Below are 144,179 nucleotides of genomic sequence, written 5' to 3' on the forward strand. Positions count from 1 at the left end.
TGGTAATATGAGCTAATTTGACTGAATAATGAGCAGTGTGACTGATTGGGCTTCAGCGTTGCACTGAATGCAGTAGCCTTATTGTTTTCATGGATGTCAACAATGTGGGAGCAATATTGCTCAATGTATGTGGTATTATAGGAGTTCTCAGCATCAACATCATGAAAATGGGACTAAAACTAATATCTAATATCTACCTATTTGTTTTTGTCTTAATAGCTTAATTAAACTGTTTTAGTATTACTTGTTTTTAGTTTTGACATGAATTATACGGCAGTATGTGTTACTAATCTGCATTTGAAATAATATAAAATGCAGACATTTTCCCTTTGAAAACAGGCTCAATACATGCAACAAAACCGATTTATGGGGCACAACATAGCGGCTTAGTTTTATACGTCACTAATGAGCTTAAACCTATCAAGGTCCAATATACTAAAATATGTTCATGAGAAGATGCGTCAGGTGCTACCAATACTTGCAAGAATCAGCATGAGGCCACACTGCTAATGCCAAACCAGCATCAGCTCCTTCTTGTTAGGGGCAGCTGGAGCCCCTAGCGAATGTTTTTTGTGTAATATCCGATTTACATTATTCTCGGCTTTTGTTCTTATTTTTCTGCTGTTTTTTTGCAGCGTAACTCGTCCCGCAGCTTTTGAGATACCAACACCGTTCCAACTCCAGATTGTCCGGCCTGATTGTGTGATGCATGCTTGTATACAGCTTTTTGATCAGATGCACGGATTCTGTGTAGCAAGGGAATTTTGCGGATTTTTTTCCCATAGAGAATGAATGGGGTGAACATTTGCATGCCAATCTAAGGTACTTCTGCTTGCTTGAACAACACAGTTTTTCATACACTATCTCAGGGCAGGCCCCCAAGCATGAATTCACTGTTGTTCTGACCCACACTCATCCGTTTGTCGTTTTATTCCATCCTTTGTTTCTCCCATAGACTTACATTGAGCGGAATGTTGGCAGCATGCCGCACGTGATGTCACAATGGGCCCCTCTCTCACACACCCATACAAACTCACGCACGGAGCCCAAAGTCTCACATGCTAACAGCCTAATGCTCAGCAGTATCAGCACACATAATGATTTTTTAAGGTGGAACTGCTTTTAAGGTGGAATTGCACTTAGCTAGCACAAGAACTACTCCACCGCCATACTGACCCGCACTCCTCTTTGTGTCATTTTTTCATCCCTCATTAATCTCTTTGAGTCCCATTCATTTTCGCCACCACTCAAACTCTATTACTTCTTTGCCAGACAGTGACCAAAATGCATGTACTCATTCAGGGCAGGTCCCCAAGTTCTAATCCACAGCCGTCCTGACCCGCACTCCTCTATTTGTTGTTTTTTCATCCTTCGTTCCTCTCACACAGCCCCATTCATTTTCGCCACCACTCAAACTTTATTATTTTGTTTCCTGACACCTACCGAAATGCAATGAAGTACTCACTCAGGGCACCGCTCCACGCTCTAACCCACAGCCATACTGACCTGCACTCCTCTATTTGTCATTTTTTCATCACTCGTTCCGCCCTTAGAGTCCCATTCATTTTCGCCACCACTCAAACTCTATTGCTTTTTTACCTGACGGCAAATAAACTACATGTACTCACTCAGGGCAGGTTCCCAAGCTCCAATCCAAAGTTAATCTGACCCACACTCCTCTATTTGTCATTTTTGCATCCCTCGTTCCGCCCATAGAGTCTCATTCATTTTCATCACCACTCAAACTCTATTACTTCTTTGCCCAAAACCCACCAAAATGCTAGTACTCACTCATAGCACCGCTCCAAACTCTAATCCACATAATTCCATTTTTTCATCCTTTCTTCCTCCTACAGACTTCCATAGTAACCGCTATGCAAACATTCTGTGTTTCCTTCAGAAAATGCACTTTTCTAGTTGTGTCTGTGTTTTAATTCATGACTTTATGACACAAATACAACAGCACTGAGGGAAACAGCAGTATTACCAGGAATCAAACCTGTGGTGTGCAGAAATGTTAGCCTGCTAGCTAAGTATTTACTAATGCAACACACTTTGTTTGATCTTTGTTTATCTCTAAAATACCAACTTTGCTGCTAGCCAACTAAAATTTGTGCACTTTTAATTTTAACTGCACAACTACAAGTTCCCGTAATCACTTATCTAACAAAATGCAATATAAATTAACCCCTGTAAAGGATTTCATGAGGCTTTGAGAAATATTAGACCTACTGCATCTTGCATATTTGTTGTTTGCTTTCCTTTTTTATTATAGTAACCTGTTGCTTGTAGCACACAAGAAATAAAGTCCTTGCTAATTTGGTTTTGAACATAACAATATTAGAAACAGAAAAATGTTGTCTGATTCTCAAACAAGTCTTGCTTTGGTTTTTAACTCACTCCTTTTTCAGTGCTTTATGCTGTCTTTACAGCTCTTGGCTCACTGTCATCATAAACATGTCCCCTAATAAAAATCTATTGTAAGAGGTTGTAGGGGGTGAGCGAGGCAGGTGAAATAAGTATGAACAATTAGGGCTGCCATGCTTCTAGGATTTCCCTGGATTGTCCAGGTTTCTGGCTGCCTATCTAAGAAAATAAATAATTCCATTCCTGGACACAAAATGTTTCCCAAGCATTTCCATATGTTAGTATTTCCTATAAGGCTTAAAGTGCTTCTTCTTATCCAGTCCAGCCATTTGTATGCAAAGAATATATTTGATTATCTCAGTTTGCCCTCAATTTAGAGACAACTGTTTGGAAAGGTGCACTGCTTATATTTAGGCATGAGGCAGCATCTCATCACGATAAATGAAAAGATTCGGTTCTGCAGCTAAACTGACATCTATCTACCTTAGACTGCATTGTGAGCATAGCTACCTGTCCACTGAATTCAGCAGAAAAAAAAAAAAATCAAACCACTAATCGAGTGTACAGGAATTTTCACAGGGCTGAGGTGGCAACTCTATGCACAATAAAAGTGTGTACATGTCAACAAGATGCAAATTCATTTTCCCTAATGTCAGAGCCTTAGCAGCTAGGGATATGTAAAACTGACCAACAGTAGGACAGTGGACCCTCAAAATCATAGGTTTAATGATTAAGTAAAGATAGCTTTATTAAGCTAGCAACATTTCTGCAGTTAAGTAGGCTATTAGCAGTTGACATCTATGCTTGCAAATTATATCTTACGGTGTCACAATAAGGTCAAAGTTTTAAAGATGAAAACTGTAATACAGTGAAATCAAATTTTTGTAAATGAAAGCACTTTTAAATAAAATATTATCAAGAACGACCATATATTTTGTTATTTCCTTCTAGAAATTAATGGAAGAGGAAAGTCAAGGGAGAAAATGGAGCTTTTTACTTAGATTTGATTTTTGATTGATAGCTTTTGTTTACATTTTTGCCTGCGCACTAGATGATGAAATCCCTAAATTCCTTGCAGTCATGCATTGAGAGTTGTTGTTTGTTAAACTTTTTTGCAAAGCAGCAACTGAGCCTTTCAAGAAAGCTCTTTTTATATCCAATCATGATTGTATCACCTTGTATGATTGTGTTACCTGTGGAAAGTTCCAAAACAGCTGTTTTTGATCATTCCACAAGCTTCCCAGTCTTATACTGCTTTTTTGGAATGTGCTTCAGATATTTGCAATTAGTGTATATTTTTTAGAAAAATATGTTAATAAGGTAAAATATTAAATATCTCTTCTTTGTGTTGTTTTTTAGTTAAATAATTTCACAAATGCAAACACTGCAAAAATACAACTGAAATGTTCAATTCAGCTGGACTGCTCAGTTCAACTAATTCATTGAAAATTTGAAAAAAAAAACAAAAAACAAAAAAAACATCATTCTGTCCCTGGAGACCAGCCAACATCTCTACACACATTTTTAGATATTGTCCTTGTCCTCCATCAGAGGCTCAGCTTGTCCTGGCATTGTACGCTACTCAGATTTTTATGTCTCCATCATGGCAAGATCTTATCTCTCCATTTTTTTCATTTTCTACTTCTTTGCTTAAGTTGAAAACTCTAGTTGCCTTTCATCATTATCACTACTTCCACATGCCTTTAAGCCATTAAAATTACATCTTCAGGGAAGTTAGAGCTAAAACTTTTAATCTATCTTTACTGTTACTGTTATTACTATTTTGAATGCAGAGTGACACATTCAGAATGAAGATTTGACTAAATGATCTATGCTCAACATGCATTAGACTTTCCTACACCTTCTGTTCTGACAAGTGTACGTTTTTCTTACAGTACACGTTTAAAGTCTGTTTATCAACTGCAGTGTGTTTTAGACCTTCCTAAAGTTTTCTGACTAATTTCTATGCACAATTAAAAACACAAGTAAAGTTTTCTGTTAAAACAGTACATGAAAATATGAAAAGATTATGGACTTACTTGCAGTCTTGCCAGCGCGCAGGAACACAGTGTCTGATCTGTGCTCAATCATGACCTCTTCAGGTCAAGGGTGGTGCAAGTTAAAGTCCAGCCCTCAAATTTGTGTGTGTGCATGTTCATGGGTAGGGCCTTCTTCAGCGTTCTTTGAAAGCACATGATGTTAAAGACTGACTTATTCTGAAAAAATACCCCCTAAAAAAACCTTTCTATTCAAGCATAGTTAATGGAAAATCATAAAGTGTGCCCCTAACTGATTTTCTGTGTTACAGCATACACAATACAGTGTAACAACACCTAAAATTAGATCAATGGGATCCCAACATTGAATAAAATAAAAATGCAATAAAATTGTTAAAATTAATGTAACAGTATCTAATACCTAGTTTAAATACATTTCTTCTTAGACATTATAACTTTACAGAATTCACTACACAGCATTAAAATAGCATTTAGAAGTTCACTATGGTCTGATTTAGCAAATCAATACAGTCTGATTTAACACAGCATTGAGCAAGTTGTCTATTTAACAATTACAAAACAATAACAAAACAATTTACATTTTAATGTAGTATAAAATTTAACAATTCACAACAGTCCGATTTAGCAATCGACTACAATCTGACTTTGCAGAAACAGAGCCTATTAGCAACATACTTTAGGAGTTTATTCACAATCAATGATTAGAGTGTAGGCCTATCCTGTTTTGGCAGTCTACCCCTCACATTAGAACTTGATCTTGATCACACAGAAATTTGGCAGTCTACCCCTTACATTAGAACTTGATCTTGATCACACAGAAATTCACTGTAATACTAAAACTGGTCAAAATGAACCAGGCAATAGCAGCAACAATCAGAATTTGCAGTGGAACTTTATTATTAATTAATGTACTTTTGTTATTTTGTTATACTGTCTAGTAATTATCATTGTATCATTGTCATGTGGATCTATTATTCTGTAAATTTATTTCTCCACCTCATTACAGGAGAAAAAACTTTGCGAGTGTTTTCACTGGCTGCTGGCATCTCAGCTGAGTTTGGGTTGAATTTGGAGACACAGCTCCTCATGAGATTAAGCACAAAACAAAAAGGCTGAATGTCTTTAAAGCAACATTATCCAACTATTTTACCTTTAAAAAACAGCTTCAAAATCATTTGGATGTTACACTGACTTAAAATAGAGAGAATGGTATCTCTATCATTGCCACTCCAGGCCTGGAAGGCCTGCTATAGCGCTATGTAACTTTGGAGAAGTGGGCTCGAAACCTGCGTTGAGAACTGCGTAACGCTTTACGGTGCCATGTCACACACCAAAAACTCAGCTAGCTATAAGAAGTAGCTCGGTATTCCCAGCATTGATATCATATCAGAGGCTGCATAGAGATTCAAAAGGATGTTGCCAGAGGAAGCAAGAAAGAGAAAAAGAGATAGTGACTGAGCAAAAGACCGGACAAGAGAAAATCCTAGACTGGCTTTTACTTGATGGCTGGGGATAGAAGAGATAAAAGGATGCAAGACATCAGTCTCATGGTTAATGGGAAACAATGGAAATCTCACAGTAGAGCGTACTTCCCTGTAAATGTTATTCATGAAAGATTACAATGTAGACTGTGATCTTGTCTGTGTCATCTCTGTCTCAGAGTTTTGTAGTTTTTACGGGTGTCAAAAGTCATCTACCCTCAGTCCCATTTCAGGCTAGCTTGCAAAGAAACAAAAAAATCATCTCACACCAAAAAGTTTGCCCAGTCTTTGTCAGTCTCGTGCCAAATAAGCCTTGAAAGTTTGTAACTTCCTGTAATAAAGTTGTGTAATATTATTCTACCTTGTAAGTTGCTTCTTTTTCTTCTAATGTTCTCTTTGCTGTTGTTGTGACAAATTCTAACACCCCAGGAGAATCAGGCTCCCTTTGTTTCAAGTTTCAATACTTTATTGCCATTTCAGTTGGTACTTGACTTTTTTTTTATTATTATTTACACATAGCAACAAAGTAAATTGCGAGTGTAATCAGTAGCGTCCATATGCCTGCGTGATGTGTGTGCTTGCAAAGAGGGAGACGAATTCTGTATCCTTCAGTTCATCAACAAATGCTCAATTATAGCTGTCCATGCATAAAGAGATCAAAGTATGGCTTGTATTTACAACAGTGGTGTAAAAGTGAAATACATTCTGCAACTGTAGCAACCAATTTTTTCCATGATAGTGCTTTAAGTGCACATAAGATACAATTCTTTGCTCTTAGCAAAACAGTGACACCGGACTACTGTCCTTTCTGAAAAAATGAAAGTAGCATGAAGAGCTTCATCACTTCTTCCAGAAGCTGAAATGTTTCCACTTCCACATTTGGTTTATGAGGATCCTGGCTACTTCCTATTTTCCCCCATTACATCAAAAACATAACTGCAAAACGCCAGAGGGCGTGAGCGAGTCCTCAATGAGTGAATGGAGCTAAACGGCTAAAAAACAAAAAGTTAAAATACTTTCCAATCACTTGCCCAGAACTTTCCTTTAATTTTAGAAAGTAGAAGGATGTATTTCACTTAAAAAAAGCAAAGAAAACTTACCTATAAATTTCCTTTTTTCTACAGCAAACGGGTTTTGGGCAGCAGGACACTAGCTTTTCTGCTAGTGAGTGCTGATTGGTTGGCAAGCAGAGCAGCTCATTGGCTATTCACAGATGTCTGTGATGACTCACAGATGTCCTGGACGTACATGAGGCGCCGTTTTAAACTCCTATATCTCGAATTTAAAACCTCTTAATATATAACAGGGTGAAAATGTTTTATGCTCTTAGGTGTTCAGGAAATGATTGTATTCTTAAACATTAAAATGTTTAAGCACTTATAAACTATGATTTTGCTCAAATGCTCCATATTAACCCATTCATTTTAGACTCGCTCAGGAGCACCCTCTAGCATTTGAGAAACCCAGGAGACATTACAGGGCTAGAGGTTAGGAAACCAGCCTTGCAACCGGAAGGGCACCGGTTTGATCCCCTGAGCCGACAGTACGTGACTAAAGTGCTCTTGAGCAAGTCACCTATCCCCCTACTGCTCCCTAGGTGCTGTGGATAGGGCTGCCCACCGCAAGTGTGCTCACTGCCCCCTACTGTGCATGCATTCACTAGCATGTATGTGGGTGTTTCATAGCACAGATAGGTTTAATGCTGAGGTGAATTTACCTGTTGTGGGATTTATAAAAGGGTAACTTAATTTACCTCAATGTCCATAGCTCGGTTTGAGCTACTTTTGGAGATTCTGATCCGTTTAGCATTTGTGAAAAAGTTCTATTTGCTGGAACACAACTGTTCTGTCATCTTGGGTGTTGTCATGCCAACAGCAGAAGCAACCGTGATAGGAGTTTGTTCTCACTGGTGTTCACAAAAGTTCACTAAAAATCAAGCAGAGGGCAAATAAAAAACGTCGCATTTTCGATCAACAGTCAGTCAGCATTATCAGGAGTCTAGTCTTATTCACGTGCATGCAGACAATCATGCACGGGCACGGCTTGGTCATCAGTGTGTCACCAGTCTGGTCTGGGCACCAGTCCAGTCTAACAAGAATATTTGAGAAGAACCTTATAAACTAAGGAGGGGGACGGAGGAACAAAAGGACTTTGAGGAGGGGTAAGGAGGGGTTGTAGACGGGGGATATGAATACAGATGTAGGGGGTAGAGATAAGGGGGGTTGATGGTATCACCTTAAGGTCGTGAGACAAAGGGTCATTTAAATACAAACGAAGAAGTGATCGGGCAAGGTGAGAGTGCGACCAGTTTCACCTTTCTGCCATTTGCTCTCTACAATGAAAATGGTTTAGACTTTAAGAAAATAACATAAGGGAAAATAACATATATTGAGAATATTTTCTCTCAATTCCCCCTTTGATTCTCCCTGATGGAGAATCACAAAACTGTATTATGACTACAAGTACAAAACATATGCACATTGAGGAGTCAAAGACAGAAACAAACAATTAAAGTGGCAATAACTGTACAGAATAGGACTATGCCTATCTCCATAACATTATGCCAAGAAGTGTCCAAAGTGTTAATGCAGCCAATGTTTAGAGCTGTTTAGCTCTGCTACTTTGCAGTGGAAGTATTCTTGAAGAATATTAGAGATGTAGGATCTTGAAATTTCAACTTGAGTTTGCTTCAACATGGTAATGTGTCATTGCAAGTTGAATTCTATGACAGCAGTTGTTTGGGCAGATTCTCCTGGAAGTCCACTTTCAACAGCATGCACTCAGTTCTTCATAGATTAGGTGTGCAGCGTCAAGACGTTCGTGCCATGCTGGGCGGTGTTGTTTCTTAAGTAGCGATGATGTGAAGATGATGAAGTCTCCGCTGACACCACATTACTTGCATAAGATGTTTATTACAAAGTAAAATGCTATCATATCAAGCACTATAAATTACCTGAGAGGGGATCCGTGCCAATTGTGTCCCCTCCAGAACAGAATAAACCAGCTGCTTATATAGGGTACCTGTTGTTGAAAAAGCAAACTGAACATATGGCCCTTTTTAAATTGATCTCATCTATGTGGAACTAAGAGAGAGACCTTTGGAACAGGGGGCCCCTTTAACGTAAACATTCCAAACCTTGCAAAAACAGATAACACAGAGGACTTCAGACCTCACCTTATACTTACAGAAGTTTACGAGTGTTTTTGCCTTCTTTTATAAAACTATTCTTCTAAATACACCTCATATTCCCCCCTTCGAGGCTTCCACAAAGTCTCGAAAAACAAAAAGGTAACACATACATATTTGCAGTTGTAACTAAATAACAGGTCCTCCTATACATGCTTCCTTAGCAATGCAGCAACTTTCTGGAGTGTGAGAGCGAAAAAAACCTGTCAGGCAACTATCATCCTGAAATGTCCATCAAACATCTGGACAGGAAAAATTCTCTCACGGCCCCTCTGCCTTAGGCAACCACATAGAATACTCTAGACTACTTTAAAAAGGAGGAATTTTGACAAATTGTATAGAGATATGACTTAAGCAAATACATGGAAACCTCAAAAAATAAAATCAAAACAATGTCCACATTCAGGCTGGTCGGCCCATTGGACCTTCCAATGGACCTTTCCCTGCCTAACACCAGTATCCCTAAGCACCCAAAAAAAGAAAAAAACATCTGAGGTTCCGATGTACTTAAACCATAACAGAAAACATTAGTCTTCAATCAATTTAAAGCCAAAGAAAGTGTTATACATTTAAGTACTACTCATGCTCTAAACAACTCAAACACTCCATCTAAATGTCTTACTAAGATTATCACTACCTTATAAATGTCCTCTATCAATATCACCAATCACAATATAATATAACAAAATCCAATACTATGCAAATATATATATGAAGACATAAAAATGTATCACACTGCAGCTCCTCAGCAGCGTTGACTCTCAGTGTAGTGTCGATGATGTGTTGACTCTGGGCATTGTATCACAGTGTCCTTATTCAAAGTCCTTCAGTCCATTCTTATTGTCCATGCACATCGGGGTCCCCGAACATCCAACCACCCTTACAGTGGCCTTCCCCCAACTTCATGCTTGAAGGAAAGAAAAGAAAACCACCAACCAGTATCTTTTGCAAAAACAACAGATGCAAATTGAAACATCAAATGCAGATTAACACCTTATAAGTAAATGTGAAATTCACAGTATCATACTTTCACATTATTCCAAGTTATAAGTCACCTTTTCATTTCCCCTGCTATTATCCAACTCTATAGTAAGATACTACTAAATACCCAAATAATAACAGAAATAAATGTTAGGACTATAATAAGAGTAGATATTCAAAATGGATATTTCTCCATCAGTTCGCCTTCTATCACCACTTCTTCATCCTCGTCTGTGTCAGTCCTATGTAGTAATGGCATCTGAACTTGATCTCCAGGCATCACAACACCAACCCATCTCAATATCATAGCCTTCGCAAAAGTTAACAACAATATACAGAAACAGAACATCACACTCAATGATATAAGAACTGCTACCATAATCTGAACCAACACTGCTCCCAATGGTCCTAATTTCTCCTGCAACCAAGCATTCGCAGACCATCCAGCTCTTTCCGATGGACCAAACGCCTCCCTTATATGCTTCAATGCATCTATGACACTAGTCATATTGTCAGAACTATCAGGAATCAAAGTATAACAGTCATCCCCAGTTAAGTTCAGAGCCACACATAGGCCCCCTTGTTTGGCCAAAAGATAATCATGAAAGAGCCATGTCATGTTTCAGCAACGTCAGTCTATGACTCTGAGTATTTGACAAGTATTCAAAATCTCTTACAGTCTCATTTTCAAAACCCTGTAGGGTGTAGGTAATATTGTCTGTGATGTGATCTGCCAAAAATGTCACCCCATACCATGGAAATAATCCTATACCCCACTTCTCTCCTAGACTTATCCTCCAATGATAGGACTCCAGATTATCAAATTGTGCCAGTTCCCTTTTCTTCCTACTTCCAGAAATAGCATCAGATTGAACCTCATCAGAAACTTTTCCCTTCTGGACAGTAAAAACCTTATATGGAAGCTTCAACGTTGCCATATAACAGCATTCTGTCCACCCATATGGTAGAAATATATATGCCTTATCACCACAAACCCCAGATTTCACTTCCAACGGATCAGGGATCGCTGTTATCATATTGTCATGCTGATCAAGTAAATTCACATATGGTAACTCTCCCCAACCAAGAACAATTATGTTTAGGTCTAAACAGATGCACTGACAGAGCCATCACCTTATCTTCTGCTTATTGCTGCTGATATAACAGCCACAATAATGCATAAGACTGACATTTAGCACTTAATGGTTCTGGTACCGTCTCTAAAATTGAAGGCCATGTGCCTGGTGTTGGAACTTTCACCACACATGGACAATTCAGCTTTCTAACCGATCTTACAGAATGAGTTAACTGCTGGAACCATAAGTTCCTACCTGCCCATGGGTCTGCAATTTGTAACACCTAGAAATCAAATCCACATGCCTTCCACTTAGTTTCTCTCTTCTATAATACAAAGTAATGGTCAGTCACGTCTTCTGGTGTCCAGTCAAAGTCAAAAAACTCCTCTTCCACGTCTAAAATAGTCTTCTGAGCTGTCACAGATGGTGATCTTCCACCATCTATTCTCTAGGTTTAAAAATCTCATTACTACTATTCACACTAAGCTCTATGTTTTAACATAGGTTTCTGGGTTATATTTACTACTTCTTTAAAGTTCCAAGATGTCATATCAGGTGTCTGAGTTACATTTACAAATTTCGTAGGTGACAGAGATTAGCAAAGCTTGCCCTTGGCCCAACCTCACTTGTAATATTTCCCGAAGTAACAAAAGTAGAAATTGTCGCCTTCCCTGTAGTAGCCTTCATCCCCTTCAAAGTCGCAGCTACAGCAATAACCTCATCGATGCAATATTCACCCTTGGAGTGGTTGCTGTGGTGAATCGTTCCTGAACTCTTTTAGTAACCATGATAACTTCAGAAGAACTCAAATCTTCTATCATAACTACTACCTTACGAGTTATATAACCCTTTTTCCACACATTTTCTACTGGCTCTCTTGAGCCTTCAACATCTCCTCTCTTCTTTACCTTCAGCAACTTACTCCTCTGTAATCTTTCTCCTAACTTCCCCCCTTGCAACATGAGCTGACCCCTTTGTCTCCTCAATCATTAGACCTCACTCCGTGTCAGCACTGACCTACTACTTCCTCTCTCTTCTCTCTCTCTCTCTCTCTCTCTCTGTCTACACATACTTTTCTCTCTTTTCTCTCTTTCTGTCTTTTTCTCTCTCATCACTTTCTTTTATCCCTCACTTTCTGTTATTCTTCTCTCTTCCTGTTTCTTCTTCTCTCTATCTTTTTTTCTCCCTCTTTCACTTCTCCAATTCTCACACACCCCACAGGTGGATAAAGGAAGAAACGGATCAGAGTTAAGTATCAAATAAACTCACTAAGTATTTTTAATAACACAATAAGCAATCCCATATGATTTACGCCCTTTATCTGCAACACTTAGGTCATTTGTATCTATAACAAACGTTGTCTTCCTTTAAACACCAAGTTATCATCTATAAAGAAATTTCAGTTTATTTCACTCTAATAACACCTTAGCACATTATTAATAATACTAATTCAATTTTTCTTTACCCATGCACACAAACATCCTCACTGGTCTCTCCACTCCTCTCCAAAATCATAAACGTCCTTCTTGGGGGCTCATAAAGCTTATCAACGTCCCCTGAAAGGGCTCATGAGTGTTATGTAAATTTATAAAAGTCCTCTTTTTCTGAGGCTCATAAATGTTGTCAGATCCAAAAATATCCCCCAAGAACAGCTCATGGATTTTAACAAAATCAAAGAAACGTCCTCTCATAGAGATTCATATACTTTTACACCTTATCATTTATACATTCCTAAAGCCAGTCACACAGCTGGAACACAGCCAAAACAAGCAACACACCCACACAGAACCCAGGTGTGCACACACACACACACAGTAAGGGGGGGGCAGTCCCCCTCACACAAGAACACAGAGCAAGCTCCAAAACACAGAAAACAAAAAACAACACTCAATCTGAAAGTCGACTCATCCATACTTATCCTATAGCATGCTTTTTCCTGCCGCTCCTTTTTCTCTTTTACTTCTAAATTTATGCTACCTTTATGAGGTGTAAATATTCAATAAAAAGCTGCTTCACACACTGTTCGTCAACTAGTGTTCGAGTGGGAACTTTACAATTGAATTTTCCCTTCCACACCTCCAGTTCCTTAGAACTGACCCGAAATTCACCTAGTGATTTTCCCGGATTTTAGGCCCGTCTAAAACCGCCTCCCAGAGGGCTTTGGTCCAAATTTGCGGCTCCTTTTCTCTTTAAGCCTTCTCTGTTTTCTTTAACCTCTCTTATTTCTCTTTAACTCTTCTCTTTTCTGTTTTCTTTAACCTCTCTTTTTTCCCATTAACCTATTTTCCCCATTTAATCTAATTTCCCCCAGGGCCCTGGGCTGTTACTTTTCACTTTTTTAACCTAACCTGACTATTTCTCTAAGCCAACTTTCACGCATTGACTAATATACACGTCTTACCGTTAAGCAGATAAGGGCCCAACCTTCATTAATCTCGCATGGTGTTATTAGCTCACCTTATCGTTACTAATTAGGCTATTCTACACTTTTACATCAGCGTTCCTTTTCCCTATTATACTCCCCCCTTTTTATTGTGGCGTACACAACGCAATAAAAACCCAATTTAGAACAGAGAAATACTCCAAACATCAACACAGCATGGCATATACACACACATGATTCTTTACGATGCGACTAGACAGCAAACACTCAACAGCCTCAACGAAAAACCAGTGCACAAATGTGAAAATCTCACCTGAAATGCCGGCATGTGCGGGAGTAAGTGCGCCAAGGCTGTCGGCGATGCAGCAGCCACAACACGTCCGAAGTTTGTGACGCCAAAAATGTTGTTTCTTAAGTAGCGATGATGTGAAGATGATGAAGTCTCTGCTGACACCACATTACTTGCATAAGATGTTTATTACACCACATTACTTGCATAAGATGTTTATTACAAAGTAATACACCTCAGCCGGAACACGGGCTCCAGTTTATCTGTAACACAAAAAGAAATACTTGCGCAGTAAATTGTTCATAAATGTTGGGAAGTTATTCATTCACAATTAGGTTATCTGCTATCCCCACTATTTGTCCCTCAGAGGGGGCTGGTATGGTTACACACAGTGTGTCGAAATCTTCACCTACAGGAGTGGCCCCCAATGGCCTAAAAACCATGGTTCTTTCCTGAGGCTCTGTGCTTCACCCACCCCCTCTCCAGCGCTGTCCCTGTATTCAATTCTGGGGTGCAGATACAACCTTACAATGCAAAACATGTATTTGTGTTTTCTTTTCTTCACATTTAATGCTTGCATCAGTTATCAGCAGAACCTTAATATGGAGCTTCTCATCTAGATTCTAAAGACTGCTTGCCATGTTTCCTCACCATGATTCAGTGGCCTGAAACTATCATACAGATACCTTCAGCACTGACTTAGTAGCACTGTTTGGAAAAAACAGCTTTTACTTACATCTTCAAAACTAAAATTCCACCATGAAAAACTAATGAACATTTTTATACCCCTGTGTGACCCAAAGGATGTGGTTGTGTCACGAGGCAAAGAAAGCAATGCTTCAAATGCAAGTTTTCCCCCCTTTGGTCCAAACACCATCTGGAGCAACTTTTGCATCTGAATTCAGCCATGTCCAGTTCCCAGTCTGGACTGTAGCTGAGTTACCAGCAGATCGTATAGTGGTTTTTAAAATGGTAGCATAAGGATTGATTCAAGGCCTACTGTAGTTACATAGACCTAGAAAAACAAGGCCCAAAGTTGTGGGCAACAAAACCGTATTAATGTGAGGGCTTCTATCAGGCAAAATTGAACCACTTAGTAGTCAATTTCCCTAATTACTTTACACCAGCACAACAATTCAACTATTTCACCCTAATATCCATTGCTTACAAACAAAAAAAAAATCAAAAAGTGCTTTTACATCGGGCTTAAATAACAACAGAAAGATAGTTCAACACCCAGATAAGCTTAAGCATCAGAATAATTAGTTAAAAGCAGGAGCAGTTGAAACTATGGCTCCTTCTATCGCCTTCATTACCAAAGACAACTGCTCTGTGACTCCCTGCATGGTTCTGATTATCAAAGAATTAGCAGTTAGCTCCTTTGAAATTCCCTGAAAAAGGTTTCCTGCTGAGCCTCCCTGTGAAATTCCCTCAAAGGGATTTCTTGCTGGGGTCCCGTTCACCCTCGCACTTTTTTGTGTATTCCTGCCTGCTTTTTACGACAGTGTCTGGCCTGATGACCAAACTTACGGCAGTAGTGACATTCAGTTAACTTGTCCTTCTTGTTGGAAGTTCTGCCTGGAGCTTGGGTTAGAGCGTACTATCTGTGAGGACATGTATAGATGCTGGCACATGGCCTGGCTCTAGATCAAGATCCAATCTGTCAAGTTCAATTTCAAGGTCACCCCATTTAACTTTATGCCAATGTGGAACAGCTGTCACTAGATTCCCCTTTCCTTTGTCTACAATTGATTATCTGCTTCCAGTCAGTGGTCTTGCAGCATTTGTGGCTAATCCACTCCATGAAAACTTTACACCCCACATCAATATCCTGACCACTGTCACCCAAACCATCTAACACCCTTTCAGCAAGTTTCCTAATATCAGTTATGTTGAGGACTTGGCTCGCTATGGCTACAGCGTCATTAGGATGCATTGAGTAAAGGTTTCTTTTTTTCTCAATAAGGTCAATGAAATCAAGTCCCATCTCCCTTGGGTGCAGGAATTCTATCGAAACAGTCTATCCAATGTAGCTGCATCTAAAGGAATGTGGTCAGTCTGTACTCTGGTTTCCTTAACTTCACCTCCCTTATTAAGGACTTTAGACGATCTAATAGTGATTGGTCTCATCTGAACTGCCTTATCACTAGTAGGTTCAGAATCCTCATCAGAGGAGGAGGTTTCTGATTCATCAGAGTGGATCGCATCCAATTCAGGATACAACCTAGCCAACAGTGGAGGATCTTCATCCTCTGTGTAGCATGGCTGATCCAGAGGAGGGCCTACAGGTAGAGATTGGCATTGACACTTTGACTTGGATTTACAATTGGCCTGTTGCTCTTCAACCTTGGTTCAGTGATTGCTTAGGCTTTTTACATGTTCTCTGGGCATTCATGGCAGCTATTTTATGCTTTTTACATTTGCTGGTTAGCTCTAGGATCTTTCCCTCAGCTTCCTCTAGCTTACCCTCCATGTATCTAAGCTTATACTTCCAGTACTGCTTTATTACAAAAAGACATTCCTTAACGGAATCATGCTTGATACCATAACCCAAAGCTGTTTTACATTCCTCAAGAGTCCATTCTCTATCAGCAGAAAAACCTTTGGATAAAAATTACTGAGCTGTATTTTGCTCATGAATGTGTTTCCCTGTTATGTCATCCATTACCTTTTCAAATGCAAATTCTGTCCATTCAGACATTTCAGTCCCACCTTTAACTAATGTGCCATTTTTATAGTTAAGAATTTTCCAAGAATCTTTACCACATTTGAGCATTTTGGCCTTTAGAAGACATGATGAAGTAACACAACCAACCTTCTCGAACAACAAACAAACAAAGCAAGTAAACAAAAAAAGAAAGACTTCCCTCACTGCCTGAGAGGATAAGTTACAAGTTACAGTGACAACAAGAAACAGACACAAAAAAGAAAAAACGCAAGGCTTTTACCAGTGACAATGAGTAAACTTCCCTCAGGACAGAGGGGATAACAGCCACAAAACTCTAGGGTTATTTTTACCAGTGACAACAAGTAAACTTCCCTCAGGACAAAGGGGATAACAGCCACAAAAAAACACTAGGGTTATTTTTACCAGTGACAAGTAAACTTCCCTCAGGACAAAGGGGATAACAGCCACAAAAAAACACTAGGGTTATTTTTACCAGTGACAAGTAAACTTCCCTCAGGACAAAGGGGATAACAGCCACAAAAAAAAAAACACTAGAGTTCTTTTTATCTATGACAAGTAAACTTCTCTTGTTTCAGGGAGGCTAACCTTTACTGACTCATCTATCTTATAAAGCCAGAAGTTCTCTTCAGTTCGAAAATGGCGTTTTACTCACCAAGTAGGTTTCAGTAAGCCGTCCGGGTCACGGCACCAAGTTATTAGAAATTCGGCAAGAAGAGTCAGGAGACTGGAGCTTCGGCATTGACTGGAGTTTATTTCCACATACAGAGTATGGGTACAGCGTGGTCAATCAGCAGTCAGTCAGCATTATCAGGAGTCTAGTCTTATTCACGTGCATGCAGACAATCATGCACGGGCACAGCTTGGTCATCAGTGTGTCACCAGTCTGGTCTGGGCACCAGTCTGGTCTGGTCACCAGTCCAGTCTAACAAGAATATTTGAGAAGAACCTTATAAACTAAGGAGGGGGACGGAGGAACAAAAGGACTTTGAGGAGGGGTAAGGAGGGGTTGTAGACGGGGGATATGAATACAGATGTAGGGGGTAGAGATAAGGGGGGGTTGATGGTATCACCTTAAGGTCGTGAGACAAAGTGTCATTTAAATACAAACGAAGAAGTGATCGGGCAAGGTGAGAGTGCGACCAGTTTCACCTTTCTGCCATTTGCTCTCTACAATGAAAACGGTTTAGACTTTAAGAAAATAACATAAGGGAAAATAACATATATTGAGAATATTTTCTCTCACCTCCCATGTGATGCTGAGATCATTTTGCAGCTTTCTGTGAAATCAAGAATCAGATACAAAGCTCTGGCTTTCACATTCCTGATGTCCTTCTTTAGCATCTAAGCATGCTTGTCAGCCTCTGTCTCTGCATTTTAATGTCTTTGCCCCTCAGTGGTGCCGTTCCGGTACAAATTACTCATTACTTCTCTTAAACTGTACTTCATACTAGTTAGCCACAGTTAAAGTGATTCATTTGGCTAATGCTGTTTGGAAACCTAGAATCTATAAAAACAACAAAAAAATGGCTCAAAACCTTTGTGAATAAAATAACAAAGCTTACAGAGCCATTTCTGAATAGACTCTATCTAGACTGAATCTAGTCTGATTAGTTTGGGCCTCTCTCTTTTTTATCCATCAGGTTTATATTAGCACGATTACATACTTAGATTTCTCGGCAGACAGCTTGCCGTGTTTCTGACACTTCTCATGCTCGTTCTGGTCATATTCACAAGTCAAGTTACGCAGTCAGCTGATGCGAGTGATAAACACACACAAAAATTACATACAAAAACAGGCACAGATGATCTATATACATATACTTATGAATGCAAGTAGCATCATTCTTGTACTTTGAACCACGTTACCGTCCCACACTGACAGTCAGTCAAGTCTTTCCATCATGGTCTGAAAACTCATCTCCACAAGAAAAATCCAGCTAACACTTTTCTGCACTCAAGTCGCAGTTCATTTCTGAATATTTATGAGATTTTCTTGACCAATTCTCTGTTGAATTGTGTCAAAACATGAACACAGTGATAAGGTTTTGATTTCCAATCATCCTACTCAGGGGCACTTTAACCTGCTTGTGGGCCATGGGGCTACAGGTGGTTGTCAACCCCTCTGTCTAACGCTTGTCATAACCCAAGTATAGCCAGACTCATAACATTTAGCCCATGTCTGGCCAACACAACACATGTCACAACCCAAGTCTAGCCCGGTTCATGACATTTGGCCCACACAACTCGTGCCGCAACCCAAGTCAAGCCTGGCTCATGACATTTGGCCCACATCTGGCCCACACAACTCGTGCCACAATCCAAGTCAAGCCCGGCTCGTGACATCTGGCCCATGTTTGGCCCACACAATACGTGCCACAACACAAATCTAGCCCAGTTCATGACATCTGGCCCACACAACACATGCCGTAACCCATGTCTAGACCAGCTAATGACATTTGGCCCAAATTTTTTTGTCAACTTTGGTTTGGTTTTGGTTAAACACTAACTGTTATATACTGTGAATTTATTTACAGTTCTAATCCTCGCCGTGGTTTTAACAGTCGTAGATCCAGTTCAGCGAGACTCTAAACGTCTAAAAGAATCAATTCATTGACTCCAACACGTCTGGGAGCCAGGATCAACTCTTGGCTAATGACTCAGAGCCGAAATACTTGGAGTCGACTTTCCGACTCTGTCAATTCTGTGCTTTTGCATGGTAATTGGCTTAAAGAAGGCGTGTGTAAAGCAACAAAGAGTTTTTCAAAGTGTGAATTTATTTTTAGGCTTTAAACAATACCAAGACTGCTCACCAGCCACTATAAGCACAAACTCTGATAACAAAAACGTTTTTGATATCTCCTGCAACCAGACGTGCAGCCAAAACCTTTTCAATGGGGTAGCCAGGTCAGACCCAGCAATTTTATTGGGATGGCAAACTGCAAACTGCTGTGATGTAACATTATAAGAAAATTCATATTTGGCTAGGTAACATATTAACCCTTGTGTGGCACCTCCACACTTTTATTCCCCACAGGCTCACCCCAACACCACATGTGTAATATAAATGTGTAGGGGGTGAACAGTGTGAAGTCACTCAAAATGTATTATTTTATATGTTCTTCACAGAAAATGAGCAAAGGCCAAGGAACCTGAGGTTGAAATAATAATAAATCGCATAATTTTTCTTTTGGTAAACATTGAAAATGGCTCCCACAGACCTGAACACCACACAAAGGTTAACCTACTGTAGCATTAGCAGACTCAGCACTGTATTCACCTCTGATGAAATCTAGTCTTAACCATGCACGTAATCAGCTGTAAAGAGTGTTTGTCTGACATGATAAACAATAGATATTACTATATGATAGTACATGTTAGTAGTTTTTTTTTATCTTACCATCGTATACCCTACTTTAATGTTTCTCACAGAGCTGCGCTGCTTTAGTGTGCCAGGCAAATTATTAGTGTAGACATAATTATATGAAGATGAACAAAAGAAGTGTAATTAAGCACTTAACCAGATTTTAAATACAGTTTCACTCTGGATAAATAAGTGATTTGATCCTGTTTTCCATTACATTGTGTAAAAAATATTGTACAGTTTGTTGAAAGCAGCTTCAGATCATAACTGATTGCTAACAGCCCTGATGGCAGTTTGTTACTGTAAAACTCTCCACAAAAAGTTGCAGAATTTTTCTGTGGTGACTACTTCACTGACGATGGAAGACTGTCTAACTTTGGTTTACTGGGATGGCCAGAAGGGCAGCCACACTGACCACCCCTTGGCTATGCCCCTGCCCTCTGCCTGCACCACTCTGCACCCCACTCTACTCTACATTTTCTTCATGGTTAGGGTCGCAATAAACAGTGATTAAAAAAAGGAACAGAAAAGGAAACCAAAAACAGACAGTATTTTCACAGAACGTTGTGGAAAATAAGATGAGGTTGAAGTTAACCAGCTTTTTATTCATGCCAGCTTTTTATTCACATTTTCCGGTCCACCTTAAATCATGCCCCAGTTACCTTAAATGGTGCTCTGGCACCAATAACTGCAGCACCATTTAAGGTGGTACGGAAAACTTGAATATGAAGCTGGTGAATACAAAGCCAACTGCAGCCTCGTGAAAAGAGGAACAAGGTAACATCGAACTGGTCTGCAGTGAAAACATGGTTTCTTTTTAAAGAACTATAACTACAGTAATGATTTGCTCAGTATGTCACTCCGAATTCCCCAAGTATCATTATGTGAAATAGGCTGAGGGTAAGATGTGCTGAAACATTTGTCAGCTAAGCAGCTGTCAAACTACCCAATATTACTTGGTATGATTACCAAGTCAGAGTTTTTTTTGTCTTTTTTTTTCTCTTCAGCTTTTTTGACCTTAGAAATGATACTCAACTTTTCTTTAGAATTTCCTCACCTTAAATTTGGAATGTTCCTAGTTCATCCCTATTTTTTCATGCAAGAAATTTGAAATAATCATTTTAACCTTCTTATAAGACAGCATTGAGCTACTAAACTTCCAGTATAATGAGAATATAGCATGAGACCTAGTGGAGGGCTTCTGTATGTTACAGCTTAAGGTTTGCAGGTATAGTGGGTAAAATATCCACATTTATAGTTTCTTTATCAAAACTCTCAGAAATCAACCAAAAATCTGATTGAGACTTACTTGAACCTGATTGTAGCACAGCATGTACTACCCGGGCTCAAAGAGGACGCTGGAGGCAGGGTTCACGGTTGCAGCAGCCATATCTTTATTCAGACAAAATAAACACAAAGCAACAAAACCAAACCCAAAGATCCACTATGCTGGCCACTTTTCAGTGGCTTCAGCCAGACTTTTCAGTCCTTCTCCTAAATAAGCTTTTCAGCTCCTCAGTCCGCTGCTGCTGCTGCTTGTCCGTATCTGCTCCCTCTCAGCTCTTTTAAAAGGCGCTCACGCTGCCAGCCAGATCAGCATCAGCTGGCTCTCACCTGAACCGAGAGGGAACGAGAGCTCGCCGCTCCGCCTCCCCGTCACCGCCCCCAGCTTGCAGCTCAGCTGCCCGGGTCTAAAGTGAGGTGTAGTGGAGCGGCCTGGCTGCGCAACAGGGGGCGTGGCCCTGGCGGCGGAGCTCGGGACTCGCTCGTGCCCGGCACCGTCGTCCTCCTCCTGCCGTCGTGACTGATGCCCCTCGGCGGAGCTCGGGCTTTGCGCTCCGCCCCTCCACACTCGCGGCTCTCTCCCTGCCGTCTTCTCTGAGGTTCGTCGCCGCTGGGTTTCCGGGCCCCGCCATCCTGCCGGCTCTCGCGCATGCCACACTGATTTATTGCTCCATGTAAACAAACTACTCCATAGAAATTCAACTCTTCAAATATGTATTAGGCCAAATTTATCCATAAATGTTTTTAAAATTGAGTTGTCCCTGTATCTTGGATTAGGGGGCCATTTATCAACCATACCATCTAAGACAATAATAAAGCCCCCTCCTACCAACAGCAAGGCATTAGGATATTTATCTAACTGTCTCATAAAGATACCCTCCACGCAGAAAAAAGACCATCAATTTCCAGTTTGCTACTGTACCCATAAAAAAAACTGACATCATTATTGGAAATCTGCTCTATATTATTTGACAAACAGAAGCACCACTAGTTTACATGTTAGTTCTGATCATTGTCATCATTCAAAAGTGACACAGGCATTAGTTGCTACTAGTTAAGACATGCCTGAAAAATGTGTGGTGCAACCAAAATTAGCAAAAGAATAGTTTGAAACTAACTAGTGTTAGTAAAGAATTTAAACTTAAGAAAGAAACTTAAGTATGAACTTAAAAACTGGTGCAACCCACTCCAGCAGAACCAATGACTAACGTGACTTCACAGTGGACGACACACAGCTTCCGAAAACTCAAGTCCTCTGTTTTTAATGAACATGGACACACCTCCACTGACAGTCAGCAACTTGCAGCTTCTATCATCTCTCTGTTACTGCATTACCCTAAACCCAGAATCAGACCACTAGGAGACAAAGAACAAGTTGCTTCTTATTAGCCAGATTCGTATTCAACTATTCATTCTACCTTAAATGGTGCAGTAGTTACATTCTGTCACCTGCGACATCATTTAAGGGGGAAAGCAGAATTAGAATAAGAACTTCAACCTCACTCATACCTTTTAGCTCAAAAGCAGTGAGTTTGTGAGGAGTTAGTTAGCTGATACCAAATGTGACAAATCCACTAAATTTATCAAAACTGATAAATTTACAGTAAATTAGAGTATAACATAAATAACTTATCCTGGAGGTTCCTTAAGTTCGTATGTGCTATAGCTATGCTCTGTCCAATCTGCCATGGTCCACACTGCAGACGCTACCAATGTGCGGCACAGTTTAGTCAGTTAAACCATTAACACCACCAAAATAACCAAGGTCTATGACAAACTGTAGTCTATCATTTGGCTATCTTAAAACACAAAGGCCAAATTATCCCTTTTTCACTGCAAAACTCTTCTAATGGAACAATATATTATAGCATCAGTGTACAGTAAGACACAGGGGCGGCCATGATTCCACCACCTTTATTGAACACTAGGGCAGAAAAGCATATACAAAGCACTGAACTTTCAGGGGAGGTCAATACTAGCCATAGGCTTCACCCTTACAGTAAATGATCCCCAACACAAAACACCCACACCCCAGACACAATCAACCACAAATAACACATACACACACTTTAGAATAATAAACAACAATATTAACAACAAAAATAAGTCCTTTTTTGCGGGGGATGTGTGCCTGCCACGAGCCTTCACGTGGCCACCCGCATGGTCATGCCTCTGGAGCCTCTCGGAGCCAGCACCAGCCAGCAGCAGGTCACTACAACATAAACATGTTTTCTCTTTTTTCTCCCTTTCTTGGTTGAAAAGTCTTTAATTATGTCCAATTTCTTAAAACACCCCTCTCAATCTACCTCATTCCTGAAGAAGACAGCAGTCTAATGTTAAAATGGCATCCTGCCTATGGGAGCTAACCAGAGGGCTGACTGATGTTGCTGCCACAGATAGTGAACTAAAAAAAAACATTATTTTGGACATTTTTTAAATAAAATTCTCCTCTTGTCTTTCTTTTTGAGCTTTTTCTTTGAGCTCTGCACTCATGCCTTTTGCTGTAAGTAACTGGTTCTAACTTCTATTCTCTTATTTATATAGCTCTATTACTACACAGAGCCAAATCAGTGTGCTTTTACGAAAAAGCAGCCAATCAGCATGCTGATGTTTTGAATAATCCATCCAACCAAGAGTCATGGATATGAATGGCATGTGTATAAAGATAATCATTGCTGTATGTGTGTGAATTGATGAAGGAGAAATAAATGAATCTCATAAAACCAAAAAGGGGGGGTCTACAGGTAAGCCTGTGCATTAAATTGCCCCAATCCTACCACCATCACACTAAGATGCTATCAAGACAATTGTGTCTGGATGAAGAATTGTTAGTAACATTAAGCTTAACTAATGTTAACTCAAACCGAGGCCTGTTTAAACCCACCTGTTTAATATAAACCGCTGACTTGGAGGTCGTTCATGTATGAACTCTGCCAGTCTGTTGTGGCAAAGTTGGTGGTTGTATCTGTCCAAGCAAGAAGAGAATGTGATGGAGACCTAACTTATATGTTATACCAAGACTGCATTGACCACACTGTCTGAAAAATAAACACTTTAGATGTGGTACTTTCGATTAATTCTACATGCATTGTGCACAAATAAAAGATAAGATGTAAATCTACTGGAAACTAAAACAAGACAAAAGGAGGAAGTGGTGATAACTAAAATAAAGACATCATGCTGGCTCTGAAAAGGGAACAGTGTAGTCAAGGACAGTGGTCTTGTGGATCAACATCACCACCACTTACTGGGGAAAACAAGTAAGTAACTAATTATGATAATAATAATAATGTAATAATGATTTTTGAAAGTATGTGAATGACATTGCTTTATTGTCTGTTCCTGTTTCTAAGCTAAAAAAAAAAAAAACTCTCATTAACATGCGCTACACAAAATACAATGCATTTGAAGTGAACTAAAGATACCTAACCTGGCTAAGTTTCAGATTTAATGTAAAATTGTTCAAACGATTTTCAGTTCTCCTAAATTGCCATGATTAAGTATTAATAAGTATTAATCTTCCAGATCCATAACTAGGAAAAGGAGATGTCATTTTGCTGGTGGTGTTTGTGTATCTACTGCCTCTGGCTCAAAGGTAGGTAAAGGAAAATGTGTATGTGTCTATGGAGGCGATAGTTACCTACTGTCTAGAACCTACCACACTGTAATGTACTAAGAGCTTTGCTTAATACTTATGTGCCTTTAATGTAGTCCATTAAAATAATGCATAAGTAATAACAATAACAAGGGGAATATACTTGCAGAATTAGTTCCATGAACACTTTTATGAGAGCAACATGGATCACAGGTTTCTTAAGGTTTGTTAGAACGTATGAAAGGGAGTCTTTTGTGTACTCACAGGAACGATATATAGGATAAAGGCACATATTGACTGTTACGTAAATTTTTACGTTACGTGTATTTTTTTTGGTATTGTGGCGCAGTTGGGTCTGTAATCTGTGTGAGAATATAAAACTACAACAAAATTTGAACTATGACAAAGGAAAGCTAACATGTATACATTTGGAGTCGAGGGGGTGTGTATGGGTCGATAAACAGCAAAAAATTGTCTTTTTGCAAATGAAATAATGTTGAATCCAGTCTTTATAGCTAATATTCCTCATTTTGTGTTTGTTGTAAAGATATTATAAGATAATATAAGTTTCTAGACATTTTTACTCGTTTTGAGTCATTTCAAATAGTCTTTTTCTGTTGTCAGATAATGCAGCTTATTTCAACCATTATTTCTTGAAATGAACACAATTATCTACACAAGTAAAACAGATGGTTCTTCAAGGGTTTTTAGTAAAGAAAATGGTTCTGTATAGAACCATGGACACATTGTGAAATGGCTCTTCAGCTTGATGGTGAATGTGTTGTATATGGTTCTATATTACAGCTTTTTGAAAATGGTTCTATATAGCACCAAAAAGGGTTCTTCTATTGTTATAAGCTTGACATCATCACAATAGACTAACCCTTTTTAGTCACAATAAGAACCATTTAAAAACATCTCTATATAAAACCATATATAACACTTTCTCCATCCGTCTGAAGAACCATTTCACCATGCAAAGGACCATTTAAGCATTGAAATGGTTCTGTAAAGAACTCATGGCTCTAAATACAACCTTTGCCTTTACTAAAGAACCCTTGAAGAACAGTCTTTTTAAGTGTGTACACTGTCCCAGTGTAGTACAGTCTAAACATCTAGTATTAAGGTATGGTTACAGTTGCGATAAGGGTTCCCTTTTTGTACAAGACCATTCCATTCAATTTGCAAAAGCAACTGAATGCATTATAGTATTTCTAGTGAGTGACACAGTACTGTAAGTGTGACATCCATGGATGTGACGGGCAGTTCGATAACCTAACACTTGTTGTCTAAAAAGTCTGTGCGACCATTTCGATGACCTGGATGCAGTTTGAGTGGGTTAAAAGACATTTTGGGGATATGTTTATGAAAAAGATTTGGGTGACTATTGATTTCTGGTGTTTGTCACCCTCATACCTCCAGTGCTAGTAAAGCCAAATTTGGACACTTGACATGTCTTAGCTGATCAACTGCATCTGGGGCAAGAGGAAAACTGTGTAAATTACGTTTTTTGCCTTTGCTTTAAAGTTTGGTTTCAGGCGTTTACCTCTTAAAGTCCATCTTTTATGGAAGTAAAGAGAGCTGTGGAAGCAAGTTTCAGTGAGTGAGGCTAAAGGCACCTGGTGATTACTAGCATGCCATGTCATAGTCACATACACGGAAACACTGAGGAACTTTTATTTATTCTTTGTCATTTCAGTGTCTGTCGCTAAGGGTGACTCATGGAATCTAGAGGTGCCTCACTCAGTGGTCGGTCTGGAGGGCTCATGTGTGGTCATTCCCTGCCTGTTCAGCTACCCTGGTCCAGACAGGAAGGCCTCGGACCTCACAGGAATCTGGTTCACAGATTCGAATGAGATTGTCTACCATACTACCACTTCCAAAATCAGCACTAATTTTCAGCATCGTACGAGCCTCCTGGGTGACTTAAGACACAGAAACTGCTCACTCAAAATCAGACCTTTACAACACACTGACAGCGGCCCTTTCACTTTCCGGATTGAGATTGAAGATTTCGACAAGTACTCCTTCGCAAAGAATAAAGTCTCTATTACAGTGAAAGGTGAGTGCTTTTAAAGTTCCAATCAATGCTTTCATTTGACCCTGTCTCCTAACACAAAAAGGCAAATTATCTTTTTAAATATACTATATGAATGTTACATTTACAGCATAAGATAGCTATACATACTTTGTCCAATTTAAGACTTGGGAACCAATGGATTGAACCAGTCTGCTGACTTTCCAAGACATCCAGCCTTGTGGTAGACTTTTAGGTCTGGGCTGCTGAAAGTGTAGAAAGAAGCTAGTCGGTCATGTGAGGATGTTTGATTTGGCTTGCCAGAAAGTTATTTTTATATTCTTTTGTATATTGTCTTATTAGCCCCCTGCCCACCACAAACATTGCAAGGCAAAAGTTTAGACACCCCATTCTAAAATATTGAGCCCAAAGTAATGTTCATTTCATGGAAAACTAAATATTCCTCAAATATTCCATATGTCTTTCACTCTCCAGTCCACAAACCCCATATATGCAAACTAAGGTGCAAAAACAGCCCATTCTGAAATCATTGAATTTGTGATGTCACGTATTTAAATACATTTGCCTTTTCAGCTTAGCCCTGCCCATTTACATTGAAGTTATAAAGTGTGTTTTCAGCCTGGATTGGTTTTTGAATGAGGCACCACACAGAATAGCCAATCAGAACAGAGGTCATTACATGTATCAGTCTTAAAGGCACAGTAATGAAAATAGCTTATTTAATTCTAAAGAGAATAGACTGGAAAGTGTAAAATGGTACATCAACCACATCAATGGCATAAATAGACCTCATGGGAATAAAACAAGGAAAATCAAAATATATAATAGGTCCATTAACATTATCATAAGCTCAAAGTACTTGGGAAGATTCTTCATTTCTAGAGTTATTCTTTAACACACAACATCACCCGCAACTGATACCCAAACGAGGGACTGAACGTAAGGCTGCATTCACATTAACAGGCTGATGTAGCACAGATAATTCACCTTAATGTGTCACATATCTGGTTTTTTCAGAGCTGTGTGGACACGTCAGTCTGATCAGATCTGAGTTTGTTCTGCTGATTAGTTTCGTTGTTGTTCATGATGCTCATATTTCATTCACATGACACTATTGATTTAGACGTGCGCATGCAGATCATTTGAGGACACAAGTTCGTTTACATTAGAAAGAGATTTGGGTCAGTTGCCTACACGAATGTGAACCTTCGAGTTAGAAAGTTTGGGTCTGAGCAAAAAAATCTGAATTGAGCAATGAGGCTTGTAATGTGGACAGGCTGCTTTCACACTGTGTTTGATTCCAACAAGTAGTTTTCCTTCACATTACTGCTTCTTGAACAAGTTAACTTTTCTCAACAAAACCAATCTGGGTACAATCAACCTGGGGTTGTTTGGTCAAGGCAAAAAATGCCCACATGCAGTTTACACGCCCATTTACATCCCTATGATTTGGCCCTAAAAGGAAATAAGCAGTTTTCCATTTTTTGCTGGGCCCATGAATAATTTTATGAGCTCTGCTCTGATTGGCTAGTTTACAGTGAGGCATCGTGATGGCTCACACAGAAGCAAAATGTCGAAATGGACACAGGCAGAAAAATAAAATGAACCTCCATGTAAATAAGCAATGCTAGTTACTTGGAGCTGGCTAGTAGCTAATGTTACAAGTATACTTGCTACTTGCTTTTGATCTCAACAGCGATACAAATTAAAGGTGTTAGCTCACTTTGAAACTTTCCATTTCAGATGATCTGGCTTCAGCTGTCAAAAAGTGGATAAACTCACAGTATAGCTAGCTACTTACAGGTTGCTGTTGGGGTTGTGACTCTAATGAAGTTGGAACTGCCCCTTCCTCTCTTCAGTGTCAAACGCTGAGTGAAGCTGCTCGATATTGTCCATGGTTTGAGAAACTGTATGGAGTGAAATGTGTGCAACAAACTCTGAATTAAAGTTGCCCTGAAGTTGGCTTCCGATTCACCAGCTTGTTTTGCGACTTTCCGTTCTACTGTAATTGGTGCTGCCATTACAGTCCAGCACCTGTACAAGCTGTAGCATTTAAGATGGAACACAACATTCAATCAAGAAGCTGGCAAATAGGAAGCCAACTTTAGCCTTGTGTAAAGATGAACCTCAACCATGCCCGTTGACAGTTTGGTTCCTTGGGAAGGGTATAAAAATTGCCAACATCTCTTCACAGCCTGAAAAGGTATAATTTCTGCAAATAGTTCACCATTTCCGTTGCTGTTGCTGTTGCTCTGTTGTCGTTGTTGCCTGCTGGGCTATAACACGGGCTTGTTTACGTTTTTTGGGGCTGTAAATATTAATGAGTCAAGATTGTTATGTAACAGTTTAGAATTTTGGAATTAGCCTGTTTTACCAACTTTTTTTTTCCATTTAAAGAAGAAGACAACAGTGTTCGAGGGTTACAGTATGTCAGTTCCATGTACTGAGCTTTCCTTATTCAACTATGCCAACGTAAATACAGTTTTCCATTCTATGGCACCTTTAAGTAAGGTATTGGCACTTGTGATAGTAGTGAGTTTGGTTCCATTGGATGCAACTGTCTGAAGTTTTCAAATTTCAAAATATGCATTTATTGTCAAATGAAATTTTATGTTAATTATATGTAGCCCTCTTTTACCACAGAGGGGGTAAATGAATATTTAACCTGAGCTCGTGGGTATATGGTTCTCACCAGTTAAGTTTACTGTATCACCGATATAACTTAACCACCCGTTTCTAACTTGGTGCTAAATGTAACAACAGTATACCCAGTGAGTAGAGTCAGACACAGGTTATAGAAAAGTAGAAATGTATTATAAAATACAATGTTTGAGATTGTACAACTGCTTTTAAATAATAAAAACAAAAAGTTCAGATATGTATGAAAAGTATAAAATTAAACCTTTCAGTCCAAATGGACTAGAAAAATAAATAGAGCAGTTGAAAAAATAAAGACTCTTCATCAAAAGAATAAAACCTTTTTAAAACACTGCTCTAAAAAGGAAAACAGAAAGGGGTTATACTGAAGCTAGTGGCTTAGCTATGGATACTGGCAGCTACAGCCTTCGTTAGCGGCTAAGTCTAATGCTGCTGCTTATACTTCTGCTCAGGCTTCTGAACGGGGAAAACTCACCCTAACAGTTCTGTACAGTAACCGGGTAGTTTTACTGCTCATGCACACTTATCAGCAGGCATTGCAAGTTCTCTAAACAATAAATAAACGGAAAAAAACTGGGCATGGAGAAATACAGAGCAGTGCGAGCAGCACAGGCTCTCTCCGTCTCCCTCTGTTTCTAACGTGCTGCCCCCTCCCACCCCTGATCCCGCCTCTGGACCACTCTGATAGGAGGAAAGGAAAGATAGCCAGTCTCTCTAACCAATAGCACTTCTGAACACTGGATGGACGCAATAAAACTAGGTATCAGGACCACGTTAAACTTCAGTATGTTCCAGACAAACTCGGCGCGCCAAACGAGACAGCTGCTCGTCTACGCATGTGTGAAAATGCATGCCTCTCACAAAGTATACATACTGAAAAAAAAACACTGAACAACAAGGGTTAGGATTTAACCCTGGGCTACACATAGAAGAGAAAATAGCCTCTAGGTCAACAGCTGACCAGCTCCAAAGTCGGGATTGTTCAACAATTACACAAGTAATAGCTGTGATTAACAAAGGCGTAATAGGTAAGGTAAGGTAAGGTAAAGTAAGACAAGATAAGATAAGACAGGATAGGATAGGATAGGATAAGATACTTTATTGTCATTGCACCGAGTACAACAACTATTGCAGCTCTGGTCCTGGAGTGGCTTACTCTGTCCTTCTAGAGTTAAATTGAGTGTGTTGTGTTAAAGAACACTGATCCATGATGGGCAAGGCTACTGCAGGACCAGGTTTGAAAACCTCTGACATTTGACTGTGTGCTTGTGGAACACCTGTTTAGTTCAAAGGTGATTTTACCTGGTGTTATCATTTACGTTTCTTTCATTTAAGTGTAGATACCCCAGAACCACCTACACTTTCTGTGGAAGAGCGAATAAAGTCAGGGAAGAAAGTGACCACTACCTGTACCTTCCTGCACTCCTGTCCTTCTGACCCACCAAATCTCACCTGGAGCCACCAAGGAAAAGTTAGCAGTCAATCAACACAGCAAACCAAGGGTCAGTGGAAGGTGACGTCATCTCTGAGCTTTACCCCCTCCAAACGGGACCACGACAAATTGCTGAGTTGCACAGCTGTGTTTCCAGGAGGGAAGAAAGTGAGCAGCATCACAACTCTTAATGTCACATGTGAGTCAATGCACAGCATCTAATAACAGAATAAAAATATTTAGAATACGATCTTGTTACATTAACACGCGTTGAAGTTAAAAATGCGTTTTCTTTTTCCTATTTAGTTTCCATTCCAGATATGTTATACTTATTTGGGTGGATAAGCTTTTATCATTCAAATAAATCAATGAAAATACAACCCTAAATTAGTAGCACCTCACTACCTACTTACTGGCATGTGGCAGCATTGCTGTTCTGTGGCATCGGTTCCTCAAGTAAAACCAGCAGGTCAAAGGACAACTTCCTTACTTCTGACTCATTTTCCAACCACAAAGTTGGTGAACTTCTCAGAGACTTTGTTCTCAGCAAATAGTTAAATAAAGCATTTGGGGTTTGATTTTTCTTTAATTGTAGGAATGATACAGATTTTTATAAATAGCACTATGCACAGTCTTAGGCATCTAAGCAAATTGTTTAAAATCATATATCTCAGGAATGAGTGTGCTTTTGCATGTAAATATGCAAACAAACCATAATATATTCATTTTTCATAATTAGTACATTGAACTAACAAGAATTTCTTTTTTTTATTAAAAGTAGTTGACATATTGGTAGATATTCCCCTTCCCCTTGATGTCTCCAGCCATTGCAGCTATTTTTGAAATTCCATATTTAGCACACATGATTTAACATAACAAAGAGGGCTTTCATTCCAAAACGCTGTGTCTGGATCAGTGTTCAAAACACATTTCAGACTTTTAACTGACTTTAGACTAAAATCCTTTTGCTTTGAGTGACTTAATACCCTAATTATGCTCATTTTATTAAAACAAATGTTAGAACATCCCTTTTCATCTAAGCAAGCATACCCTAGGACCACCATCAAAGAAATAAAAAGATGTAAATAAATATAAAGAAGGAGGTATTATAAGTGTAAATTTAGGGGTTAGGGTTTGGGACAGTCACCTCCCAATAGAAAGCACGCTGTAAATTATTATTTTGCATAGATTTAGCTTATTACTATGTCATTTAATTTCTTGGGTTTAAATAGATCAAAACATAAAGCCTATAAATAAATATAAATAAATATTTAAGGTCTGAATACTTCATTTTTTTTATCGGAGACCGCAATTTGAACTAATTCTATAGAACAGTCTGTATCCATTTGTCTATTTGGATATAATACGTTTTTGAAAAGCCATTTTATAATGCAAAGCATTATTATTTTTCTAATAAAGGTAGTGTTAGTCATAAAATAGCATTGATTTTTTAATATGTGTAAAGCTAACCCCAACAGTGTATATCATAAAAAAAAGAAAATTATTGAAAGTGGTCTATAATATGTTTTGGAACAAAACCGTTCAAGTATGAATTGAGTCAGAGTAGAAAACTACAAACAGTAAGGGGCTGCCATGAGAACAGGTTTAATGTTAATGTTAATATTTTTATTTTAATTAAGCGAACACAATGAAAGGCATACAATCACTACTTACAGTATTGATGCTATTTGTACTTATTCTAATATTAGTTTGTTTCTGAGTAAATGCTTCCTACCCACATTTTTTAAATATGGTTTTCTTAGCTGTCTAAAACGTTTGTACATTACTGTATGTGATTATGATACAGTGATTCATCACAGTCCTCAGCCTCAATCATTATTATTATCATTATTATTGTTGTTGTTGTTGTTTGATTGTATTTGTTTTTGTTTAAATCACAATAACCAAACAGTCACAGTGTTTAAGTGCACTGCTATTAGTTATGGTCCATGAAACTTGAATAGCAAAGTGGCAAAGTCTTTCTTAAATAATCACTTGCATTTTTAGTTTTTGACCAAAATCTTGTGTCATACTGTAAGGATGAAACAGTTGCTTTTACAGTGCATCAAAAGTTCTCAAAATACAGTGACTGAAAATGTGCTCTGTATTCACTGTAGATCCGCCAGTCAGCGTTGAGGTGATCTCCAGCTCTTCAGTGCAGGAGGGCGACTCTGTGGAACTGAACTGCTCCAGTGACAGTAACCCTGCTGCATACGCCTACCGCTGGTTCACTGAGAGAGGGACGTTGGTGTCAGAAGGACGAACTTACACGCTGAAAAGTGTGAAAAGACACACTGAGCCTCTCTACTGCACAGCCATTAACACAGAGGGACAAGCCAGCTCCACACCAATCCAGCTCAATGTGGTCTGTGAGTAAACTTACAGAGACTGACAGCTGAATATAAAGACATTCCCATTGTTTTTCTAGATACTGCATGAAGTTATAACCAGCTGGTTAACCTTAGATCACATTTAGACAGATAATCCTGCATACAGTATACAGTAAACTGACTTGTCAGTTTTTTAGGTAGCATTGGACATTTGTTCAAGTTCACCTACCACATAGGTTCACTTGATAGGTTTACAATTACTGTCTGCACAATTGGTGCTCAAATCTGTTGGTGACGTTCTGACTGCTATGTCCACCTCTACCCACACCTCAAAGGTAAAGGACCCCCAATACGACCAAATATTATTTGGGTGGTGGACCATTCTCAGCATAGCAGTGACACTGACATAGTACTGCACTACAAAAATGATAGCTTGGCAAATGAAACCATCTTAAATCTAGTTCATATCTAATATATCTAATATGAGATTGAAGAATATTTCATGATTTAACTTCCAGACTTTCCTGACTTTTTGTAACTGTTATAAGTCATTTTATTAAGTGAAATCATCTCACTCTATAACTGTATTTTGTTTGTTTCAAGCATATTTCTTGAAAGAAGCAAAAAAGATGCTAATAGCGCCCCCTGTTGAGAATGTGAATTATAGTGGAGAAAATTAGTTTTTTTGTATATTTCTCAAAATGAACATTAAGATGCAAACCTTTTACATGATGTTTTTTTTTTCCACAGTTAAAATTACACTTGTACACCTGTTCAGATTTTATTTAATTTTCATAAGTTCTAAAAATTGTATTTGTGAATTAGAATTCAGAACCATTAGCCAACTGTGTTTGCACACAGAGGAATTAGACCTCCACATTTAACCCATCCGTGCAGTGAAACATTCACATACATGCACACTAGAGAACACACACACTAGGGGGCAGTGAGCACACTTGCCCGGAGCTGTGGGCAGCCCTATCCACAGCACCCGGGGAGCAGTTGGGGGTTGGGTCTCCTGCTCAAGGGTACTGCATTCACGTACTGTCGGCCAGGGGGATCGAACCTTTGACCCTCCGGTCACAAGGCTGGTTCCCTAACCTCCAGCCCATGACTGCCCCATTGCGCAACATTTGTGCAAAAAAAAAAAAATGCAGCATTTATTGCAGCTGTGCTAAATAATAAAAATGCTTACATAAAGCTCTGCAATAGATAAGCTAAACCTGCTTGGTACAATTGCCTAGTTCTTGATCTCACCCTAAATATCTTATAAATAATAAGAAAATAAGTAAATATAGAATTTAAACATGTTATAAGCAAAGATTCTGTTTCCACGTACAATACTGTCCAGAGATAAAATTTCTTGCATCAAAGTCTTTTGGTAAAACTCTTTTGCTAATCTGAGACTCAACATGTTACACTTCATATTCAAATCAAGGAGAAATCCCACCCATTTTTTTGTACATTTCAAATTACAGAACGTAATGATTCAGATGCAAACAAAGTCATTCAGAGCAGTTGCATGTGAAATAATGTACTGCAGAGCAATTTAGATTTCTTTACAGTGGTGGTGATAGGACCAAGGGGCCACAATATCTAAAAATGAAACATAGCCATTTTCTTGACTATCCAAAATGGCAGTGAACCGACACTGTGTCATCTGAGTTTTTAATATATAATTCTGATGATTGTAAAAAAGTGGTAAATCTGAAAAAAAGACAATTTGACACACAGCACCCTAAATATAACTGGATTTAACAGAAGTGATTTAGGCCAAAACTTATTGTTGAACTATTGTAAAATAATGCCTCAAGCATTAGGCAGCGCATTCACAACCATTTCATGTAATTACATTCTGTGTGGGAGATTTTAGAAATGTAGGAAAAACAGCCCCCCTTAATTCCCCTTTAAGCCATCAAAAAGCCAAGTCTGCTTTCCAAATGAGGTGCCAGAAAATCATAATTTTGCTTTCATCTTTTATTAACTTCAGATCACATTTGAATATACCACAAAGAGTGTGTTAACTAGGCACATTCTCAGAATTCAGATAAAAACAGTACAAAGTTGGACACAACTTAACTCACCTAAATTCAGTACTACAGATGATTTCAAATAACACTGAACACCATCTCAAAATATTGATAAAGCCCTGATTTAATATCATAACCATGGTTATCTGATGAGTGACTCACTATGCTTTCTTTGTGCCGTAATGTAGTTAAAAAAATAGGTGAGACTAATAAAGGTAATTAAAAAAATAATCCCACACATTCAGAGTGCTTTAAAAAAATCATTTCACTTTTTATTATTTTATTTTTACAGCATAACTCATCTTCTGTCTATAATTTGCGTGTCATCTTTTAGCCCTTCATCATCATCACTGGTCAGCTTCTAACCACAGGACCTCCGTTAGTTGCATATTTTTATTAGTCAATACAACAGTGACACTGAGATATTTAACAATCCCATCATCCATAGCACTACGATGTCAGTGTGTCATGCAGCAACAGATGGGCTACACTCAGTAATTGTATACCTCAAAAGTACACCTAGGTAGTACATACTGAAAAATTTTTGTACCTCATAATTTAGGATTATTTTCTTTTATTATTCTCCTCAGATCCTCCTGAGATTAAGGTTGGCTCTTCATGTACCTCTGAGATCTCCACAGTGACTTGTCTGTGCATGGTGGATTCCCATCCCGCCAGCGACATCAAGTGGTGGACTTCAGATCCATCTAAAGTGCTGAACAGCTCCAACACAGAAAGACATGGCTCTCTTACCATTGTTACTCTACAGGGGGCGCTAGACTCGAACACTGTGCACTGCCATGCCAGTAACAGCCAGGGGAAATCTACCATGACTTTACGAGTGCCTCACAATGGTGAGACTCAAGTCAGACACCGAACATGAATGGTGTGTGCAATATTTATAGTAGAATATAAAGCATTCAGTTTGATGCTTGTCTAATGCTACTTTTTGACAGGAAAGCTTGTGTACACTGCAGTTGCTGTCTCTCTTTTTCTTGTGGTCGTAACTGGCCTCACAGTATGGATGGTAAAAAGAAGCTGGTAAGAATGTAGCACTCTGTATTCAGTATAAAACATTATTCTAATAACTACATTCAGCAATATGCCAAAATCTATGTAGAAAATCTGAAAAGAAAACTGTTCTTCTTTTTAAGTGTAAGCAGCAGGACAGAAGAGCCTGTAACACATACGAAGACTGAAGAGAATGTGGCCTCCCAACCTGGCTCAGAAAGGTATTTAAAAAGGCTGTACAACAGTAAAACTGTAGCTATGAGGCAAATGTAGCTAACATACACTACAGCCTTAAACCAAGACGGGTTCTTTAGTAAAGACAATGGTTATATATAGAACCTTGACAACCTGGTTATATGGTTGCTCTCTGTGATGAAGAGGCTCCTATATGGATCTTTCCTTTTTGAAAAATTGTTCTTTAAAAATATTTAGCACTATTGTTCTGATTCAAAGAACCCATTTTCAATACTTTATAGAACCCTTTCTGCTCAGAGTGTGTAAGTCAGTATTCACCCATCTCTTTTTCCTAAATGATCCAAACCTCGCATCCAGGTCTTCATTAAGGTTAAACAGACCTGTCAGTGTGGTTTAGGTAAATAAACAGACTTGTCAATTTGGTTTAAGTAGTGCTGTCAATATCCACATACAAGATCTGGATACAGCAAGTCAGAGTCAAGACCAAAATCCAGATACATCAAGTCACAGTATGACTTACTGTGGTCTATAAAAGTGAACAAATCTTCACCATATATCTGAACACTGCCACAACCACACAGCCGCTTTAGACATCAGTCATGTACGATAGATTACATTTACAGTTTCTATTTATAAATGACGGTCAGTTCTGAATTTTTCAAACTGAAGATATATTTACAAATAGAAATGTGTGTATGTGAAGGGGAGTCAGATTCTGCAGGGGAGTCAGAATTTGCCACAGAAAAGGAAATTTGGCTGACTTCTAGTGTTTGTTAGCAACTCTAACCTCATAGCTGTAGTGTAAAACTAGAAATGTCCAAAATGTGGACATTAAACATGCCAAAACATGGACATTAAACATGTCTTAGTGATAGATACTGGCCTTTAATACCACTTCACATGATTTCAGTCAGTTCACACCATTAAAAAGTGTCGTTTCATTTGCAGAGAATGCAAAGCCTACTCAACCTACGCTGACAGTCAGAATGTATACGGCAACATGAGGGTAGGTCCAGCATTCCACCTTTTATTTTTGGGGAAACTATTAGTAGTTTCAGATGCTGAAAAAAAGTTACATTTACATCAGTAACAGTGCAGAGCATGTATGTAATGTTGTATGCATAATTTTGGGCGCCCCTAGTCAATTGACATGTTTTGTGAAAATACAGTGAACACACCCTTTACAGTGAACATATGCCTGGGCAGTTTAATACAAAATATTGTTAATTTGCTGAATTTAACATAAATAAATGGTGGTTTGTGCAAAAGTTATAGCACATTGTATTATGTTCTAACTAGTTTTCAGAAATATTAAATACAATAAGCAGAAATTGTGCACTAAAATTTGCAAAGACAAAGCTGTATTTAAGTTTGTTTCCTATGGAAAACATGTTAACTTATCTTCAGTTAGAGAATCAACAAAACATACAATTTATTTATTCAAACTTCCATGCAAGAAAGCAAAAAGTGATCACTAAGTTTCTAAACGAGAAATGAGATGCATGCATTAAAATACAGAAATAGGTAATTTATTACAATCACATAAGTGGATTTTGAAAAATATATGCCTATTCCACAAGTTTGTACAGTACTACTTTAATTAAATCATACTTCAATTACATTTTAATTACATTTTGAAATGACTTTTTAATATTTAAAAACATCCTCCTTCCCAAAACTGGACACTTTTAAAACAATGTTTTGTTATGAAACATGTCTGCTGCAAACTAAATATCAAAAACGTCAATTCCTGTTTTTGTTTACTTTGTTTACTTTGTACACATACATGAAAAAGTTTCTGAACTATTAGAGCTACCTGGACTTTACTATATCTAAATGATAGAAATAGTTAAAACAACTGAGGTCACTGAAGACAAAAAAAAATGAAGACAGAAAACATTTCATACACTTTGTTACTTACTACATGGATGTACATGCACTACATATATTTTAATACATATATTTGTAATACATATATTTTATACACTTGCTCTATGATGTGGCCAGAAATAACGCTTCAGTGTTTCAGAAATAACATTCCTGAAACACTGGAAAAGTTTAGTTTTTTGTTTGGGTTTGGTATCCTGACAATAATAAAAACAGGTTTCTCTACAATTATTGGCATCCCTGGTAAAGATGAGTAAAAAAGGTTATAAGAAATTTTTAATCTCACACTGAAAAAATGAGAAAATTACAACTTTTAACTGAAGTAAACTTACTCTGAGAACAAAACAAAATCCCTCATCAAGAAATAATTATTTTTAACAAAACCACATGTGCCACAATTATTGGCACCTTTACATTCAACATTTTGCAAAATCTTTGGAGAAGTTTGGAGAAAAAGACCTTTCCTCTTTTCAGAATCTCTCCAGATCGTCCAGAGTCCTTTCTTGTAAACTCTCCTCTTTAGTTCACCCCACAGGTTTGCTATGGGGCTTGGTTCAGGGAACTGAGATGGCCATGGCAGAGGCTTGATTTTGTGTTCAGCAAACCATTTTTGTGTTGATGTTTTAGGACATGTTTTAGGTCATTAGGTCCTCCTGGACGATCTAGTGACAACCCATTTTTAGTTTCATGGCAGGGCAGAAAGTTTTTGATTCAAAATATCCTGGTACTGCATGGAGTCCATGATGTTATGAACCCTAATGAGGTTCTCAAGGCATTTGGAGGAAAAACATCCACACAACATCACAGACCCTCCACCATACTCAACAACGGGCATCAGCTTCTTTTAAGTGTAGTCATCCTTCTTTTTATGCCAAACCCACCTTGAGATGCCAAAAAGCTCAATTTTCATTTCATCTGATCATAGAACACAGTTGCAAAGTCCCAGTAGTGTTTAGCAAACTCAAGGCACTTACGTTTGTGTTAGATGACAGGAAAAGCTTCCTGGCATGCCTTCCAAATATTCTGTTGGCATGGAGGTGGCATCTGATGGTACTTTTGGAGAGTTGGTGACCCAAGATGCTACTGTTTTCTGTAACTCTTCATTAGTGATCCACAGGGATTTTTTGTCTCTCTTACCATCCTCCTCAGTGTGGGGGGGGACCTCATCTAGACAAGTGTGTCACAGTTCCAGTTGATTGGAACTTTCTTAATTATTATACATGGGCATTATGTACATAGATTATGTAGATAGGGGCATTTTTAGGTGAATAGCTTTTTTAAAAAGCCATTTCTTAAAAGAAGGTCAACATACTTTTCAACATACTTATTTGAATTCTCTTGTCTTTCCTCATTCAAGAGAATTTGACCTCTGTGTCCCCTCATATATAAACCCCGCTGAAACAGAAAGGCATGGATAACTGCTTGAAAGTTCCTAGACACTCTGATCAACTTGAAAAGTAAAATAAAAATGGAAAAAAAATGCTTCAGTTGCATTTTGTTTCTAAGAATTTCAAGGCGTACAGATAATTGTGGATGGTTTTGTCAAACATAATTATTGCTTTATGAGGGTTTTTTGTCTGACAATAAATTTACTTCAATTAAAGGTTGAATTTTTCTCATGTTTTCAATGTGAGATGAAGCTAATTTACCAAAAGTTTGATTTCTTATAACCCCTTTTACCCACCATTACCAGGGGTGCCAATAAATGTGGAGGGGACTGTATGTTTATTTTTCAACTTCCAGATTCCAAGCGCCTAATTTAAATTTCCAGTGTAATGAACAAAAAAATTAATTGAAATTACTAAAAACAATATTATCCCCAAAATCATAGAACATTATCTACTGTCACTCCTACATAAACATACGTTTCTACTCCTAATGAAATGAACAAAATCTTACTTCAAAAAAAGAATGACTTTATTTTGTGATGCACATGTTCACTGTACAAGTCAGAGCATCATTTGTCCACACATCCAGATTACTGGACATCATATTTTAACTTAAAATGTTTGTATGTAGAAATGAATATCTACTTTTTCCTTTTTGCTTTTCACATGAGGGATCTTCTAGAAGGACAAACATTCAAAAACATTTCTGAAATACATGCAGCATCATTCAGAAACAATGTTTCATTTGGTATTGGAGGAGGTGAGCGTCTGTCTTGCCAGCTGCCATATTTGTTTTTGTTTAAGACATGATAAAAAAGTAAACATTCTAATAAATGACCACCCAACAGAAGGACTGAGTTCTGTAGAAACACATAAAAGTGAGTGTGGTTATTTACTTGCTTCCATAGAGATAGAATACCTGCGGAAAAAACGTCTAGTATACTGGACATTCGGGATGAGGAGGTTAACAAAAATTTCTGACAAGTTGATTTCCATTCCACCGGTGGAAAGGCCACTGGGAGACCTGTAGTAAGGGCTTAGCTTAAAACTATTGTAAAACAATGTCTCAGGCATCGGACAATATATCGCTAACCACTTCCTGTAGCTTTTTATGTTTTTTTATGATTTTTATAGGTACATGTAAGAGACATTTTTAACTTTACCCTCTTCTGTTCTTGCAGCTTGAAGAAGATCAGTGTTCAGACACATATGAAGTTACTGATGGTGACGCAGTTTATGCTAATATGTGAACTTCTAAGATAAATTTAAACTGAATACTTAAACCGGGAGAGGACTACATCATCTTCCATATAAACACCTTTACATCTTCATTTATGACCAAGTAGCAATAGAGTTTGTGTTAAATATACAGGTTTCTGCATGTTAGATATATTTGTCTTGCCTCTGTATACAACATTGCTAATGTTACAATGACCAGCTCGTATTGTTATTCGCCTGCCAGTTGATCAGAACCTGAGATTTTGATCCACTTTTACAGTGGTAAAGTCATGTTGTATATTGTTGCTGTCCAAAGAAAACCTGTCCCAAATTTTGTCAATTTTTATTTTTCTACATCATTTGAAAATTTTATGATGAATGGACCAATAGAAATTCACCAAAATCAACTACAGTAAAGCCTCTTTACATTAACTTAGATCAAACGTTAGGAATGTTTTTGCTTTCTCCTGTAAAGTTACATTTTTGGACAGCAATGACATAAAAGACTGAGAACATGTAAAGAACTAACACAGACAATGCCAAACACTGTAGTTTACAATAGGGTACAAAGTGTACGCTGTTCTAAGCAGCACAATGAGAGTTCAGCATCAACACAGAGAGACAGAATTCATTCTTAGGAGTGAATGGAGAGCCTGGCCATTTGTAGAAACGGTATTCAGTCAGCAGATGGATGAAACCTTATGTTGCTATTGTAGTTTGAGTTTAAATATTGTATTTTCTTGTGTTTTGTGTTGTGTAAAGTAGATTTATATGTGATATGTGAAGTGATACATATTTATAGACACAGAGTTAAAATTTATCAAAGTAAAGCTCATTCTTTGTTAACGGTTTGATTTTGGCACTTTATCTAGTCTTCAAAGTAGCCAAAACAAGCTTACTCATCATCTAAGCCATCTTATCCTCCTGGGTGGTAGGGGGTGCTGGAGCTTATTCCAGCACTCATTGGGCATAAGGCAGAAAACATCCTGGACAGGCTGCCAGTCCATCACAGGGCAGACAGGCAAACATACACAATGCCAAAACAAGCAAGTACTGGAAATAAAAAAATTACATTTTTAAAGGTTCATGGCTTTTCTTGGTATAACACAGCAAAACTACACACAATACAATAAACCAGATCATTTAGCTTTGCATTTAGCTAATGTATTTTAATAGTGCATTTTTAAGATATTTGGTTTGATTTGCCTCTCAAATGTATATGTATTATCCTGAACGAATATAAAAACCAGATTGCTTTATAATTAGGCTGTGTATAAATCCACAATATGCTACTTTTTTCCATTCCTTAATATCATTTGAAAATATTTCTTGGTTTAAAACTATTATAAAAATTACTTTTTTTTGCTGTTTTTTTTTTTTTCTTTCCTTCTCCCTCTTGCTGCCTCTCTCACCATTGGCTCTTGAGTTCTTCGGAGGGCCATTCTTCACCACTTCACTCTGAGGGGGGTGCTATCCCTCCCCTGACACCAGCATACCACTTTACCACTTCTGGAGAAACTTTCCAGATTCACAAACTCTACCTTAGAGGTACCAACACTAAGGGCAATAGTATTTATAATTGCATAAAGTATTTTACATTTAAATGGCACAAATACTTAATTAAAAGTACAGTAAAAATCCAGTACCAAACGACCCATAGCCCAGTACTGGTCTGCAGCCAGGTGGTTGGGAACCTCTGCACACAGCAAATGTAAGAGGAAGCAAAGATTATGTTTGCTTTTTTCTCTCTGTTCTCTGGTCAATTCTTAGAAAACAAACATGCATTTCTAAAATGGTCTTGATAATATTTTCTGTTCCCTTTTCTAAAAAAGAGGCTAAAAAAAACACTTCTTTTAAAACGTGTTAACTTCCAGGACATCTAAGCAGTAGAACACAATACAGAAGGCTTATTCTAGGGATTTTTTCAAGTTTGGGTTATGAGGTTCAAGACCAGGAGAGGGTCAGTATCAGAATATACTGGTCATCAGAACTACAACTAGCAAAAAAAAAAATCTCTGACAAAAGCAGCCCAGAGATGTGGACACATTGATAAAACAGGTCTTTTTCCTCATTCTGTAATGAAAAGTTTCAATGGGCCAGATTCATAAAATCAGGTAGTAACAGCGAAGTGTTAGTCACAGTAAATAAGAGTTGTTCAGAAAGTCACTGTGGGCTGCACAGTGTCTTTTTCATAGGTGTCTTAGGCAACTGCCAAACAAAATATATTTGTAAACAAGGTTATTCATATTAAAGACCCAGGCCAAGTAAAGCTCCGGTTGACTGCCAAAAGAAATGAAACCAAAGAAACAACAAAAACCAAATTTCTCAGAAACAGAGCTTTGAATTTTAAGGGAAGAAGTGATGATAAATAATAGTAAATGGTTTGATAAAGATGCTTTTAACTTTTACTCGAGAAACAAAGTCTCATTATTAGAAAATGTTTTTACTATAAAATGATGTATAAAAATGTAATTATAACATCTTAAAATGTAACTTTTAATTGTAAGAATTATATTTTAGTATGTAAGATATAATTTCACCAATAATTAATAAAGATATAAAATAAAGATATAATTAAATTAAATAAATATATCATTTCTCAACTAAATAATTAAATTATGATAATAATAATAATAATAATAATAATAATAATAATAATATAAGACAAAGAAATAAAATACTAATAATAATGATACGTCAAATTCATTGTAATTACACAAGAATTTTTACTAACAAAGTTTAACATTTTACATTTTGCATTACAATTAAAAATATTGACTAGTAAAAAAATCAGTTTTGAATTTTTTAAATTGTAAATTTGTTTGAAAAATCCATTGTAAATTGAAATATACTATCAAAAGCTAAAGCTTTTAAGCTCTTAACTTATTTGCATTCCAACTTCCAAACCTGCTTTCCAGACAAAGGAGGGATTCACCACACATGGAATTTGATGCAGGAAGAAGAGGCTGTTTGAAGAACAAGACCAGTGAATTCTGTCGATCTGAAATAGTATGTAGTAGGAAAATAGTGTGCTCAAGCCTCACATCCCACAAGCTGTAACATACACTGGTAATCCTTGTTTATGACTGAGCAAACTTATTACCGCTACGCTACTTGCTCTTAGCATCATAGCAAATCTTGCACTCCATTTTATGAATCTGGAACATGATGTTTTGGTTTAGAAAATCACATATCTTTGGTTCTTTGTTTTGTGTTATGTTAGCGTATGTTAGCTGTATGCTAAGATTTAAAATGACCCTAACAAATTACAATCCTAGAATCCTGTAACTGAATATACACTATATGGACAAAAGTGTTAGGACATCCCTCCTAATTATTGAGTTCAGGTGTTTCAGCCACACCCATTGTTAACAGGTGGATAAAAGTAAGCACATAGCCTTGCAGTCTCAATAGACAAACACTGGCAGTAGAACAGGTCGTACTGATGAGCTCAGTGACTTTAAACATGACACTGCCACCTCTGACACAAGTCAGTCCTGCTAGATCTACCCCTGTCAACTGTAAATGCTATTATTGAAGATCTTGGTGTATTATTGATTTGTTTTTGGAGGAGGTTAGGTTCCCCTTTAGAACCTTGGTTCCTCTCAAGATTTATCTTGCTCTCAGGGATTTTTTCATCAGTGTCACCCTTGGTTTGCTCATGTGGGGCTTCTGGGTTTTCTGTAATGCTGTTTTGTGACAAAACACTTTAAAGATTAATTTTGACCTGACTTTTATGAAATAAAGGCACATGCTGATTTTGGAGGAAACCTGACTAAATGGAATAATGAAGGGATTTAGGACTAACATGGCTTGGTGAATGGGTAGATGTTTAACATAATTTACTTTACAGTCCATGAAGATAAAGGAAAACATGTATTTCTGTGCTTTGATGCAGAGAATGCCATGTGATGAGTGAAGAATTCTTAGAAATGAAAAATGTTAGACATGGACATGTTTATAAATGCTCTATTGATCACACAAATTGAGTAATGCAATATACAGTATTCATTATTTACTTTAAATACAATTGGCAATATAGCCAGAATTTGCAATAATCAGAGTTTTTGCAAATAGTCTGTACTTTTGTAATACAGGCAATGGTACCCCTGTTGAATGTTGTACGGCCACCAGTCTCTGTAGACTGTTTCAGAATAATGCAGTGAATAAGTGTCTTAGGTGATCCAATGACATGTTACAGAGTTTGTGCTGTGGCCAATATAGCTATAAATCAAAATACATTTTTGCCTCTTAAAGAAAAAAAATGTTAACAAAGTTGTTCATGCTAAGAGTTTACACATCTTAAATGCTTTTTTTTTTTATTAAACTTTAATTTATAACTTTGGTGGATGATTGGACAGGCCGTGACTGATGATAAAAATTGTGGTAAAAAAAAGACTGTCCATCTGACATAATACTTACTGTCCACAAGCTAAAATGGTTTAACAAATACACTATTCCTTCTGGAATTCTAAAGGACAGTAAAGAGTTCATACCTGGGCATGTTTTTAGGTTTTGTGACTACTGGCTAATGTTCAGGCTGTCAAATGCCTGCTGTTTAGCCAATGATAGCAATTTTTCCAATTATAGGATCATTATAAGTAACTTTTTACGTTACTTTTATCACTGATATGTAATTAAGAACACTCCACACTCTACAACTCAAACACTATGTTTCCCCATTCTTCTGTGTCAAGAACATGTGTGGTGAAGAGTGAAAGTAGCATAGTGTGAAGTTTTTTACAGATGCATCCTGTTTGCTTGTGGAACTACTTAACTGTCTGTTTTTTCTCACTAAATTCCTCTTTTGGAGAAAAAAAAAACAAAAAAACATTTGCCAAGCAAAAGTTCATAAAGAACACAGATAAGGAGCCAAACATTGACCTCAATCACCCTGCAACTGCAGTACCAACGTAGTAACAGTGTATAAGAATGAGTGAAGCAGCAGTCCGAGTCAAAGCAGGACATGGTCAGGTTCATGGTCCAGCACCAAGTGCAATCAATCTGTTTACTGAAGTCAGGGCAACTAGCCACAGCTAGTTTTATGTGAATATATTTGAAGTGTTAGAATTCCTCTCAGAGTTCTCTTATGGCAGTGTATTTCCATGTTACTGTCCAGTATGTGTGATGACCCACAGGCCTGTTAAAGAGGTTTTGGAAGGCCTGTGATGTGGACATTGTGTCATTAAGTTAACTACATTCCTTTTTCTGTGCAGGAGTTGTCACAGGAATACACAGACACATACAGTGGAGTCCAAAAGTCTGAAGCCACAAGTGAAAATGCTTCTGTTTTGCATTCTTTTCTAAAGTAATTAAAATGTTTTCAACACAGATTATATTTTCATAATAATCAGAGTGAAATGTATAATCTTAGAAATATTTGCATGAATTATAGAAGTTCTTGAAAATCACTAACTATAACAAAAGCTTCTGATGAGTGGATCAAGTCCACCAGAGAGTCATGTGAACATGAGCTTAAATGAAAGAGATGAGACTAAAAAAACTGACCTTTTTGTACCAAAACCCTAACATGGTCAATGTCAGAAACTTGCATAAATTTAAATAGTGACCTAGAAATGCAGATTCTGGACTTTCTTCATTATACTAGTCATAACTTTTCTTTAGTCAAATTTCTTTCAAAATTCTAAAACTTTCCATTGTTTATTTGTAGATTTAAATGAATGCGGTTTCAGAAACCAAATGTCTGAAGAGTTTAAAGCCTCTAAATCCTCCCTCTCAGAAAATTATTACATGGAATGTTTACAAATGCACTGCCTGATATCTGAGACATTGATTTAAATAGTTCTGATGTAAGGTTTTGACCTAAAGAGATAGAAGCCAGATGTTGTAAGACAGGGTGCTGTAAGGATGGTAAAGATGTTTTGGATAGTAAATAAAATGGCTATATTTGCATTGTAAACATCATTACTCCTGGTTCTTATCACTACCACTGTAAGTTTCTCTATAATGAGCCATTCCACATCAAAACACTCAGAATGATTGTTTACATCTCAACAACTGAGTTGTACAGAAAAATCTGTAGATTTCCCATCTATCATATCAAAGACAGGGTGGAAAAGGGGAACACACCGAAAAAACAAGATGGCGCAAGTGCTTCGGTGACGTCACATTTCATTCCATATTCTCAAATTTCATGTATGATCATATATATATATATATATATATATATATATATATAATATATATAGTATGTATGTATGTATGTATGTGTGTGTATATATATATATATATATATATTATATATATACACACATATATATAGGCCTACTTATTTTCATGAACAGAGTACAGTTTACAAATCCGTCTGTACAGTTTTGCTAACCGAGAGTACAGTTTACAAATCCGTCTGTACAGTTTTGCTAACCGAGAGTACAGTTTACAAATCCGTCTGTACAGTTTTGCTAATCGAGAGTCCAGTTTACAAATCCGTCTGTACAGTTTTGCTAACCGAGAGTACAGTTTACAAATCCGTTGGTACAGTTTTGCTAACCGAGAGTACAGTTTACAAATCCGTCTGTACAGTTTTGCTAACCGAGAGTACAGTTTACAAATCCGTCTGTACAGTTTTGCTAACCGAGAGTACAGTTTACAAATCAGTCTGTACAGTTTTGCTAATCGAGAGTCCAGTTTACAAATCCGTCTGTACAGTTTTGCTAATCGAGAGTACAGTTTACAAATCCGTCTGTACAGCCTGACATAATAATTTGAAAGGCAGATTGTTTTTGGCATGTGATTTTCATTATATGTCTTTATGCGTTAACATTACACACACTGGATCAAAAAGAAAGTCCAGCTCAATGTTTAGGACTCAAATACAATATTAACATTATACTGTTGAAGATGTGATGGTTCCACTAACAGTTTTTTTTGTTTGTTTTTTGTGTTTTGTTTTGTGGTGCCACCCCTGCTTATTAGTGACTGACTCAAATTAACCTTCTCTAATTTATAATATTCCTCCTCATCTGGCCTATCCCAATCAGATTTTTTTAACAGAATGATCCAGGAACCACAAGACCCATGAAAATCAGTAGATAAAACAGCACAAAGAGAAATGTTTTCAAGCGTGTCACACTGAAAGCAGTTAAATTAGGAAGGGAGGAGCTTAATCTAAGAGCATATTCTGCAAATTGCAGAGCTCTGTTGTTGCAGTTGTATGTTATTTGTCATCACACTGGGTGCTCTGTTCTTTCACCAACTAATCAAAACACCAAATGTCGTATTTCTTGAATGAGCTTATCTAAGCAGCAAGAGTTTATGGATGTTAATAGTGTTGTTTTTGCTGCGAGTTGCTGTTTGGGTCTGATTTTCTAAGGAGGAAGGTAAGATATTTAAAAGTAATCTGTTGTTTTAATATTAACTGCTTTTTCATTAAAAAAATCATTATGTTTTAACTAAATTAATTATTGAATTACTTTAAAACAGTACACAGTAGATCAGTATTGCCAGAAGAACTGCTAATTATAGATCCATTAGGCTATTACTTATTAACAGCCCTGAACTTTCTCCATTGCAGTTGTGGCCTTGTAAGTGAATTGTCAGTTATATAAAGGTTATGGCCTTTGATTTCAGCAGAATAGGTTATTAAAAAAACTGACACAGACGGTCAACAGTGTATTTATTACAGTTTCACCACATTATAATGAAGCACTGAATAAGGTACAGTTATCCATGAAATTAACCAGTGAAATATCTATCTTTTAGTCAGAAGTTCAGCTTGTCTGCAATTGAGAACATGGGAAGACTTCTGCTGCTGCATGTGATTTTTCACGGTACAGTGTGTTTCCATTATTTCCTTTATATTCTTTATGCAACTAAACAAGCATTACAGAATTTGACTCCTTTATCGGGTAGAGGTCACTAATTTTATGGGAAATGTAAAAAAAAAAATGCAGTTTTGCATATGCTTTTAACATTTCAGCAGCATGGCTCCACACTTTACAAGCAATGTTTAATTTATTCAAAAATGGATTAACATTATTTTCCATTTTCCACTCCAGGCTTTTTATTTCTTTTCAAATCCTGGTAGTAACCTGTAATCATAACAGCAGTTTGTAGAGTACTGATGGGTAAAGAGCAATGTAGAAAAATATATTTAAAATAAAGAAAAAAAGAATTAAAATACAACATGTTTAGTTGTAACAACTGACCCATAACAAACTTTATTGCCTCTGGCACACAGGCATCCTGTTTAGTGGTACCTGGACATGGTCAGTAACAATGCCAGGGAGCATTAAAGGCCTATACGGTTCCTGCTTGGTTATACCATGTAGTTACTACTACGACTCAGATCCACCTACAAACCCTTATCGAGTAGTGTGGTTTCAGTATATTAGTCGTGGATACCCTTTAGTGTATGATAGTTGGAACCCTGGATCAGTGATTGACAAGTTCAGATGGAAAACCAGTTTATATGGAGACCCACACATGAGGGACTGCAGTCTGCTGATTGAGGACCTTAATCTATCCCACCATGGAGAAAAGCTTTATACCTGGATAGACCCGGAAAATGTTGGACGCAGTACTTACGCATTCTTTGATGTTACCAGTACGATTTATATTGAAAGTAAGTATTTGATCTTCTCACTTTGCTTTTCGTAAATCACTCCTGCACTTTTTTAAACGTAACTGAACTGTGTTGTAGCAATGTCTCAGATATTAGTTCAATATTCCATGTGGAATATTTTTAAAATATATAAGATTTTTTGCTTTTCTATTTATAATGCTTATTTTGTTAACCCCTCACCATTCCCATGTGTAATGTAAACATCAGTACCTCATGTGCAATACTCTATGTGAAATTCGGGTAAAATATCCTTACAGTGTAAATATTTTTGCTTTTATTTATTTATAACTGTTTATATTGTTAATTTTTGTGTATTGCCAGAAGAAAAAAACTTTCATCTTATTTTTTACTTTTAGTATTATATATATTTTGTCTATAAAGTAACAAGTAACAAACTGTAAAAAACCTTGTTAAGTAATGAACAAGGTTAATTTCTTGTTAATTCTCTCCTTGTTACTTCTTCTTATATCATATATATCATATATCTTATATCATGTCTTTTGTTCCCCTAATTCAGTGCTGATATTCTCTAATGTTCATTTTGCCTGTTGCAGCATCAGCACCAGCGCCCAGCATTGACATTTTTGGAGGAAACCAAATTGGGCAACAGATCACTGTTCAGTGCAGCACATACCACACCTGCCCTCACAGAAAACCCACTCTGACTCTGAGTGGGATAGAAGGAACACAAGACAGATTGGAACACACTGACATTGGAGGTGGCACCTGGAAAATCACACTGATACGTAATGGGATTGTTAAGTCTGATAACCACAGAGTTGACTGTGTGGTCAGACATCCCGGTGGCCTCTCGGCATCAGCTACCAAAACGCACACTGCAACATGTAAGTGACACTTCTGTGTTGTACATTTCTGAATTATAGAAAAATGAATTGTTTTGACCCTAGAAAAGCAAAGAACATCAAGACACGCTTTCTCATGTCCTTTTTAACATTCAGCGGCACATGAGTCATGAAATCAGATTCATAGTATTGCATTGTGGTTGTATAATGTTAGATTTTATCTTTATTATCAACAGGTCCCATTTACAGTCCCCAGATTACACCTGATTCCAGCACAGAGTTTCTTGAGGGAGTGGAAACAGACATTATTTGCTCAGTAATGTACAAGTGCCCCAGAGATCGACCTTACATCAGATGGAATGGTGGACAATTATCTGGCAGCATGTCTCTTGTACCAGGAGCACAACAGGAAGCTAGATCAACATTAAAATACACTGCATGGGCTACTGACCATGGGAAAGTCATTACCTGCCAAGTAGAATTTAAAGCAAGTGTTCAAACAGTCGCAATTACTTTAAAAGTGAAACGTGAGTAAAACCTTTTTTTTTGTTGTTATTCAACATGGAGCTAGTACATTAGCTTAGTTAGTGTGTTAACTTCCAGCTAGCATGTTATCTTACGGGTACAATGGCCTGTCCACTTCTCTTTTCACATATCACCATTCTCTGTCATTCACTAGAACTAGAAAAAAACAGCTAAATTCAGTGCTATGGTTATTAAGTTGAACTGAGATGAATATACCTTTGTGTAAAAAAGATCTATAATAATATTACAGGAATTTAAACAGAACTGCTATAAGAATCTTACAGTAATTAATCAGTGACAATTACAATAGTTTACTTCAGGATACTACATAGGGAAATAAGTAAAAAGTAGTATAGATTATCTTTTAAGCGATTATCATGCAGCACTATATAAATTGTACAGTTTATTATAATATTACTACAGTTCTTTTTATAAGGGTAATAACATAAGCCACAGCAACCATAATGCTGAAAATATGGCTGCAATTCTGACACACTATCAGAGGTGTACTCAAAAAAGAAGATGAAGGTGCAGGTCTGAAGTTGCAGCATTGGTGTAGGGAAGAAGCAAGACTTGTTCAACTTAAAACAGCACCGGGTAGACCAATATCTGTCTGGCTCAGTATGGCGCATGCTGTAGTGTCTTCAGTTTTCAAAAACAATCTTAACAAACATAGATGAGAGCAACACATCTGGGTACTTTGTCTTTACGTTATGCTACTTTTTGGGTGAAAGCAGCCCCTCCAATTTGACTGGCCCAAATCCTGTGGCCAGTTAGGCAAATAATTATGTAATGTCATTGCTGATCAACGACCAGCAATGAAAGAAATAGGGGTTGATGAGTGTCATTTCAATCTGTGTCCTTCAAAGTCAATGAATGACCCTAAACAGTGGCTGGGGCTGTCATATTTATGATCCGATTCCCCACAGTTTTATTATCATGGCATTAATCCAGCCTTTAGACACACTTTGAATTTGGATTATATGATGATAACCCTGACATAAACAATCACTTCAGGGAACAGACAGGTGAAGCTGTTTTACTGGGTGCCTACATTTTATCAAACCAAGGGAAAAGCCAGCTGGTTGCAGCCAGTGCTAGCAGGCTAGTTTTTAGTTAACTTACCCCTTTTATTACAGGCCAACTAAAAATTGGGATTTCCTTGGCTTTTCTTTTTGGGTATTTACTGCACTTTCAGTGAAGCACCATCATTCACTACTTTGACTTTTAAGATTATAACTGTTGACTTTAACATTATTAACTTACCTGTGATGAAGTGTTTGCCAGAGACATACAAGTATTGACTGGCTGGGTCCCACAGTTTACCATTTTCATCCTCTCTTCAGATGGCTTGACGCCACAGATCCCTCATTTTGCTGTCTGTTGTTCTACGGGAAAGTAAACTGAATTGTAAACTTTTTTTTATTGTTAAATGTGCAAAATGTGTGTGTGTTGAATAGAGCAAGCAGCCTATTACAATGTGTAGTGTTTGTAGGAATATATATATATATATATATATATATATATATATATATATATATATATATATATATATATGTAAAGTTCAATAACTTTAATACACCTCTCAAATGTTGAAATCAGCGTCTTTTAAGGTCAAAAGGTAAAACACTATTTTTCTGGTGGTCTTTTTAGGTGATGACGCTGCCTGTAAAGAAATACGGTGTTTTGCCAGAGAATTTATCAACACTGAAAGCATTGCACAGAATCTACTAACTAACACTGACGGCTCCCACTTGTCCAGTGTCGTCACAACAAGGTATTGTATTATTATTATTTATATTTACTTTTGCATAGGACTAAAAACAATTCTACTTTTTATTGTACATTACTTTAAAGTTACATGTTTTATAAATGTTTTGATTAGTTATCCCAGTCTGATGCACTGATATGTAAAACAATTAATTGTTTTAAATGTTTAAATATTAATCTATGAAGTGTAAAACAAATACATTCTTTTTATCCAAAGCAATCACCTGGCAGCCCTAAAATACAGGCTGCTGAATGATGGGTCCTTTGCCCGCTTCCACAATGCCACACGTGGTGTGGGAGCTGATGCTTTTCAAGCTTCATTTGCTGTAATTGAAGCCATCTTGGACAAAGAAAAAGAACTATTGAACAGGAAAACATCTGAATAGGTCAAATAAAAACTAAATTAAAAGTAAAATGTTTTGTTGAGAGGCAAAAGTACAGCCTAATGAATGAGTCACAGATTTTGAAAAAAAAATGAAAGATTCTATATTCTGTATGATCCAGAAATCATGCTTGACATGTATTTTTATTTTTGATTTGAATAATTTTGTTAATGCCAGTTAATGTTCACTGAAAAAGAAATAAAACTGCAATACAACAATCTTTATTCTGTTCTTTCACATACACAACACATATATCACTTGCTATTCTTCATGTTTAAAAAAATCCTTACACTCTTCATGTAAACATAAATAAATGAATAAATAAAATAAGAGAAATGTACATCTGGACCCGCATTAAACAATACATGCATTAAAGTTCATATGACTTTTTCCTTGCAGAGAAGTGGAAGTGTATAGTCGTGTTTGTTAGCTTCCTGAATATAATTGTCATGTTGTGTTTCTGACACTTGTGATTCTTTTTTCATAAAGATAAAGGACATGTATCTGTGAGTACTGCGGGAAGTGAACTTGGAGAAAGCAGTACCTTCATCCTTGAGCAAGGTTAGCTTTCATTCCAGAGAATCTTTGACTCTTGCATGACAGCTATAGGTGCCCATATAGAAGTAGTAGTAGTAGTAGTATTGTTGTTTTTATTATTATTATGATTGACAACAAAAAAAAGGATTCAATATCCTTCAATATCAATACAGTACAATGGATCAGTAAACTAACAAACATCCAAGAAATGACTGTTCAGCAGCTCAGTTGCAGCACAGTAGTTTGAACCACATCAGTTAGAACCACCTTAGTTTGATCTTTAATGGAATATGCAGCAAATAAACAGTCAAAAAGCCATTAGACAGTAGCCTTGTTAACTTGTGCAGATAAAGTGCAACTCACTGTATCATGAATGAGTGTGAAAATAAAATTTAATTAAACTCATGAAAAGTACTATTACCTTAAATTGCCATAGTATGGAGCTTGAGCAAATCGATTTCATTCCTGGGTTAATAACTAAAAATTTCTTTGCAAAAAATGCGCTACATCCTAAAAATATAACTTCTAATTTTTCTGTATTTTTCATTGCATTAAGTAAGAAGATTTTACATTCAAACAGACACAACATGTACATGTAGCAGGTGTAATAATTTACTTTAATTATTTCATTTACATATATTTATATACATTTTTTTGTTATTAGTTTCACTTGAAATCCCTTCCTTAAGTTCTACCTTGCAAGTTCTTAACTGTTCTTCATGGCTTATGGGAGTACGTATGTGTTTTGTCCTTTCTCAGCACCCATAGTTTTTCTCCCTTTGTCGTGTTGGCGCTGTTTTTTTCTCAGTCTGCAGTGAACCTGACTGAGAGAGGTGCGTTTGTGAAGTGCTCTGTTCTAATAACTCATTGTAGTGTTTTAAGATGGAGTTTTTGAATAAAGCGACATGAACTACAGAGGTGCAAGTAACGTTTTTGAGCTTTAATTTTTTTTTCGAGCAGAGCGATAAAATGGTTAATATGCTTAGTGTTTTAGCTCCCTCCTGCGGTAGTTGAAGGGCGTTTTGCTTCCTTGCCTTTGTGCCTTATATTCGTCTTGTTTCTTTTGCTAGGCATTGTCTGAGAAGCTATTGACGCCAGTTTTTCTGCTTTGCTTTAAATGATTTGTACACAGGTGAGTACTCCCATAGCCATGTTTGAAACGTTAGTTAAAGTGCTTATTTTCAGTGGATGTACTGTGTGGTTAAAATGGCGGACGCCATGTAAGTTTTTTTTTTTTTCGTTTTTTCCTTTTTTTTCCCCTTTTTCTGTTGAATAAATAATTCTAGATACATCTATTCATCAGCTGATTAATGTTAGATTTATAAGAAATGCAGAGAGGAAACCTCTGCAATGTCATGTTTAGAAAAACTACTGAGATTGCACTTCTATGTTTTATTATGTATATGCTCAGTTGTATGTATCTGTGTCAGAGTGTGTTCCATGGTAATATAGTGTGTTTTTAATATTGAAGATTATTACTGATTGGAAATTAATGTGACACGTAATAATTACTACTTATGGCTTACAGTCGGTTTAATAACTATATGCATATATATATATATATATATATATATATATATATATATATATACTATTATATGCATGTATTTTGGTGCAGCGCAGTCTGCAGTGAACCTGACTGAGAGAGGCATTGTCTGAGAAGCTGTTGACGCCAATTTATCATTCTGCTTTGATCTAAATGATTTGTACACAGAAATACACAGACTGAAGCTGATATCCGGTGTCCTGAGTTTTATTACAATCCCACACACAACGCAGATGACGGGGAAGTAGCAGAGGGGGTAACTCTGGCTACATACAGTACATGATCACTGATAGGTCAAAGTGTAAACCTGCTACATTATGTTGACGATGTGGAAAACGAGTGGTTTTCATTTCAAAATCAGACCCCCGGCACATTGCATTTTGTTGTTACTAACTACAGTAACCACAACACAATATACATTGTAAGTATATTGTACTGTTTTATTATTTCACATTCGGTATCTAGATATATTGCTCATATTTTTACAAATGGGGGCAGCATGTTTGTTTTTGTTTTATTACAGTTCCTCATGCCAATTACAGCAAAATATTTCTCCTTATTTTCTGCTTATTTGGCTCCTTGAATCATGCAAAATTGACACAACAAACAGCTCCACTCTGTGGTCCAAGCAGACAGTGACACAGAGGACCAGAACTCTTTTTTTATATACTTAAAATTTAACTAATCTAAAGCTTTAATCTTAACATTATATGGTGTACTATTTGCTTTCCAACCGTTTTTTCTCTAATTTGTTCCTTTCTGTGTTATTTTATTACATTTTAATGTTATTTAGTACAGCACAAACTGTGTTTGAAATTGCATAGAACTGAATTACCATGGCTTACAAATAATTGTCATGTTTTGAGATTTTATTTTTTAAATTTTGTTTTAGGATGCTTTAGTCACAAAAAGGTGTGCTGGCCTACAGAGGATTACAGCAGAACTTGACAGTGTAATTAACGCTCCCTAACAGACAGTCACATTGACATGCAACAGCACAGAGGCTGCAAAAGTGTAGAGGCTAAAAGGTGTTTAATTCTGAGAATGTTCTTATAAATTAAACAATATCAACTATTTTTTTCTATTTTTAAAACATTTAAAATGCTGTGGGTGAAGGGCAATTATGTTAAAACAAGCATTCTGTTTGTTAATTTTCTGTGATAGTTACCCAACAGTCTAGAATTGCACCATAATGTATGCCTCATATCAGGGGCATAGAGTTCAGAATTTTCTTTCATGCAGCTGTACATACAGTAAATGTGGAAAAAAGTTCATTGCTTGATTTATGTTTTATGGTGGTGATAAGAAATAAGAAATTTCACACGGCCAAGTATACTAGATATTACATTTTACATGTTTCACAGAAAAAAAAATCACGTTATTTAATGCATAGCAGAAAACGTTTGATAACAAAAATGTATTAATCAAACCTTGGGACTAATGGAAATCTACATCTCCTGGAGCTCAGAGTATTTTTCAAACCAGAATTTAAGATGTTCAGAAAGCTTTTCCTGACAGGCCAGTGCTCCAAATGTAGATGATTTCTACAGCAGTAAACCAATACTTGCATTACTTTACACACATATTTTACCACATTTCATGACCCAGAGATTGAAAATAACTTGTTAATAATACAATAGTTAACAATAGGTTTTTTAACTTATAAACATTGGTGTCTTTCAAGAGTCTTCTTTCCTCTGTCACAAGTGTTTATCTGTACAGCCAGCTGATGCACAAACACCTTCCCACCTTCCCGTGTTTGCTCCCCAGCTAGCAACAGCTGAAGTTAGAAAAATGTTTGGTCATTAACGTAAATATGCTACAGTATCTACATCCAATTGACCTGTGCAACGTACATTTACAATATGCTTTTTTGATAAGATACTGGAAATTTGGGGAGATAAAATAAAATCAAATACCGTACCAGGGGGTCTTTGGATAACAATTGCAGTTTGATGCTGAATCTGGAGCTGTGTCTCCCCCAGCATATCTAAGGTGGCCCTCTCAGCTGCTGCCACACAGTGACAACACAGCATAATTAACTTATATACAGTCTAAGGGAGATGCATGATTGGTCACCGCCAGGGGGAGTTGTCTTCAGAGAGGACGCATCCAGGAAGAAGCAGCACTGCTTTACTTCTGATACTGTTTCCATTGTGTTTCTGGTTAATTCAGACCTCCTTAAGGATTATTCTTTCTATGAATATGTTAAAACTCTGATCTCAGAAACTTGTATAATAATGCAGATATATCTTTGTATAAGTGGGCATTCTAAAATGTAAAATAAAGAACTATGAAATCTTTTTCAGTAATCCTCTCAGAAAAGCAAACTAGAATTGATTCAGGAACAAAATATTTTTCATATAAAAAACAATATCATATCTAATGACCCTTCAAGCCAAACTGAATGAAATATTTATTAAAAAGGCTGAAGGGGCTTTTGTTAGATCACGGGCCAAATGGATTGAGGCAGAAGAGAACAATTACTTTTTGAACAATTACAAGAGAACAATTACCATTCAGAAAAAGGGCAACTGGAGACAAATGTCTTGTCAAATCTCTTGTTCATTATAGAGAATGTTTTGTGACAAAATCAATCTCAGATTAAATTTATTCTATTGTGATCTTTAGACCTAATTTTTTCTGCAGATAATGTTCATATCTTTCTTTTTAAATGAGATTACAGGATGCCCTAATTCACAAAAAAATATTCAAGGATATTTGTGATTCTGACAGTAAAATACAACAGCTAGATACTGCCATCTAGAGCATTAAAGTTGACAAGGCCCCAGGAGTTGATGGTTTAACAGCAAACTTTTTGCAAAAACTTCGTCTTGAAGACATTTCTAGAAATCCTAAACAACTTCACTCTTCCCACTGCCATGAAATGAGGAATTATAATCTTAATTTCCAAACCAGGCAAGAGCCCCAAGATCCTTGATAGGAGACATTCCATAACACTTGTCCTTGTCCTGAAAATTAGATAAATACATAACAAAAGAGGGCTAATCCTTCATCTATTAGATGACAGAGATCTCATAGAAGACAATGGGTTTATCCTATTAATAGATTTCTATAAAGCATTTAGCATTTTAAAGCATCATTTTATATCTCAGGTTCTTGAAATGCTAGGGTTTGACAACTTTTCAGAATTTTATCAAAGCATGTTACAAAGACATAAACAGCCACTTTGATGTTAAAGTTGGTGTTAGACAAGGTTGTCCTATTAGCCCATTTCTTTTCTTAATGTCAGTAGAAATGTTGGTCATATTTCTAAAAAACTGCACATTTAAAAGCTTTCAGTATTGGGCGCCGACCTTGTAATTGGTCAATTAGTGGATTAAAACAAAAATGAACAGCATATGCCCTAAAAATGTTCTCAGGGCCTCAGGACTAAATTTGAATAGTAAAAAATATGAGCTTACGGCAATTAATTATTGTTGATATGTAGTTTACTATTTGTAACATCCCAGTTAATACAGAAGTAAAATATTTAAGTATGTATATTCCAAAAAATCTATGCAGAAGTAACAAGATTAAGTTAATAGACAGGTTTGAGAAAGGAGAACATCATCTTAACCAATGGATTCAGAGAGATTTGACACTTTTTGGTGCAGTGTATTTGAAAAAGATGAAAAGTCTATGTCGATGTATTTGCCCTGCTTATTCTCTGACCGTCCTGCAGACTTTAAAAAAATCTGTTAATGAAGTGATAAAACCCACTTTATCAAAAAAGCTTTTTGAAAGGTTTTAAACCTGGTGGGGTGAAAGCTATAGATTTTAATGTTAAAATGGTAGTATTGAACTTAATTGGCTTAAGTCACACATTACAAATAACAATACATGTTTGCTTTGCATATCTAAAAAGATTTTTAAGAAAGTAGGTGGTTTATGTTTCCTAATGTGTTGTGATTTCAGTATTTCTAAGCTTCCACTGAATTTATCAGTGTTTCATCAACACGTTCTTCTGTATATGCAAATGCCATATCATAACATTTTACCCCTCATACTTCCCCAGTCTGGACTAATTGCTACATTATGTCAAAATAGAAATCACAATTTGATTTTTTATTATTATTATTATTATTATTATTTTTAAGAAAAAAAATTCGCTACACTTTTTGGGAGCTTAGGGGTCCTTTTTGATATATCAATCCTAAAATTCTCTTCCTCCCCTGCCCAACACCCCCCACCAGGCAACAAGGGTACTAAAATGTCATGGTTTTCAGCACATACACATGTAGTGTAAATGGAAAAACAATTAAACTTGAAGAAATCAAAACAAGTATTTTATTAACACTGGTTGTATGTGTAGTTGGGCTGTTGTAGAGGGCACGAATGTTATTTTTTAAGTTGTGGCCCAAACTAGACCAGGTCGCATCAAGATGATGTTACTGACAGTGATAAAACTTGTCCCCCAAAAAAGTCATTTTCAATTGAATACTTCAGCCTGGAGAGAGAGACTATCTTCTATATTCTATTCTACCAACTGCATCTCCATTTATGTCAACAAAGGAAAAGATTTTGTACAACACAATTTGATTGTGTGGTATCTGAAAAACTGAAAACATGGAAAGAACAAATACAGGCAATTCCAAATGTTGCAGTATTACAACAAGCATAGTGTACCCTGTTCCAGTTAAACAGATAACTCAGTACTACTTCCTCTTTAATACTACTTCCTCAACAGTGAAAGGAGAAACTGACAGTTTGCAGACATATGGGTGAAACTATTTGTTTTCTCAGTGTAAATACTGTGTGCAGCTCCTTCAACCATGTTCTCATTATTTATTTGTTTAATGTAGATTTATATATGATTTGATGGGAGTTTAAAGCAAAGTAAAATGCAATATTTACACACTTACACATTGTCACTTTATCTAATCTATAACAAAGTTATGAACATAAAATAAAAAAGGTTTTATATAATTATCATTTTTAATTTATAAATTTGAAAAGAGTCCAATGTGTACAATAACAGAGCAACATATCAGATAATAGAGGTAATAGTGTTTTTTGGTATAATATGTTGCAGATATCAAAACAGTACAGAAAGTACAGCTGCAGAGATGTAGCCAAGGGATGGGCCATCCTAGCACGAAGCATGGCCACCCTTCTGGCCAACCCAGTTATGGAAAGTGAGACCATCAGCCATCATCAATTAAAAGGTCACCAGAAAAAAAGTTGCCATCAAGGTATTTATGATGAGTCTGCATTTAATAATTTGTGTATCTTGCTGTTATAGGCTAATTTTGCTGAACAAACAAAAGAGTGAATGTGAGCTACTTTATGAAGTATAACATGTGATCATAAGATTAACTTATTAACAAAGTTAACCATCAAAAAATTAGTCAGCTATAATCAATTGTCATGCTAACAAGTCACTTTTTACAGCTAAATACATGCATATGTTGTAGGCTGGGTTCCATCTAAGCTGTAGCAAGGGCAGCCTAAATTAAAGGGTCCGTCTACATTTTTTTAATGTTAATGTTGTGTATTTACTTATTTTTATTTTTATGACATTAATTGTGCTTATGTAATAATTTATTCATCTACCTTTGATTGTATATGAATTAATGTGTATATATAATATGTATAACATAACATATTAATGCATATTTAGGCTGTTATGAAAGATCAAACAATGCTATGTTCCCTTTTTTCTTTTCTAGACCATATCAGAAAATATCACTGGCTTTGAATTTCCATTTGTTATGGTTATTTTGTTGCTCTCATGGCACCACAATGCAATGGGAGTCTTTTTAAATGTGCCCTAAGTGCATTAAGTATGATCATCAACATGTAAGCATTGAAGTCTATATATGTATATTCTATTCTATACATATACTCATCAGCATGCAAGCATAGATCATGGTTGTCTAAAAAAAACATGTATCTCCATTTTTGCCCATTTTTATTTTTCTCTATCATTTGAATGCAGCAGCTGTCTTGTACATCATGTGATGAATGGACTGAAAGAAATGCTCCAAAATCACATGACTGACTTACATCAACAAGCAGCTTTGTCTTGTAAAGTGACTATTTTGGAGATACTTGCTTTTCTTTGGACAGCAACAATACATTACTACTACATAATAACACATTCTGAAGGGACTCCCAAAGAGATGAAGCTGTTTCTTAAATTGAATTGAATTGCATTGAATTGAAGACATAAAAACAGTTAGGTTAAAATGTACATTTGTGGCATATGCCATGTGCCTCTACATGTTCATTTTAAAGGAAAAACTTTAAGGAATTCTTAGTCATCCAGATAATCCCAAAGTCAAGTCTGTTCAGTAGAAGAAGAGATCATGACCACTCCTTCTGGACAATCGTCAGTTTTGGCTGAAGTTATCCAGCTTACTGAGAAATCTTGCTTTGTAAATTCCCCCATAGATCTGAAATAGCCCTGACACTAACACCTCTGGTGCATAGCTGTGAAACATCGCACCATAGAAAACAGAAAAGGGTTGTTTTTCACTGCCTTTAAGGGGTGAGTGCAAGGTCAGTAACGAAAGGGAAGTGACTAACAGATCACTGTAAGATCTGCATTAGCACAAATTGTCAAGCAGTTTAACAGCCCTTGATTTATAATAATAATAAAGTTTATTTAAATACCACTTTCAGTACAAGCGCTTTACAAAGAAACAAAAACAACATAAACGAACAATAGTATATAGTATAAATATCAAATAAAACAATAAATGTAATCAAAAATATTCACACACACACACACACACACACACACACACACACATATATATATATATATATATATATATATATATATATATATATATATATACACACACACACACATACATACATTAGATACATTAGTTCAGCATGGAGGACCATCGCTTGACTGTATGTATCATGATCATGTATTTGTTGAGCTTTTTCTGTCCTACAGCTGTACATCATAGCCAAAATTAGAGTAGATGTTTTCTGTTGGATCAAAATCAGTAGGCTCCTCAAGAAATCCACCCTGTGAATCAAAACAAGACACATAGAGAGGCTTTATTTGGGCATCTGGTTATTTACTGACATTCATAATAATGTATGTTCAGTTCAGTGTGTTAAATAGTGTTGTAGTACTTGAGTCCGGTTTCACTCTCAAGACCGGTCTTGAGACCATGAATTAACGGTCTTGGTCTTTCATAATTTTGACTGCGTCTTGTCTCTGTCTCAGGGTAAGAGTTTAGCTGAGTGTGATGCCTCCATCTAAGATAACTGGAGACTTCTTTTTTTTATCATTAGTAACTATCAACAACACATTGAACCAGAATAAAACAGTCCTTTCTCTACATGTTTGAATAAAATCTGTTCACTACCTGACGAGAATCCTATTGAATCTTTCCATGATGACTTAACTGAGTATTATGTGTGTGTGTTGCTGTTCATTGGCTCCAAATGTAATTATTCTATAATAATAAAAATGAATTCACCATCATTTGCTATTTAACAAAAGTTACAATGCAAATTTTTTATATTATTTTAAACTAAATGCTATTTAATATTATATTTTATGAAATAGAATATTTTTTATTTATACGCATCATGTACAATGTATTTAGGTCTGAGTCTTGGCTCAGACTCTCCTCTATTGTTCTTGACTTCAACACTTTTTTCATGGGCTTAAAATTTTCTTTGTCAAGTCATATTAATTTAACTTGAGTACTATTTAACATTTCATACGCTACCTGGACATTGGCGTAAATGGATGTGTCTTCAGGTGTGGACGGTGGTTCCTGCTCTTTCTCGTCCTTCTCTGTTGAGTCATGCCTGTGTAAAGATTATTATCAGATATAAAAAAAAATAAAAATGCATGACAGTGTCAGAGAACTGTATTTGAGCTATAAGCAGAGCCGGTTGGCCCTGTACACTTACTACACACATTGCATAGGGCCCTGCAAATTAAGGGCCTCAGCTTCCCCGTGTCAAAACAGCTTATTATTTACAACTTTTATGAGAGAATGAAGCAGAACTATTCATCACAAACAAAGAAACAAAGAAACTGTGAGAGTGAACTGCAGTAACAGCTAACAGGTAAACTTGTGTTCTCTCCTCTCCAAGTTTGACTTCAGCAAAAAACAGCAATATTTAACCGATGAAAGTTGATGAGCCAGCTGGGCAGTGTATCTCTCTCAAGTCTGTGAGAGTGAAATACAACTTGTTTGTTGTTTATTTGCTACGTTTGATGAACACCAACAAGAAACAGTGTTCACAAACTAGCTTGGAAAAGAAAACTACATTGTGCATTAACGTTTTCACATCCATGTCCTTAAAATAAAACTTGTACTTTGCAGCAGCAATCTCTGTGGAGACCAGTCCAGTCCAGACTAAATATGGCCGTGATGGCGCACTCCTCATAGGCGCACATCATTTTAAAACAGGCAGTGATTATCTAGTCTCTCAGTCAAGGTTTAGTTACTAGTAACCCTTGACCACTGCAAAATGGAAAGCAATGGACTGATACTGACTATGGATTAAATATTGAATTTAAAATTGAAAATAGCTGATTAGATAGGCATACTGGGCAGTACGGATGCACATCTATCAGTAAATAATAACCATCAAGTATTCAGCCAAGCCAATGTATAAATAGCATTTCATATTGGAAAATGTGTAAAAGGAAGTCCGAGGGAGCTGGTTTGAATGGGCCTGATGCAGCTGATAAAATTAATAATATTATTATAATATATAATTTTTGAGGTGCTATGCTTGTGTTTGACAGTACTTATGGTAATATTAATATTCACATTTCTTCAAGATTCTATAGAAAACATTCTATTCAAAAATATTTTTTTTATACCTCATTCTGTTCTGTATAGGTCTGTTCATTCTTAGACCAAGAGATGGAGCAAACTGTTTTAAAGGAGGGAGGACTGTAGTGGGAGTACTGGGGTGTCAGGTGTGACTGTTTGGCAATTGCAGATGGTTTATGTGGCTCATGGGTGAGGTTGGAGAGCCCCTTTGCAGAATTTTGCTTTATCTCTTTTAAAAAGAAGTTGCAAAATCAGAGGCCACGCACGTGCAGTGAACTCTGGGTCTTTTTTGTTTTGTTGTTGTCTTTTAGTGTTCAGTGCAATAGCAGGGACAATAAAAGCTGGATATGCAGTTTTTGTTTGCAAAAGCAGTTTCTCACCCATCATCACGTGGCTTCCCACAAGGCACTTGAAGGTTTTCATAGTAATTCATCTCTTGTCTCACAGGATTTCTTCTTCTGCAACATAACCAGTGTTTCTATAAATGCTCATGTTCTTATGCTTTCTGTACAAGAATCCTTTATGTTAAAACTTTAATGAATTCAGATTAACTCCTGTAATTTTCCATTCAGAATTTGTGCACATAATAAGGTAGCATTTCTGTCACTTGGGTACACTGAACATGTCAGTAATTAGCAAAATGCTGTGCTAGATTTATGAAACTACTGACGTCTGTGTAAATGAGGCCCACCGTTTTTTTCGTCTGAGGAGAAGCACTATCACAATCACAGCTGCAACAAGCAGGATAAGAACCACAGGGACAGAGATGCTAATGGCCTCCACTCTGGAATTTGCTGTTATAAAATAAAGACACAAGGTCTGTAAATTACACATGGTGTACCTGAATTTACACACACACCACACACACCACACACACACACACTCACGCACACACATATATATCGACCAAGATAAGAATGTTTGCTCTAAACATGTAACCAGCCAGTTGATTGTTTGAATTTTGACTGATCTGTGTTACAAATTCTATTCCAAAATAGTTGGGACAGTATGTGAAATGCAAACAGAAACAGAACACGGTGATTGTAAATCCACTTTTACCTCTGTTGAAACAAAAACAGTACAGAAGCAAGATGCTTAATGTTTTGCCTTATCATCCTCATTGTTTTTGTAAATATATGCTCATTCTGAAATGTATGGTTGCAATACACTCCAAAAACAGTTGAGACAAGAAAAATGCATAACTAAGGATGTGGTGAAATGTTTAAAAAGCATATTAAACAGGTGATGCAATCATGCTTGTGTATCAAGAAAAATATCCAGGAGAGCCCTGGACCTTTGTGAATAAGGACTGCATCAGCAAATAACGAAACAGTCTAAGAATAATGTTCCTCAACAAGCAATTGGTGGATTTTACATATTTCGCCCTCTGCAGTGCATAATATCATCAAAAGATATAGAAATTCTAAAAAAAAAAAAGTTAAAAAGTAAGTAAATGCCCACAACCTTTGATGCCTCAGACAGCACTGCATTAAAAACTGGCAAGTTTCTGTGATGGATATCATCATATGGGCTTGGGAATACAAACTACTGTAAATAACTGTTGTTCATCACTGCATCTTCAAATGTAAGTCAAGACTATACTGTGCACATAGGAAGCCATATGTCAACAATGTTCAGAAACACTGCCAACTTCTCTGGACTCAAGTTCATCTGAAATATTCAAAAAAACATCTGCCTTCTCGTCTGCCTGCCCTAAAGTTACCAACTGATTTTTTGTTTAAATGCCTGTTTTGGCCGTTAAAGAGCAAATCATGTTATTAGAAAGTACTGTAAATGCTGCAAGTACTGTTAGTGTTTCATGTGTTCATTTAGCCAACTTAATTTGAGCTTTGGGTTAAAAAAAGACTTATAAAAATGTATGGGTTGGCAAGTTTTTTCTGTAAGGAAATCTAAATTAGCCATAAATATTCACAATCTATACATCATTAATTTCCATGAACCTATAAGTTTCTCATTTTGTTTATCCCCAGTAAACTACTGTACATAATCACTACTTATAGTACATTTTCTACTTACTGTACATCACCTGCACTTTGCTACTACCTGCTACCGCTTCTGGTAGATGGCAATCTTTATTTCATCACCTTGTACTCACATTGTACAATAAAGTCATCCCTGTCTATGTAAAATTATTCAATTATAGTGCTGCTTGTACAATTTTGGGAGACTAATTTCTTTAAAGAAACTTTCTCTTAATACTTGCATGGATGACCTGATGTAGCTGCTGGTTCAGTGACACCTGTAATATAGAAAAGTGATCGACAAAGTGCATATAAGTAGTTCTGACAGTGAATCAGACACAAGTGCAAGTGATGTGCAAACATTAATACAATTGAAATTGATTATAAAATTTTGAAGAAATATTGACAACTGTACATGACTAGATTATCAGAGAATTGATCACACTCACTTTGAATGTCTTCATTCCCTGAAACACCAGAGTTGACATCTACAACTGAACACATAACATGCAACAATAATTGGGACATAAGTTTACATATTAAATTTGTACTGTGAGTAGAGGAGCGCGGGGAACAACCTAAAGTGGGGCACAAATGAACACAGACTTTTTATGTTGTTAAAGAAGGACAAGCAGTGTGTGCTTCTGGCCACATTACCACATGTCCTAGCTACAGTCTCCTGCCAAAATTCAGAGTGATTCGTCTGCGTTTTAAAGAGATCTGTGGCAGAGTGTTTTCAGGGCATGTAGGTAATATTTTTCAACATTTTCAAGTTTTTTTCCAGTTACTGAGCTGTTTGTGTGAATCACAAAATCCTACAACATAGCACATTAGGCTTAAGTAAAACCTCTGATGACATTACAACTAAGCCACCTTTAGTAAACAAAGACAAACAAAGTAAATGTTGTCTTTTTGTTCTGTATGTTTGCACAGATTTTAAAATGAAAGAGAGAAAACGTGAACACAAGGATTTTTTCTACTTTATTAGTATCTTTCAGATGTTAGTATTTTGGTTTTAAATAAGTATATTAATAAAATTGACATTAACTGTTGGTAAAGCTGTAGATATTCAGAAACTGTATGTCATATTTTACTGATTTGTGAGGTTTTTTATTTGCTGTCCTGAACTGAAGAAAAATAAATCTGTCATTGTTTGATACACAGCCTTGTGTCAGTTTTCATGTATGATTTGATGTGTGTGTGTATCTATCGATTGAGCTGTCTGTCTGGCTTATAGAGGGATAATATATCATGCAGTATGGTTGGAAAATATATTTGTTTCTTACAAAATGTAATTATATTTAATTAACTTTGCACTGATTCATCAGACTTTTCTAGCAAGTGTTACAACTAACCCTCTGTCTCTTACAATGAACCCCACCCACATGATAAACTGTAACATTGCGCTTCCTGTCATTTTCAGTGGAACTGTACATGAACAATAGATGCTAGAAACAAAGTTTAAGTGTTCATCTGTAGCAGAGATGTACATGTTGCTTGTATAAAAATATGATTATTCCAGCTTAAATATTTTTAAAGTTATTCAAAAAAAACAAAATGTGTTAGGTTGTGCCTCGCTCTCCCCTACACACTTTTTAAAAACAACTTTTTCATGAATTTCAAAATGGTATGTAGCAGTCTATAATGCTTTTTTAGTGTTTAAAATATTTTAGACAAACAGCAACTATTCAAGTGTCTACAACCACTGTGGACAAGAACATCAGAAGCTGCGAAAAGCAAGATATGAGGACTAAACAAGGTCATGCAGAGCAAACTGTACCTCAGAATCAGAAGAGGTTCATTCAAGTCACAGTTTTACTGAAGCAGTGATCATTCACTTCAGCTAAATTTTGCTATTAGTAGACTTGCAGAAACTTGTTAACCAAAATTCCCCATGTTGCTGAACTTGATTGAGTCAGTTTTCAATTTTCTAGAACATTGCGTTGAGTTGTCCATTTATAGTCGATTTGTAGTCTACTTATTGTTCATACCATTATAATCTGAATTTGCAATCATAAAAGGCCCCTTCATGACACATCTAAGTTTATCCTTGGATGAGTTTCTATCTGTATTAAAGTAATATATTCCTTCTGCCTATCCTTTCAAATATGAAATGAAATCTCTTTCTGGCAAAATGCTTTACATTGGGGACATCTCTTCCTTCTCCAGGAAGCCCAGCCCTTTCACCATGTTTGTTTTTGGTGTCATGAAGCTCTCATCACAAGTGCGGTACTGCAGAAAATGCTGCAAAATGTACCAAACACTGTGGAGAGATCTACACATTAAACCTGATATCTGACAGTATGTTCGATATCATTTTCTGTTACCACAATTTAATCGCACTAAGTTCAGATCTGATAAGACTGTAGTGGAACTGTGACGCTCAAACTGTGCTGTTTACATGACCATAGCATAGTCAGATTAGTGGTATAAAATTGAACAATTGGTGTGCATGTAAACACAGTTAATGGTCAGGACACTGACCTGAAAATATGGCCTGATGGTGAGGTCAAGAGAAATATTCGTTTCTTACAACAAGTGAAGATTATACCCCTCTGACTAGGCCATTCTACACTTATATGTCTTTAAAGCAGCAAGCTACTTTATTTATACAGTGAATCAGACACAAGTGCAGGTGATGCGCAAACACTAATACAATTGAAATTATGATTACAAAATTTTGAAGAAATATTGACAAACGTACATGACTGTAGATTATCAGAGAATTGATCACACTCACCTTGAATGTCTTCATTCCCTGAAACACTAGAGTTGACATCTACAACTGAACACATAACATGCAACAATAATTGGGACATAAGTTTACATATTAAATTTGTACTGTGAGTAGAGGAGCGCGGGGAACAACCTAAAGTGGGGCACAAATGAACACAGACTTTTTATGTTGTTAAAGAAGGACAAGCAGTGTGTGCTTCTGGCCACATTACCACATGTCCTAGCTACAGTCTCCTGCCAAAATTCAGAGTGATTCGTCTGCGTTTTAAAGAGATCTGTGGCAGAGTGTTTTCAGGGCATGTAGGTAATATTTTTCAACATTTTCAAGTTTTTTTCCAGTTACTGAGCTGTTTGTGTGAATCACAAAATCCTACAACATAGCACATTAGGCTTAAGTAAAACCTCTGATGACATTACAACTAAGCCACCTTTAGTAAACAAAGACAAACAAAGTAAATGTTGTCTTTTTGTTCTGTATGTTTGCACAGATTTTAAAATGAAAGAGAGAAAACGTGAACACAAGGATTTTTTCTACTTTATTAGTATCTTTCAGATGTTAGTATTTTGGTTTTAAATAAGTATATTAATAAAATTGACATTAACTGTTGGTAAAGCTGTAGATATTCAGAAACTGTATGTCATATTTTACTGATTTGTGAGGTTTTTTATTTGCTGTCCTGAACCGAAGAAAAATAAATCTGTCATTGTTTGATACACAGCCTTGTGTCAGTTTTCATGTATGATTTGATGTGTGTGTGTATCTATCGATTGAGCTGTCTGTCTGGCTTATAGAGGGATAATATATCATGCAGTATGGTTGGAAATTATATTTGTTTCTTACAAAATGTAATTATATTTAATTAACTTTGCACTAATTCATCAGACTTTTCTAGCAAGTGTTACAACTAACCCTCTGTCTCTTACAGTGAACCCCACCCACATGATAAACTGTAACATTGCGCTTCCTGTCATTTTCAGTGGAACTGTACATGAACAATAGATGCTAGAAACAAAGTTTAAGTGTTTATCTGTAGCAGAGATGTACATGTTTTATGTTAGTTTTATGTTGTATAAAAATATGATTATTCCAGCTTAAATATTTTTAAAGTTATTCAAAAAAAACAAAATGTGTTAGGTTGTGCCTCGCTCTCCCCTACACACTTTTTAAAAAAAACTTTTTCATGAATTTCAAAATGGTATGTAGCAGTCTATAATGCTTTTTTAGTATTTAATACTGAACAACAGTCATAAAATAGTCTATAAAATTATAAATCTTAGTCTATAGTACTTAGTACTCTACAATCACATTTAACATTTCCATGGCAACAAACTATATGGAAGGCCAGAGAAATGTGTCTGCTGTCATCAGACCACAAATATAGGTTTGTTAAGCATCACTGGTACACCACACTAAACACTAAAGTTTTCTCAGTTCAACATTAATTCATGTGATGACAAACTATTAAACTGATTTTATTCAACAAATAAGTACTTCAAATGCAACAATGCAAGGCAAAATTTTTGTTAAGATGAACAATCAGTTTGCCCTGCTCCACTTTTCACAGTGTGGGCTCCATACAAAGATCATAAAAAGAGTTTTTTTTTCTTATTATTATTTTTGGTCACACTTTATTTGAATGGTCCCCTATAGATGCTCTACAGATATCTAAATCACTAGCAAACTTTCTGGTGATGTTCAGCTGATTATCAACAACAGTATGGCTATGGTTAGGGTTAGGAGTAGGTGTAGGTTTTGCCTTGAATTTAAGGTTAGGGTTAGGTTTAGGTTTAGGGTTAGGAATAGATTTAATAAAATCTTTCATACTGAACTTGAAGTTCCGTTACATTTAATAGATATTTAGTTGAATGTTACTTGAAGACAGACTGAGCATTTACAAAGCATCTACAGTGGACCATCCAAATAACACTCAACTTCACATCAGGTTACAGTTGATAGATATTTAGTTGAATGTTACTTAAAGATATACTGAGCATTTACAAAGCATCTACAGTGGACCATCCAAATAAAGTGTTACCATATTTTTTAATCAAACACCAGAGGTGGGTCACAGACATGCAGAAATAAAAAGTGTAGTCCTCACTGTGTAGTGGTGGATCTGTTTGGCAATAGGTTAACACCTAACACTGGCTTGTGGTTTGCAAACCTCCAAATCTACTCAAAAATGGTTCTCTGACCACTGAGTCATTCATTTGCAGTGGCCATACTGATCGCCTGAACTAATCCTCATTAAAATAATGTAGGTGTGCTGAAGAGGAGAGTCTACAAGCAAGAACCAAGGACTCTGAAGGATCTGAAGTTTGGTAATGGAGATCACTAAGAGAAGCATTATAAGATAAGACATGATGCAGTTATCTTGGTTAAGGGTGTAACCAAATGCAGAGGTGTCAGTGCTAACACACATTAGTAAGGAGTTTTTTTTTGTTTTTTTTTGGGGGGGGGGTAATTTTACCTCTGAAGCTAAATTTCTCTCATACTTTCAGTGAAGCATCAAGCTGATAACAACACACAAAATAATTTTATTAGCTAATCTTTAGTAAAGGTTCCAAGAATTCTGAAGGACACTGTAAAGTAAGGCTGGGCAACATGAGAAAATGTATAGAACCATTTTCTTTACTAAAGTACCTTTGAAGAATCATCTTTTTGAAATGATATTAAATTTTTGCCATATCACCCACCGACTCTTTAAAGATTCCAAAATATGTTTGGTTAGCTAAAAAAAATAACTCTTTTTTAGAATCCTGTCAAGAAATAAGTTCTTCAGACAAACAGCAACTATTCAAGTGTCTACAACCACTGTGGACAAGAACATCAGAAGCTGCGAAAAGCAAGATATGAGGACTAAACAAGGTCATGCAGAGCAAACTGTACCTCAGAATCAGAAGAGGTTCATTCAAGTCACAGTTTTACTGAAGCAGTGATCATTCACTTCAGCTAAATTTTGCTATTAGTAGACTTGCAGAAACTTGTTAACCAAAATTCCCCATGTTGCTGAACTTGATTGAGTCAGTTTTCAATTTTCTAAAACATTGCGTTGAGTTGTCCATTTATAGTCGATTTGTAGTCTACTTATTGTTCATACCATTATAATCTGAATTTGCAATCATAAAAGGCCCCTTCATGACACATCTAAGTTTATCCTTGGATGAGTTTCTATCTGTATTAAAGTAATATATTCCTTCTGCCTATCCTTTCAAATATGAAATGAAATCTCTTTCTGGCAAAATGCTTTACATTGGGGACATCTCTTCCTTCTCCAGGAAGCCCAGCCCTTTCACCATGTTTGTTTTTGGTGTCATGAAGCTCTCATCACAAGTGCGGTACTGCAGAAAATGCTGCAAAATGTACCAAACACTGTGGAGAGATCTACACATTAAACCTGATCTCTGACAGTATGTTCGATATCATTTTCTGTTACCACAATTTAATTGCACTAAGTTCAGATCTGATAAGACTGTAGTGGAACTGTGACACTCAAACTGTGCTGTTTACATGACCATAGCATAGTCAGATTAGTGGTATAAAACTGAACAATTGGTGTGCATGTAAACACAGTTAATGGTCAGGACACTGACCTGAAAATATGGCCTGATGGTAAGGTCAAGAGAAATAAAGCAGCAAGCTACTTTATTAGAGATGGGTGGTAACACTTACTTGTACTCAGTTACATGTACTTAAAAGGAAATTCCACTAGTTTTTCATGCATAGTGGTTTGATGTAAAATGTTTAATTATAAAGGAACTTGTAGCTCTGATTTGTTTAAATTGGTAGTGATTGGAACCAGGAGTCTAAAACGCAAATACAGGCATTTTATTTACTATCCAACACCAGTGAATTTTGAATTTACATCTTAACCTGATAACAGACATTTAATTTGGGGGAAGGACATTGAAGTAAGAGCAGGAATCATGGGTGAATATGTGTAAATTATAATCATAATATTAATTTATCATTATTAAGTGCATATATTTGTAATTTAAAACACTAGTGATTTGACTGTTTATCTGTTCGGTTAAAGTATATCTGCAGATCTTTCTTGCTTTTCGCTCAGCAGCACAAACACTGAATGTGTGAATGCGCAGTATGTGCAAGCTGTATCAGTTACATGGTCGCACCTCTCACACCCCACTGAGTGCCGCCCTCCCCCGCAACCTTCATTAGTTATGGAACCTTCAGAGGTCTTCTGAGTTTTTGTGTGGAATTTTGATGATGGTAAAATAGAGGTAAGCTTGAAAAAACACCCTGCATGTACCTCTCCATCATGAGTGGATTTAAAAATGCATGTTTTGGCCACAACCTTCACAAAACTATTGTCTCATCACATATCAAGCACTGAAAAATTACTTCATGTAATAACTTTCTGTGAGAGAGATTTCAGAGGCATTAAACTCAAATTCCTATAACCACCATTGTGGACAATTCTGACTCTGTAAGTTTCTCTAGAACAGACCATTCACACCAATCCACCCTGAAAGGCTTTGTTTACAACTTAGCCATTTAATCTGCAGAAAATTTGAAAAGTCTGCAGAATTCCCCTTTAAGAAAAACTGATAGAGTTGTTATTCTCTGAATATTTCCAAACACTGATGCATTTAATTCTGTTCAAGTATATTTCTTCTATATATCATATTGTTTTGTTGGTTCAGCACCTGGACTGCTTTGCTGTTGGCCGTACTTTTCAGTGTCCAGGGTTTTATATCTATCTATCTATCTATCTATCTATATATATATATATATATATATATATATATATATATATATATACACACACACACACGTATATATATATATATATGAACACACAATAAAAGTAATCAGGACATCTAAAAAGTATAAGGCAGCTGATTTTAGAGGGTTTTGTTTTAATCATTTACTAAACCTAAGTTAATGTAATTCAAAAAGTCATGAAATCAGTTACCTTATAATTTGAGCTGACTTTAATTATTATAATAAGCATTAGTTCCAGTGCTGAGATATGCTGGATGTACTTCCACTGACATTCTATGGACTTATATTACCTTAGACTGGGTTTAGACTACCTGACCCACCTCTGCACATCATACTTTATAGTTGCATTTGCAGGCAAACATGACTCAGAACCTTTACCAATTTCTGTGTGGCACAAGTTAAGATTTCTCAGCACAGATGTGTTTACATTGTTTTGCTATAGTCTTGCATAAAGGATTGTGAGGTTTGCTGAAATACTTGTGGATACTTACTATGTATGATTTCATTCTTCTGAACAAAGCTGTAATTATCTGATCCAGTCTCCACTCTAAAGTAGTACTGCCCAACATCAGTACTTCGTGCACGGATGATTAACAGAGAACAGTCATGATTACTAATATTTCCAAGGAGTTGTGTTCTTCTCTGAAAGCTCTCAATCACAAAAGAGTCATTGGGATGAAAGATGAACATGTTCTTGTCATTATTATTTATACTCATTTTTCCTTTGTCTTTCGTCTTCCAAAAGGCCTGGATGTTCCGTTTGGCTGCTTCAGGATCAGGATATGTCACTTTGCATTTAATGGTGATGTTAGTGTATTTTGCAATGTTAAACTCTCGTTCCGGCAAGTTGATACTCCAGTGTCCTGAAGATAGACCATGATGTAATATCTTATTAACTGACATGTTTTACAACACTGAGTGCACAGATAAAATTCAAGGACACAAATAATGTTCAGTGTTTGTACAACATTGTAAATGTCAATACAAAATCTTACCCTTGGAGCTGGTGACAGGATCAGTTAGCATACAGCATATGGAAATGGCTGCTATCCACTGTGAAAGCGGCATCTACAGGCAAGCAAAGATACACAAGTAGTTAGATTTTATGACTTCATTCTAAAACTGTTCTAATTTCTCAAAATAAGACTCTTTACTGAATGATGAAGTGTTAAGTACTGCTCATATTTTACTATTTTACTATAATTTTTCAAAAGTACATGTACATTTGATAGATAACATTACCATTGATGGTAAGCCACTGTCCTCAGAGCTGAAGCACTAAACTGCCGCAAGAGCTATAGATTGTGTGATCTACTTGACAAGCATGCTGTTTTTCATTTTTCTTCCTTTTTTTTTTGACAAGTCATTTTCATTCTGTTGACTTCCTGTTGCTTCATAACCAGAAGTTAAGAAACACTTAGGAGTAAACTAAAAATTGCTGCTGAGCTTAACGATTCTCAAATATTTGTTCTGTGCTTGAGTTTTTCAGACTTTTGTCTTGTACTTGCTAAATTTCAAATGATAACCCTCTGCTTTCTTCTCAGTTTTGCAGACATTAAATTTGGATTGAGCATTTATTTAGTTGATAAAGTAATACAACAAATATTGTGGTTTTATACTGTTTTCAATTGAATACAAGTCAAACAGAATTTACTAAACATTGCTTTCCGTTTTTATTAGCATTTCACATACTGTCCTAACTTTTTTGGAATTGGAGCTGTAGAGTTATTATATTTTATTAATATATATCCACTAATCACTTTATCAGGAACAACTGTACATCTGCTCATTCATGCAACTATCCAGTAGTTGCAGGAGTTCAATGCATAAAAGCAGCAGTTCTGTGGCCAGGAATGTCTTGTTCATGAAAAAGGACACAGGAGAATGGCCAGACTTATTTAAGCAGACAAGAAGGCTACAGTAACTTGAATAACCACTCTTTACAACAGTTGACATCAGAAAGCATCACCCAGTGTCCATGTCAATCTTGAGGTGGGTGGGCTACAACAGCAAAATGCCTCATCAGGTTAGACCACAATCAGCCATGAACAGGAATCTGAGGCTACAGTGGGCGTAGGCTCATCAACACTAGACAGTCACAGATTGTACAAAAATTGCTTGGTCTGATATGTCTTGATTTCTGCTGCAACATGCAGATTGCATGGTAAAAAATTTGGTGTAAAATGTATGAATCCACAGAACCAACCTGCCTTGTGTCAACACTTCAAGCTGGTGTTTTTTGGCACACTTTGAACAATCTAATACCAGTCAAGCACCATTTGAGTACCCCAATCTCTCTGGGTATCATTGCTGAGCATGTGCCTCCATTAATGGCTACAATACCCATTATTCTGCATGATAATGCACCTTATCACAAAGCACTTTGTCATTTCAAACTTAGTGTACTTCAGTGACCTCACTGGTCACCAGATTTGAATCCAAAAGAGCTCCTTTGGGATGTGGTAAAGTGGGAGATTCACAGCATAAAATTCATCAATACATTCACTAACATGAAAGACAATTCAATTTCAACCAATATTAAACCAGCCAGTGTTGTGGAAACAACTGTGTTGCAAGCTTTTCCTCATCCATGGCTTTATTACTCTTTCATTTATGAGTCTTTCTTGATTCATTTCCTACAAACCCCTATTTTAGGGGCTACTTTTACTTTTATACTTTATGTAAATTTGAAAGTTTACACTTCTGTGCTTTAATTAAAAAAACAAATAATTTGAAACTGTACTAAAACTTTTTTTTTAGAATATTTTTAGTATTTGTACTTTTACTTCTTTTACATGTGTAAAAACAAGTGAGTAACAACTGAGATACAGTTCTGAAAAAAATCAGCAAGGAAATGAGTGAAGCCTGCCTCTAGAGAAGTGTGAAAGCCCCCTCAAAGCCCCCTCCATCACATACTTTTCTCTTTGTTCCATCAAAGTGGAACAAAGTGGAGCGGAAGAGAAGTACAATCAACATTAAGAAGCACTACTGTTTGGTGAGTAGATAGGTAAGTCATAAGTTATAACTTGCTGTATATTATTTTAGCAGCAATTTACTCTTTGAAAAAGGGCTGGATACTTACATCATTTCATGCTGCTTCACTTAATGTATGGGGACGTGTTTGGCCAGATAGTTTATTTATTGTAAGGTGGGCTTGTCAAAGCAAATAGAGCATTTATGTATATAACATAGAAGGAGCTAAATCCATACCAGTCACTGTACCTGTCGAGTGCATTGTACTGAGAGTAAATCCATTCCAATCGCTGCACATTTACTGTACAAATAGAGTCACTGTACTGAGAGTAATGTTCACCATTAGTCATATCAAATGTAACATTACTGTACAGGGAAGAGGACACATCTTTTTTTTGTATTAAGCCATATTTTTCTATGTATTAAGCGATCTTCACATACTGTGTTAGAAGATAAGTCAAAAACTACAGGTACACAGTTCAGAATGATAAAGAAATAAAAATGAAAGTAACTCTCTAACACTTTACCAGAGTGAAAGTATTAGAGGAATTTCAGGGAAAACAGCACCCATTTACTGTAAAACTAAACCATATCTGTGAGTTTATCCTGTGCACAATGTTGATGCACGAACACTCAGTCAGAGGAACTACACTGGAACATTTTTATAGCATAAAAATAAACTTTTTAAAAGGGGCCTCTTACCCCACAAAAAAGGGCAAGAAGACCCCCTACCTGGGGTAAAAAGCATTGAAAATGAATAATAATAATAATAATAATAATAATAATAATAATAATAAGGGTCTAACTTTAAGGTTAAAAATCTAACTTTACATTTTCACTTCAAAAGAAACAAATATAAAACCTGCTCTTTCCACAACACCTCAATAATCATAATTAAAAAATAGATTGGATTAATTAGACCATAGCAATTGAGAAATGTATTGAAACTGAGAGAAAATAAGGTGTTTTTGTGGGAGGGGGATAAATTGCCCTGGGGCCTTTTTCTTAAGTCACCCTAAATTAGCTCAACTTGAATTATCATAATCATTTGAAAGTAGGTGTACAAAGTACATCAGTGTAAGAATTTTATTACCATGTCAGCCAATGATTTACAGACAACCCAATGCAGTTTACTTACAGACTTACTTACAGACTTCACACAATCGGCCCTTAAGGACAGTTCTGTACTTTTAAGGACTCGTTTACATTGTTTGTACTTTGGGAGACTAAAACGTGCCTGTACAATATTCTTCTTCTGACACTGTACATGCTCCTCTGTTAGCTACATGTCAGTACAGCACAGGCAAAGGTGGCTGTGGCAGGAGGAAATCAGTTGAGAAATGTTACATAAAGAGATTGTGCAAGTACTGATGTTTTCTTTTTTCCACAGAAACATGCTATCTCATGGTTTCCTCTTCGCTGTTATCCATCTGTCAGGTAGTGTAAATTCTGTCTAATTGGTTTCAAAAACCTACAGTTTTGCAGCAAAAGTCTGTGTTCTTAGTGAGAATAGCTCTATATAGTTCCAAAGAAGGGTTCTAGGAATTCCTCTTTTAATGCCTCTAATCTTTTAATGATTTTTCTTTTTTTTTAATGGTTTCATTTGGCATTAAAAAAGGAATTCCTAGACCCCTTTATTGGAGCTATTTTTACTAAGAACACGCACACACACACACACACACACACAATTTTCTAAGCCGCTTATCCTTCTGGGTCCCTGGGGGTGCTGGAGCCTATCCCAGCAGCCAATGGGCAGAAGGCAGAAGGAAACACCCTGGACAGGTCGCCAATCCATCACAGGGCAGACAGACCTATACATACACACACACACACACAGACCTATAAGCAGTTTATCACGTCCAATTGGCCTGACTGCATGTCTTGACTGTGGGTAGAAACCGGAGCACTAAGAATACAGGCCATAACAAAACCTACAGCTGAACACTGTATGAAATGAATATAATGAACTACAGCCATTTACTGTGGTTAACTTAGACATTGGCTGCCAGCTCTTTCAAAAAGATCTACCATCTAACAAACATTAAATCAATAAATAAAAGAATAATAATCATTAACTAGGCTTTGAATAAGTGAAATCCGAGTAAGAGATTACAGAGAAATTTGATTACTGAGCTAAAATCCAGCTCTCTTTATTGGATTTCTTAATCAGATTTGTAGACCTTACTCCCATAAAAGAAATCAGAGTATGCTGTTAACATGACAATTTGAATAATCAGATAACTCCAGAAATCCAATTATAATCAGATTATTAAGTGCATGTAAACACACCCATAGATTAAATAACCTCTGCCCCAAATTCAGACCCCTGGGGTTAAAGGGACTATGTTTTTGTCTGCCAAGACATCGAGAGGACACTTTTAAAAAATAAAGTTGCCAAAAGTATTATTTTTTAAGAATGTACCCAAAAAAAACTTCTTCAGTGTCAACTGCCTTTATCACTCTTTATTTTTAGCCTTATCTGCTTTACTACCTTTTATGCCCGAATATAGCATTCGTCCATTGTAATGTCCGCGTGGAGCAGCAGCCATCAGCAGTGCATCAAACAATTGGAGAAAATACCACCATGTTCTGCGAGATTTCTGCAGACGGAGGAGAGAATATTTCCATTTGCCACGTAGAGTGGTACAGGAAGAGTGAGGACGGATGGCCAGAGGTCAAACAACTCTCGCAGTTCAGAGGACGATTTCACGAGCTCACGGACAGCAGCCGGTGGAGTGGTAGCCTCTCACTGACCACACTTGAAGTGAACGACACCGGCAAGTACTATTGCAATTACATCTGCCGGATTGATGGGAGAATGTTTCAGCATAATGGACGTGGCACAAACCTCAGTGTCCATGAAGAGGCTACTGCAACAACAGATACTGTTATAACAACTAACACAGTTTATACAGGTACGTCACACTGAGCTCTTTAGTGAATTAGTCATAAACTACACTCTTAAAAAGGTGGTTCTTCAAGGGTTCTTTAGTAAAGAAATGGGTTATATATAGAACCATGAACACTCAAAGAACGCTTTGTATGAAAGGGTTCTTTGCATCATGAAAGAGTTATATTTATGAAGAATGTGCATTAGATGCTTCTATATAGAACCTTTTTGAAAAGGGTTCTATGTAGCACCCAAACAGGTTCTTCTATTGACACCATACCACTAGAAGAAGACTTTTTGGTGCTATATAGAACCCTTTTCAAAAAGTTTCATATAGAATCATATACGATAGATTCTCCATCAATCTGAAGAACAATTTCACGATGCAAAGAACCCTTTAATCATGCAAAGAGTTCTTTGAGTGTTCACAGTTCTATATAGAACCATTTTCTTTATTGAAGAACCCTTGAACCACCTTTTTTAAGAGTGTAGGCATAATTATATGGTCTTAAATTAAGTGATTATTATTGTTATTATTATTATTATTATTATGACTATTATGACTATTATGTTTTGTTTTTCTATTTATTTTTTTCTGTCTTCTTTTTAGATGATTACTGTTGTTGTTTTTGTTGTTCATATTATTGTTATTTACTTCATTTCCTTTTTTTGCAGATGCATATACTGAGAAAACCACAGATGACATTCTTTACACCTTCCTACTTTTTCTTCCATTATCATTAAAGCTGGTTGTGACTGTGTTTTTGTGCACTTACACGTTGTTTTCATTTTATGTCCATTGTTACTGCTGGTTATCGTTTACTCATTTACAGAATTTGATTCTTTATTAAACCTCTCTGTCTCCTACCTGTTTCACCCCAGGGTTTGTTCATCATAACAGATGTGCAGTTTTTTCCATTAGCATCAGATGACTGGTTTCCGCTTTCTGCAAACTTAAGACCATCTACACCCACCAGGAAGGATGTGTCAAACTGTTTCTTCTGTGCATTCATAAGAAATGGAAAATCTGATTATGATAATTTGTGACAACTATAGACAATGTTAAATATGTACATACATGCTTGTATAAGTCAACAGAACAGAAACCTAAAGCCTCACTCAAGTATACACTGTTACTTCAATAAAATAATGACCTCAACACTGAATTTCTTACAGAACAGCCCTTAAAGAAGAACGAATGTATTTCTTAACTTTTCTATGCGTCAAAAGAAATAAGATCTGAATGTTGTATTAATGAAGTTTGTTTTTCAATTCTCTCTCAATATAGAGGAGATTAACATATACACTTAGTTGTAATAAGTTCTGGAGACTAATGGGAAAAACATGAGGTCTCCTTTTGTACCAGTTAATTGCTGAAAAGTATGAGTTGTGGAAGAGAACTAAATATGAAATGATGAGATGTTTATTTTTTCTTCTGTTAATATTATTCAGCCACGACAGGGAGAAAAGAGTCAGACTCAAGAGTTCAGTCATATGTGATACAATGTTTGGATCAAAATATTTCTCACAAGTATGCATGCAATTATTACCCTTTTCAATAACAATAACAATAGGTATGCTGTACAAAAATGTTATGCACTAAATGTGAAGCAGAATGGAACCGAATTCATTAATTAATTCATTAATATGAATTCATTTATTTGTAGTTAGTCTGAGTAATTTCAGTGGCTCCTGAGTTGTGCAGCTGTCTATCTATTGTATGATGGAAACAGTACCAGCTAGTGGGGAAACTGAGTAAAAAAAAGATTCTGTACTGTTTACTGAGATGCAGAACTAAGAAATACTGAGTTAGGAGAACTTCTGACTGAACTTAGAACTCAAGAAAAGCAGTGTAATCAGTTACCTTAAATATTAAGATGAGCTGACTTTCATTTTCCACAGTTTGTATGTCGGCATGTTTGTGAGGCAGACTTCAGTTCTGGATGTCTATGTAGAATTTCTGTTACCAACTTTGTGAGCTGCTGTGAAACCTTCCATTCAAAAATTCCTCTGATTCTGATTCCCAAGAGAACAGACAAACTACAATCTTAAAAGATGGTGCTTCAAGGGTTCTTTAGTGAAGAAAATGGTTCTATATAGAACCATGAACACTCAAAGAACCCTTTGCATGACTAGAGGGTTCAGACTGAAGGAGAATGTGCATCAATGTGCTATAGATGGTTTTATATAGAACCTTTCTGAAAATTGTTCTATGTAGCACTGTAAAGGGTTCTTCTATTGTTAGAAGCTCGACACTAACAATAGAAGAACCCTTGTGGGTGCTATTTTCAAAATGGTTCTATATAGAACCATCTACGGCACATTCTCTGTCTGTCTGAAGAACGCTTTCATGAAACAAAAACCCTTTAGTCATGCACAGGGTTCTTTCAGTAGAACCATTTGTTTTACTAAAGAACTCTTGAAGTACCATTTTTTTGTAGTGTACAGTAGCAGGAGTTCTTAAAGCTAAATTAGGGGAAGAACATTTTGCAACATTGGTTGTGCTTAGACTACCTGCACTGATATGAGATATGAGTGTGAAAGTTAACTACCGTGGAAAAAAATGCAGTCGGCTTAAATAATCGCACTTAGGCAAATATGCAATAATTCTGCCAGGCCGAAAATGATATGGCAATTTATAGAGGATTTTTTCTACATTTCTGCATATTGATAAGACATAAACAAAGTCATTCATAATGGTTTGGTATAAAACGCCCTGTTCTAGAGAAACTTACAGAGTCAGAATTGTTCACAGTGCTGGTGATAAAAACCAGAGGTCCAAAGTCTTTGTTTCTAAAAGCTACCTCATTTTCTGTGAGATAGGCTTACATTACATGAAATGGTTAGGAATATGCTGCCTGATGAATGAAGTATTGTTTACATCAGTTATGAGGTTTTAGACTTTGGCCTAAAATCTATTTCTTTAAATGCATTCATGGTGGAGAGTATGAGTATATGCAGGTCGCGTACATTTTTTGCTTTTACTATTGTCAACTTTTACATCTAAAAACTAAAGACAATTCATACACTGTAAAAAGTGGCTCATCAGATCTACCTAAAAAAATACTTCATGTGGTAACAAGTAAATTTCCTAGTTTTATTCAACCTAAATAAATACATGAAGTATTTTTTAGGTAGATCTGATGAGCTACTTTTTACAGTGTAGGAAGTCTAATTGGTTATGCCCATACGGTTATGCCTAATCCAGTTTTGACCACCTCTTCTGGTATAAAACCAGTGCTAAGCCTGGTTTATACTGATGTGTTGATGCAGAAAAGAAGGAAGCAGATTTTAGCAGTAACAACAAGCAGTGTTCAAAATCAAGAGGAAGGAACAAACTACTGCACACATGATAGAGCCAAATGACACTGGAATGTACACACAAACAATTATTTCACTGTCAGAGTGCATGATACCACTATACACGTCAAAAATCATTTTAAAAAATCATATCAAAGGTGATTTTACTGCAGAATTTTAAAATAATAGCCAAAGCATCAGATCAGTCAATTTAACTGGATGATACCAGACCTATGTGTCACTACACAAAAATGAAGTGTGCCATTCAAAATGACAAAGCAGCCAAGAATATCGTACCTGAATAGGATTGCTACTGTATAAATAGGATTATACTGTATTGATGTGTTCTTGTCATACTATCTACAAAATACTATGAGAGTGAAGTTGATCTGTGTCTGACTTCAGGCAGAGCGGGCCCATTTAAAGTTTTGTCCAGAGGCCCAGACATGGCTTGGAGCAGGCCTGCTCTGACCACCACTGCAAATAAATCAGAGGTGACATTTCTCTTCAAATGCACCATCTTACCTCAAACCGCTGTGAATGACTTACACCTGCCTCAACTGAAACAGGCAGACATTTCGAAAAATTGGTGGATTTAATCTTTAATTTTACCAAGAGTCTACATGGTGTAGGTAAAAGAGCTGAGCGGCTGCCCGACCCAAGAGGGTCTGATGTGAACACCACTCAATCACGTCCCAGGGGGATCTGATGCGGCCGGCGCACTAAACAGAATGTAAAACTGTATCCACTTATACTGTTTTGTGTCTGTGCTGTTATCCGGTGTCGACCAGAGGAGGATGGGTTCCCCTTTTGAGTCTGGTTCCTCTCGAGGTTTCTTCCTCCTGTTGAGGGAGTTTTTCCTTGCCACTGTCGCCAAGGCTTGCTCACTGGGGGCGTGGACCCGGATTCTCTGTAAAGCTGCTTTGTGACAACATCTGTTGTACAAGGCGCTATATAAATAAATCTGACTTGACTTGACTAAAAGGTCTCACCACAAGGGGGCGTCCAGTACATTTTCTCTGACGGGCTCTGCTTTGAACCCAGATGAAAGTGGGCTAAACCGCAGTCTCTGGTCATATGACGGAAGGGGGTGTGAAGTTTACCAATGTAAACTTTCTCGGTTAGAGCACGCGCGGAGGGAGCGAGCCTTCTGCCTTGAAGCCCGGGAACTGAACGGTGTGTTTGAAGCGCTGCCGGTTGTTGCTGAGCACGAATTCGACCGAATAAACTTAATCCACAGAGAGCAGCTCATGCCGAGAGTTTAACCGCAGTGTGATGGGCCTTCGGTTAGCGGGCTTAACGGGCTTTACAGGCGGAATATGGCGAGCAGCGGTCAAACCGCGGACGCCTCCTCTCACAGCGGCTCTGCCCCGGCGGTGAGAGGGAAGCCGGGCTCAGGCATTAACGGGCCTGTGCGCGAGGGGAAGAGAGCGAACGGCGCGCTCGAGCGGCAGGTCAGAGAGTCCCGCGTGGCGCCGGTGAGCTGCGGCGCGTGGCCCTGCGCCAACATCCAGCTGCCCGGTGTGATGGACTGTGAAGGGAGAGTGGACGAGTCTAGACTGAGGATGTACATCTTTAAGCACGGTAACGGACAAACAGTCCTGAGAAAATCACAAATAAATAAATAAAATATTGTTTGTAAAGTTTGTAAAGCTCTAAAAATTATATATATATACATATAATATATATATATATATATATATATATATATATATATATATATATGTATATATGTATTAGTATAAATTAAGTTACAGTTTATTTTGATGTCTTACAGTTTATTTATATGTGGCTGGTGTATTTGGTCACATGACCAGAGCCATTACCTTCAAATATGCACCAGAGAGCTGTTATAATAAGGATACATGTACCATCTAAGGGTCTGTTATTATTATTATTATTATTTTATTATGATTACATTTTTATGTGTCTGGTGTATTTGGTCACATGACTAGAAAAAAACTATTTAAAGGAAATGTTAGAGAGGGTGATTGGGGGGCTGTTGTAAGATTGTGCTGCCATATTTATATCATGGATGAGAGGGGATGATGAAACATGGGAGCGGTGACAGTTGTGACCAGTGGGATGGCCATATTTGCTTTTGATTTTCCCAGCCATCATTATATCAGTGTGCTGCTTTTTTCTCTGTTTATCAGCTCAGTTATTTATTTTATTCATTCTTGTGTAATTGGGTCAACTGATTCCACTTTTGACTGTATAGTTTCCCACAGCCACTTTTGAAACAATTAATAAAACTTTTATTTTTAGGGAACTTTTCCAAAGCAGTTTCTAAAAATAATTCATATAGTTTGTGTTATGAGGCTGTACAAGGAGTAAAATTCATGTGCTCTCAAAATTGGGAAGAATTTTGGATCAAACAGGTTAATGAAAAGTAAAAAAACATAAGTGTTTATTTAGACACAAAAATAATGCATTGCCAGTCTAAGACCTCCTTTGTGGGTAGGAAGTGCCCCCTCTCTCCCTTGCCCCAATCAGAGGCACCAACTCAACTGGCGTCAACCCCCTCTCCTGGAAGTCCACTCTCCTGCCCTTCCATCTTCTAATACTCTGAATTAAACTCCTGCTGAAGGTCTTGAAATTAAATCCAAAAGGAGTTTTGCGGTTTTCCGCTATTGTGTGGTCCATAGGCTAAAAGAAGTGATTTCTGAGCAGGCGCAGTGCAACAAACTGGGGACACAGGCAGTTATAGCTTGCTACATTGACGCAGTGGCAGTATTTACCCTGTTCTTCAGTGGTCAGGACCCCCATGGACCCTCACAGAGCAGGTACTATTTGGGTGGTGGATCATTCTCAGCACTGCAGTAACACTGACGTGGTGGTGGTGTGTTGGTGTGTGTTGCGATGGTACGAGTGGATCAGACCCAGCAGTGCTGCTGGAGTTTTTAAACACTGTGTCCACTCACTGTCCACTCTATTAGACACTCCTACCATGTCAGTCCACCTTGTAGATGTAAAGTCAGAGACGACAGCTCATCTGCTGCTACAAAGGTTGTGTTGGTCATCCTCTAGTCCTTCATCAGTGGTCACAGGACAATGTCCACAGGACACTGTTGGCTGGATATTTTTGGTTGGTGGACTATTCTCAGTCCAGCAGTGACACTGAGGTGTTTAAAAACTCCAGCAGCACTGCTGTGTCTGATCCACTCAGACCAGTACAACACACACTAACACACCACCACCACGTCAGTGTTACTGCAGTGCTGAGAATGATCCACCACCCAAATAGTACCTGCTCTGTGAGGGTCCATGGTGTCCTGACCACTGAAGAACAGGGTAAAAGGGGGCAAACAAAGTATGCAGAGAAACAGATGGACTATAGACTGTAATTGTAGAACTACAAAGTGCACCTATATAGTAAGTGGAGCTGATAAAATGGACAATGAGCGTAGAAACAGGCAGGTTGTCATAATGTTATGCCTGATCGGTGTATTTCTAATGTCGAGGCTGTTTGCGTCCAGTGGTCAGATTGCATGTTGAATATTTGTAGTAGGCTTAGATGAAATATTACTGAAACTCATGTTGTTCTTGTTCAGTGGGAATTTTAGAGAGGGTGATTGGCGTGCTATTTGTTCCGTGACTTAGGTTTGTCAGCTGTTCTTGTTTTACAGCTATTGTGAAATGTTAGTCAAGTGATACGCCACCTCAGGGAACATGGGAAAATCCAGCAGTCTAAAAAGAAACCAGCACTGCAGAGACTATACTCCTAAATAGGGCTGTCACTATTGATTATATTGGTAATTGAGTAAGCTGCTGATTATTTTTGAATGAATCAGTTAAAAAAAGGCCAAACAATATAAATAGACTTAGCTAATCAATAACAAACCATGCATTTCTTTTCAAAGATTCTATAAAAATACTAGGCAGCCTTTTAAAAAGACTTACTTAAGAAAAATATACAACTCATATAAATAAGTAATGGATTTAAATGTGTGTATCCATCAAGAAACCCATAAAACATGATTATGCTCATGCACATTGCTCAGTAATCCTTACAGATACATCAAAAGGGTAATTTTTTAAATAACTTCTTTTAGCTGATTAATCATGACAGGCCTACCTAAATGATCCACTCATAACAATAGAGGCTGTACAGAAATGAGCCATACAGAACCACAATCATAAAATTCACATTAAAGCCTTTAGTCACATACGTGCCATCCACACACATAATAAAGAAATCGGCAGACAAATCTTAAATTCATCGCTCCCACTGCTATAAATAACTTCTTTTATCTTTTTTTCTGCAACAACAGCAGAAGCAGAATTACTCTTGGATTGTTTCTGCCACAGGTCATGCTTAAAGCTGCTCAGTGGATTTCTAAAGCAAGCTTTGTTGTGCGTTGTGTGATGCTTTTTTAGCCACAGTCAGGAATCAGTGCCAGAGGCGGTCACAGCACTGTTTTGGCAGTTTCCCATTTGACCTTTAGCACATCTTAACCACAAGCAAATTTCATTTCAACTGCAATGCTAAGGAACACACGCCGACTGTAGTGATGAGCTAGCATGAAAAACTTCACGTGACGCAAACAGGCCCTCATTGTATGAGCTGTGCTGCACCCAACATGCCTCTCATCTCCAAAACACATTTTCTTCAGTTGCATGACGAACTCTTGTAGGGCCAACACCTTCCATAATAAGATTCCTTAAAGAGCTTTAAGAAGGGGGATAAAGTTCATAGAGAGGGGGATTATGTGTTGTTTTGTTCTTTGTGGACTTTCTTTTAGTGGAGACTAGTTACTATGTGTACTCATTGTGCACTGCTGAATTAGATCAATGTCTGTAGATAAAGTGATATAATCAGAAAGTGAATCAATCCCAGCACCAGTGACAAGCTTTCTATGCTAAGATAAGAGCTCAATAGATTGTCATTTTGATGCAAGTTTGCTTAGTGCCGATAAAGTGGAAATAACTGTTTTAAAGATTTTGTTGATTGACTCATTGTTAATAACTCAATTCAGACTGTATTCTGCCTTTATTGTTGCCTTGCACTCAGCTCACATCAGGAAAAGCTTGTTAATTCACTACTGAGTTGAATCCAGTGTGTTTGAGCAGGCAAAACACTAAAATGGGTAGAGCCGTGGTCTTTCAGGACTATAAACCACTGCTTTAAAAGGAATCATGGAGAACGGAATTGTACTTGTTTTGTTTTTGTGTTTGTTGTTTTTTTTTGTTTGTTTTTTTAATAGAAGTTTAATCTAAACTATAGTTAAAGGTTCAAAATGAACTAAGGAGTGAACAGTACATTGTAAAACTTTTACAATGCTTGCATAATCCATCAAACTTTTATTTTAAAAAAGTAAACTCCAAATGAGTCATAATAATTCATTGTGCTTGTGATGTTAGAACAGAGGCCATTGACATATGTCAGTCTTAAAAACACAGTAACAAAAACAGCCTGTTTTATCTACAAGATAAAGAAAGGTTGGAAACAGATGTTATGGGTGAGTTTCAGAGGGAAAATATTTTTTAAAATGTCTGTTTTACTGTATTTTCTAGTATCAGCCTACTGTTTTTAGGTACTGCTACCTTCTTTTTTCGTCTACAGTCACTAACAGTCTTAAAGTCAGCACTATTGTCATTTCTTCGCATCATAGATGTGTTGAGAGAGGAACGAAATACATTTAACATAGAACAGCAGTAGACAACAGTGCGTGCAGACAGACAGTAAATACAGTATACACTATACAATAAACTATACAATAAATTCTTCTTAAAATATACAATAATTACAACTATGCCACCAGCTGTTGGTCCACAGCAGCAATAATAGTTGTGTGTGTATTTTTACAAGGCACTGATAATTAACAATAGTATTTAGTGATGCAACTACAAATATTAATAATAAAACTGCACACAATGTACAGATTAAAGTGACTGTGCATATAAAGTGAGAGAGGTTAAAGTTTCACAGTGATGTTGCTGTTATTTAATTAGTTCATTAGACATTTTGTTTACATACAAGTTTTGAAGTATTAACCTCCTTTTCATCTTCAGTTCTAATATACTGCATTTACCATTTTCATAGTCAAAAGACTCTTTTCTCTCTAACCCAACCTGTGCAGGAGAGGCTAAAATTAAAAGTGTCTTGCTTTGGGCACTTTAGGTGGTGTTTCACCAGCAGAACGGGGGCCCGTGTGGCGCTTCTTGTTTGGGATGTACCCCTGCAGTTCCACAGCTCTGGAGCGCCCCCTGTTGCTGGAGCAAATGACTGTCCGATATCAGGTCATGAAGAGGAAGTGGCAGCAGCTGCTTCCTGGAGCCATTCGTCTACGTCTCAACGGCACTGATGGTAAACCTCATTCTGAGTTTGCAAACTTTTGCATGTAGCAGTGACCGTTTCCTGTTACCATAACATGTAACCATGAAAATCATGATTCTTTTATATATATGAGCTGTAAGTTCTAGTCCCTTTTTCCTCCTCATTCTCTCTCTCCCACTCTTTGTCAGCTGAGCTGGTAGCAGCAGTGCAGTATTTTGAGCAGAGGCAGCAGCGAGAGCAAGAGCAGCAGCAGTACCAGTCAGAAGAGGTCAGAGAAAGGATGTCCTTTCTGGAGCTTCAGGCTCAGGTACATGAAAGAAATACCATCCTCTTCAATCCCCAGCTAGCAAAATTCTGATGCTCTCTGTGTGATATGACTCCATGATATGGATTATATTGTGACATACTGTGATTGTGATATTCCCAACAAAAAATTAAAACACACACAGGTAAATCTTAAACTGGGGTTGGTCAAAATGCTCACAGCACTCAGTGAACATTTTGATTCTAAAGAAGCCTCTTTGCCTATTGCTCTGTGATATCAGTATTACAAAAACCTATATTGTGTTTCATCATCAGCAGTTTCCTTTGAGCCCTCAGTTTCGTCACTCTCATATCAAAATCCTTTAATTCAGTTTTTTTGTTTGAAAATGCCAGCTGCTCTTTACATTGTGTAAGCATTTCATTATAAATGGTTTCATGATAAATTGTGTGAGCATTCCATGAATAAGAACGGTCCAAAATTGCTCATTATGTCATTACATTAATGTACACTACAGTTGAATGGTTTGGAATCATTGTGATATTTGTAAATGTCATTTTACTCAAAGTTACTCAATAAGTAGATCGAAATACCATAAAATATACACCAAATGGGTTTTAGTATTTCAATGTTTAGGGAACAACAAAATGTAATTATATGTTTTTGTCTGAAATTTGACCAAGTTTCAAATACGAGGCAATGTGAATGTTAATTTTATTATTATTTTTTTTATTATTACCTTATATTTAACCACTTTCTCGGCTATTGAGGAATCATGTACAGTTCTGTCATCATTCTTGACACATCTTTTTTTTTTTAGAGAGTTTTGAGAGTACTTGCATCAAAATTTAGACATTTATCTGTAACATTTTTTGTATTTTATTTTATTGCAAAACATAATTCCAAACGTTTGAGCATGAGTGTAGATTAAATTTAAGAGTGCTTTTCTTTCTAAGTTACATTTTTGGAGATATTAAGTTTTCTTACAGCAGTGATGATTTACTCAACCTAGCCACCACAAAGGCCATTGAAGTGACCAACTCACACAAACAGAAAGTAATACTTAAGAATAGTTGCTCACTGCAGATTTATAATGCAGTTGAAAGGTATTCTTCAAGTCTGTGTTTAATAGCTACTCTAATCAAAGTGTGAAATACAGGCTCCTGGGGGGAATAGGGACCTCCTAATTAACCTCTTCGACCAGGGATGTCCAATCTTATCCAGGGCTGGTGGGGTTGAAGCACACCTGATTCCACTTGTTTAATCGGTTGGTCTTAGTCTTCAAACATTTCATCAGGTGAGGTCTTGCTTTGTTGGAGTGAAATTCTGCAGGCCCTTTGCGGAGAAGATTGGACACCCCTGTCTTGGACCCCCTGAATGTCTCAAAATCAAAATTCTGGCGAGTCCCTGAAAATAAAGTTATCATGATGTTATGCTGTTTGGTAGGAAAGATGCTAAAAGACAAATTCACTGAAAGCTCATTGTTTAGCCGCCTCACCCACAAAACCTCGAGCTTCTGTCTTTGGTATTCTTAACTAACTAGGAATGCAGCCTTGGTCGGCCTCAGGGTGGCACTGTAGTAAACTGGTTCATCCAGCTGGTCCTTAATTGCCTAGCGACTGTAACTATGCCCTGGATACCCCTGAAAAAACCTTTCAATATTCCGTAGCATAGTTTTAAATCTAAAACTTGGGCCAATTTGTCAAGAGTTTGGTGGAAAGAGTGAATTTTTACTCATTTCCGAAACCAAAGACAAAATGGGAGATGTGTAAGATCTCAACGTGTAGAAGAGCACATTACCAAACTAGAAAAGAGCATTTCCAAAAGAACACTTGTTAAACCAAACATTTTGTTGCCATTGAAGCTAGCATCAGTGGGACTATGGCGAGCGAGTTAGCAGCCAGCCAATACTGAAATAGCCAGCCAATAGGGGATCCCCTGAATACCAGAGGGTATTTCACACACCCACTGTGATGTATATTGCTACTGTGATTTATATTGCTACTGTGAAGTAGACTACTAGTGTTGAACCATGTGGCCTATCTAATTCTTCCCCTATTTAATTCTAAAACTCTGCTTCTGCACATTGAACATGTTACACAGAACATGTTGTACATGTAGCTTAAAATACCTCTGGCCAAGCAAACAAAATGTTCTTTTGACAGCACTAAAAAGTAGTTTCCTGAATCAATTCACTGTTTGTCCCATTTTTCTCATGAGTGTGGGCCTCATGGACCTCAGTGCGAAATAAGTAACTCAAGTGTGCCACCAAAAAATTGTTTGAGTTAGTGAGGTCAGTGGCAAAATTAAGACTAAAATCTGTTAGAGTTGTGAGGTGGGCTGTTAGAACCTTAACATGAAATTTCAAATCGGCCAACACCTATTTGAGAAATGACATCTGAACCCAACATGAACAGTCCGGTTCTGTTGGGATTGGACGGATATTTCCAGTTCTACACTGCAGCCTCAGGCTTATCAATTGTGGAAAGATAGTGGCTTACCTTCCGTAGTAAAGAAAGAAACAAATTATTCTGCATCGTTTCTGTAATGTCAATAACTAGAACTGAGCTTCAATTACAACCAAAACTTCCTGATATATAAGAAATGGATTTTACGCTTTGACTTTTGCGCTCTGTAAGAATGATAAAGCAAACCTCTAAAACCAAAGTCGGACATTAAATCAGATCAGGCAGTATGCATTCACTTCAAAACTGTTTATAAAAAACACTCCTAATAACCTGAGTTGTGCTTTGTGTACCAACAATAAAAAAAAAAGATAATTGAAAACTATTTTTTTTTCTTTTTGTCGCATTTGTTTGGTAGTATGTAAAGTTTTTTGCCCCTTTCTGCCACTTTTCATCACCAGGTGTTTGTAGTGTGGGCCTTAAAAGCATCTTTCATTATTGCTGTGGTGAATCTGTTTCTGTTGATTGCATTTGTGCTGTGTTAATGCCATTGCACTGTCAAAAACATGGGACTTTTTTGCTTTCTCTCATTTGATTTGTTGTACTTGGTATCTTCATCTTCAGGTCCTGTTTGAACGGGAAACTTTTGACCTGGAAGAGCTTCAAGAAGCCATACGCATCATTGACAAAGATGTCCCTAGAACTGACAGAGACCTGGCCTACTACATGTAAGCTTGTTTAGCTGTTCATACACTCGTAGATCCTCTTCAGACATTTTAATAGTTTGTGCTTATGTTTAGGCTTATGTTAAAGGTTTAAACTTAGTCATTAAGCAAACTAAGTCTGCTCTATTATAATTGCAGTATTTTGTGAAGCTATTCAGTGTGACATTTACTCAGTGTCTTTCTGGATTCTTCTAACTCCCAGTCTTTGTGTAGTAAGCTTGTCTGGTAATTGCTGAGCTCTTCCTCAGAGATCCACACTCTCAGCAGACGTACCACACGTTGCAGTGTATTTGTCTTTCATTGTGTTGTTTTTCTGCTGATGCTACCACCCGTTCACCCTACTGAGCACTTTCTCTGTGCTGTCTCACTCGGGAAGGGGGAGCTTGCCTGTATTGCTTTTCTGTAACTTTTGACTATGGACGGTTCTTATTTCACTGCACCATAGCACATAGGAATGCAATGCTCACTTACTAGACTATTGCAGGTTGAAACAAAAGTTCTATAGTTTATACTTTTCTAGACTTTTGAAAAAGCTTGTACTCACTTAAACATTGTAAGCCCTCATTTCAGTTAAGATGGCCTCACATAATAAATGACCTTAGAAATTACCCTCCGATATATTAGCAGCTACGGATCCTTAACAGCTGTAATTGTTCAACTAAACCTAATATAACATGTACCACCAAGGTTTTTTACAGCAAATTACAACTCTTCAGCACGGGTGTAAGTCCAGTGTTAAGTGGGCTGGACCAAAAAAATCATTATTTATCATTATTTATCTGAAAGGTACATTGTGAATGCACACATCAAACAAGTATCACGTACAGTGTCACTTACAAAACAGACCAACAGATTGCAGTTGTGGTGAACAGCTACATCACTGATGTTTGGCTGCAATTAAAAACCAACTGCTGGTTAATCAAACCCACATTTATGTTATCCCTTCTTAGTTGTCTTTGCCAATCATTGTTTTTTTTAACATGATAAATCTAGCAATGGTGTTGAATATTAAATTCTTTCTTTTACTTATCTCAGTGAGAAGCACAGGCTGGTCCATTTTTCTTGGAAAATCCAATGCTGTCAACTTCTTTTCTTGTGGAAAGATACTTACTTAAAGCATCAAATTCTTAGCCTGCTAGTAAACTCATTATTAGGGTGTGATGTCAGTAGACTATAATCCGGCCCTTAGGTTACAGCTGTATTCTGCCTCCTAGTGGAGTGACCGACTAGCTATTTTCCCTTTTGTAATGCAGGATATATCCGTTTAGTTGTGGTGCGTAAGATGTTTTTAATTTGGGACATGGATTCTACATTCATTTGGTGGGCCATATTAGAACCTGGCCCTGGCCCTCGAGCTGTACGTTTGACACCCCTGCTCTACAGTGATCTCATATCACACTTATGCCTCTGTATATCTCTGATGGTCGACCTTCACTACAGCCTTCCTATCTGTGTTCTGCAGTCATTTAAAAATTTTCCCACACCACAGATCATATCTTCAGACTCTTATCTGTGAAAAGAAAACAGAACAACCATATCTGGAAACTCTTTCTAAAGTACCCATATAAGTCAGTTCAGCATTCGTCTTCTGGCCAAAGAAAGTTGTAGCTTAGTTTATTGACAGTAATCACATTTAAGTCACAATCAATTAGGTATTTTCCACAAATCATTCAGCCCTAGTCACATGAATTACGGTCTCAGGAATTCAACCAAAGACAATTCTTACTGTACTGCTATTAACTTAACAGTCCATCTGCCTCTGCGCAAATTGCAAAGCTTTAAAAATGACATCACTGCCCTACAGCAAGCCAAATCTCAAAACTCAAATCTTTATCATGGTAGAGCATCATACAACATGGTCTCCTACACTGTCCCAAGTGAAGTCAGTACCTAACCTAAAAATGGTGATATAAAGTTTGTCAAAACATGCTCACTCTTTAAGTTGGTCCTAAGTTGGATATTCTTGCTGCTGCCACTGGCTCACTGAATCGGTAGACTGCATAGACAGCTTGTAGACATGATGAAAATGTAGTTTATTTGCAGGTACAAGTGGCCACCAGGGGGGACAGACCGCAGTGCAGAAAGTCCTCTGTTGACTAGATGGCCATTAGTTTTTGTACAGTTCCAATCAAAGACATTGTGTAACAGTGGAACAGTGTGACGTTGGTGTCTGAAATGTATTAATTTAAATACCTAAAATGGCAATTAAATCTACTGTAGTACATTGTGTGGCATACTGTTCTCTGTGCAGTAAGATGTCTGAATTTGAATGGATTGTGGTGTATTTTATAGGCCTGTTTGTAAGGTCTTCATACCCTTTCTAATCAGGTCACTTGCAACAGTCTGCTAATGATTCTTACTGAGGAAGGCACAATGCTGAAACGCATATATGACTTTCCACTGATATAAGCATATCAATGTTTGAATAGAGTGCTGCCTGCTTTTCACTTAAGTTACTCATGGCCTAAAACCCCTGCACTTTAAACTCTCTTATAAAACTCAAAACTATGGATTTAGAGTCATTTAAATTCAAAATTACAGAAAAAAACCTGTCTATTTCTTTCCATTCTAAGCTCTCTTTTGTTGACAGTGGGTAGATAAAACTAGACAGTCCACATGTCATTTAGTACTGACAATTTATTGATACTAGCTTTGAACTACAAACAACTGTTATTGACACAATCGAAGCATGTCCTTGTTGCCACACCACTTTATCAAACAACCTTGGAGCTCAAAATAACGATTATGTGTGTCCCATATAAAAGTAAACAAGCCTTCACGTTCCAGTTTGACTGCAGTTAGACATTAACAGACTGGTGGTTGGAAAGATTTCCTCATTCATTATGTTCAGCTTCAACACTTTTTTGGCCACATTTATAGTGTCATTAAGTATTTCAAATAGGCAGGACTCAATATTACGGCTGGAATGATAACCCTTTTTGAAAAATGTGGGTAGCGCTATCGCCTTACAGCAAAAAGGGCCTGGGTTTGATTCCCCAGAACATGATGAGTTTGCATGTTCTCCCGGGGGTTTGGGATGTCTGTGTGTGTTTCCTCAGTGTGCTCCCGATTCCTCCCACAGTCCAAAGACAAGCAGTCAGGTGAACTGGAGATACTAAATTGCCCCAAGGTGTGAGTGTGTGTGGCTGTGTGTGTGACTGTGTATGTCTGTGTGTGTGCCTTGATGGACTGGTGACCTGTCCAGGGTCTTTCCTGCCTTCCACCCAGTGAGTGCTGGAATAGGCTCCAGAACCCTCCACAACTCAGGAGAATGAGCAGCTTAGATGATGAGTGAGTGAGTGAATGAATGAATGAATGAATATTTACAGCCCACATGTATTTTACAGTGACATTCGGTGTACAAAGATTGTTCAATTTGTGCCAGTGGGGGGCAACAAACTGAAGACCACTGGAGTTTACAGTCAAAAAAGCACAACAAAACAAGTTTGGGGAGAAAAACTTGACATCTTTCATGACCAATAAGTTACAGTAGATTCAATTTAATGTATTTACTATAGTGACATTTAGCAGCAGTGTGTTTTGACCATCACAGTAGTGTAAAAGCCCTTCATGGTTTTGATTGCTTGCATTTCTCTCTTGCCAAGTACAACCACGACATCTAGTGGTGAAACTTTTAAATTTCTTTTCTTTCACACTCTCCTAGAGCTTTAGGCTGAGGAAATGAATGTCCTTGACCTATAAGAAAAAGAGTATTTGTATCTTTTTATAATATTGAAAGATATTGTTCTAATATAAAGTTAGACTGTTATTAATGTATTACTCATAGCTAACTGATGACGCATGCTTGCATGGCTATGATGTTATGTCACTGAAACTGAACAGGTCAGTAGGTTCATAACACGAGGTTTACAACACAAAAATGATTGTGACAATTTATAGTATATAGATGAATAAATGACTGTATGAATATGGTTAGAATACTTGTGATGATACACACAAAGATTTAAAATTTCACACCCAGCAGACATGATAGCTCAAATGAACAGGCCCAGATTTAGAAACTGCATTTGCATCCACAACAATTCTGTACCTGAAAGTTGTTTACTAGTCATTCAACATGTTTTCCTGAATGTTGGGACAAACCCTAACCTGGTATAACCCTCATGATGCATGTTTCATTAAAATGGTCACTTGTTTGGTTTGTTTTTTTCACTTATTCACTTTTTCTGTTGCTTTTCTTTTTTTTTTTTACCAGTGAAGCATTTGTTTAGTTGATGATATGGCTTGTCCAAGTCACTGTAATGCAGCATTGTTTGAGGTTTGAGGCATTTGTGTGCTTTTTTCCTCAGGAATGAAGGCCTGGGTAACCTGCTGGTGCTCAGAGACATTCTCATCACCTATGCTGCTTTCCACCCAGGCAAGGCACTGTGCTTGTTTGCTTTCTTGCTTCTTTGATTATTTTTGTTGTGTCGTTGTTTCATTTTTCTTTAGCTGCACAATTGTTAGACAACACTTTCAGACTAGGGTTATAACAATAATAAATAATAATAATAATAATAATGATAATAATAAAAATAATAGTAATTCTTTCCATTATATAGCGCCTTTCTCTCAGTTGTTTCACAACTGAGAAAGTTTGCTTTGCTGACGAGCCCAAAAAGACTCCACAACCTTAGGGAATGGTCTCTCTGCCAGTCATCCCAGAAATACTCCTCAGTCCAAGTGAGCTCAGAAAAGCTTTTTAGCCACGGGGAAAGGTTTCTCTTCCAGCGAGCCCAGAAAGACTCCTTGGAAAATGATCTCTTTGCTGGCATCCCTGGTAAATCTCCTCAGCCAAATGAAAAGTCTCTTGGTTACTCAGTCGAAGGGGGAAAATTCAACCTGCAGGAAACCTTTAAAAAACCCACAAATAAACAAAACTGTCATGAAATGAAAAACTGCCCTTTTTTAATTTGATTTTTTAAAGGGTTTTTTGTCTTGCCAAGTCTGAAAAAATATTAAATATTGAAATGAATATTGATGTTATATGTCTCTCTTGTTTTTCAGAGGTTAGTTATGCACAGGGTATGAATGATCTGTGCAGTCGGTTCCTGGAGGTTCTGGACTCAGAAGTGGACACATACTGGAGCTTTTCCTGTTATATGGAGAAGTTCTCTAAAGACTTTCGTGCTGATGGCCTGCACCGCAAGATTGGTGTGTTTCATTTAAAAAGTCCTCTTTTACAGCGCTTTACGCTCCTGGTTTGGCATTAAAGCTGTAAAGTGTGGAATAATTTATCTTCCTGTAAAATTTGATTTGAATTATTTAAAAACATGAAAATTCATACATAAAACTAGTTTTATCTGTTGATTATCAGAATTAGAGGCAGCTCTGCTGAAAGAGTTGGACCCCCAGCTTCATGCTCATCTAGTAACAGACAACATGGACAGACTGACATTCTGTCACAGGTATATAAACCCTTCCTCATCGCCGCTCTTCTGTTTTTTTTCCCTGTCTATTTTTATGCTAACTCTGGCTGTATCCCTCTTCGTTGACTAATATGTCTAGAACCACTTTATTCTGTATGGATGTAGGCCCGTTTATGTCCTTATCTCATAAAAGCTCATCTACCTGTATGTCTCTGTGTGTTGCTGTGCAGGTGGCTGCTGCTGGGTTTCCAGCGTGAGTTTGAGCACAGTGATGCACTCCGGCTGTTTGAAATTCTCAGCTGCGATCATTTGGAGCTCATCTCTCAGCAGGTGGACCGGGCACGCTACCAAGAGAGACTGGCCTGCAAGCATAGCCTTGGTAAGCAGCCTCATATCCTCAGCATATTAGTGAGTGATTCAGTCACATTAAAGTTCCTTCCATTGGTCTTTGATTTAAGGCTTTCCATTAAATTCCCTTTCCTAAATTTCCATCTGCTTTATTGTGGATATAAACATTGGCGAGCCATTTTTCCAAATACATATGCTTTTTTTATGCAGCATATTTTTGTCTTGTTTAAGTGCAGATTTTTTAAAATCTCTGCATAATTCAGTCCTTCAGATGCCACTCAGAGTTTTGATGTGAATTGGTCCATTGTAGACAGTATTTCCAGCTTTTCTTTACAGCGGTGGTGATGGGAACCAGCAGTTGCAATGTCTACAATGCAAATATAGCCATTTTATTTGCTATCCAAAAAATGACCAGTGAACCAACACGTCTTCGGAGTGTTTATGTGTAAGGGTTATTGTGACAAAATAGTAAATCCAAAAATGATTTCTTTGGAAATACTTTTGTTATAAATCCCTGCATGTACATCACTGCCATGCGTGGATAAAAAAAAATACATTATAGCCTAAAAGCATATCTCAGAACTTTCACAAACAATGTCAGTGTTGTGAACCATGCATCAGTATACATATTCTTAAAAATTTCATGTAATAATTTGAGAGTGTTTAGACCGCTGTGAATGACTTTGTTTACATCTGAATGATTACATTTAACAGAAATTTTGAAAAAGAAGTGACATCCTCCTTTAAGACAGAGTACGTGATTATTGCACATGGAGTCATATGCAAAAAGTTGGATGCCCTTGGTCAGATTACACATTTAGTTGATTTTCTATATGAAAAAAACAAATTCTTTACAGCAAACAAACTTAAATATGGCAATTTTCTTCAAATTTTAGAGTGCAATTTCTGTTTATTTGCTGAGTTTAGAAAGGAATTCCATTAATTTTTCCAAATTGTAATAGAATTGTTAATAAAAAGATGTAAACTAAGGCATTCAGAGTGGTTTGGTGCGAAATGCTCAATTGCAGAGAAACTTACAGTACCTCAGAATTGTTCACAGTGGTGGTGATAGGAACCAGACATCTGAAGAATTTAATGCCTTTAAAAGCTCCCTCACAAAAAGTTATTACATGAAATAGTTACAAATTCACTGCCTATAATATATTATGGCAAGCCAAACAGGAAATATTTAATGAACATTGATATATATGGAATGAACATTGATGTATGTATATATATATATATATAATGAACTTTGATATATGTGGAATGAACTTTGATATATATTGAATGAACACTGATATATATGTAATGAAAGTCGCTGTTGAAGTGTTGAGGATGGCCAAGAAAAACTGTACATCAATAAATGGGCATTAACAAACTCCAGGTGGAGCTTAAAGGAAGGGAATTCTGATAAAGTGACCAGTATCTATACACAGTGAACCTGTGGACAGAGTGACTTGAGAGTGGCTGATATATGATGTGAAGACACAGATGGGTGGAGTTTCAATATATACACTGCTCAAAAAAATAAAGGGAACACTTAAACAACACAATATAACTCCAAGTAAATCAAACTTCTGTGAAATCAAACTGTCCACTTAGGAAGCAACACTGATTGACAATCAATTTCACATGCTGTTGTGCAAATGGAATAGACAACAGGTGGAAATCATTGGCGATTAGCAAGACACACTAAATAAAGGAGTGGTTCTGCAGGTGGGGACCACAGACCCCTTCTCAGTACCTATGCTTTCTGGCTGATGTTTTGGTCACTTTTGAATGTTGGTGGTGCTTTCACACTCGTGGTAGCATGAGACGGACTCTTTAACCCACACAAGTGGCTCAGGTAGTGCAGCTCATCCAGGATGGCACATCAATGCGAGCTGTGGCAAGAAGGTTTGCTGTGTCTGTCAGCGTAGTGTCCAGAGCCTGGAGGCGCTACCAGGAGACAGGCCAGTACACCAGGAGACGTGGAGGAGGCCGTAGGAGGGCAACAACCCAGCAGCAGGACCGCTACCTCCGCCTTTGTGCAAGGAGGAACAGGAGGAGCACTGCCAGAGCCCTGCAAAATGATCTCCAGCAGGCCACAAATGTGCATGTGTCTGCACAAACGGTTAGAAACCGACTCCATGAGGATGGTATGAGGGCCAGACGTCCACAGATGGGGGTTGTGCTCACAGCCCAACACCGTGCAGGACGCTTGGCATTTGCCAGAGAACACCAGGATTGGCAAATTCGCCACTGGCGCCCTGTGCTCTTCACAGATGAAAGCAGGTTCACACTGAGCACATGTGACAGACGTGACAGAGTCTGGAGACGCCGTGGAGAGCGATCTGCTGCCTGCAACATCCTTCAGCATGACCGGTTTGGCAGTGGGTCAGTAATGGTGTGGGGTGGCATTTCTTTGGAGGGCCGCACAGCCCTCCATGTGCTCGCCAGAGGCAGCCTGACTGCCATTAGGTACCGAGATGAGATCCTCAGACCCCTTGTGAGATATGCTGGTGTGGTTGGCCCTGGGTTCCTCCTAATGCAGGACAATGCTAGACCTCATGTGGCTGGAGTGTGTCAGCAGTTCCTGCAAGATGAAGGCATTGAAGCTATGGACTGGCCCGCCCGTTCCCCAGACCTGAATCCGATTGAGCACATCTGGGACATCATGTCTCGCTCCATCCACCAACGTCACGTTGCACCACAGACTGTCCAGGAGTTGGCGGATGCTTTAGTCCAGGTCTGGGAGGAGATCCCTCAGGAGACCATCCGCCACCTCATCAGGAGCATGCCCAGGCGTTGTAGGGAGGTCATACAGGCACATGGAGGCCACACACAATACTGAGCCTCATTTTGACTTGTTTTAAGGACATTACATCAAAGTTGGATCAGCCTGTAATGTGTTTTTCCACTTTAATTTTGTGTGTGACTCCAAATCCAGGCCTCCATTGGTTAATAAATTTGATTTCCATTGATGATTTTTGTGTGATTTTGTTGTCAGCATATTCAACTTTGTACAGAACAAAGTATTCAATGAGAATATTTCATTCATTCAGATCTAGGATGTGTTATTTGAGTGTTCCCTTTATTTTTTTGAGCAGTGTACATAATTTGACATGGTGCAGAAGAAGAGTCAGATGAGGCCATAATTTCTGTTTGAAAAATGCTCTTTTATTGAGAGCAAGGGAAAACAATGCCACCTGAAAAGCAACTGAAAATTGAGGGAGGTCACTCCTAGCCCTGCTCTTTCTTCTGAGGGTCACCAAACACAAACACACTCTCACTAACTCTGAGCTGGACACAAAATAACAGAGTAAACACATACACACACTGTAACTGAAGAACAACAACATAGCAACATTAAATAACAATGTATACAGTCTGTTGGGGGGGGGGTGCAAAAAGTCCCTCTCTGTCCAAACAAAACATTTTATGAATTATATTATTCATTTTTTCATCTCAATGTTCGATCCATGTACATCAAGGTTCATTCCATATATATCAATGTTCAATCAATATATATCAAAGTTCATTCCATATATCAACATTCATTCCATATATATCAATCTTTGTTCTACTGAGATGTATTGAATGAACATTGATATATATGGAATGAACATTGATATATATTAAATGAACATTGATATATATTGAATGAAAATTTATATATATATTGAATGAAACTTGATGTACATGAATCGAACATTGAGATGAAAAAATGAATAATATAATTCATAAAATGCAGCCAAACAGACTGTTTACATTGTTATTTAATGTTGCTATGTTGTTGTTCTTCAGTTACAGTGTGTGTATGTGTTTACTCTGTTATTTTGTGTCCAGGTCAGAGTTAGTGAGAGTGTGTTTGTGTTTGGTGACCCTCAGAAGAAAGAGTAGGGCTAGGAGTGACCTACCTCAATTTTCAGTTGCTTTTCAGGTGGCATTGTTTTCCCTTGCTCTCAATAAAAGAGCATTTTTCAAACAGAAATTATGGCCTCATCTGACTCTTCTTCTGCACCATGTCAAATTATGTATATATTGAAACTCCACCCATCTGTGTCTTCACATCATATATCAGCCACTCTCAGGTCACTCTGTCCACAGGATCACTGTGTATAGATACTGGTCACTTTATCAGAATTCCCTTCCTTTAAGCTCCACCTGGAGTTTGTTAATGCCCATTTATTGATGTACAGTTTTTCTTGGCCATCCTCAACACTTCAACAGCGACTTTCATTCAATATATATCAATGTTCAATCCATATATATCAGTGTTCATTCCATATATATCAAAGTTCATTCCATATATAAGATAAGATAAGATAAGATAAGATAAGATAATCCTTTATTAATCCCACAACGGGGAAATTTGCGGTGTTACAGCAGCACAGAAGACGGAGCAGCAGGAAATATACAAACAATATATAAAATAGAATAAACAATAAAAGTATAAAGATATATATGTATATGTACAAAGATTACAAGAAAAATATACAAAGTATTAAATTTAAATTTAGAAATGTAGAAATGAAATGTAGAAATATATCATTATATATATATATATATATATATATATATAGTTTTGAGAGAAGGCTTAAGCCTAAAAGAGTTTTTTTTAGCCCCATTCTTCCAGATTTAATTTTTTCCCTATTTACCAGTTACAACATTACACATAAATATACAGCCATATAGGTTCACTGGTCATTTTGGATAGTAAATGAAATTGTATTTGTATTTGTGTTGTAGACATTGTGACTCCTGAAATCAGAGTCAGTAAGTTTTACTAGAATAAAGCATTTCACATCAAACTACTCTGAATGACTGTTTATATCATAATGATTCAGTCATGTTGAAAACATGAAAAATGGTGGAATTCCCCTCATATTTGGGGGAAACACATTTAGTCATAATCTTTGTACACGACACATTATATGTTTTATTGTGTTTACCAGTATGTGAAATTCAGCAAATAAACAGCAGTTGTGCATTAAATTGTACAAAAGCTGATGTTAATGTATTTAATGTATATTCATATATATTTTTACCTAGAAAAACGTGTTATTTGACCAGGGGTGCCCAAGCGTTTGCTTGCTGTAACTCATCTAGATTTAAGACAGAAGCAGAATTAAGCCTTAACACAAACTACATGATTAATTATTAGATTAGTACATACTTTAGATTTTTGAATGTTGTTAAATGCTAGTCTGATTGGTCTTTGATTTCCTTAATGATCACTGAATCATATTTAATATTGTAATTGTATTATTTTGCTTGCAGCAGTGTTACCTCCATTAGTCACTGTCTCGTCCAGGACGTTCAACCACCATGTCAGGGTTTGTTTGCTCTACATTGTCTCTAAGGAAGCATTTTCATTAAACTGTTTAATGTTGTCTTGACATTGCAGAGGATGAGCCAGTGACAGAACCTCAGGCCATTAACACAGAGTTCACATTTGAACTCTTCATCTGTGCTACCATTTTGCTGGAAAACAGAGATGCTCTGCTCAGCTGCAGAAATGAGGTCCAGCTCATCCAGTTCACAAATAGGTTGGAACTTTAGTTTTTACTTTTTTTTTTTTTCTTTAGACTAATTAGCTCAACTTTAGTGGTTTTAGTGTAGGATTACAATAAAGTGTATTTCTTTTGTCCGTTACGTATGCAATGCCTTGTGAAGGAATTCAATCCACTCGAAACCTTTTCTAGATTACAGGTGATACACATTTTTATAATGTATATTTTTATTGAGGACTCAAATTTCTAACACCAAAATTTCTAAATTAAAATAAATGAACTGTAGGAATGGGCATTTCAATTAAATTTGAATATTTACATTTTTAAGGAATTATTCCCAACCTTGTCCGGCGTGCGATAGCCTTTATAATCTTTGCCTTAAACCAGCTTTCTTCCTTCTTTGGAGTAAACGAATAATCTGTGACCAAAACATAAGACGCTGGCTGTTCACTGCCCTCTGGTGGAGCATAGAGCTTAGACATCTGATGGTTCTTGAGAAGGCGTAATGTTAGACCAGCTTGACTGTTCACATGTTGTATAAATGTAAAAAAATTTATTTATATATATATATATATATATATATATATATATATATATGTGTGTGTATGTATGTATGTAAAAGTAATAGCATACAAGCAAACCACTAATGAAGTAATAGTTTTGTTTAATATGCTGTGATGAACAGAAAAGTATTTCAGCACGTAAACTTTCTGAGAACTGAAGCAAAGCTTATCTTCTTATCTGTGTGCAGTTTACAGGGTACGCTGGATTTGAACAGCAGCCTGGAGAAAGCCGAGGAGCATTTCTACAACTACTGCAAACGCACGGCATGGGACTGTCGAAAGCGCAAGAGAAAAGAGGAGCACTTTCTTTATCAGCTCCGCAACCTCTTCTCCTGAGCTGAAACATTTCATCTCCTACTCTAGGTTTCTGTAATAACAGAAGACAGAAAGGCTGCGCTGTCTCCCATATTTGGATTTCTGGACCTTACTAAAGACAGAAGGAATGTTAAAAGGGCTTTAAACTGAATGATGCTGCTTAACCACTCGATTGGTTCAAGAGGACGTGGTCAGCTCTAAATCTCCTTTAACAAAAGGGAGATTCACATGAGCTCCACTTTTGCCCCTTTCTCTTTTTCTTGTTGTTTACATTTAATATATTTTAATTTAATGCAGTGCGCTGCACATTTTTCCAGCACATCTGATGCAGCTTATCAACAGATTTATAATTATCTAATCGAATCTGCTGTGTTGGATTAAGAGAAACACAAAAAAAAAAACTGCAAACACGGGTGCTCAGTGTTATAATCTCATAAGTCAAAACTCTAAGGGCTTGATTTGCACAATGTAAACATGTAGCATGTGCAAGAGCATTTTGGTTTATTTGGCAAATAAGTAATAGATAAAGGTGCCGTTTTCCTGTCAGTGATTGTTTATGGATGCATATGCAAACGTATTTTAACTGAAATAAATGTCTTATTAAATAATTCACAATGTCAGGTAGTCAGTGAAAGTGACATTAAATACCTTATTTGTGTTGCATAATTTTGTGTTTGATAATTAATTAAAGCTTTTTGTGTTGTTTTAGATGCTATTTATTATCTGGTCAGTTTTAGACCAATGGTTAGGGCATACAGCATAGTACTCATCTCAAAGGGGTACTCTGGGCAACAAAAAAAAAAATTAAATTATTACTACATCTGCTGTAATCATGCCTACTAGCCTCCTACAGTGGTGCCACAGTAGGCACTAGAGTGAAATTTTCTGACTTGGAAGAGACCCATCTGATGTTGTATCTGGAAGGTGGGAGGAATTTGCAAAACTACCAGGGCTTTGAGGCAGATACCTGAGGGCATTTGAATTTTATTCCTAGCTGGCTAATGCAGAAGAAGGCAGACAGCTAGCAGCCAGGATTTCTTTAACGCCACAGGGGGATTTTCCAGTGATTGTATTATGTATTTGCGTAATTTATCCTAGGTATTTTAGTGAGAGAACACTGTTGGCTGAAAACGTGGGCAACAAGGATTACGAAAGGATCCTGTCCAATCAGGGAGGCTGAGGGATGCAATGCTGCACTAGAATACAGCATAACATGACAAATGTCATTAAATGCTAGTAGGCTGGAATGCCCCTAAATACACTGCAGTTTTTCAGACTAATAACACACTTCTGTGATAAAGACTGTGACAGAAAATCGGTTTTTCAAAATTGTATTTACTTTGTATTTAGCCATTTAATGTAGTGCCACCACTGAAAATCCTGATGGGCTTTTGTGGCTGGGTTAGAGTTAGTGGCTCAAAAAGTAACGTTGTTTGCTCTCTGAGTAAGATCAGATCTTTGTAATAATAGAAACCTACATATAGTCAGTGTTTACACTGTCAATTCTCAGAAAGCTTAAGTGTAAGGTTACCAGAGTACTGCACCTTCTAGAAGAGCCGGTGTGGTGGATCCCAATTGATAACTGGCAGTGCTCAAGTATCAGAAGGTCAGAAATAGCCTGGGGAGTGGACGTCCCTTTGAAACTCTCTGCGTTCTGGAAGGAGTGTGTGGGGGTCCTGCTGAAAGTGAAGTGCAGCACAAATGGCTGTGCAGAGTTAGAATATTGAAGAAGATTTAGCTGTGCTTTAAAAAGACAGGCAACTCAAAGTTTCTTTTGGCAAATTAAGAGGGTTGTTAATTGAAAATCAATCATTTATTTCCTTGGAATTTTGTCCTAAGAATTGGAGATGTTTTTGGGGGGAATTGCCTTGGATCCACTGCTTTTTCCTTAAAATCTGCCTACAGTGCATGAACAAAGTGTGCTTTGTGTCTGTGTGTGGGGGCTATGGTTGTTGAGAGGGAAAGGAGATGTCGTTTGGGTTTTATTTTAAGATTACGGTGTGACATTTAAGCAACCTTTCAGACTGACTCACTGAAAGAAGAATAGAGCTGAGAGTGCAAGCAGCTTTGCTTTCACCGTATTCAAAAGGACAAGAGATCCATGCTGAATAAACTGGAGAGAGCAGTTGTGTTTTCTTTCACATTCTTTTACTTCTTTACTGTAAAGCATAAAGAGACACTGGCCAAAATGAAAAATTTAACCATTGCTATGTTTGTTGTAAACATTATTACTCACCTCCTACAGCAGCATCGCAACAGTCTCCATAGGTAGATTTTCCAGTTTAAAAACTAGGAAAACCCCTTTCTGATGATGTATTTTGAAGGTGGGAGAAATCCTTAACAAATTGACTGATTTAGGGTGGATTTTTGGGGGCAAGCTGTTTTAATATTTTTATTTATTTACAAACACACATCATCTAAATCGCTTATCCTTCTGGGTCATGGTGAGGTGCTGGAGCCTATCCCAGCTGTCATCAGGCGAAAGGCTTATTTGTTTATTATTATTATTATTTTTTTTTTTATCTAAGCTGGTGAATAAAGTCATAGGGCTAACGTTACTGTTAGAAAGCCAAATCTCAGCCATTTAATTATAGCAACTGTCTTCAAATCATCATTACCACTGTGAGAATGGATTACTCCAATTATAGAAATGACAAGACACTAAAAGCTGAAGTTGACACTATAGCTACATGGCTATCTTGAGTCCTTAGCTCCTTTCTATGGCATCTGTATTGCACTGAATAAAGATAGAATTACTGTTTATCAACCAAGGTCAGAGTTATAGTGCTAGCAAAGGCTTGTTAGGCAAGCGAGCGCTAGCTTATTTGTATTTATTACCCTATAGATCATTGTCTATGCGAGCAATCAGGATTGGTTGGTACCACAGAGATTCCCAGTGATTGTATGATGATGCATAATAATAATAATGTTGGGCACTGTAGTAAGAGAACACTGATGAAGGATGGAACCATGAATTCAGTCAAAACAGTGAAGCTGAGGAATATAATGCTGTGCTACAGAACACAACAAATGACATATAAAGCTCCAGGTTTAGGTTGGAAAGCCATTTTAAACGCTGTTCAGTTCCAGTGCCTAGTTATGAGCTTATCACTTCAGAGCACATGCTTATCTGACCCACTGCAGCCTAATGAGTCAACTTAGCCAAACAACAAGCTTCGCATTACTTAGGTCTGAAAGAACATTAAGAATATTCTAATATTGTGTGCATACACATAATTTGGCTGTGGACATACTATATGTGTCCCAAAACAGTGTCTCTAAGCTCAGTAGTGCTCTTGCATTAGTGCTAACAGTGCACTAGTGTTCCAGGCAGTTAGTTGGCTGGGCCAGAACACATGAGCAATGCAGTCTGGAACTTTCTGTGTGTGGCAGGGTCAGGTGACCGCCCGCTGGAATCTCTCTGGCTGCTGTGGGTATAAACGCAGAACAGTCTAGAGCCTCTGCCTCTGATTCCAGCGGGGCAGGAGTGCGAGAGGAGCCAGCAGTGCTCTATAGAGGGGCTTAAGCCGAGGCCACACTAGTGCTGTCTGTGGGCTGAGGAAGACACATACGTTCCATACACTTATCTCTCAAGTGCAACTTGAAACCAAAAAAAAGGTAAAAGGTTTTCTCTGAGGTGTTGCAAATAGCCTGCAAAAAACTGGGGCTTGGGTTTGTGTTTGTCCTGCTTGAGTCCATTTTGTCCTGTTTTTCTTTCTTTGTTCATTTGCTTTTAACTCTTTTTTTGGCTTCTGCTTCTCCAGCTGGCAAGGTGGCAGTGTTCTTTGGTGTGGACCAAACTGTACAATCTGTGCCTGTATGCATCACAACAAATAATAAATCAAGTTCATTGGTGCTGAAACCTAGCATTAGTTGCAGAGATTGACTCATGTAGTCATTTGTGTAACAGAATTACAAGATGACTCTGGGGAATTTTCACCTGAGAATAAAGTTTATAGAGTTGATGACCTTTATGTAGTTAGTGGGCAGGTAGTCAGTGGTTGAGGCAGTGCTTCAATCTACAATAAAAACTGTAAAAAGATGATATTGGCTTTAATGAGGAATCCTGTATTTATACACAAGCTAGAATTATAAACTTTAACTATACATGCTCTCTCTCTCTCTCTCTCTCTCTCTCTCTCTCTCTCTCTCTCTCTATCTCTATATCTCTATATCTCTGTCTCTATCTCTCTATATCTCTGTCTCTATCTCTCACCACACACACACTCTGCCGTGTCACTGCTGGGGAAATAAGATCCTGTAGTTTATCTTAAACCAAACTGGCTTTGCACATATAAGAACATGTTTCACTCTGGATACACACAAGATTACACAGCACACAAAATACCAATTCTGCTGATTTTATTTAGCACACTGCCAGATTTGTGCAGAGGCCACATGACCATACTGGCTCCAAACTAAAGAGAGAGAGAACATTCTGCTTGCTTCCAGCAATGTGCTCTTGTCTCATTAGCTTGCTCTGGAAAACAACATGTAGCTTAAACACAGCTAAAATTCTCCTTTGTCAGTTTAGCTGATTTAGCATTTATAAGCCTTACAATGACTGATAACTGTTTGTTCATAGTCCAGCAGTGCTAATGACAGAGGTGGTCAATATGATGCATAATGTAATTATGATTAATTACACGTCACAATATGCTGTTATTTTTTTACCTAGTTATTTCCCCAATGTGGTGTCAACACACTACTGAACCCTGGGTGGGTGAAGGCTAGCACATCCTTCTTCCAAGACACACAAGACAAGTTCTTTTTAAACTGTCATTAATGCAACTATCATCAGACAGCACAACACGCTTGGAGGAGAATGCTAACTGCCAATCCTGTTACTTCAACTAACAGATGCCCGCGTTGGTTAGCACCACGCTAATTGATAGGAGAGCGAGGCCAATTATAGGAGACCCAGAGAGAAAGGCTAATTATGCTCTCTTCGAAACCTGGTCACAGATTTCTGTGGCATCACAAGGGCTCGAATTCACAGTCTTCCAGTGATAGGGCCTTCACAATATGCTTTTCAGTACTTAAAACTACACTATGTAAGTAGGATTTGGAGAACTCTCTGGTGAAAATTGCATGCAACATGCAGAAGAAAATTTTGTAATGTGAGTCGTGCTTCGGACCCCTTCTTAAAGCAGATGAATCTGATAATTGTGACGCCACTGAAAGTATTCAAATAGGACTCAGTCAAGACTTGCTGAATGACCCAAAGATGTAAGTGAATTATCTGCTGTTGTCATATATTTTCATCAGTAAAATGCTGATTTTGGATTTGAGACCTTTTTTTCTCCTGGCTCAGTAACACTGCTTCTTTTAATTTTAACAAAAAACCATACATAGTACAGCTTTAAAGAACACTGACCAACTGCGTGTTTAATACAAAGGGAGCATGATTAGTCTTGTTTAGCTGTATGTACTGTGGTGCAGTGTGTGAAGCAACTTTTTTGTTGTTGTACGAATATTTTCTCCAACTTATCAAAGCTCAGAAAAGCAAAATAATGGAACGAGAAAATGTCTAAATGTATTGTGATGTTGTTTTTGCCATATCGTCCACCTCTTGCTACAGATTTATTCAGTACTACAGAAACACATATTTCTAAAAGTTAAAACATGAATAGTTAAAAACATTAACCATTTTATTCTGCCTTCTTGCATTCTTGCATAAAGTCTACATCAATTTCTAAGTTCATAGGAGTTCTATATGGAAAGCAGGTCTATATAATTATGAATAGAGGGATTTGTGTGAGGTTTTGCAGATTGTCTAGTGAAATGTGTGACTGTTTCAAGAATGATTTTTATTCCTGGCATACAGCCAAGCAGGTACTTGCTCTAGAGCTTTCTAGAATGGCCTTGGGCAGCATGCCCACTTTGTGTACCATTTATACTTGCAGCTGGACCATAGCTCTCTCACTCATTTTCTCTCTCTTTTTGCACTTGCTATGTCCCTCATGTTTCAGACAAAATGTCTAAAGGTCCAGCAGTAGGTATCGACTTGGGCACCACCTACTCATGCGTTGGCATCTTCCAGCATGGCAAGGTGGAGATCATTGCCAACGACCAGGGGAACCGAACCACACCCAGCTACGTTGCCTTCACAGACACGGAGAGATTGATTGGAGATGCTGCCAAAAACCAGGTGGCCATGAACCCCAACAACACTGTGTTTGGTAAGACACTGAGTAAAGTGAACTGTATCTCATTCGCAGCATCTTGAAGGTGATTTTGTGGGCTCTTGGGCAGCCTGTAAGTTTACTGGTCAGAAACAGGCTGTGCATAGCAAGCTCTCTGAAAGACAGCTTTGTGCTTGTAGCAGTCAGTCTACTCCACGGGATGGCAGTACAGACACTAAATACTAAATAATGAACTTCACAACAGGTGAAGCTGAAAAGAGTGCGCTTTTGCATTGCGCACTCTTTTGCGCAATGCAAAGTTTATGCTGACCATTACATATATAATTCACCTTTTATGGATGTATTATCAATATAACAATGTACAACCATATGTTTGAACACTCCCTGGTCAAATGATGTGTTTGACATCCCTGGTGTGAAATGACATGTTGTGTTGATTTTCTAAGTGAAAATAGATTAACACATCCATCACAGAGGACACACTTTTACTCTTTTTTTATACACAATTGCTGTTTATTTGCTAAGAAATACAATGTGGCTTGTACAAAAGTTATGATACATTTTATATTTTATGTTATATTGTATTTCAGTACATGTAAATTAAAAGATATTGTGGACTAAATTTAGCAGAAAATTTTATTTTCAGAAAACGTCATTTGACACACATACACATATGTATATAGTCTGAATGTGTGCTTACAAACACATTGTATTTTGTGTTTTCGCAAAGATGCCAAGCGTTTGATTGGCCGACGGTTTGATGACCCAGTGGTGCAGTCAGACATGAAGCACTGGCCTTTCAAGGTGATAAGTGATGGGGGCAAGCCAAAGATGGAAGTGGAATACAAGGGAGAGATTAAGACCTTTTATCCTGAGGAGGTGTCCTCCATGGTCCTCACTAAGATGAAGGAGATCTCTGAAGCTTACTTGGGCAAGGTAAGAAGAAATCTGGAGGAAATCACTGCCACTCCAAAGGTCAAAAGAGCCCCTATTCATACAGTATATATATTACAAAGACTAAAGTAAGCGCTCTACACTGAATATCCCGCTTTTCTCCTCTACCCTGCTACTCTTTCAGGACATGCAGTAGATGCCATTAAAGTCATAAACGCACAGTCAAGTTCAAATGTATAACATATACTGAAATGTTGAGGTTTCTGCCTCTGAATAGAAAGGTGCAGAGAGGAGTTCTCAGAAAAATAAACTGCAGATAATTATCAGGTGATGTTTGTTACACGTCTTTGAAAAAAAACACCCACATATGTTTCCCAAATGTTAAAACAGTCCATTTTGACACTTTGGTTTCGCACATCTTTGGTTATCACATGCTTACCCTGCAACGTTCTTCCTGTTCACAAAGCCTCAATATTAACTAATGCAGCTGTGTTTGGTCGCTTGACTTGATGAAAACATTCAAACAATTGATAGTGTTGTTGATGTAGTGCTTAGCTGGTGAAGTTGTGTGTGTAGCTGCAGGGCATATGATCACTCACATGTAGACTTAACAACAACAGGGCAGGCCTGTTAACCAATACACAGAAAAGAAACATCTAGCTGCCCTGCTAGAACAAACAGCATAAACCAACATCGCTCATCCTCAGCAAAAACAGCATATTGTGGCATCAGCAGCGAAAAACAGCCAGTTGTTTTTTTGGGTGCTGGCCTGTTCGTCAACCAGCATGACCTCGCTGAGTGACCAGCTAAATCAGCACCAGACCAGCATAAACAAGCTTTTTGAGATTTGAGAATTCAAATTTTGCTATTAAATTGTCCATTTTTCAGGGGTGCTGGAAGATGTTTATCATTGTCTCTGTTGGAACAAAGCTGCCTATTTCCAAAAAAGTAACTTCAGAGGAGAAGGAAAAGTTATTTTCAACATAAGCTAACGCAACAATATTTATTTCATATGATTTTGGACCAATTCGACTCATCTATTCTTCATGGCATACCTGCTTGCATGTTCAAATGATATAAAAATGTGCAAGAATTACAAGAATGGTGATAAAAGATTTTGCTCCTACAAGGTTGCACTGCACAATACATTCCTTAGTCAAGGCAAAGTGCAACAGCTTTAACATTCGACAGTACAAGACAAATATCAGGAATAAACAGTGTATGTATTAAGCCCTTAAACTGTTGGGGTCATTTATAGGCTTACATTTCACTCTCATAACAACATAATTTACATATAGATTTCATAGTAGTTATGAATAATAAGTCCTTATTAACTGAATGATAATCATGAATCAGAAAAATCTGTCAGGGCATAAGTTATTAGTATTTTCTTCGATTGCTTGCTTTGATTTTTTCACCTTATACTTATCATCCCAACATAATTTTCTTGGCATAATTATCTCAAGATTATATATCTCGAGATAATTACCTCAAGATCATTTTCACAGGATAATGTATCTCAAGATATATAGAGAAAACATAACCCATTGTTTGGCAGGCTTTTACTGAACCTCGAACTTCAACCAATTTTAACCAGAATGCACTCCAAAATGCTAGGAGGAAGTGGACATTGCTCCCCAAACAGCATACTGCTGCCATCTATAGTCCAGAGTGGGTGAAACAACCTAACACTCTCTCAAGAAAACATATCTCAGAAAACTATCGCAAGATAATTAACTCAAAAAAATCTTGTTATTTAATTTGAGAAAAAAAAATATGCACGCAGATTTCACCGACAGTTTATTTATTCATCAAGTACATCTTTAGTGCATCTGTATGATCAAACTTAATTTTGAGTGACAACTTAAAAACAGCTGCTTGATTTGCAGTTAACTAACCAACACTATTATTAACATCATCTATAATACCAAATATAAGAATAAAATTGGAAAAAAAACAATCATACTAATAATCTGTGAACATGGAAATCCAGTCCAAAAGTGGATGTACTTATTTTACATCCACATTGGTTTAAACAATTAATGCAACTACTCACTGGGACTCAATGTTGGACCTCTAACTCCACCTACAAGCACAGCCATTGGCTCACAAGCCACAGAATGCTGAATTACTGACTCCTTACCTAGACATCTGCGTGAATGTAAATGAGGTACTGGTAGTCTGGCGCTTGAATTTACACACTGCAGCTGACTCATCATTTGCACTCGAACATCTGCTTGTTTCCACAAAAGCTTCACAGAATAATTCCAGACATTAGTTATCTGAGAGTGTCACTGTTTGCTTTTTGTCACCACCTTAGCAAGTGAACTCATGTGAACAGCAATCACAAGGTTGGAAATCCTTGTCAAATGAAAAATATACACCGAATAAAACATTTCCCTGCTGTTTTCTTGCTTCTTCAGCCTGTAACAAATGCAGTGATCACAGTACCTGCCTACTTCAACGACTCCCAGAGGCAAGCCACCAAAGATGCTGGTACTATTTCTGGCCTGAATGTTCTCCGCATTATCAATGAGCCAACGGCAGCCGCCATTGCCTATGGACTGGACAAGAAGGTACACTGATTCTTTGAGCTGTGTCCAGTTGTGTTCAGATGGTACATTTACTGCTAAAAGTCACTTAGAATGAGTGCTAACCAATCTCATAGCAAATGTCAGTATCAAGACTAGGCCTTGTCTCAAACATGAGATTTTAACTGGCAATTAATTGCAATATGAATAATTAGGATTAATAATTTGTCTCATTAAATTCAACTATTAAAATACAAGCCTAAATGTTATAAATTGGCCGATTACCTATCAGGCTTTCTAGCTCTTGATGCTTAGTAGTTCCCAACTAAAGACAGACACAGCAGGAGCACAAATAAACAAACATTACTCAGTGCTGCCCTCTAAAGGTGTTATAGCACCAATCAGAAGCTCAAATTATTGTAATCTGTAATATTGTAATTGTGACAAGCCTGATCAGGACACAATAGTTTTGCATGCACATACCATTTAAGGATTACTGTTACAAAGCAGTTTGCATTTGGAGTAGAAGTTATTTCTCAGTTACATCAAATACATGTAACCTGGGTCTCACAGAAGTAGTCTTATTTTCTCCTTGGCACTTGGCCACCATATTTATGAGGTTCAAAATATGCTCTTCTTGCCATAGGTTGGTGGTGAGCGTAACGTCCTCATCTTTGACCTGGGTGGTGGCACTTTTGATGTGTCCATTCTGACTATTGAGGATGGCATCTTTGAGGTCAAGGCCACAGCTGGTGACACCCACCTCGGGGGTGAGGATTTTGACAACCGTATGGTCAACCACTTCATTGCTGAGTTCAAGCGGAAATTCAAGAAAGACATCACAGGCAACAAACGAGCAGTGCGTCGTCTGAGGACGGCTTGCGAACGTGCCAAGCGCACGCTGTCCTCCAGCACACAGGCCAGCATTGAGATAGATTCACTCTACGAGGGTGCTGACTTCTACACCTCCATTACCAGGGCACGCTTCGAGGAGCTCAATGCTGACCTGTTCCGTGGTACTCTAGAGCCTGTGGAGAAGGCCTTGCGCGATGCCAAGTTGGACAAGGCCCAGATCCATGACATTGTGCTTGTTGGAGGCTCCACTCGCATTCCCAAGATTCAGAAACTACTGCAAGACTTTTTCAATGGTCGTGATCTGAACAAGAGCATCAACCCTGATGAAGCAGTTGCTTATGGGGCAGGTGGGTGACAGATTACAAGTGGTCTAGTAGCACCTTTTAACAACTTTAATAATGGGTGGAGGGAGGATGGCGGGGGCAGGTGTGGAGACGGAGAGCTTTTTTATTATTTATACACAACGCAAAAAACACTCGGCTTTTCAGTCCACAGACTAATTAAGACAAGGCGCTCACTGGGACTTTTCAGTCCTTTCTTTCTTTTGTTCAGTTCAGCTCAGCTTAGCTCTGCTCAGCTCCGCGCTTACGCCTTCACGGGTCTCCTTCTGTCTCTGGGCTCTGCCACCTACAGAGGGAAGAGATGACTATAAGTAGGCTGGCAGAAACAAGGCACAGGGGAATATCATCAGCTACTTAGCCTGCTGGTTCAGCCCGACTGGCTCTCCGTCCTGAATTTGACACTCGGCCAAACCCATTCTCCACACACCTGTATGTTTATACAATAATGCAAATTTTCTTTCTATCGTTAAACATTATTACACTCTGATTTTCTCATATTACCCTTCAGCGGTCCAGGCAGCCATCCTCTCAGGCGATAAGTCAGAAAATGTCCAAGACCTCCTGTTGCTGGACGTCACTCCTCTGTCTCTGGGCATTGAGACAGCCGGAGGTGTCATGACTGTGCTCATTAAGAGGAACACTACAATCCCCACCAAACAGACCCAAACCTTCACCACCTACTCAGACAACCAGCCTGGAGTGCTGATCCAGGTACTCCCTCTTGAATGAAGATTGCTAAGTCCATTACAATGTCTTAGATCTGCTTGAGTTCTGTTTTTACCTGGTCACCCCAAAGCCCAGTAAACTGTTTTATAGTCTGCTACAATAAAGCCTTCTTCCTTGGTCTGTCAGGTGTACGAAGGAGAGAGAGCCATGACAAAGGACAACAACATTCTAGGCAAATTTGAGCTGACAGGCATCCCCCCTGCCCCCCGAGGTGTGCCACAGATTGAAGTGACCTTTGATATTGACGCCAATGGCATTCTCAATGTGTCTGCTGTGGACAAGAGCACTGGCAAGGAGAACAAGATCACCATCACAAATGACAAAGGTACCAACACAAAAGTGCTCCCAGACTCAGATAGGCTTACTTCTTCCATCTCGCACCATCTAACCACTTCTGCCTTTTTCAGGACGCCTGTCCAAGGAAGACATTGAGCGCATGGTGCAGGAGGCTGACAGGTACCGGGCAGAGGATGAAGCCCAGAGAGAGAAGGTCACAGCCAAGAACACTTTGGAGTCCCTGGCCTTCAACATGAAGAGCACAGTGGAGGATGAGAAGCTGAAGGACAAAATCAGCGCTGATGACAAGAAGACAATTGTGGACAAGTGCAATGAGGTCATCGCCTGGCTGGACAGGAACCAGGTAAGGACACTTTTACACGTGGTGTACACCCACCATTAAGATTATGGAAGTACTTGGTTAACTGGTTGAGTTAACCCATGCGTGCAGTGAAACACCCACATACATGCACACTATTGAACACACACTAGGGGGCAGTGAGCACACTTGCCCAGGGCGGTGGGCAGCCCTATCCACAGGGCCCAGGGAGCAATTGGGGGTTAGGTGCTTCGCTCAAGGGCACCTCATTCATGGACTGTCAGCCGAGGGGATCGAACCAGCAACATTCTGGTCACAGGGCTGGTTCCCTAACCTCCAGCCTATGACTGCCCCAAGGAAGGGTGTATTCCAATAAAAAATGAAAGAAAACTTACCAGTATGTCTCTGTTTTTCTCTAGCTTTACTTCTACTGAGTGCTGATTAGTTGGCAAGCTGATCAGCTCATTGGCTAAGTAAAGTGGTTTGCGCTCACTGTTGCCATGAACGTACCTCTAGCATTTGACCAACCTGGAATACATTATTGAGTGGCAATTCTTCTCACATCACATTCTCTAACTGTGTCACTCACTAAGTTAAGTATGCTAGCTTATGTTAGTTAGGTTCAGAAAAAATGAAAATATTGTAATGGCAGTCAAATGAAGAGTAGAGTGAAACCATAATTCTGAAGTTTTTGTGCAACACCAATGCTATCATTTGCTAACAGTTACTAAGATTTGCTGTGTCCTCACACCGGGAACAGGAAGATATATGAAGATCCTATAATAGCTACATAGTTACAGTAGCTATTAGACCCCAATAATATATCAACTGTTGGGATCATGAACATGTATTAGATTTCATACATTACATAACAGCTGTTGTGTGATTTATTCTCCTTCTCTCTTTCATAGACTGCAGAAAAAGATGAATATGAGCACCAACAGAAGGAGCTGGAGAAAGTCTGCAACCCCATCATCACCAAGCTTTACCAGGGTGCTGGGGGCATGCCAGGTGGAATGCCTGGTGGCCCAGGAGGTTTCCCTGGAGGTGCAGGTGCTGGCGCTGGCGCCTCCTCTGGCCCCACCATTGAGGAGGTTGACTAGACCTAAAACCATACAGACAGAGAGAGAGAAATTCAAGCATCAGTAACCACAAAGAAGAGTCCTTTTTTCAACACACCTCACACCAAGGCCGTATTTCAGTGAATCTCATAGAATTTGTTAATGGGAGCCAGTGCCAACTGAGACCAACATACAGCTGACCAAATCAGTGTGTCTCTTATGTAATAACACAATATTTATTTTAGTGCATTAATGCATTTAACTATGCATTAGTTGTGTTTTAATCAATAAACTTTAGTCCATCTTCTGATGATTGGTCACACTAAGTACTATGCTTAGCTCAAGGCCTTTTTTTGTGCCATTACTTCCTCCTTTGTAGCTACATTTCCTGGCAGACTTCCTCTTTTCTACTCTGAGCTACGTAGCAGGTTCTGTGGTGAACATTTCATCCACTCCACTCTCTTGAATAAAATAAGATGGTTTCTTCTCGTGCAGATGTGTGCACATGTTTATTTCTAAAGCAATAAAAGCTGACTTGCCACATAACTTTGCCAGTTAAAAAATTCTGTTTTATCACTTACTATGTGAAATATTGTGCAAATCTCAAGGACCACCCTTTCATTTATTTTATTTCCAGTCAACATGGCCTTTAAGTACAAACCCAATTCCAGAAAAGGTAGGACAGTTGCTATCATGCAAATAAAAACAAATAAAAATGCAAAATGCAACATGCTTATGTAATAAATATAACCACATGAACTCAGGAATATTTCAGATAACCCTTGTCAGTAAACACAGTAGATCGCTGGATCTACAAATGCAGACTACTACGCAAAACAGAAGCCATACATCAACAACATTCAAACGCCGCCACCTTCTCTGGGCTAAAGCTTATCTGGAAAAAAAATTGTACTGACTAGTCTGACAAGTTCCCCTTTCAAACTATTTTTGGAAATAATACTGTTCTGTTCTTGGGGCCAAAGAGGAATGGGACCATCCAGACTGTTAAAAACGCAAAGTTCAAAAGTCAGCATCTGTCATGGTATGGGTGTGTGTTAGTACTAATGGCCAGGGGTGTAAAGAGTACTGAAAATCCCTACTCAAGTACGAGTGCTGTTACTGTAGTGATAATTTACTCAAGTACAAGTATTAGTAAATAAAATTACTCAAGTAAGAGTAAATGAGTACTTCATTAAAAAACTACTTAAGTACTGAGTTACTTAGTTACTTTTTCATATTTCAGCTATCACAACCTGAACGTATTTCTGAGCTGACTCAGCTACATCACTGGAAATAATCTGTACAGAAAAACACTAAAGCTAAAGTTCTGAGAGCTGAGAATGATCACAGTCCACTCTGCTAGTCACACTGTGTAAGGAACAAGGTTTACATTAAACTGCATGCATTCCATGGTTAGATGATTATATAAGATGTCCTAGTTTATCTGTTTCTAATAAATTGTTTCAGAATCCCTGAAAGACTGTGCAGAGGATGTTACTGTTTAATTAAGTTCATTTAAAAGAAGAATATAGATTAAGAGTCAAAATTAGTAGACTGCTTAATTAAATGTAATTTTAGTGAGAGTCCTGCTGCCCATCAGCTCCCTGGACTCTATCTTACGTTAATAGCTGTGAACCTCTACAGACAGTAAACACATTCACAGCCTTCACACTGTATATTTTCACTGATATCAGTTCAGAACATTTACACCATTAAAATCAGCAGCAACATCAGCAACTTACCCAGCTTTGATTTTTACTGTAATACATTTCACTAATCATGGAGATCACTTCATACAGAATCACAGTATTACTACATTAGACAGTCAAAGAGAGAGAGAGAGACAGGATGAGAGAGATGAAGACAGAGAGAGGAAGAGAGAAAGAGACAGAGAGAGAGGAACAGAGACAGAGATAGCGAGAGAGTTAGAGAGAGAGGGGGGGGGAGAGAGAGAGAGAGAGAGAGAGAGACAGGATGAGAGAGATGAAGACAGAGAGGAAGAGAGAGGGGATCAGATCAGGCCAGTCGACAGCGCGACAGAATCACTTTCCAGAGTTTACAAAGAACCTGAATTAGATGAGGTTTTTTAGCCGTTCTCGACTGTTTATCTCCAAAACAGCAGCTAAACTAGGCTGTATAAACGGGTAAACTACAGGCTGTGGGCGACACCTGTTAACTAAAGTAACTGACAGACACTTGTGATAAAATATACGCAGCAGATCTTAAGTTTCATAAACAGAAGCTTTATGATAGAAAGAAAACCGTGAACACCATTAATGCCGAGGGTACATTCGCATTGTGGAGCAACATATGCTGCCAACTAAGCTATGTCTTTTTCAGGGATGTCCCTGCTTGGTTCAGCAAGAGAGTGCCAAACCACATTCTGCATGTGTTACGACAGCGTAGCTTTGTAGTAAGAGAGTGCAGATAGTAGGCCGGCCTGCCTGCAGTCCAGACCTTTCTCCCATTGAAAACATGCGGTGCATTATACACACAATATACAAGAACTAAGACCCCAGACTGCTGAGCACCTGAAGAGTTATATCAAGCAAGAATCAGAAAAAATTCTACAACCCCATTTTCAAAAAAGTTGGGACACTCTGCAATGTAAATGTAAATAAAAACAAAATGGAATGATGTGCAAATCTTTTAAACCCTATATTTCATTGTAAATAGTGCAAAGACAACAAATCAAATGTTGAAACTGAGAAATCTTATTGTTATATGTTATATGCCTATTTTGAGTTTGATGCCAACAACACGTTGGGATGGGGGCATGTTTACCACTGTGTTTCATCACTCCTTTTAACAACACTCTATAAGTGTTTGGGAACTGAGGAGACCAATTGCTGTAGTTCAAAAAGTGAAATGTTTTCCCATTCTTGTATAATATAGGATTTCAGCTGCTCATCAGTTCGGGGTCTCCTTTGTCATATTTTTCATTTCATAATGTGCCAAATGTTTTCAGTGGTGCCTGGTCTGGACTGCAGGCAGGTCAGTTTAGCACCCGGACTCTTTTAATACGGAGCCATGCTGTTGTAATACATGCAGAATGTGGTTTGACATTGTCTTGCTGAAATAATCAAGGCCTTCCCTGAAAAAGGCGTCGTCTGGATGGCAGCATATGTTGCCAAAACATGTATATATCTTTCAGCATTAATGGTGCCTTTCCAGATGTGCCAATCACCCATGCTTTTTTATACCCAATCATGTTACTGACCTGTTGCCAGTTAACCACCAGGTGTTTTTTTTCAGCATTACACAACTTTACCAGCCTTTTGTTGCCCCCATCCCAACTTTTTTGGGACACGTTGTTGGCATCAAATTCAAAATGGGAATACATTTTTCAAAAAACAATAAAATTTCTCAGTTTCAACATTTGATTTGTTGCCTTTTTACTACTTTCAGTGAAATATATGGTTTAAATCATTTGCATGTCATTGCATTTTGTTTTTATTTACGTTTTGCACAGTGTAACAACTTTCTACTTTCATAACTACAACAACTGGCATCCTCAGATCCCAGCTGATGCTCATCAGCTCCCTGGACTCTAGCTTACGTTAATAGCTGTGAACCTCTACAGACAGTAAACACATTCACAGCCTTCACACTGTATATTTTCACTGATATCAGTTCAGAACATTTACACCATTAAAATCAGCAGCAACATCAGCAACTTACCCAGCTTTGATTTTTACTGTAATACATTTCACTAATCATGGAGATCACTTCATACAGAATCACAGTATTACTGCATTAGACAGTCAAAGAGAGAGAGAGAGAGAGGATGAGAGAGATGAAGACAGAGAGAGGAAGAGAGAAAGAGACAGAGAGAGAGGAACAGAGACAGAGATAGCGAGAGAGTTAGAGAGAGAGGGGGGAGAGAGAGAGAGAGAGAGAGAGAGAGAGAGACAGGATGAGAGAGATGAAGACAGAGAGGAAGAGAGAGAGAGAGAGGGGGGGGGATCAGATCAGGCCAGTCGACAGCGCGACAGAATCACTTTCCAGAGTTTACAAAGAACCTGAATTAGATGAGGTTTTTTAGCCGTTCTCGACTGTTTATCTCCAAAACAGCAGCTAAACTAGGCTGTATAAACGGGTAAACTACAGGCTGTGGGCGACACCTGTTAACTAAAGTAACTGACAGACACTTGTGATAAAATATACGCAGCAGATCTTAAGTTTCATAAACAGAAGCTTTATGATAGAAAGAAAACCGTGAACACCATTAATGCCGAGGGTACATTCGCATTGTGGAGCAACATATGCTGCCAACTAAGCTATGACTTTTTCAGGGATGTCCCTGCTTGGTTCAGCAAGAGAGTGCCAAACCACATTCTGCATGTGTTACGACAGCGTAGCTTTGTAGTAAGAGAGTGCAGATAGTAGGCCGGCCTGCCTGCAGTCCAGACCTTTCTCCCATTGAAAACATGCGGTGCATTATACACACAATATACAAGAACTAAGACCCCAGACTGCTGAGCACCTGAAGAGTTATATCAAGCAAGAATCAGAAAAAATTCTACAACCCGATTTCCAAAAAAGTTGGGACACTCTGCAATGTAAATGTAAATAAAAACAAAATGGAATGACGTGCAAATCATTTAAACCCTATATTTCATTGTAAATAGTACAAAGACAACAAATCAAATGTTGAAACTGAGAAATCTTATTGTTATATGTTATATGCCTATTTTGAGTTTGATGCCAACAACACGTTGGGATGGGGGCATGTTTACCACTGTGTTTCATCACTCCTTTTAACAACACTCTATAAGTGTTTGGGAACTGAGGAGACCAATTGCTGTAGTTCAAAAAGTGAAATGTTTTCCCATTCTTGTTTAATATAGGATTTCAGCTGCTCATCAGTTCGGGGTCTCCTTTGTCATATTTTTCATTTCATAATGTGCCAAATGTTTTCAGTGGTGCCTGGTCTGGACTGCAGGCAGGTCAGTTTAGCACCCGGACTCTTTTAATATGGAGCCATGCTGTTGTAATACATGCAGAATGTGGTTTGACATTGTCTTGCTGAAATAATCAAGGCCTTCCCTGAAAAAGGCGTCGTCTGGATGGCAGCATATGTTGCCAAAACATGTATATATCTTTCAGCATTAATGGTGCTTTTCCAGATGTGCCAATCACCCATGCTTTTTTATACCCAATCATGTTACTGACCTGTTGCCAGTTAACCACCAGGTGTTTTTTTTCAGCATTACACAACTTTACCAGCCTTTTGTTGCCCCCATCCCAACTTTTTTGGGACACGTTGTTGGCATCAAATTCAAAATGGGAATACATTTTTCAAAAAACAATAAAATTTCTCAGTTTCAGCATTTGATTTGTTGCCTTTTTACTATTTTCAGTGAAATATATGGTTTAAATCATTTGCATGTCATTGCATTTTGTTTTTATTTACATTTTGCACCGTGTCCCAACTTTCTACTTTCATAACTACAACAACTGGCATCCTCAGATCCCAAACAATTACTGAACATTGTTAAAAGGAAAGGTGTTAGACGTTGTTGATGTGTACATATGTTGCATGTGTTATTCTATGTCGGGTTGTGAGGTAGTATGTGTGGGCCCAGCATCTACCATAAAGGAGAAGTGGCTATTTGCATGTAATATTCTATGTCGGGTTGTGTGGTAGTTCATGTCGCTCTAGTGTCTAATGTGTACCATAATTACAGAAGTAGGGCTAGAAGTGACTGTTTGCTATCACAGCTGCTTGGTTAACGCTGGGTGTGTTTCTCCCTTGCTACATGCTCAAAAACAGAGCATTTAACTGCAAGCACAGTGTTTTCCTCTGGTTCTTCTTCAAGATATTCAAACCCTTAAATGACCAGGGCCAACAGTGGGCCCAAAAGTTTATTACACACTTCTATAACCTAAGAATAGCTCAACCAGTTTGCATTAAAGTCCCTGTAGTTACTGAATAATACGTCTTAGTATGTAATAAGCCTGGGATTTCAAAGGGTTAACATAGAATTACACAGAACCCTCAAAACTAAATGCAATATCATTTTTTTTAGTATTTAATGTGTCCACTTTTTTCAAGAGACATACAGACAGTTTTCCATGCTTCTTGTAAACACCGCCAACAGCTTTTTTGTTTGATGAATATGTCTTGATCTTCTCAACAGTGTGCATGATGCTTTCAATCATAAACAATTTATCAACTCTAAATGTTTTTAGAAATCCCCAAACTTGTGTGACTGATGGTTGTAGACTAGGTTTGAAGTGTCTTTCAGTGCTGCAGCTGGGTACATACTGCCTGCTGTTTGGGCTGGAAACTGAATAAAGTCTCTGACTTTTGCACAGTACTTTACATTTCTGAGAAACATTACTGACAATATAAATGTAATAAAAACGTAAAATATGTTTTTCAGCCTTGCTATAAATACCAGTCCTGACGCTGTGTAAAGACTAATGTCGGCCTTACGACTTTTCAAGCGATTTCACTGTCGCAGACAAATATCCATGTCGGAATAAAATCACGAGGGTCTCATCTCCATCGTTTAGTGTAAGTTGGTCAAGATGGAGGTCTTAAGGCAGTCTTTTTCTCGTCTTGACGCTGCGACAAAATCAACCGTGTTTAATATTATCGTAAGTCTTGGCTCATGCAAATTGTGACGTGCCAGGGGCGCACGTGAGTGCTTGCGGGCGAGCGCCGGCGCGTGGCGCGATAAAGGGAGAGAGAGAGAGAGAGAGAGAGAGAGAGAGAGAGAAAGCAGGCGTGACTGCCTGAAATCTCTGTAAAAAACGGCAATTCAATACAATAATCATATTAATTCAAAATGTAAACTGTTTTAATATTTCAGGTCCACTGAGCCTGTAACACGTAAGACACACCTGTTACACTGGTTTCTTATTTTGTTTGTTTGTTTCTTATGGTTTAGTTCATGACACCCAATCCACAATGCTGAATCGCTGCATGTTGTGTTGATGTGTAAATCTTTATATCAAATTTAAAAAGTAACTGCACATTTTACAGGTTAATTAAAAGATTCTGAGTGATGATCTGCCAGAGTATACAGTTCTATAGTGAACTAATCTGAGCCCAGATCTTTACACACCCAGCCAAGGTATCTTCCCATCTCTACCACTATATAGTGGAAGGAAAAGTGTTTATCTGCTTGTAAATTTCCACCAGGTGCATGATGGGAAATAAACTCAAAACTCTAGTTGCAGTCTTGTAGTGACCCTGCAAGATCCCCAGTCTTTGCAAAATCATATTCTGTGACTAAAAAACGTGACACTGTCTTTAGATGGGAGAGGGTGTCAGACTTTAGTCTTTCAAAAGTCTTTTCAAAGTCTTCTAGTGTATGGTTAGCATAAGATTGTTTTGAGATAAAATTCTGGTGACACTCTCTTCTAAAACCAGGTTTTCATGTGCATGATTGGGGGGGGCGGGTGGTCTGTATGACAGAATGAATGTATTCATTCTGAAGTTCCTCATATTAAAGACTAAAATTATGTAATGACAATGTTTTATTAGGCATACAGTAGACAACCAGAAAGAACATCTATGAGTAATTAGTCAAAAAACATTAGTCATGTCCTTTCATCACATTCTGTGGTTTAACAAGGTTATGGTTAGTATGATTTTGGTTTAATGGTTATTAATTTATCATAAATTACATGTATAACTCATAAGTACATGCCAACACACAGAATTTCAAAAGTGTTGAGAAAGAAAAAATGTTCCAAGGCCATGTCTTTTGACAAAAACGGACTGGTGGTGTTGACTTACATGCTGTATGGTTTCCCATAATATACATGACAGATATGAATGTTACAGAGTTGTGAGATTACTCCAGGTGCTCTGGAGCAGCTTGATTTTTTCCCAGCTATATCAGTTTCTAGCTGTACTATAAAGCAGTGCCTGGTTCTTGGGAGTATTGACGAAGGCACTCATTGGCACAATGCTTTGGATCATTAGTTGTCTTGCTTTGGTGGCGTCCACACTAGGTAAGTGTTTCTCGGGCTAATATCAGCAAATGTGGTCTGGTGCCATCAATTAAACTTCATTTTTAAGCTTAAATTGCAAATTGTGTTTCTCTGAAATCTTTACTTTTTTCTCACAGGCTGTGGAGTACCTGCCATTAAGCCTCAAATTAGTGGCTACAACAAGATTGTGAATGGAGAGAATGCAGTGTCTGGGTCCTGGCCCTGGCAGGTGTCTCTTCAGGTAACACACGTGTATATATATATATACATATATATATATATATATTACATGTATATATGTGTGTGTGTGTGTGTGTGTGTAGACAGTTTCAAGCCATTTCCACAACACTGGTGCCGAATGGACATGCTAATTAGATTTAGATTTAGAACACAAAAAGCAGGTTTTCTCACCTTTAACTAGTAACCACATTAATATTTTTGCACAAATAATGATGACAATTAAAGCTCAGTCAAACTGAACTTGTGACAAGGTGGAATATTTCAGGCTGAACTGGCTCCCATGACCTTTACATGACCTTTATGTGAACATTGTAAAAAAAATCTGTTTACTCTATTTCATGTGGCAGGGTGGAATGTTATGCGTGATGGACCCTGTCACATATGGAGAAATAACCAAATAATCAATGTCAAACAAATGCTATTTAAAACTTTTTAATGTGAGGTTTTAGGTTTTACTGTGACAGTACATTCAATTTTCCTTAAAATTTACATTGTTGCATTAAAATTACATGTGAAAAGGGAGATACATTTGAGCATGGTAAATCTTAATACAACTTTTATTTAGTAATTCCTTAATTCCTAAAAAACAGATTTCTACCTTTAACAAAAAAAATCTGTGTTATTAATGAACTTTGAATTCATATATCTAAGCTTGAAAAACACTTGCTAACAAATTGCTTTTTCTAATATAAGGCATTGAATGTTGTGGACTCAAATTATACTCTTTTCATGGAGTGACCTATTTAATATTGGTTAAAAAATAATTTTATTGTAATAATTTTATATATATAATTTTATTATATTTATTTAAAAACACATTTAAAGTTGATTAACTTTTTAGTGTAATTCATCTTTGTAACAGGACACAACTGGCTTCCATTTCTGTGGTGGATCTCTCTTGAACCAGTATTGGGTCCTCACTGCTGCCCACTGCCGTGTCACGTGAGCCACGTTAAATTTTAAACACTACTGTAATCCAGAATTGTGAAGTACTGTGTGTTTTATTTTATATCCTTATTTCCCTTCTATTATTTAGACCCGGGCGTCACCGTGTTATCCTTGGAGAGCATGATCGCGGAACCAATGCTGAGCCTCTCCAGATTCTGAACATTGCCAAGGTATTTGATGTGTCTGTGACATTCTCTTGATTTCAGCATATGAGAATATTTACGTTTAAAATGTATCACTTAAATTGGTATTGCTGATAACGTCTGTTCTATGATGTATTAAAGCGTTTTGGTCAGCACATTTCAGGTGTCGTCCTGCTGTCCATGCCAAAAAGTTGTCCTAACAACAAAATATCAGAACCTTAAAAATGTAGTCCCAAATTACCACTGGTCATTTATTCCCCATGTACCCACTTACTTAATGCATGCTGAGTTCCCTAAACAGTCCACATCTACCTCATTTCCAGGCCATCACCAACCCTTACTACAACAGCCAAACCTTTAACAATGACATCACCCTGCTGAAGCTGTCCTCTCCAGCTCAAATGACCAACCGCGTGTCCCCTGTGTGCGTGGCCAGTTCCAGCACCAATGTACCTGCTGGCACTCGCTGTGTCACCACTGGCTGGGGCAAGACTGGAACTACCTGTGAGTGCACTCATCATCTACTTTATAAAAGAATTGGACATTCTTGCATAAGGCATTACATCTTAAACTACACCCTTTTAGGATTATATGTTCTTCTAGAAACTCCCAAGGGGGCTCATTATATGGGAAGTTTTTCTGAGGCACCTAAAATGTATTTTCAACTTCTCTGAGTGCCCCATTGGAAATCCAATGCATCCTTAGTTTTACAATTTAATTAGGACTTTGCCAGAGTTTTACATGCTTCTTAACTATACAATCAGCTTTGCTAGTAAATGGAGCCAATATTCAGCAAAATTCTAGCATAAAATTGTTGAAGCTGAGCACTGTACCTTTAAATTGTCAAGCTGTTTGTTTTTATTAATAATGGTAACGTTCTTGGATTGGATGTTCATGTCACTGTTCCCTAAACTTAGAATTGAAATATTCATCTGTCAATGTTCAGAGCTCTAACAGTCTCTTTATCTTACCCTCTGTCTGGTGTATTGTCAGCAACCCCCCGTATTCTGCAACAAACTGCCCTTCCCATTCTGAGCCAGGCTCAGTGCAGGCAGTACTGGGGGCAGAACAGGATCACAGATGCTATGATCTGTGCGGGAGCCTCTGGAGTTTCTTCTTGCCAGGTTAGCATGTCTGGCCAGATGCACAGAAACATACATATGCACACAAGGGATGCACCGATCCAACTTTTCTCCTCTGACACCAATTCCGATACCTGAAAATATTATATTACTTCAAATGAATATAAATGAATTGTATATATATATATATATATATATATATATATATATATATATATATATATATATATATATATATATGTGTGTGTGTGTGTGTATATATATATATATATATATATATAACAGACTGTTTTCATTTTTTAGCATACATTACATATAAAAAATGCAAAATCCAAAATAGTTATTTGCTAACAAAACTAGTGTAAAGTCGAATTAGAAAAGCCTGCTTGCATAGGGCTTCCATTGTGTTACAATGTTTTGTTAAAAGGGCTTTTATTTTGACACACACAGGTTTTCATGTTTGCAAAGAAAACTTGTTGCCTGTGATGTGATCTTTCATAATTTTACCTGTTTGTGGAATATTCAGGTCCATTAATAAGAACACAAAGTTAGAATTTAATGTGTTGTGTTTTGGAATGTCACTCTTCCACTTTAGAGTGACCATGTCTAAGAAACAGTATGAACAGTAGCCGATACCCAATCTGTTGAATGAAAGTCAGTTTTAGTGCCGACACACATCCAGTGTATCAGAGCGATGCGTCACTAATGCTTACAGATAAACTGGAAAATTTACCAGTCTTTGATAACCTAGATAGTGAAATGTGAAACAGGCATCCATATAAATACATAAGAACACTGAAAATAGAAAACATTATAAAACACATGCCGTGCTGTGTTCACATCATTTTGACAATGTGGCATCACAGCTGTTGTGCGCTTGAGGCAATACCATATTTTTATTGATGCATCTTGATATGTTTATGTGGTGTTTTACCTGCAGGGTGACTCTGGTGGCCCTCTGGTCTGTCAGGACAATGGTGGTGTCTGGATTCAGGTGGGCATTGTGTCTTGGGGTACCAGCAACTGCAACGTCCGCACCCCTGCTGTCTACGCTCGCGTCTCTTACCTGCGTAGCTGGATTGATCAGACCATCGCCTACAACTAGACTATCAGCTGCAGTATGGGTGACCAGGAGGACTTCAGCCACCACCAAGCAACATCTCCAGACTTTCAATGACTTGTTTTTCTGTACTTGAGCATACAGGATTAAGGCAAGAGCTGAAGTCATATTACCTCCATTTTCCAGCGGGTCAAACATTGGAAACTTGCAAAAGCAAATTCCCAATAAAATAATAATACAACTCAGAGTTTGTGTTGTGATTTAGACACCAAGACTGGCTTCCAGTGCAGTTATATTGAAATCTCTTTAATTCCAAAATATACATGGTATCTTTTTACATCCTAGAGATTCAAAACATATATAAACATGCATCAAAGACATTCTGTTGGGATATCAAATACAAATGGGAGACCTTTTGTATACATCCACAAATGTGTAAATCATGAGTTACACTGGCAACAACATCAGTGTTTGAGAATATGATCTGTGACATTTGTGCCTTTGTAGGCGCCCCAGACATAAAATTACTCGCATGCATAATTTCTTATACAGTACTTGGTAAAACATCAAATTGCTTTAATGACAGTTAACAACTACACCTGTCTCCTGAGATTCCTGTCCATTCTAGCCTACTCCTCCTCTAACTGCTTCATTTCCAAGCAGAACACAACACTGACACTTTCCCATTCCAGGGTGACAACTATAGGGTGTCTGAATGTGTGGAACACATTTCATACTGTGACAAGTCCTGCTAAGGCAAATGAATGCATGAAATTTTCAGAAGGCCCCAAATTATACTGTCATACCAGAGATACAGTATCACAGCAGAATACCTCACAATTCAGAAGATCCAATGACATGCAGAAGAGAAAAGTACATAGGACAAAATGTATAGGCTGTGAAAACTTTTTGCTCACAGGGTTCAATAACAGCCATTTCCAAATAGCTTTCAGAACTTTACAATATTCTGCAATGCTGTGTGTGAGTTAACTTACAAATCAGACATGACAAGAGTTCAGAGACTAAAGACACAAAAGGTGAGGTGAAGCATCTGCACTACCAATCAAACCTGTCAAAAATAACAGAACATATGTGTCTACTACTAGGCATGTGGCTATGTTAGCTAACAAAGTCTTTCTTTGTTTATTAATTGTATATACTGTAATATGTTGCAAAGTAATAAATCCTGAAATAATAAATGAATGAAATCATAGGAGAAGAACTTCTTTGCATTCTAAAAGGCAGCAGTTTAGATATTGGAACCTCTCAAAAGCAAATTGCCAATAGCAAATTTTGTGTTTTCTTGCTAGCTTAACTAACACTGCAAGTATTTGAAAAAAAAACCCATGGAGCATAGACCATTCTCATGTCTTCCTTGGTGTTTTTGCCTGCTGTTTGTTTACCTAGCCGTGTTTTTTCCTTCCATTATTTTAGTTTTTGGTTTGTGTTTCTGCGTTGTTGCTGTGTTTTGCTTGGTGTTTGTTTTGTACTGCTTTAATAAAATTCTACTCATGCACATCCTGCCTCCAACACCTCCCTTCATGACAACAGAGTAGACCATTATTATGGATGTAGCAAGTTTGTTCAAGATTCAAAGACAGTTTATTGAGGAGAAGGAGATCTGGCTAAAGCAAGGCTACAAATTGCCAGCATCAGCCTCTACTTTCCATCTGCGCAAACTGCTCGGACCAAGAGGCTGCTTCTCATTTATTGCAGCCAATAAACCCGCTCACCCTGGGCATTTGGGGGGCACCATGGTGCTCAGGCTCAGTCTTAGTACCAGGAAGGCCACCAGCTGCAGTCATAGGGCTCATTACTGCGGCTGCTCTTACCTGTCCTACTTAGGTTCTTCAGCTAGCAGCAGCGTGGCAGGACAGCGAGGGCCACTTCTGACCTACAAACAGTTTGGTTGTGCCTGTGGCCAGTGGGCCAGCAGTACCACATGTTTGCCAGAAGGTTCCCACATCCGGTGTTAATTTTGTGTTTTCTAGTACAACAATTGTACCTATGCATACCTCCTGACTCCAGCACCTGGCTCAGTGACAGGTGCATAAAATGTAAACCTTTAAATAAATACAGTGAGTGATATTCTTGATTTGAAATTGGAAAGTTGCTAGAAATCACACACCCCCATCCCCCCTCCACCCTCAGTGGCTGGTCCAAATGACAACTTTCATAACAACTGGCTGATGCTAAGTCAGTTTAATGTCTGCTGAAATCTGTTTGGCCTGCCAGGTTTTCACAATCCCTTATACAGGTACAAGCGCAAAAAACAACAATACAGCAAAATCTAGAGATCAGAACAGTGTTGCTGAGACACAGTGACAGTGACCTCTATTTAAAAAAGTGTGGCAACATTTGTATGATACTTCTAAATCCTTTAAGATATATGCATACCAAGTTTTCTGAGAAAAATTAAAAAGCATTCGTGAGTTAAAACATCTGTTGATGTTGATATGGTTGTATTATTTGCAAACTTGATTTTAGTTATTCAAATCTTTCCTGCTGTATTACTAAACATGATTATTAATTGCCTAACTGTGGCCTAGGTGAAGCCATCTAGTGCAAGACTCAGTGTAAATGTGTAAAATGCAGTGCCATAGCACCACCAACAGGTTGATCCTGATAAGTTCATTTGCACTATGAGTAGAAAAAATATATGGTTTGCATATTTCACATTTTTGCAGAACATTAAAATAATAGGAAGCCAAATGCAAAGGAAAAAAAAGGAATGTGCTTGGACCCGTTATAACCAAATAATTCACACGTTTAGTGTAATCCCACAATCTGGACATCCTACGGCAATTTTGAAATCAATTTCAAATATTATCTCACTCAGAGACAGTAACAACTGTACAGTTACTTGGATCATTTTTCTCCCCCCTGCTCTCTGCTATACTGACTCCACCCCTTTCCTCTCTGCTGATCATGCTTCAGTCACTCGCTCATGCTGCCAGAACAGAGCTCCAATCTCCAGCTTCTGTCAGCAAAAGAAGAATGCAACAATATTTTGTGGATTATTACAGTACTGAGTGAAGAAAAACAAAAAACAAGATGAGTAAGTGTGTTTCCTTTCAGTTTTCTATATGCCGCTCTTGTATCTTTCATGCCAGTAGTATTCTGTACTACAAGTTTAACCCATTTAAATAGAAGATAAAATGTTCTCTACTTTATAAGTTAAAAAATTAGAATGTATCTTCTGTGAGTGTATCATCAATCACCATAATTTTGACTATATGTACAGATGCCAATTATTAGCCATTTAATGATGTTTGCTTTTTTTATTCTATTTTAATTGTTTACTGGAAGTACAGCTTTTAGTGAAACCAGAAAACAAGGCAACACATTCAATTTCATAGTTGATTAAAACCATATTTCTTATTGGGCACATTTTCTTAGCGCTTAATTTTCTTGATTTCTTGAATTTACTGAATTAATTCAAATAAAGTTGTTTATCATTCTGAGAACAGTTTAATTATATTTCACTGCCATCTTGATATCATGTTTTATAACATGCCATTGTATCCAAAAGTTTTTTTTGGGTTGCTTTTTTAAGTAAAAAGAAGTGAACACAACCTCTGCTACAAGATGTTTAAAAAACATATTGTCAATGCACAGTTACTTTCAATTTCACAGTTATGTTATTTAAATTAAATAAGAAACTAAAAAAATATATATATTTTGCTATATGTGCAAACGTTTGAACATCATATTAGGTCAGTACTTAGTAAACCATTGTTGACAATATCTTTGATATCACAGCTTGTAAACGCCTCTTGCGGCCAGCTAGGCGTCTTTCTGGTCTTGTTTGAGGAATTATTACTCGCCCTTTCTTGCAGAACACTTCTAGTTTTGTAATGTTCCTAAGCAGCATATGTAACATCTACCCACAGATTTTCAGTGATGGTCAAGTCTGTGAGGGCCCTTCCAAAAGCTTCAGCTTAAAATTCTTGAAGTTTTTGAGGGGTGCTTTGAATAATTGTCCTGTTGTTGAATCCAGCCTCTGTTCAGCTTCAGTGTCTTGACTGACTGTGTCACATTTGCTTCTAGAATTTGCTGATAATTAGTGGTATTCATTTCTCTATTTACTCATGCAATGTTTCCTGTGTCACTGGTTGCCAATCCCAAAGCAACATAGAGCGACCCGCATGCTTCATGGTTTGTTCTTTTTTTCTCCAAATATATCATAGGTGCTTGTGTTCAAAGAGGTTTTTTTTTTCATCAGTTCACAGCAACAAAATGCTTCTGGCTTATCTATGTTGTTTTGTATCTTTCTGATGTCCTTTGTGTTGAGATTGCAGGTAAAGTTTACTTCTGATAACTCAGATCATGTTCGTATAAGAGACACGGCACAGTCCTTTACTATCGTGAGGTGGTTTGTTTTGCCTTTCTGCCTGGAATAAGAACAGTTCTATCTGAGAGTTTCTTTGGTCTTCCAGTTCTTGTTTTGACTTCCAGAGTTCCCCTTAACCTCTTAAATGGCCTGGGCCCATCGGCAGGCCCAAAGTTTTGCTGTACACGGCTATAACCTAAGAACAGCTGTGCTAAATTGCATCGAAGTCCATATAGTTACTGAATAATAAGCCTTAGTATGTAATAAGCCTGAGATTTCATGAGGTTAACTGCCATTTACTAATAACGTTTCGGACCGTGAAAATTGGGAGCTGGAAGGGCATAGATTTCTGTATAGTCTTGCTCTGCTTTGTAGGTGTCAATTAGCGTCATTTTCATATCCTCAGGCAGCTGCTTAGCGTAGCTAATGGTGTTATCATAAGGTTCGAAGGGTCAGAGAAATTTATTACGCTCTGGATCTGTCATCAACTGACAATTTCTAATGACTATTCTTGACCCATACTAAAAATGCAATTAAGGCCTAATAAGTTAATTAAGTTCCAAGACGTCACAACTAGAAAAGTGTTTTGCACATTTTTTTTTCAAGTAATAAATTATAAAGTAACTGTGCATAGTTTGCTGATGAGACTGTGTTTACTTCCTTTCACTTGAAAATATATGTAAAAAAATATATATATGTAATTTGGCTTTAGGTGTTCAAACTTAAGCATGCAAATGTAGGTATACCATAATTTTCTGTGTGCTTTTGCAGCTTTTGACCCGAGGAATGTAACAGCTACACTCACATCAAACTTCAGCACCAACAAAGGAGTACAGCAAAATGAAGGCCTGACATATACCCAGATCTTCACTCTGGTCTCATACATAGCAATATTTGTGCTTGGTACAATTGGCAATGGACTGGTCATGTATGTGACAGGCTACAAGATGAAGACAACAGTCAATTCCATCTGGTTTCTCAACTTGGCCGTGGCAGACTTCCTCTTCACGTTTTTCCTGATACTGAGCATTGCATCCGTTTCTCGAAAATATCACTGGCCCTTTGGCCTCGAAATGTGCAAGTTCAACACCTTTGTGTCTGTGCTCAACATGTTTGCTAGCATCTTTCTGCTGACAGCCATCAGTATGGACCGCTGTCTGTCCACATGGGTGATCGTCTGGGCCCAGAACAAACGTACTCCACTCAAAGCTAGGATAGCATGTTTGTTCATATGGGTGGGAGCCATAGCCTGCAGCATCCCCTTTGCCTCTTATCGTAAATTGAGGACAAATGGATCTATTACACACTGTGCCACTAACGCTGATGGGCAAGTGATGAAGAATCTGGCTGTCTTCAGATTTGTGATAGGCTTCGTTGTTCCCTTGATCATTATCATCTGTTCATACGTAGCGATTGGAGTGAGAGCTCGACGCCTCCAAAAATACAAAAAACTTCGCCCCTTCCGAGTCATCCTGACTGTGATACTAGCTTTTTTCTTATGCTGGCTTCCCTTCCACATCCACTATTTCTGTATTATTCGCAGTGGTACAAAAATGTGGAGTAAAGAAGCTCAAACTATAATTAACACCTCTGGTCCCTTCATCGTGAGCCTGGCGTATCTGAACAGCTGTCTGAACCCCATCCTGTATGTGTTCATGTGTGAGGAGTTCAAGACGAAGCTCAAGCAGTCCTTGCTGCTGGTGCTGGAGAGTGCTTTTACGGAGGAGCACCTGGGCTTCCTCACCCCTCGCCATTCCATCAGCTCTCGCCACTCTGAGTCCCACATCCAGATGAAAAAAAATGATACAGCTATCTCCCTCGTCAGCCGCTTAGACAGGACTTCAGACGACTGAAAAAGTCACAATTCTGAAAGCAGTCCCCCGAGGACACACAGAATAAAAGCATTGCTGAGCAGTACGGCGGAGCACCCCACCAGTTGTTTGATTTTGCAAGCCGTTTCTGTATTTTAACTACTGATCTTTTCTGTATTCACACATCTGGGTTTCACTTCTATTAGACATTTACACAAGCATTTTATGAACAGAAAATACATGAATGACACCTACATAGGTGTCTTTCACTTGTTTTTTAAGTGTTCTTTTCCTCTCTTTATATTCTTAAAATAGTCATATTTTTCTGGCCAGTCTATTGTGACCTGTTTCGATTTTTGCCTCTTAAACTGTAGACTTGTTCAGGTATTAAAGAAAGTCTTTGACAAAAAAAAATCTAATTTACACCATTTCTACTACAAGATGCCACTTTAGATGTAGTTGATCATCCAAGACATGTTTCGTGTCCAAATTTCAGTCTGGTTTAGCACTGCAGCTTTAAGGCTAACATTGCTAACAACCACTAAATGGCAGTAGCCATCCACATCTTTTTCTCATAAATACACCACTAAAAGTTATCTCAGCCCACTTAAGCCACATCTAGGTCTTTATTAAGGTCACACAGACGTGTTGATGTGGTTTACTGTACAGTATGACTTCTCTTAATCTACAAAAAGACCAAAACTTCACCATGTAGGAGAAAGGCCTGCTGAAAAATACTGCACAGTCCAGCAGGCATTTAATGCTGGTCTATGCTGGTTTATGCTGCTCTATCATTCAAAACACAACATTTACTGGTTTTGCTGGTGAACAGCCATGTTGGTCTATGCTAGTGTTTTTAGCAGGGTGCCACATGTAACCACATTAGACAACGGGACTGCAGGGCATGTTTCTAATTTCTGTTGTTCTTTTTATAAACAACTGCTAAACTTCAATTTATATATATAACATATATGTATTTATAAATAAAAACAACAGAAATTGTGAGTTTAATCTAGCATCCACATGTCTGCATGATGTAAATGTGGTATTCGCCACAGCTGTTATCTAAAATCGTTCAGCTATGCAGTGAAGATTTGTTCATTTTTATTGTTTAAACCACACCAACAAGTCTGTGCAACCTTAATGAAGACCTGGTTGTGGTTTGGGTGGTGTTTGGAGATGTGTTTGCAAAAAAGATGTGGGTGTTCTGTTGACTTCTAGTGTCTGTTAGCAACATTAGCCTCAAAGCTTCAGTACTAAACTAATGAACCACAATTTAGATACCAAGCATGTCTTGGATGATTGATGCATCTAGAGCAGGGGAAAATTGTGTAAATTAGATTTTTTTCACTCAACTATTCCTTTCATTTCAAGACTTATTATTCAGAAGAGAAATGTTTCGGCAACTGTAATGAAACTATTATGTAAATTATGAGTCAGTGAGTGAGGCGTTTATGTGTTTATCCATTTACAGATGTTTCAATGTTATTTAGAGTGCTGTAAATATTTTGTGATGACTGCTTAATAAACAGCATTTTCTTATATCTTTGTTGCTCATCTGTTATTTTCACTAACTATGCCACAAGACACAATGTAAGTTAAGATGAGGTCTGAGGTTTTCTGCATGTTCAACAGCCACATTTTAGTTCTGCAGGTGTTAATTTCACTCAGAAACACAGACACATCTCTTAGCAAGCAGGAAATTAAAAAGGACATTTATAACTATCATGCCTTTTGCTTATTTATTGCAGTCCTAAAATTGATCTGTTTTTTTTTATTGTGATTTCTATGACTAAATGTATGTAGCTGTCAAGCTACAAAGGAGATTGAGTGCATTAGTCTATGTTACTGTTTCAGTAATATTAACATTTAATGATAAATTGATATTGTGCCATTTGCCCTCTTCATTGGTTAGCCAATGTAAAGCAATGATTCAAATAGCGAGCAATACTGAGCATTTATACAAATGAGTTTACGATTAATAAAATCAGTCACTAAATTTGTACCAGCCCAGGAAAGCTTCAGTCATGACCATTGGTGAGGGCTGACTGGCGCTCTTTTCCCTCTCTGACTAAAAGGAAGTGACTAGAAAGCGACAGCAGAACTTAAAGTCAAATGGATAAATGTGGATTAAGACACGAAGCTTGGTTAAACAATTGGTCCTTACACTGTCAGTAGTAGGACTGTGACTGTGTTTGCATGCAAAACAATATAAGATTAAGATCTATTTTAAAGTCTGTTTTATGATAATGATAATGGTTATACGTCTTGCCTCAAACAGGATGTTACACCAGTTTTGTGGTTTACCAAACCATTCAGAAATGATTTCCAGTGAAAAGGCACTTGACATACTCTATTGCAGTTAAAATAACAAGCTAGGACTATTGTTTTCATTTAAAAAATTTATTCAGCAGCCAGTCTGAATATTAATGGAGCATTCAGTCCTCTATTGTAAATTCTGAGTGCAGGAGTCCAGCCAACATTAGAAAGTAGCGTTGATGGCAAAAGAATTTGCTGCATGCATCACAAACCCCTAAGTCAGCATTGCTGCTGGCGCATGAAATTCAGCTTCCACTTTTTGCGTACTTGGCCTCATCTCACACCTCACACAAGCACGCACTGTTTCTACAATTCTACTACAACAGTCAGTGCAGAAGTATTCAAAAGCAGAAGCAATATACCTGCAACGTCTTCAGAGGAGAACTGTCAACAAATTGACACTTTTTAACTGCACAATCTATCAGTGCAGTGTCTGATGTTAATAATATAAGTCTTGGATGTTGGGAGTGAACGTCTGAGCCCGCATGATCACTTTTCCTCATTGTGTCAGGGCGTTCGTGCTGCTCACAATGAAAGCAAAACACAGGCACATCTGTTTCTCAGCTTTGCTTACAAACGTGTCATCTATGAATTGTTTGCCTACAACGTCACTCTCTGGTTCCTCCCACAGCAGGATGTTTCCTCTTATGTAACTTTGCTCTTCTCAGTTTCTCCGTTTTAACCCATTTACGTCCATAGACGTAATAATGATAATAATGATAATAAAATCAGACTCTGTAGCCAAACTGTGCAATCAGTTTCAATTTTGTTTTCAGATTTGTGCTCAGTGAAGCTTTAAGAACTGCTGTAGTAAAGGAAATTTGACATTTCTAGTATGGACATAAATGGATTAAAAAATCTAAGGGAGTTTTTTTCTTTGATCATTACAGTTCTGGTGCCTTTTGCAGAGCAGCTTTAGAATATCTTGAATATCTTTAGAGATCAACTCACATCTGTGTACAGTCACTTTCTGTATTTTTTACGTATGTCATTTTTAGCTAGCACTTACTGTAATCCTTTGGATATGTACTGTAGATTATCTGCAAACCTGTGGTTATGTTATATTTTCTATGAGGATGTGAAACCACTTACTATGGCAAATATGCCAAAATAGTAGAAACGAGATTATATCAGCAAATATTTTTTATGGCACTGTATTTTGTACATAGACGGTAATAATTTACCCAAGTGGTTCATGCGCTTGTGGCAAAAACAGTGTTTTGTTTTCCACTCAGAGAATGTATCTTTAGTTAGTGCTAATAGACTAGAGTTCAAAATACCTTCAAGCTACGATACTGCCATAAACAAGTCAGAGCTAACACCTAGATTGAAAGTGCAAGGTTAGTGTTCATTTAAACGCTATGTTAATATGTTTATGTGGTAATTTATCTGCAGGGTGACTATGATGGCTTTCAGATCAGTGGTGATGTCTGGACTCCAGTTGGCATTGTTGTGTCAGGGTACCAACACAATTCCACCCTTGCTGTCTTTGCCCCCATCTCGTACATGTGTATCTGAGTTGACCAGGCCATTACCTACAGCTAGATCAGCGGTTCATCTCCAGTGATGGGGACACACTGCCCTGCAACTAATCCCTGCTTCCACATACTTGATCCATCTTTGACTGGTGAACCACACTTGACTTGTGAAGAGCTTAACAGTTAGCTGATAACCAGATAAGTTGGGACAGGGAATGCACGAAATGATGCATGGTAGTAGGACCTCTGGACTGGACTTTACTGGACTACCAGCTACAGTATCATAGCCAACCGTCTGGTGGTGGTGGACCCCCTGTGGTCCTTTTCAGGTCACTTATTGTATAAATTTGCAAATTATCAGCTGTGAATTCATTTAACAATACACAAAAAATCAACTGTTTAGCATACTTCTTCGATTGTATGATTGTGTCAAACAGACAGCCAGGTGAAAAATTCTGCTGTTCAGCCAAAGGACTAGAAATTATACTGGATAAGTATTTTGAAAGTAAAGCAATTACAATGTCAAAAGCACCTTTGTTAACAGTGTTAGTTGCAACAATGTTATGTTTTTGTTGTCATAATTACTTTACTGTCTACATAGTTGTGTAGTATGAGACCATGTCTCTCTGCTGACCTCTCTCCATGTTTCACGTGTTTGGCTGTTTGTGTTAAATGTCACACTTTTATACGTGCATGTGCACAGCAATTAACTGTAGCTTGAGTACCTAAACCTGGGTTTCCAGCGAAAGTTGTTAACCACTGTCATTAAATGATTTAACCACAGTTGCATATACTTACAATGTTGTACTATATACTGAATACAGTATACGGTTAGTATACTGTATACTGCATGCTATTCCTTAAAAATAGTATACACTATAGTATGCAACAATCATCATAATGTACCATGAATCTCCAAGTGGTAATGTCCATTAAAGCATACCAAAATTACAATGTTGCAATAGATGGTGCAGTATATTGCGAAGACAGTTCTGGCTGCATACTGGAGTACTTGGCCAGAGTAGGACATCATCCGGACATGTTTGGCATACCGGAGAAATTATTCTTGGTCACATATTGCGTACTACTTACAACTTTGGGCACAACAGTATGCAAGGCAGTATGTAGTGGTCTATTTCAAACACAGCATTGGTCATTAACCAGTGTTTTGATTACAGCGGAGCCAGGGGCAGCTTAGCTCTCCTCAAAGACACTTAAGTTCCCTTTCTTTATTTAAAACAATATATTTCTGCTCTGACTCCAAGGTGAACATGCAATAAAGGCATGCAGGATTTTGTGAGTTTATTCCTTTTCAGTCCTGTGCTCTGTTTCATCTGTATAAAGAAGCCAAACAAGACCCGAAAACAATTAAATAAATTTGGTTTACTTGCACGGTCGCCAAATAAATGAAAGCAATGCACAATTCAATAAATAAATAAATGTCAAACCACTGATCTATCAGCAGTTGGTTAATGTTAAATGGTGCTACCAACTAGAAGAGAGGAGCTATTAGCTTAGCATGCTATCAGCTCTGCTTTACACTGAATACATTCGCTTCTGGCTAACAGAAGCTACATTGATGCAAGTTTAGATACTAATGAACTCGAGCTGCTGGGCTAAAGTGACAGAAAGAAGAAATGGTGTTTGGATAGCTAGGCTAGCTGGCTCCTGTCTCCTAGTTAGAAGCACTTCAGATTAGCTAGTGGGTTACAGATCCAAACACCACAATAAAGGTTTGATTCCAACAAACTGGCACTTGGTTTCAAGCGTAGACAATAGACTGGAGTGACAGAAAGCCAAAATTGAACGTGTTTTTTAATGTTTTTTGGCTGTAGCCTACTGGCCAAAGCTAACGATATGTAGTTAGCAGGCTAGGTGCCACCCACCACAGCACAGGTTTGGTTCCAGTTAATTGCTCACATAAAAGCATTAGGACTCAAGTACCTTCCGTTGAAGTGACAGCTTAAATCTAATGATCTGGTGTGTGTATGACTGTTAGCCTGTTAGCTGTTGCTGCCACATGTGTGTAGTTTTTCTCCAGTGTTTCCTGGTTCTGATTTAGCACAATACAGCCCCAGGAAACCTTACAACATAGTAGTGCTTGAAAGTTTGTGAACCCTTTTGAATTTTCTGTATTTCTGCATAAATGGGACTAAACTTTATCAGATTTTCAGACAAGTCCTAAAAGTAGATAAAGAGAACCAAATTAAACAAATGAGACAAAGATATCGGACTTTTTTTAACATTACATATCTGTGAGTGGCAAAAGTATGGGAACATTTTGGATTAGCAGATAATTTAAAGGTGAAGTTAGATTCAGGTTTTCAATCAATGGGATGGCATTCAGGTGCGAGTGACCAGCCTGTTCTATTTAAAGAACAGGGATCTATCACAGTCTGATGTTTGTGGAAGTGTATCATGGCATTAACAAAGAAGATTTCTGAGGACCTCAGAAGAAGAGTTGTTGATGCTCATCAGGCTGAAAAGGTTACAAAACCATCTCTAAAGTGTATGGATCCCACCAATCCACAGTCAGACAGATTGTGTACAATTGGAGGAAATTCAAGACCAATCAAGACCATTGTTACCCATTGTTGTGCAGTAATAAGTGCAACCAAATGTTTCCGGTAACTGTTGATTAGTCCTGCACGTCGACTTGGTGGAATTGTAGCCCATTCCTCCATACAAAACAGCTTCATCTCTGTTATGTTGGTGGGTTTCCTCCCATGAACTGCTTGCTTCAGGTCCTTCCACTACATTTCTATAGGATCTTAACCATTCTTTGGTAGAATGACTTGTGTGCTTAGGGTCATGGTCTTGCTGCATGAACGACGTTCTCCTGAGTTTCAGTTCACTGACAGATGTCCTGACATTTTCCTTTAAAATTTGCTGGTATTATTCAGAGTTCATTGTTCCCTCAATGATGGTAAGCCATGGCCCAGATGCAGCAAAACAGGCCCAAACCATGATACTACCACCGCTGTGTTTCACAGATGGGAGGGTTTTTATGCTGGAATGCAGTGTTTTCCTTTCTTCAAACATAATGCTTCTCATTTGAACCAAAAATATCTATTTTGGTCTTATCCGTCCACAAAATAGCCTTCTGGCTTGTCCATGTGATCTTTAAGGGTTCCCCTTCTGAGTCTTGGTTCCTCTCAAGGTTTCTTCCTGTTCCTAGGGAGTTTTTCCTTGCCACTGTCGCCACTGGCTTGCTCATGGGGGCTTGGACCCGAATTTCTTTCTGTAATGCTGATTTCCTTGTAAAGCTGCTTTGTGACAACACCTGTTGTAAAAAGCGCTATATAAATAAACTTTACTTACTTACTTACTTTATCAAACAGATGGGCAGGAAAGTTCTTTTTGGAGAGCTCTGGCTTTCTCCTTGCAACCTTGCAATGCACACCACTGATGGTGGACTCATGAACATTAACATTAGCCACTGTGAAACAGGCCTTTACATGCTTACAAGTTACCCTGGGTTCCTTTGTGACCTCACAGACTATTAATGGTTTAAGACCATCATAAACATTAAGCAAATATTTTGCATAAAAACATAAAAATATACTTATTTATATTCAGAAGCAACCCAATTTGGATAAATCCAAAACTGATTAAACTGAATTGTATAAGACCTTTTAGATTTTTCCACTAAATCTTAGCACATGTGCAATAGTAGCAGTAAACGCATCATCAACCAGGAAATTGCTTCAGCTGGCATGGTGGACATGAAATGGCTCATTTTATTTTTACAGTCTCCTGCCATCCTTTGTTACACAGTGCAACTGCAATGAAATAGTGATGCGCATTAACTTAATTTGTGTTTTTAATGATTTTGACCATATATTAATGTTTCATTTTGCTTATTTAGAGAGATACTCTAGACAACACCTAGCTAGCTAGCATCCTTGCTAGGTCTGCTGTCATGTTAACGGGTACAAAGTAATTTAAACGTTATTGAATTCATTCAGGTTTATTGAACACGATGGAGAAACATAAATTATAAAACCATTTTTTACATTGGATTTATGTATTTAAATTGAATGGAAAATTGATACGTAATTAAAATACATAAGTTTTAAGTTTTGGGCTTTAATATTTTTTAGGGTGCACACACCCAGATAAGAAATAACCCCAATAACACATACTCTAAAGTAAAACTAAAAACTAAGGAACAACAAAAAGCATAATTAGCCATTTTTTTAGGGGCTACCCACATTTCCCATGAGCCTTATTTGCATAGTCCTCAAATGCCCAATGCACAGCCAGTGACAGAACGCCACAGTATTTTGTGAGAAAGGGCTTTGATTTTTGTTTATGGCCATATTTAGGATTACTGTCTGCGCTATCTGTGTTTTGACCCCAGCACTGAACAACTAGAATGAACCTTGGATTTCTCCTAATAAATCCTGATTTGAGTCTGCTTCCGTAACACCAGGAGGAGATAAAATACTTACAGGGACGCTCTAGCAAGATTAATAAAAAAACAATACATAAATTAGGTTGATATAAAGTAAATACAAATGAACAAAAAAAAGAAATCAATGCGTTTTTGAGAAATTAGTTAAACATACATTAATTATCCACATATAGTAAATGAATTAAGCATAAATTTCTCAGTTGGCCCAAAAGTACACCGGATAAAAGCATTGCTTGGCAGTGCAGTTTACCCCCAATAACAGCGAGTCTGTTTCCTGTCCCAGCTGACTCAGTGGTTACACGATACAGATGGCACCTGGCTATCGCTTCTGCTTTTCTTTAGTGAAAACTACATTTTAAAATATTTCATAATTCTGCGGGTATTCATTTCACACAGAAACAGACAACACATGCATCAAGCAGAAAATGAGACTAGAAAATGCACAACAATTATATCTTAGGTTATGTTAATGCAGTCCTAAAATGCCCAAAAGAAACTGCTATTGTGAAAAAAGTTAAAGGCTATGTTACTCTAGATATACTGTATTGTTTTTACTAATGCTAAGGGAGAAAAACAATTAGCTAAAATTTCAATCATATATATTATATAGTCATGAGCAAAAATATGGGTACCTCTGGTGAAATGACATGTTTTATGTCCTATACAGAGAACATACTTGCATATTTTAATGCAGTTAGTATTTGCAGAATTTCACATATTGAAAATTAAATAAAATCTAAAATGTGGTGTGTTCAAAAGTTATGGCACATTTTATCTTTTATTTTTTTTAATATGTATTAACTCAGCAAAAAAATAGAAAATGTGTGCTAAAGTTGGCAGGAAAAAATGCTTACATACCCTGTAAAGGATATGTGAACTTATTTTCATTTAGAAAATCAACAAAACATGCCATTTGACCAGGGACGTTCAAACACACAACTGAATTATGTTACACACTGACTGGCCACTTCATTAAGTACACCTACCTAGTATCTACATTCTTTGTGTAGCTCCACGTACCATATAGTTCCTTTATAGTTTT

General features: G+C 37.6%; 9 protein-coding genes and 1 long non-coding RNA gene across 14 annotated transcripts in view; 8 read left to right on the forward strand and 2 right to left on the reverse strand.

The window, feature by feature from the left end:
- The window catches only part of LOC118803670 (sialic acid-binding Ig-like lectin 14), a 19,425-nt gene extending 14,967 nt beyond the window's left edge, over positions 1 to 4,458 (reverse strand). The window contains exon 1 of the mRNA XM_036564134.1: positions 4,407 to 4,458. The gene's annotated coding sequence lies outside the window, so the exon portion shown is untranslated. The remainder of the gene's footprint in view (positions 1 to 4,406) is intronic.
- A 19,860-nt stretch (positions 4,459 to 24,318) lies between these two features.
- On the forward strand, positions 24,319 to 41,096 carry LOC118796700 (myelin-associated glycoprotein-like). The gene is made up of 10 exons (XM_036555756.1): positions 24,319 to 24,376; positions 24,642 to 24,711; positions 26,411 to 26,773; positions 30,748 to 31,038; positions 32,957 to 33,208; positions 35,790 to 36,053; positions 36,156 to 36,240; positions 36,354 to 36,431; positions 37,354 to 37,411; positions 40,862 to 41,096. The coding sequence occupies exons 2-10, from the start codon at positions 24,663 to 24,665 to the stop codon at positions 40,928 to 40,930; spliced, it is 1,509 nt and encodes a 502-aa protein (XP_036411649.1). The 5' UTR covers positions 24,319 to 24,376; positions 24,642 to 24,662; the 3' UTR covers positions 40,931 to 41,096.
- A 6,910-nt stretch (positions 41,097 to 48,006) lies between these two features.
- On the forward strand, positions 48,007 to 53,338 carry LOC118803686 (sialic acid-binding Ig-like lectin 9). Its single transcript, XM_036564158.1, has 7 exons — positions 48,007 to 48,238; positions 48,621 to 48,688; positions 49,099 to 49,482; positions 50,037 to 50,327; positions 50,522 to 50,812; positions 52,464 to 52,587; positions 52,798 to 53,338. The coding sequence occupies exons 2-7, from the start codon at positions 48,652 to 48,654 to the stop codon at positions 52,964 to 52,966; spliced, it is 1,296 nt and encodes a 431-aa protein (XP_036420051.1). The 5' UTR covers positions 48,007 to 48,238; positions 48,621 to 48,651; the 3' UTR covers positions 52,967 to 53,338.
- Positions 53,339 to 54,318: 980 nt separating this feature from the next.
- LOC118803695 lies at positions 54,319 to 61,777 on the forward strand. Its single transcript, XR_005006914.1, has 3 exons — positions 54,319 to 54,333; positions 54,571 to 54,632; positions 60,082 to 61,777. It is a non-coding gene; the product is annotated as an uncharacterized LOC118803695 (long non-coding RNA).
- A 75-nt stretch (positions 61,778 to 61,852) lies between these two features.
- LOC118803699 (myelin-associated glycoprotein-like) lies at positions 61,853 to 74,584 on the reverse strand. 4 transcript variants are annotated; one of them, XM_036564183.1, is made up of 10 exons: positions 74,522 to 74,584; positions 74,275 to 74,347; positions 73,771 to 74,142; positions 68,537 to 68,581; positions 66,246 to 66,290; positions 66,048 to 66,074; positions 64,506 to 64,608; positions 64,195 to 64,272; positions 62,750 to 62,831; positions 61,853 to 62,034 (listed from the first exon to the last, which is right to left on the reverse strand). In XM_036564183.1, exons 1-10 carry the CDS (start codon positions 74,522 to 74,524, stop codon positions 61,954 to 61,956), a joined length of 909 nt encoding a protein of 302 aa, XP_036420076.1. In that variant the 5' UTR covers positions 74,525 to 74,584; the 3' UTR covers positions 61,853 to 61,953. The 4 variants fall into 4 exon arrangements, with proteins under 4 accessions (XP_036420076.1, XP_036420069.1, XP_036420094.1 ...); XM_036564176.1 differs by having other exon boundaries at positions 66,039 to 66,074; XM_036564201.1 differs by lacking the exon at positions 68,537 to 68,581.
- Positions 74,585 to 76,171: 1,587 nt separating this feature from the next.
- On the forward strand, positions 76,172 to 80,297 carry LOC118796711. Of its 2 annotated transcripts, none has more exons than XM_036555766.1 (4): positions 76,172 to 76,274; positions 77,643 to 77,689; positions 78,763 to 79,167; positions 79,818 to 80,297. In XM_036555766.1, exons 2-4 carry the CDS (start codon positions 77,647 to 77,649, stop codon positions 79,991 to 79,993), a joined length of 624 nt encoding a protein of 207 aa, XP_036411659.1. In that variant the 5' UTR covers positions 76,172 to 76,274; positions 77,643 to 77,646; the 3' UTR covers positions 79,994 to 80,297. The 2 variants fall into 2 exon arrangements, with proteins under 2 accessions (XP_036411659.1, XP_036411668.1); XM_036555775.1 differs by having other exon boundaries at positions 76,233 to 76,286.
- A 3,232-nt stretch (positions 80,298 to 83,529) lies between these two features.
- si:dkey-238d18.4 (TBC1 domain family member 15) lies at positions 83,530 to 104,873 on the forward strand. The gene is made up of 10 exons (XM_036564209.1): positions 83,530 to 84,026; positions 88,567 to 88,752; positions 88,911 to 89,029; positions 92,014 to 92,117; positions 96,425 to 96,492; positions 97,122 to 97,268; positions 97,432 to 97,522; positions 97,714 to 97,862; positions 103,224 to 103,365; positions 104,081 to 104,873. Exons 1-10 carry the CDS (start codon positions 83,762 to 83,764, stop codon positions 104,226 to 104,228), a joined length of 1,419 nt encoding a protein of 472 aa, XP_036420102.1. The 5' UTR covers positions 83,530 to 83,761; the 3' UTR covers positions 104,229 to 104,873.
- A 2,785-nt stretch (positions 104,874 to 107,658) lies between these two features.
- Positions 107,659 to 117,846, forward strand: hsc70 (heat shock cognate 70). Its single transcript, XM_036564222.1, has 9 exons — positions 107,659 to 107,825; positions 110,180 to 110,389; positions 111,084 to 111,289; positions 113,671 to 113,823; positions 114,425 to 114,980; positions 115,483 to 115,685; positions 115,827 to 116,025; positions 116,108 to 116,340; positions 117,207 to 117,846. The coding sequence occupies exons 2-9, from the start codon at positions 110,185 to 110,187 to the stop codon at positions 117,396 to 117,398; spliced, it is 1,947 nt and encodes a 648-aa protein (XP_036420115.1). The 5' UTR covers positions 107,659 to 107,825; positions 110,180 to 110,184; the 3' UTR covers positions 117,399 to 117,846.
- Positions 117,847 to 125,203: 7,357 nt separating this feature from the next.
- LOC118803739 (chymotrypsin-like protease CTRL-1) lies at positions 125,204 to 129,024 on the forward strand. Its single transcript, XM_036564232.1, has 7 exons — positions 125,204 to 125,327; positions 125,444 to 125,547; positions 126,409 to 126,488; positions 126,583 to 126,664; positions 126,961 to 127,141; positions 127,631 to 127,761; positions 128,660 to 129,024. The coding sequence occupies exons 1-7, from the start codon at positions 125,282 to 125,284 to the stop codon at positions 128,822 to 128,824; spliced, it is 789 nt and encodes a 262-aa protein (XP_036420125.1). The 5' UTR covers positions 125,204 to 125,281; the 3' UTR covers positions 128,825 to 129,024.
- A 2,692-nt stretch (positions 129,025 to 131,716) lies between these two features.
- On the forward strand, positions 131,717 to 136,467 carry LOC118803749 (C3a anaphylatoxin chemotactic receptor-like). The gene is made up of 2 exons (XM_036564242.1): positions 131,717 to 131,837; positions 133,884 to 136,467. The coding sequence occupies exons 1-2, from the start codon at positions 131,834 to 131,836 to the stop codon at positions 134,963 to 134,965; spliced, it is 1,086 nt and encodes a 361-aa protein (XP_036420135.1). The 5' UTR covers positions 131,717 to 131,833; the 3' UTR covers positions 134,966 to 136,467.
- The last annotated feature ends 7,712 nt before the right edge of the window (positions 136,468 to 144,179 follow it).

Source organism: Colossoma macropomum, unplaced genomic scaffold, assembly GCF_904425465.1.
Source record: "Colossoma macropomum unplaced genomic scaffold, Colossoma_macropomum, whole genome shotgun sequence".
NCBI classification, from domain to species: Eukaryota; Metazoa; Chordata; class Actinopteri; order Characiformes; family Serrasalmidae; genus Colossoma; species Colossoma macropomum.

Bases quoted from the DNA above. Each gene is read 5' to 3' on its own strand.
- LOC118796700 (XM_036555756.1), top strand. From the start codon at position 24,663: ATGTCATTTTGCTGGTGGTGTTTGTGTATCTACTGCCTCTGGCTCAAA. The intron at 26,774-30,747 runs GTGAGTGCTTTT...ATTTAAGTGTAG, and splicing joins AGTCTCTATTACAGTGAAAG to ATACCCCAGAACCACCTACA. The intron at 36,432-37,353 runs GTATTTAAAAAG...TTTCATTTGCAG, and splicing joins TCCCAACCTGGCTCAGAAAG to AGAATGCAAAGCCTACTCAA.
- LOC118803686 (XM_036564158.1), top strand. From the start codon at position 48,652: ATGGGAAGACTTCTGCTGCTGCATGTGATTTTTCACG. The intron at 50,328-50,521 runs GTAAGTGACACT...TATTATCAACAG, and splicing joins CAAAACGCACACTGCAACAT to GTCCCATTTACAGTCCCCAG. The intron at 52,588-52,797 runs GTATTGTATTAT...TTTTATCCAAAG, and splicing joins TCCAGTGTCGTCACAACAAG to CAATCACCTGGCAGCCCTAA.
- LOC118803699 (XM_036564176.1), bottom strand. The intron at 68,582-73,770 runs GTAAGTATCCAC...TTATGTGTTCAG, and splicing joins GAAGAATGAAATCATACATA to TTGTAGATGTCAACTCTAGT. The intron at 66,075-66,245 runs GTGAGTGTGATC...TCTATATTACAG, and splicing joins AGGGAATGAAGACATTCAAA to GTGTCACTGAACCAGCAGCT.
- LOC118796711 (XM_036555766.1), top strand. From the start codon at position 77,647: ATGCTATCTCATGGTTTCCTCTTCGCTGTTATCCATCTGTCAG. The intron at 77,690-78,762 runs GTAGTGTAAATT...GCCCGAATATAG, and splicing joins CGCTGTTATCCATCTGTCAG to CATTCGTCCATTGTAATGTC. The intron at 79,168-79,817 runs GTACGTCACACT...CTTTTTTTGCAG, and splicing joins AACTAACACAGTTTATACAG to ATGCATATACTGAGAAAACC.
- si:dkey-238d18.4 (XM_036564209.1), top strand. From the start codon at position 83,762: ATGGCGAGCAGCGGTCAAACCGCGGACGCCTCCTCTCACAGCGGCTCT. The intron at 97,269-97,431 runs GTGTGTTTCATT...GTTGATTATCAG, and splicing joins TGGCCTGCACCGCAAGATTG to AATTAGAGGCAGCTCTGCTG. The intron at 97,863-103,223 runs GTAAGCAGCCTC...TTGACATTGCAG, and splicing joins GGCCTGCAAGCATAGCCTTG to AGGATGAGCCAGTGACAGAA.
- hsc70 (XM_036564222.1), top strand. From the start codon at position 110,185: ATGTCTAAAGGTCCAGCAGTAGGTATCGACTTGGGCACCACCTACTCA. The intron at 113,824-114,424 runs GTACACTGATTC...TTCTTGCCATAG, and splicing joins CCTATGGACTGGACAAGAAG to GTTGGTGGTGAGCGTAACGT. The intron at 115,686-115,826 runs GTACTCCCTCTT...TTGGTCTGTCAG, and splicing joins AGCCTGGAGTGCTGATCCAG to GTGTACGAAGGAGAGAGAGC.
- LOC118803739 (XM_036564232.1), top strand. From the start codon at position 125,282: ATGCTTTGGATCATTAGTTGTCTTGCTTTGGTGGCGTCCACACTAG. The intron at 125,548-126,408 runs GTAACACACGTG...TCTTTGTAACAG, and splicing joins CCTGGCAGGTGTCTCTTCAG to GACACAACTGGCTTCCATTT. The intron at 126,489-126,582 runs GTGAGCCACGTT...TCTATTATTTAG, and splicing joins GCTGCCCACTGCCGTGTCAC to ACCCGGGCGTCACCGTGTTA.